This window comes from Cherax quadricarinatus, chromosome 37 (assembly GCF_038502225.1).
Source record: "Cherax quadricarinatus isolate ZL_2023a chromosome 37, ASM3850222v1, whole genome shotgun sequence".
Classification (NCBI taxonomy): domain Eukaryota; kingdom Metazoa; phylum Arthropoda; class Malacostraca; order Decapoda; family Parastacidae; genus Cherax; species Cherax quadricarinatus.
Genome location: NC_091328.1, coordinates 14,247,546 through 14,391,724, shown reverse-complemented (window position 1 = coordinate 14,391,724; position 144,179 = coordinate 14,247,546). Strand labels below are relative to the sequence as shown.

The following is a 144,179-nucleotide window of genomic DNA, read 5'->3' as shown; positions in this document are numbered from 1 at the left end:
TGGGAGTTGGGGTTCATCTGATTTTGCTAATTTTATTTTGCTATTTCGTGATATCTTTTTTGTTCCCAGAATTTCTGATAGGGTTTTCCAGGTCTTTTTTATATCACCTCGTAAGTTGGATAATCTGTTCTCATAATACTACAATTTTTTTGCCCTTCTTATCAGGCTGGTTAGGATTGATGAGTAACGTTTTGTTTGGTCTCTGGTTATGTGACCCATTCTGTACTGTTTTTCATATCGGTGTTTTGTATTTATGTATTTGAGAATGCTGGGTGTTAGCCAGGGACTGTTCAGTCTCTTAGCTGTCATCTGTTTAGTTTTTTTAGGGCAGTGCTTGTTATAGAGGTATTGGGTCTTTTTTAGAAAATTATTAAAACATTCGTCAATATCTGTATAGATTTCTAGCTCAGTGTGCCAGTCAGTGTTTGTTACTGCTGTTGTGAAGTTATTAATGGCTGCCTCATTGTGAAGTCTGAAGGTGACTTTAGTAGTGTCTTGGGGTAATTTACCAAGAGTTGTTATGAGGAAAGTAGGGTAGTGGTCTGTGGTATTATCTGTAATTATGCCTGATTTTAAAGGGGATATGGTGTTGGTCCAGATGTGGTCAAGTAGGGAAACACTAATCTCCGTAACTCTTGTAGGTTTTGTTACTGTTGGTAGCAACATGCAGTTACTCATTGTGTTTGTGAATTCAGTAACGTGTGGGTCCTGGTCTTGCAGGAGATTTATATTGAAGTCACCTGAGAGTAGTAAGTGATCTTTGTTCATGCGTGCATCAGTTATCATACTTCCTAGGTTTTGACTAAATTGGCTAATGTTTGACTGTGGAACTCTGTAGATGTTTATCACTGTGAGAGGTTTTTGTAGGTATTTGGATTTGAATTTAGCTATTATATATTCCCCATGTTCATCCCTTGTGCAAGTATTAGTGATACATTCTAGTTGGTCTGAGTAGTATATAGCTGTGCCACCCCCTTGTTGGTCTGGCCTACAGTTGTGTATGGCTGTGTAACCAGGAATGGCATAGACATCTGTAGTATCAGGCTTTAGCCAGGTTTCAGTTAGTGTAATGATGGACATATTGGCATGCAAGGAATTTAGTAATGCTATGAGGCCATCGTAATGCTTGCTTAAAGATCTGATATTGTAGTTAAAGACAGTTATGTTTTTGTTGGCTCTGAGAAGTGCCTTTGATTGTTCTGCTGTGTAGTAATTACAGTAACTGTTTGATTAATTCAAGTCATTAAATAAGAGGTTGGTATCAGGATCAATGCTTGTAATCATAAGATTTGTAGTGAATCTATAGTTAGAATTAAGTATAAAACAAAGTAAATATTCTAAAGCTAAAAAATATTATTATTTTTTTTTTTTATTATCACACCGGCCGATTCCCACCAAGGCAGGGTGGCCCGAAAAAGAAAAACTTTCACCATCATTCACTCCATCACTGTCTTGCCAGAAGGGTGCTTTACACTACAGTTTTTAAACTGCAACATTAACACCCCTCCTTCAGAGTGCAGGCACTGTACTTCCCATCTCCAGGACTCAAGTCCGGCCTGCCGGTTTCCCTGAATCCCTTCATAAATGTTACTTTGCTCACACTCCAACAGCACGTCAAGTATTAAAAACCATTTGTCTCCATTCACTCCTATCAAACACGCTCACGCATGCCTGCTGGAAGTCCAAGCCCCTCGCACACAAAACCTCCTTTACCCCCTCCCTCCAACCCTTCCTAGGCCGACCCCTACCCCCCCTTCCTTCCACTACAGACTGATACACTCTTGAAGTCATTCTGTTTCGCTCCATTCTCTCTACATGTCCGAACCACCTCAACAACCCTTCCTCAGCCCTCTGGACAACAGTTTTGGTAATCCCGCACCTCCTCCTAACTTCCAAACTACGAATTCTCTGCATTATATTCACACCACACATTGCCCTCAGACATGACATCTCCACTGCCTCCAGCCTTCTCCTCGCTGCAACATTCATCACCCACGCTTCACACCCATATAAGAGAGTTGGTAAAACTATACTCTCATACATTCCCCTCTTTGCCTCCAAGGACAAAGTTCTTTGTCAGGTGCTAAAAAATAGCACCTGAATTATTTAACAAATGTAAAAATAATGAGCTAAGGTAGTTTTTTAAAGCTAAAATAAAGGAGACAATATAAAAGGGACTAAAATAATTTGTGGTGAACAAATAAAGTGATGATCAAATAATGGAGCGTGGGAATATGATAGTAGGTAGTACTTTAAAGGTAATTCTTTAAAGTTAGAATTATAATACAAAATTATAATATAAAAGGGACTAATATAAGTTGTGGTGAACAATAAAGTGGTAATCAAATAAATGAGCTTGGGAATATAATGGCAAAATAGTGAACTTAGTACACTTTAGCACCTGAGAATATGCTTCATTGTAAACACTTAGTCTTTATGTCATTTACCCTTCTTCTTATTCTTCTGCTTTCTTAATTTCTGACTTATTCTTAACTCTTTCAGTAATAATTCTACCTGGTATACTCAACTTTCTAGTACTCTATGTCCCCTCTTTTCCATTTACAAATGAACTATGCGTGCCTTCTGCCAGTCCACAGGTACATTTCCTTCTTTCATGCACATATTGAATAGATAAACCAACTACTCAAAAACTATCCAAACCTGTTTTTACCATCTTAGTCTTAATCCTGTCTAACCCAGCTGTTTTACCTCTCATATTCTAATTATTTCACCTTGTCATTCCACTAATTGTTTCTCTTCCCACCAGCACCCACTCTCTGATAACCACAAACCTCTGCTTTGCATTTTACCATTACATTTTTGGATGTACAATATTCCTCTTTGACCTCATTACCTATGCTCTTTCCTGAATTAAAAGTATCCCTTCAGGGATACCTAATGAACAGCATGACTCACTACATGGTGATTATTATTATTATACAGTAGTCATAAAAATGCACCATACCTGTAGTTAAGTACATTATGTATATATTCATGTGAAGTACTAAAAGTATAGCATAATGCAGTAAATGTGAAATGCTGCTCATTCTTCATTGTAGCACATTATGTACTTTAGAAAGTGTCGCAAGATGTGTTATAATTTTTCAGACTTTCATCAAGTACCACTCAAGCAAAAGTTCTGACTGCAGATTATTTAAAAAGAGTACTGATATATTTTGAAAAGAGAATTGTTCGTCTTCAAGATTTATTACAGCCTGAATTTGCATATATTTGGGTTGTGCCAGACTCCATTCCTATAGAGGAGCTTCCAGCAATGTCTTGCAAGCATGGTATGTATCTCATTTATATTTGTAAAAATAATACAAGTATGTCATTGACTGCTTTAGAAATTGGAAAGTTATTTTTTTTTTTTTTTTTTTATTATCACACCGGCCGATTCCCACCAAGGCAGGGTGGCCCGAAAAAGAAAAACTTTCACCATCATTCACTCCATCACTGTCTTGCCAGAAGGGTGCTTTACACTACAGTTTTTAAACTGCAACATTAACACCCCTCCTTCAGAGTGCAGGCACTGTACTTCCCATCTCCAGGACTCAAGTCCGGCCTGCCGGTTTCCCTGAATCCCTTCATAAATGTTACTTTGCTCACACTCCAACAGCACGTCAAGTATTAAAAACCATTTGTCTCCATTCACTCCTATCAAACACGCTCACGCATGCCTGCTGGAAGTCCAAGCCCCTCGCACACAAAACCTCCTTTACCCCCTCCCTCCAACCCTTCCTAGGCCGACCCCTACCCCGCCTTCCTTCCACTACAGACTGATACACTCTTGAAGTCATTCTGTTTCGCTCCATTCTCTCTACATGTCCGAACCACCTCAACAACCCTTCCTCAGCCCTCTGGACAACAGTTTTGGTAATCCCGCACCTCCTCCTAACTTCCAAACTACGAATTCTCTGCATTATATTCACACCACACATTGCCCTCAGACATGACATCTCCACTGCCTCCAGCCTTCTCCTCGCTGCAACATTCATCACCCACGCTTCACACCCATATAAGAGCGTTGGTAAAACTATACTCTCATACATTCCCCTCTTTGCCTCCAAGGACAAAGTTCTTTGTCTCCACAGACTCCTAAGTGCACCACTCACTCTTTTTCCCTCATCAATTCTATGATTCACCTCATCTTTCATAGACCCATCCGCTGACACGTCCACTCCCAAATATCTGAATACGTTCACCTCCTCCATACTCTCTCCCTCCAATCTGATATTCAATCTTTCATCACCTAATCTTTTTGTTATCCTCATAACCTTACTCTTTCCTGTATTCACCTTTAATTTTCTTCTTTTGCACACCCTACCAAATTCATCCACCAATCTCTGCAACTTCTCTTCAGAATCTCCCAAGAGCACAGTGTCATCAGCAAAGAGCAGCTGTGACAACTCCCACTTTGTGTGTGATTCTTTATCTTTTAACTCCACGCCTCTTGCCAAGACCCTCGCATTTACTTCTCTTACAACCCCATCTATAAATATATTAAACAACCACGGTGACATCACACATCCTTGTCTAAGGCCTACTTTTACTGGGAAAAAATTTCCTTCTTTCCTACATACTCTAACTTGAGCCTCACTATCCTCGTAAAAACTCTTCACTGCTTTCAGTAACCTACCTCGTACACCATACACTTGCAACATCTGCCACATTGCCCCCCTATCCACCCTGTCATACGCCTTTTCCAAATCCATAAATGCCACAAAGACCTCTTTAGCCTTATCTAAATACTGTTCACTTATATGTTTCACTGTAAACACCTGGTCCACACACCCCCTACCTTTCCTAAAGCCTCCTTGTTCATCTGCTATCCTATTCTCCGTCTTACTCTTAATTCTTTCAATTATAACTCTACCATACACTTTACCAGGTACACTCAACAGACTTATCCCCCTATAATTTTTGCACTCTCTTTTATCCCCTTTGCCTTTATACAAAGGAACTATGCATGCTCTCTGCCAATCCCTAGGTACCTTACCCTCTTCCATACATTTATTAAATAATTGCACCAACCACTCCAAAACTATATCCCCACCTGCTTTTAACATTTCTATCTTTATCCCATCAATCCCGGCTGCCTTACCCCCTTTCATTTTACCTACTGCCTCACGAACTTCCCCCACACTCACAACTGGCTCTTCCTCACTCCTACAAGATGTTATTCCTCCTTGCCCTATACACGAAATCACAGCTTCCCTATCTTCATCAACATTTAACAATTCCTCAAAATATTCCTTCCATCTTCCCAATACCTCTAACTCTCCATTTAATAACTCTCCTCTCCTATTTTTAACTGACAAATCCATTTGTTCTCTAGGCTTTCTTAACTTGTTAATCTCACTCCAAAACTTTTTCTTATTTTCAACGAAATTTGTTGATAACATCTCACCCACTCTCTCATTTGCTCTCTTTTTACATTGCTTCACCACTCTCTTAACTTCTCTCTTTTTCTCCATATACTCTTCCCTCCTTGCATCACTTCTACTTTGTAAAAACTTCTCATATGCTAACTTTTTCTCCCTTACTACTCTCTTTACATCATCATTCCACCAATCGCTCCTCTTCCCTCCTGCACCCACTTTCCTGTAACCACAAACTTCTGCTGAACACTCTAACACTACATTTTTAAACCTTGGAAAGTATGCAAATTAATTCTGTGAATATTGGCCTGCATGTACACAGTGGCCACTTTATTAGGTACATCCTGTTGTAATTCATGGTTACTTGAGTTACTGTCACCTCTCTCAGCTTGAACCAGTCTGGCCATTGTTATAAAAACATAAGAAGGAAGAAGCATTGAGCAGGCTTATTGACCTATGTTAGGCAAGTCCAAGTCACACCTCATGTACTTACTTGTCTGACCTGTTTTTAAAACTTCCAAGAATTTTTATTCATTGATGCTGCTTGGGAGTTTGTTCCACTGATCCACAACTGTTACTAACCCACCTCTTTCCTATATTCTTTCTAAATGTAAATTTTTCCATCTTGAACCCATTGCTGCATGTCCTGTCTTGGTTAGATATTTATGCATGTTATTTATATCCCCTTTAGGTAGTAGGTTGGTAGACAGCAACCACCCAGGGAGGTACTACCGTCCTGCCAAGTGAGTGTAAGATGAAAGCCTGTAATTGTTTTACATGATGGTAGGATTGCTGGTGTCCTTTTTTCTGTCTCATAAACATGCAAGATTTCAGGTACATCTTGCTACTTCTACTTACACTTAGGTCACACTACACATACATGTCTTTCTTTCAGCACACTGGCTGTATCCCACCGAGGCGGGGTGGCCCAAAAGGAAAAACGAAAGTTTCTCCTTTTACATTTAGTAATATGTACAGGAGAAGGGGTTACTAGCCCCTTGCTCCCAGCATTTTAGTCGCCTCTTACAACACGCATGGCTTACGGAGGAAGAATTCTGTTCCACTTCCCCATGGAGGTAAGAGGAAATAAACAAGAACAAGAACTAGAAAGAAAATAGAAGAAAACCCAAAGGGGTGTGTATATATATGCTTGTACATGTATGTGTAGTGTGATCTAAGTGTAAGTAGAATTAGCAAGACGTACCCGAAATCTTGCATGTGTATGAGACAGAAAAAAAAAGACACCAGCAATCCTACCATCGTATAAAACAATTACAGGCTTCAGTTTTACACTCACCTGGCAGGACGGTAGTACCTCCCTGGGCGGTTGCTGTCAACCAACCTACTACTTATAACACATACATGTACAAGCATATATATACATACCCCTCTGGGTTTTCTTCTATTTCCTTTCTAGTTCTTGTTCTTGTTTATTTCCTCTTATCTCCGTGGGGAAGTGGAACAGAATTCTTCCTCCGTAAGCCACATGTGTCGTAAGAGGCGACTAAAATGCCGGGAGCAAGGGGCTAGTAACCCCTTCTCCTGTATATATTACTAAATTTAAAAGGAGAAACTTTCGTTTTTCCTTTTGGGCCACCCCACCTCAGTGGGATACGGCTGGTACGTTGAAAGAAAGAAGAAGATTTATATCCCCTTCATTATTGCTGTCTTCTGTTTATACACCTCAGTCATATCTCCCCTAATTCTATGCCTTTCTAGAGACTGCAGATTCAGTGCCATCAGTCCGATTTCACCTGATTTATACAAACACTTTGTTACCTATCAGTCAACCATACCTCTCTTCAGGAAGAGATTTTCCCTCCTTTTCCATGTGCCTCTACTTTCCTCAACAATCTCTGGTGTGGCATTCTATCAGAGGCGTGACTGAAGTCCAAATACACAATATCGTATTCATTACCATGATCTGCCTCCTCAAATACCTTAGTGAGAAAAGTTAATAAATTTGTAAGGCAGGAATGTCCCTTTGTTGAAAAGTGCTGAGAGTCATTGATGAATTTATGTTTTTCAAGGTGGCTTTGAATAGCCTTGGCAGTTATTGATTCCATCAATTTTTTGCGCAGTGGAGGTTAGGCTAATTGGTCTGTAATTCGTAGCTAATGACCTATCTCCTGTTTTGTAGATAAGTATCACATTTGCTATTTTCCATTTATCTGGCATTATGCCAGTTTGTGATGATATGTTGAAAAGACTAGCTAATAGTTTGCTGAGTTCCTGCTTATATTGCTTTATAACCCTTAAGAGCTTGGTGATTTATTTACTTTTAATCTGTGTTTGTTGGAGAACCATGTCACTAGTGACTTTTATCGAGCATGGCTTGTTTTCGTCCTGACCTTTGTAATTTTTGATTTCTGGAATTTTACTGATAAGTGTTGAAGATTGTGCACATTTCTTTGTTACTGACAGTAAGCTGACCTGAGCAACTTTTAAGTAGGACTATCTTGTCCCTAATCTTACTCCTATATACCTGAAGGAAACTTTTTGGGTTGATCTTTGAATCTCTTGCAACTTTAACTTCATAATCTCATTTGAGTTTTCTTATTCCTTTTTTGATTACTCTGACTGAATATTGATTCCTTAAGTGCTCCTCACTTTTTTTGATTCACTTGCAAATGTCTCTATTTTGACCTATGAGCTGTTTTAATCTATTGTTTATCCATTTAGAGTTATTTTTGTTTGATCTAATTTCCCTATTTGGAACATAAGTTGCCTGGGCAGCTTGAACTATGCTTTTACCTCTCTCATTATCAGTGTTTTTACCTACAGAACTGCTACTCACTGGATGTTTTATGTTTTTCACACCATTCTCTGTAAATTCTAGAGTCAAGACTGTTGTGCATGAGATTTCCAGGAGCTCAGCAATTTCTGAGATACTCAAATCACCTCTGGCACCAACAATGATTCCATGGTCCAAGTCACTTGTATCACATTTCTTCTCCATTCTGATGTTTGGTATGAACAACAATTGAACCTCTTGGCCATATCTGCATGCTTTTAGGCATTGAGGTGCTGCCATGGGATTGGCTGATTAGATATTTGCATTAATGAGCAGCTGTACCTAATAAAGTGGCCACCGAGTGTGTGTGTGTGTATCCGTCAAAGAAAATACATAACAAGCAGTGTTATTACTGACCTCATCTGTAAATGAAAAACAATCAGTTTTATATTGTTTCTCTCTATTGATAAGGTTTACTGTTACAATTGTTAGGAAGCACTAAACTTGCAAGTCATGCAATGCCTGGAAAATGAGAGGCAGTCATTGCCTGTCTGAGGAAAAGTAGGGTAGCTCCAATATTATGGAATTGTTCTTAATTAACAGGTTACTTTGTCCAAGGTTTCAAAAAATAAAATTATAATCTTTCCAGCTGAAGTCTTGCGGTGTGTTTTACAAGTTATCAGTTCCATATCAAACTTTAATAAAGAACGTATTGTTGAGGAAATAAAAGATGTAAGTAGGCAGTATGGCCTGAAGATTCCTGCCATCATGAAGTTAATAAGGATGACTGTCACTGGTATGAAGGTGAGTCATACTGTATGATGGGTGTGTATTTATTTTTATGGGGAAGTGCCCAGCCCTTTTTATATTATTATTACAGATACTATTATTATTATTATAATATGGTGTAGTTAAGCCTCTAAACATAATATTTATATTGATTTGGAAATAACCTGCTCCATGTGTAAATGTTATTATCCTGTATTAACTTGGTAGTCTTTACTTAATTATATTACATAGCCTACTACATAACTTTTTTTTATTTGATTTTACTGAACACTTTTCTCGCTGTATTATGGAATCATGCACAGCCGAACATTAATGTGGGTGTACTTTTTTCCAGGAAGGTCCTCCTGTTGGTGAGATGCTATATATGCTCGGGCAAGATACAGCTGTTGAGCGAATGAAGCATGCTTTAACCCTGTTATAAGATAATTAACCAGGTGTAATGATGGTTTAAAAAGACAGGTGAGAAAACACTAGGACATGTTTATTAAGATGTTTCTGTCCTGGGATGTTCATCACTGTTAGTAGTGATGAAGGTCCCAGGACCTTCTTAATGAACTTGTCCTAATGTTTGCTTACATGTCATTTAAGCCACTTATCAGTATCCATAAATTATGATTTACTTTAAAATACAAATTTAACCAGCTGCATGAAGTGTTTTGTATACAAATATTTATTGACATAAATGAAATATTGATATATGTACATTATATTGATTTTCCTTTTGAATACTATTCCCTGTATTTAATGCTGCATGTCTTGTGAGTACATATAGTTAATATTATTATTATATCCATGAGGAACCTACACATTCATAAGGGTCAGGATGAAGGCTAAGAGACGAGGTATCAATCCAATTTACCAAAATATTTTCCTTTAGTTGCTTTTATCGTATTAATTATGGACAAATATACAATAAAACACTATGTAAATTGAAGAATATTCTTAGTGCTTGTAGTGAAGCATTGTCAGGTGAAAGCACATACAGAATTGTTTATTTATGTTTTGATGCAAACACTGGATCTACACTCACCCTTTCCTAAATTTTTCCAAAGCTAGGTTGCCCTTAACAAGGTGGTGAAGTTTAAGTGACCCGAGTGCATGACTAAGAACCCAGGAAACATTTCTATAGCCAAAATAGTGGACACCCCTGCTTTTCATTGGGGGGATGTTGCATTGTCTGCCGAGTCTTTTGCATTCGTTGTGAGTGATTTTCGTGTGCAAGTTCAGTACTAGTCCCTCTAGGATTTTCCAGGTGTATATAATCATGTATCTCTCCCGCCTGCGTTCCAGGGAGTACAGGTTCAGGAACTTCAAGCGCTCCCAGTAAATGAGGTGTTTTATCTCCATTATGAGCGCCATGAAGGCTCTCTCTATATTTTCTAGGTCAGCAATTTCACCTGCCTTGAAAGGTGCTGTTAGTGTGCAGCAATATTCCAGCCTAGATAGAACAAGTGGCTGACATCCTTGTCTATGTCAGATATGAGGATGAGAAACAAGATGGGAGTGAGTACTGTGCCTTGTGGAACAGAGCTTTTCACCGTAGCCGCCTCAGACTTGACTCTGTTGAATACTACTCTTTGTGTTCTGTTTGTGAGGAAATTACAGATCCATCTACCAACTTTTCCTGTTATTCCTTTATCACGCATTTTGTGCGCTGTTACGCCATGGTCACACTTGTCGAAGGCTTTTGCAAAGTCTGTATATATTACATCTGCATTCTTTTTGTCTTCTAGTGCATCTAGGACCTTGTCGTAGTGATCCAGTAGCTGAGACAGACAGGAGCGACCTGCTCTAAACCCATGTTGCTTCTTAGGACCCTTTCAAAGATTTTTATGATATGGGATGTTAGTGCTATTGGTCTGTAGTTCTTTGCTATTGCTTTACTGCCCCCTTTGTGGAGTGGGGCTGTCTGTTGTTTTTAGTAACTGTGGGATGACCCCTGTGTCCATGCTCCCTCTCCATAGGATGGTAAAAGCTCATGATAGGGGCTTCTTGCAGTTCTTGATGAACACGGAGTTCCATGAATCTGGCTCTGGGGCAGAGTGCATAGGCATGTCACTTATCGCCTGTTCGAAGCCATTTGATGTCAGGATAATATCAGATAGGCTTGTGTTAACCAAATTCTGTGGCTTTCTCATAAAAAATTCATTTTGATCTTTGACTCTCAGTCTGGTTAGCGGCTTGCTAAAAACCGAGTCATATTGGGACTTGAGTAGCTCACTCATTTCCTTGCTGTCATCTGTGTATGACCCATCTTGTTTAAGTAGGGGCCCAATACTGGATGTTGTTCTCGACTTTGATTTAGCATAAGAAAAGAAATACCTTGGGTTTCTTTCGATTTCATTCATGGCTTTTAGTTCTTCCCGCGATTCCTGACTCCTATAAGAATCCTTTAGCTTAAGTTCGATGTTTGCTATTTCTCTGACCAGTGACTCCCTACGCATTTCAGATATATTGGCCTCTTTTAGCCGCTTTGTTATTCTTTTCCGTCATCTGTAAAGTGAGCGCCTGTCTCTTTCTATTTTACATCGAGTGCCACCGAGTTAATCTGTTCTAGGCATAAGTTGGGGTCTGTGTTACTTAGTCTATCTTCCCAGCTTATATCATTTAGGATTTGATTTACTTGGTCCCACTTTATGTTCTTGTTATTGAAGTTGAATTTGGTGAAGGCTCCTTCGTAACTAATCTCATTTTGTCGGTCTGGGGCTCCGCGCATACATGTCTGAACCTCGATTTTGTTGTGATATGAGTATATTGTTTTTGATATGGTGACATTTCATATCAGATCATCAGTGTTAGTGAAGATGAGGTCTAGTGTATTCTCCAATCTAGTAGGCTCTATTATTTTCTGGTTTAAGTTGAATTTTGTGCAGAGATTTAAAAGCTCATGTATGTGTGAGTTCTTGTCAGAGCTGCCTCCTGGTGTTATCACTGCAACAACATTATTTGCTATATTCCTCCATTTTAGGTGCCTCAAGTTGAAATCCCCCAGGAGCAAGATGTTGGGGGCAGGAGCTGGCAGATTTTCCAGACAGTGGTCAGTTTTTGACAGCTGTTCCTGGAATTGCTGGAATTGCATCCGGAGGCTTGTAGACTACCCCAGTGACTAGGTTTTGGTTCTCGATCTTTACTGCTAACTTCCACTACATCATTTGAGGCATTAAGCAGTTCTGTGCAAACAAGTGACTCTGCGATATACAGGCCAACCCCTCCCTTTTGCCTATTCATTCTGTCACATCTGTATAGGTCGTAACCTGGGAGCCATATTTCGTTGTCCAAGTGATCCTTTATGTGGGTCTCTGTGAAGGCCGCGAACATTGCATTTGCCTCTGCAAGCAGTCCACGGATGAAAGGTATTTTGTTGTTCGTTGCTGGCTTTAGACCCTGTATATTTGCAAAGAAGAATGTCATCGGACTGGTGGTATTGGTGGTACTGGGGGGGGACTTTTTTTTCTGGCACTAGTATCTGTATCTGTTGGTTTGGAGTGGAGGCCATCGACTGTGGTTCCACTTCAGAAATGACTGGATTTGGCGTACTATTTCCGCCATTTCCTGCCAGTTTTTTTCCTTCCTGGCATTAAAAAGCTCTCTCCCTCTTGAGTGGCTGTGGCTACCCAGGTTTTCCCATGGCCTGGATGTTTTATATCTTTTTGTCCTCTTTAGATGTTGTGCTTGGCAATTTAAGTTATAGCACAGTCTTTCCTGTACTGAAGAGGGACACATTTCAGGGTGAAAAAGCTTACAGGAAGTGAGTTTGCATTTTCCTGTTGTCATATGGGCACGGCATTTTCTAGGGTGGTCATAGTTGCACGTCCCATCTGTTTTTCCAGATTTCTCATGCCTGCAGATACCAAGTGTATAGTATGTGCACAGGCTTGGTTTCCGTTTGCCTTGGGTTTCTGTGACTGTATTCCCTGTTGGTGCATGTTTACCTGTCTCATTCCTATCCTCACTAGTACTAACAATGGAGCTCTCACCAGTTGTTTCTGGTAATATATCCTCACTATTGCTAGTGGAGTTCCCTTGTTTGCTATCTCTTGTGGTATTACTAGTTTGTAATATTGGTTTTATCTTGTCCTTGACTACACTTGTTTCCCCACTACAGCTCCTGTCTCCCTCGAGGTCATTTATATGCATTCCTTCATGCGTACATTTACTGACTACCTGGACAGCACCTCCATCCTCACCATTACTGTCTCCCAGGACAGCATCTCCATCCTCACCATTACTGTCTCCCAGGACAGCACCTCCATCCTCACCATTACTGTCTCCCAGGACAGCACCTCCAGCTTCACCATTACTGTCTTCCAGGACAGCACCTCCAGCTTCATTACTGTCTCCCAGGACAGCACCTCCAGCTTCACCATTACTGTCTACCAGGGCAGCACTTCCAGCCTTACAGTTTCTGACTACATGGCCAGCACCAAGGGCAATACCATCCAGCCCAGACTTTTTATTTTCCCATCTGTTATAGAATGCTTCCAGGTTTTCTATGAAGGCTGCTTTGATGTTATCCTCTTTTAATACCAATGTGATTTTAATCAACAGATTTATCTCATTTGGGTATACCCAAAAACACTTCCCTGATTTAATACTGCTTGTAGGTAGTTCTTGGATATCTGCACAAGGGGTGTGACACCAATTTTCACAAAAATGGCAAGTAATCCATGAGGAAGCCTGTTTGTTTGATTGACTGCAGACTACATAGAGCTTCATAATGTGATTTGAATGGTTGATTTAATATAGTTCTACTAGTAACCCCTTGAATATTCTACGAATAATCTCCTTAACCCCTTCAGGGTCCAAGGCCCAAATCTGAAGTGGTGCCTCAGTGTCCAAGAATTTTCAAAAAAAAAAATTTGTTATTTTTTCTTATGAAATGGTAGAGAATCTTTTTGTGAAGGTAATAAAACAAAAAGTACGAAATTTGATGGAAAATTGACGAAATTATGCTCTCGCGAATTTTGACGTGTCAGCGATATTTACGAATTGGCGATTTTGCCGACTTTGACTCCCATTTTAGGCCAATTACATTATTCCAGTCAACCTAATTCTTAGCTATTTCACTAGTATTACTTCAGTTCTATCGATTGAGCACAAGAAATCGCCAAGTCAGCTGTTTCAACTACAAATTTAAGTGATCGGAAATTGTTAATTTGGCCAATTTAACACAAAGTTCAAAATATTCCAATTTCAAAATAGGGTCCAGAATAAACAATGTAGGTATTCCTGGAACTAAACTAACATTTCCTCTGTTCATTAGTTACGTTTTGAGGCTTTACAAATAAATTCCATTTTGATTTTTTATTCACATAATGAATTTTTATTCACACCAAAAAATAGAAGATTTACTGTTATGCAATACTGTAATAATTGTATAAATATCATCACCATATTTGTGAATGCATATTAGACCCACCAGCTGACGTGTATTAGATGTGTGAGGTTGTTTGTTTACTCTTGAATATCGGCAAAAATTTAACATTTCTGCTACTTTGAGCTCAGTTTCAAGCCATTTCCAGTGCTAAAACCAATCAAAATCATCTCTATTTCTGTAATATGTCTTCCATTCTATCAAATGAGACCAAGAAATCGCAAATACAACTATAAAAAACACACGAAAAAACCCTGCAGTCGCTGTTTTAATCGAAAAATCATGATTTCAGTTTTTTTCTCTCATTATACACAGTGTGCTGCAGGATCTGTTTAATACTCAACCCCTGCCAATTTGGATTCAGGCCTAATAAAAATACTAATGATGCTATTATACACATGCTAGAACATATATACAATGCAATAGAGAAAAAAGAAGTCCCACTGGGGATCTTCATTGACTTACGTAAAGCTTTTGATACAGTTGACCATGACTTGCTCCACGTAAAATTGTCACACTATGGTATAAGAGGGCACTCCCTCAACTACCTCAAGTCATACCTCAGCAACAGAAGCCAATATGTGTACGCAAATGGGGCAAACTCTTCTGCACAACCAATTACAGATGGTGTCCCACAGGGAAGTGTCCTTGGCCCTCTTCTCTTTCTCCTATACATAAATCACCTACCAACTGCTTCGCAATTACTCAAACCCACACTATTTGCAGATGACACTACATACGTCTTCTCCCACCAGAGCCCAGTCACGCTAGCCAATACTGTAAATACCGAATTACAGAAAATATCTACCTGGATGAGGACTAACAAACTTACACTAAACATTGACAAAACCTACTTCATTCTGTTTGGTAACAGAGCTACAGATGTCCCTCTTAACATAATGATAAACGGATCACCTATCACAAAACTAACAGAGGGAAAATTCTTAGGAATCCACCTTGATAATAGACTCAAATTTCATACACATATACAACAAATTTCTAAGAAAATTTCCAAGACTGTAGGCATACTATCGAAGATACGGTACTATGCTCCACAGTCAGCCCTCCTGGCCCTATATCACTCTCTTATTTACCCCTATCTCACCTATGGAATTTGTGCATGGGGCTCAACAACAAGTAACCATCTCAGACCACTAATTACCCAACAAAAGGCTGCAGTTAGAATGATAACAAATTCTCACTACAGGCAGCACACTCCACCAATATTCAATACACTAAACCTACTCACCATACAGAACATCCATACTTATTACTGCACCTATTACATACATAGAACACTTAACTCTGATATTAACCCTCCCCTCAAACATCTCCTTGCCAACCTCAACAGAACACATGACCATAACACAAGGCACAGATCACTCTTTGATGTTCCTCGTGTCCATCTCACACTATGCAAAAACTCAATGCACATAAAAGGCCCTAAAATCTGGAATTCATTACCTGTAAATATAAAAGAAACACTACCTGTTTATAAATTCAAGTCTCTTCTCAAAGATCACTTACTCACCCAAAACCAAATAAATACTGAATAACTGAACATTATAAATTGTATATCTTAAATGTTTCTCACAATTATATCACATAAATGTTAAACCTAAAACCCAATCTAACTTTATTATTTTTTAAATACACTACCTAACAGAATACTCCATTCTACTGAATGTACAACAATGCATGCAACCATATGACCTGTCTTTGTAATACTCACTTGTGCTTTATAGTAATCTGTTTACATTAATGTTTTATCACTGATTTCATCATTGCTTAGTTAATCTTAAGTTAATTTTAAGCCAGCCCGTAATGCTATGCATAGTATAAGTGGCTTTGGCATGCTGCTCTTATCTGAATTTTTTTGTACCTCTGTATGTGTGCTCAAATTGTTAATAAATAAATAAAATAAATAAATAAATAAATAAATAAATGTGGTGCACACATACCACATAGATGTATTCTCTCATATCTAGGCCCAAATGTGCCACTCACAGTTTATCAGAGTGAGCTGAGCTCATGACATAGATCTACGGTTTGGACCTTGAACGTAAAGCCGTAGATCTACGGGACGGACCCTGAAAGGGTTAAAGTGAATATCTGACTATTTGTATTTCTATTTCTAACTGTACTTGTATATTAGGACAGCTTACCGGTGTACGTTCCTGTTTTATATTTGTTGGTTGTGTTTGATAAGGCCGCCTAAAACCCCGTCTGTTTACAGTCTGCTTTATTGTCCAATGAATCCGTCTGAAACCGGTCAAGGGTTCGGACCAGTCGGATCTGATCAGTGGGTCACTTATTTAAAACATATCTGGCCGGTGATTTGGGTTAACACATGAAGGAACTACTGGAAATTATTTAACCAAGTAATATGTGATTAGATTGATACAAAAGTATAACTTGCGTGTTGAAGAACCGGTGATTGCTGGCAGCTCCTACAATGGCAAATGGTCGAGACTTTTATTTACAGCCTGAAGGATTATTCTGGGTTTTTTCGTCTCCACCACAACAAATGCTATATTATCACTATAGTTGATTGGTGAAAATATTGGAGGATAGACGCATTTTCTGGAGTAATATTGGCTTTTTGTTGTGTATATTGCAACCGCTGGTAACTACAGGTTATATGAATTTCACTGTATACGTCTGGTATTTCTAGAATGGCAAAAAAATGAATGAAAGTCACTCCACTCCACTAAGTACCATTATATTACTGGTTAGTTGCTACTACAACACTGTATTCTCCTATTCACTGGTATCACTAAATTATATCGAGGTACACTAGCAGGCCAGAAAGATTATTAAAACAGCTGACCTGTGTGGTAAGTTTCTGGCGACTTCTGGCACCTGCCTCTTTAAGCCTATCACTTCACTTTCAATTACACCTGTTTTAAATGACACTTTAGCATTTATTATCTATGGTGCCACTGTAGTATACACTATAACACTATGTATACACAATATTATCAGGGAGACTTTCTGTCCTCTGATATAGAAAAGTTCTATTATTATTATTTTTGCACACGGCACACAGGCCTATGATTCCCCTCTGGGAGTAAAACTCTGTTAGGTATTCCACACTAATCCTCTTTTATGACTCAGTATGTACTATTTTCTCCCCAAGATTGGCTCCAAGCGCTAGAGGGATGTATCATATAAGATTGATGGCACAAATTAAAGTTCTAGCACGTAAGAGAGACGTGAAAACATGAAAAAACACGGAGCACAACGAGGCACGGCAGGCACTCTTCCCCTCACTAGCACGTTAAGAGACAATACAATAAGTGTCAGGGGCCCGAGACTGTTCAACTGCCTCCCAGCATACATAAGGGGGATTACCAATAGACCCCTGGCTGTCTTCAAGCAGGTACTGGACAAGCACCTAAAGTCGGTACCTGACCAGCCGGGCTGTGGCTCGTACGTTGGATTGCGTGCAGCCAGCAGTAACAGCCTGGTTGATCAGGCTCTGATCCACCAGGAGGCCTGGTCACAGACCGGGCAGCGGGGGCGTTGACCCCCGGAACTCTATCCAGGTAAACTCCAGGAAGACTTTCCTCTTCATCCAAATTTGCTGTAACTTATAGATAATAACTTGGAATGGCTCATCTATATACAGACTGTACTGTACTTTGAGATACGACTAATGGAGTTAGAATTTTGATTATACTGTTTGCAATATAACAGTAAATTGGTCATGTCGGTAGAAAGTTGGTGTGAGGTGCTATCAAAAAGTTCTGAAATTGAATTTTTGAGCACTTCTTGGGTGAAATACAGCAGCGGCATAGATCATGCTACACAGTACACTCCATTGTCTCAGTGTAGTTGGTCATTCCACTGTTAGGTAAGAAGAGTTCAACAAATATTTAAATAAGTGGCAGAGGCACTGGGATCAGTGTATAGCCTCCCAAGGAAAGTATAGTGGAACCCCGGACATCAGCTGGTGCGGATATCGGCCAAATCGGATTTCGGCTGCTCTTTTGGCTGAAATTCTATCCTAAATTTTGGCTGGCAACTCAGAAATAGGCCGTATTGGATGCGTCCGCCCGCCCGCATGCATGAGTCAATCGGGCTGTCTCTCTTGGTGAGTGAGCAACACTGCACATTCATCCAAACATTTTGTTATAATCCATTTTTTTTGTGGTTATTTATTGAGTGTGACTGTAAAATAGGCCACCAAGGGCCCAGAGAAAGTTCCTAGTGCCAGCCCTCTGGTCAAGAAAGTGAGAAACACAATAGAATTCCACATAGAAATTGTAGCAAAGTACAAAAGTAGTGTATGTGTGCTCCAGCTTACCAGGATGTATGGCAAATCCAAATCAACAGTCATTTCCATCTTGGCAAAGAAAGTAGAAATCAAGGAAGCTAATGTTGCGAAAGGGGTAAATATGCTAACGAAACAAAGATTGCAAACAGTCAAAGATGTGGAGAAGTTATTGTTGGTGTGGATCAACGAAAAACAGTTAGCAGGAGATAGTGCTGTGGAGTCAATCATTTGTGAAAAGGCAAGGCAGTTGCATGCAGATCTCGTGAATAAAATGCCTGGAACGAGTGCTGCTGTTAGTGAATTTAAGGCCAGCACAGGCTGGTTTGACAGATTTAAGAAGCGTAGTGGCATATCTGTACCATGTTCATTGACAAAACCTTGTCCCACTTCAGGCAAATCATGAAGAGATGCCAGAAACAGAGCTCTCTGGACAGTTTTTTTGTGTGACAGGGGTGCTGTGACTCTCAAGCTGGTCCTAGTGCCAGTAAGACAAAGAAGGGAAGTAACCCTGGATAGGGACTTGATACCTAAAGTCCTTGTGGAGGGGGATTCCCCTTCCAAACAATAACCAGTCCTCTGTCTTCAATAAAGATATGTAATAGTGATTTAACCCTTATTATTATTATTATTATAATTAAGGGGGAAGCGCTAAACCCGGAGGATTATACAGCGCCTGGGGGGGGGATGTGGAAGGCATTCAGGCTTAATTCGGGGAACTGGAGCACAGATCCAATTTCCTAAATCAAGAGCCCCTCACCAACATCAAGGAACCTTCCTTGAGGGGTTTTCAAATGTAAAAACAAAAAAAAAAAAAAAAACTACTTTTTTTTTTTTTTTTTTTACATACTTTCAAATGTTGAAAAAACGTAGATCTACGTTTGGACTGTTTAAGGGTTAAATGTTCATTTATTTATTTTTGTTAATATTTTTGGGTGTCTGGAACGGATTAGTTGTGTTTACATTAATTCTTATGGGAAATATTACTTTGGTTTTTGGCCTTTTCGGATTTAGGCTGACCTTCTGGAACGGATTATGGCTGAAATCCGGGGTTCCACTGTACCTTGAGGAAGACAACTCCAACTAGGTGATTAGGTAAGCTTATATATATATTTTTTTTTATGGCAGTCCAGGAACTTTTTGATAGCACTTTATTGTTATATTTATGTGGAAGTGCTAAACCTGTGAGGATTATATAGCACCTGTTAATGGCAGGTAATTAGGTGTGATCCAAGGAAGGGAAAGGTATTTGCAGTTCCTTGGATCAAGAGCCCTTCAGTGACATCAAGGCAATCCCTTCCCTTCCCTTTCAAGGACAAATTGCCATAAGGAATAATAAGGCACAATACCATGACTGGAACAGTGCACAAATAACCCATGCATGGTCTGACCTGAACCAGTGTTCTGAGAAATGAGCCATTAGGCGATTTCATCATTGTGTGAACATCATAGTGTGTACTTAAACCTAGATAGTATAGCCTATTGCCCCTAGGCTACAAACCTGTACAGCATGTTGTTGTACTGTATATAATTGTATGTGCATAATTGTACACAGCCATGTGTGCGCTATACTATTATACGCCTGGCAGCTCAGTAGGTTTGTTTACACCATCACCACAAACATGCGAGAAATGTGTTACACTATGACATCACCTGGCAATGGGAATTTTTCAGCTCCATCGTAATTTTATGGGACCACCCTCGTATATGTGGTCTGTCGTTGACCAAAACTACATGAGATGGGGTGGGGATGAGGGAACGAGAGGAGGTAGAAGTATAATAGCAGTAGTGGTGGAATAGTATTATTATTAGTAGTAGTATAAGTAATGCAATAGTGACAGAGGTCAAAAGGAGTAGTAGCAGTGACACAAGAGTCAGAGAGTGGAGTGTTAGCGAAGCGGAGGTGGTGGCGGCGGTAGTGGCAGCTGCTGCTGGGTGTTTCAGCTGGAATATTCTCAACACAAGATGTTAGTCAATATGTTACATATTTGGGGGTGGGAGCACTAAACTCACTGGGGCCATACAGTGCTTGGGGGAATGGGAGGGCAATTGGGTTTGATCCAAGGAAGGGGATGGCAAGTTCAACTCCTTTATTAAAATTAGAAAAGGGTTTGTGCAGAATGCTAAACTGATAGGGAGGTCATTCAGTACACAGGAAATGGGAGGCAATCAAGTTCAGTCCAATAGGAGGAAAGTTGTACTTCCTAGAGTCAAGAGCTCCCTCACTGGCATCAAGGCATCTCCCATGAAATAAGATAATTTTTGTAAGACCATTGTTTGTAGATGAATGGTTCAGAGAACCGACATGTTGATAAATTAGACACATGTACAACTCTTGGGTATCTTTATTGAGGAAACTGAGGAAACTGACCACATCGACTCAAGGTTGAGGGACTGATTACCTCATTCTCCTCCTGTTCTTCTAGATTCTCCTTTGTATGGACTGATGAAGCCACTGTGTGGCGAAACGTTTCCTCAATAAAGATACCCAAGAGTTGTACATGTGTCTAATTTATCAAGACCATTGTTTTCACTTCTGTATATTGGACTGGCAATGTTATCAATGATCTTGCAGATCAAGACTATGTAGTAATCAGCATCAAAAAGTTTCTAAGAATGGGTTTCTAACTGACACTTGCTTTGATGCAAGAAAATTGATTTTTTTTCTAAGACAATCAATTTTTAAACAACTGATTTCCATAGAACAAATGATTACTGAGATAAACACTAAGAATTCTGAAAGATGGCATTCAAAGACAGTAAAATGTTGTATTTCCCATATGGTTTAAATCTTATTTTTAGAAATAAACAAAATGGGTATCTCAGTCTACTAATGAACAGTTTTTATTCTGTATTGCTAAAATTAAATTATGAGTGATTTAGTAAAAAATGTAATTAAATATAATAAGTGGTTTAACATGTAATGGAAGACTGAAAGCATGGTCCAAAACATTATAAATGTCCATGAAGCCCTGTCCAGTCAGATTATGGTTACTGTATATTCAGAGGAACTATGTCTTTCTTGCACTCAGCAGATGGAGGATCAAGCCTTCACCATATCCCATGATTTTTGCTGAATGACCCAAATGGATTTAGCTCATAACATGAAGTAAACAAACAATAATGGTCAAATGTAGTTTTCAGGGTGTAATGTCAACACGTATGGGGACAAAGACACAATTATGCAGATCAGGCATTTATTTGAACAATATTTTGTCCTCCTTAAAACCAAAATACTGTCCAAATAAAGGCTTTCATTGCATACTTGAGTATTTGTCCACATATTTTTGTCAAAAGAAAGCATTGAGATTAAAATGAGTTATCTTACATCTCCATTTTCTTTATGAATTTGCTCTTCTGCCAACCTTCACTCTTTTCTTGCTAATCCCTTTGCAACTATTCAAATTTCAAGATCATCTATGGTACAAAAATCATTTTGGATATTCACAACACAAACCTAAAGATTTTTATTAACATTTAAAATGGGAAAAGTAAACAATTTATTATGACACTAAACATCCTAATCTGTAATTTTCTAATTAACATATCCATAAAGATATACAGTACTGCCCCTACATGTATGTTATGGCATATATAATAAAGATAAATAAATGGAAGTCCAACGCACAATGGCTGAACAAAACAGGTAGTGTAACTCACAATCATGTTAGTGTACATTATTACTGTAATAAAAGTTAACTGCTAAACCTGAAAGGGTATTACTGAGTGGTAGTGTACAATGTATGAGAAAACCAAACACTACTTTGATGTCATTGCAAATATCTATACAATATTTTTTATTTGGCATTTGGAGCTGATGTGTAAATAACAATAAATTAGGTACCAGCTATGATAATTGAAAAGGAAAGGTAAACATCAAGATGTTCCTATATTAAATTATAACTAGTGAAAGTGACTATTGTAATTCAGGAAGTGCCAAACCCATAGGGGTCAAATAGTGCCTGGGGTATTGGGAAACAGTCAGGTTCCATCTAAGGAAGGGGAGGATAAGCTCAGTTCCTTGGATCAAGAGCCACTCATTGCTATCAAGGTACATCTCCAATGAGAGATATGAAACTGAGCAACATTCTGTTACAATAAATTTAACATTAAAAATATTCACATACCTGGCACTCAGCTCAGATGAAAATCAGACAGTACAGTATATATATTTTCTGCTTAATTAAATACAGAATTCTGGGTGGGGAACATTATAATGGTTGGCAGAGTGACTGCCACTCAACTGTTAACTGCCCTGTACTTAACCCTTTGAGGGTTTCGGAGGTACTAGTACGGCTTACGACCCAGGGTTTTTGATGTACTAGTACGCCTAAATTCTAGCGCCCACAAATCTAGTGGGAGAAAGCTGGTAGGCCTTCATATGAAAGAATGGGTCTATGTGGTCAGTGTGCACAGTCTAAAAAAAATCCTGCAGCACACAGTGAATAATGAGAAAAAAAAAAAACTTTGACCATTTTTTTGGATAAAACAGCGACTTTGCACTGTATTTTCGTATGGTATTTATTGTTGTATTCTAGTTTTCTTGGTCTCATTTTATAGAATGGAAGACGTATTACAGAAATTGAGATGATTTTAACTGGTTTTACAATGAAAGATACCTTGAAATTGAGCTCAAAGTAGCAGAAATGTTCGATTTTTACCAAATTTCAAAAGTAAACAAATCGTGCCAATGGTTCAATACACATCAACTGGTGAGTCTAATATTCTTTCACAAGTGCGCCAATATTATTTATACCATTTTTTACACTAATGCAGTAGTCTGCATAACGGTAAATCTTATATTTTTTGTGAGAATAAAAATTCAAAGTGGAAAGCAAAAGAATATAAGAGGGGCCTTGAGACGTAACTAATGACCAAAGGAAATGTCATTTTAGTGCCAGGAATGTCTTTCTTGTTTATTCTGGACCCAATTCGGAAATTGGCATCTTTTGAAATTTGTATGAAATTGGCAAAATTGCTAAATTCTGACCACTGTACTGGATAGATGAGTTTCATAAATGGGTGGTTTGTTGCATCCATTCGATAGAAAAAATGGAGTTCTAGCGAAATATTCATGTTTTTTGTCGACTAGTACAGTGGAATTGGCCGAAAATGGGGCTCAAAGTGGGCAAAATCGCAGATGCATAAACATCCCCGAGACCGCTAACTTCACGAGAGCATAATTCCGTAAGTTTTCCATCAAATTTCAAACTTTTGGTGTCCTTATGATCGGGAAAAGATTATCTTTTCATAAGAGAAAATTATTTTTTTTTTTTAAATTTGGCCGACCCTGAGAACGAGTTTCGGAGAGGGCCTGTCGACCCTCAAAGGGTTAAAATATTGTATCAGGTTTACTTTCAAAACTTTATTTGTTATTCCAGCTAAGTGCAGTTTATATTATTTTATTCAATGTAATACATTATTATTATTATTATAATCAAGAGGGAAGCGCTAAACCCGGAGGATTATACAGCGCCTGGGGGGGGAATGTGGAAGGCATTCAGGCTTAATTCGGGGAACTGGAGCACAGATCCAATTCCCTAAATCAAGAGCCCCTCACCAACATCAAGGAACCTTCCTTGAGGGGTCAATGTAATACAGTAATTAACACCTGAAACAAAACTGAAATGTTTAAAATTATCTCCATTATTAACTTAAAAAAATTCCACATAAATTGTACTTTTTGTATTATTCTTAACCTGCCTCCTGGCTTAGCGCTTCTTTTTTATTATAATAATAATTAACCTGCCTCCACTCACTCTGATCTAATACACTCACACATTCTTACTGGATGTTAAATTCTCTGTCACTTAAAATCTCCTTTGCAGCTTCATTTCAGGAACATTTCCTACACCTTTTGGGATTTGATGTGCTGTTGAAGAGCGAACAGTAACATTCATGAAGAAGTTCTGGTTATGTTAAATGTGTTTCCTTTTTTTTTTGGGGGCTATCCTTCCTTGGTTTGAAATAGCCTGGGTAAGTAATAATATTTTTTTATGATAAATATACTGTATCTTTATTTTATTCCATTTGACAGCAGTTAATCTGTTAATACATATTCAAAAGAGATGAGACAGCAGGTTCTTAACTTGTATGTTTTGTGGACTACCAAACCCATGATAAAAAGGATGGCTCTCTTCCATTATTATTAATAATGAGAAATAATCTTTATTAGTTAAATCAAATACTGCACTACAATATGCAATGTAAAAACTGAACACACAGTTACACAACTAAAGTGAAAATGCAGACGATCTGTGTTGGCTTGTGACTGATTAAGAGACAGACCAGGCTGTGACTGACTGTTGCCATGTTATGTTAGCAATACAATCTGAAGTAGAGGCAAACTTCACAGAACTAAGCTGAAAAACGGTAAAGCTTTTTATAAATTTCCCATGAAGATTTTCAGGTTTTTATATACTATAAAAAATTAATTATTTTTAACTTTCAACAATGTTTATAATATTGAATGTACAAAAGTTTCACAATTTAGTAAGACTACAAATGAACATCTGAACAAATGCAAACCTTCAGTTTAGTCTTCATACATGTCACTTGTGAAAATATAAGATTTTGGAAATACTGTATACAATAATATTGAAAATATGGTGGTTTCTTGTAATGAACTTAAAAATGGAGTTTTACTCTTGCTTTGTATAGATTCACTTTATCCTGATTCATTATTTTGTAAATTCCTTTTTCTCTTGGTAATTCTCTACATGCAATATGCATTCATCACGTACCATAGGTGCGTTTCACAAAGCACATCAAAGATTCCTGTTATGTGAAACTAACCTGATTGAACTTAGCACAGCTTCCATGGGCCTGAAATACATCTACTGCCTAAAGCAAATGGCAATTGTATGATACTGATATGTAATTTAATATGGTACACAACTGATCTGTTCAGAGAACAGTGCAAAATGTATTTTGTACATAAAGTAAAAGCTCAGACTTACAGCATTCCAATTTAAATTTCACACTTATGAAACTGGCACATTGGAATCAGTCAATTACAGTAGTTTATGAATGCTGCTCTGCAGTTACTGTCTTTGCAAGACAGTATTCAAATTTTAAATAAATATTTTTCTCAGTTTTAACTAAATGCATTAATACTTTGTGTATGTTGATTTTATGCTTGCATAGAGAGCTCGTGTTGTCTGGTAGAGAATGGTCAAGAACCATAATTTTAATAACTATGATTTTCTTAAGGCTGATTACAGTATGCATTTGTTTCATGGTAAGTTTTTTACAAAATGCACCCATACTTTGTGCATGTTTGCTTTATGCACGTATAGATCCCTCAAGGAAGGTGCCTTGATATTGGTGTGGGGCTCTTAGTCTTGGGAAGCAGACCTGTCCTTACCTTCCTTGGACTGAACCTGATTGCATCCCATATTCCATGTGTGCTGTGTGGCTCCTATGAGTTTAGTACTTTGCCTGATTACAATATATGCATAGAGAGCTCACATTTGTTAAGAATTATAGATTAAATAATTACATTTTATGACTGGGCTATGGTAGCTGCTGCTTTTAAGTACTGGACATAGTCATCGGTTAAGGTACAGAACCTCATGCCACACCCTCCCACACACATTTACACTTGTTAATACCTTCATAATCTACATATCACCCCCTCATCCCCCACCTTATCCCCTCTCCAATTCTCAACCTCTCTCTGAGACAATCCAGCTACTGCCCACCCCTACATATAAGTAATGTACTGTATACAGTACCATATTTACCATAATTAAACAAAGTTTATTACTACTGAAAAGGAACAGTACAGAGTGCAAAATACTGTTACAAGTTAAATGAAATTAGATACAGAATATTGTGGTTTGGGAATATGGGTATTTATAGGGAAATAGGTTAGCAGTTCCAAACACTTGACTTGCAAACAATTTTCAGGAAAGCATTAATGTTGTAGGTTTTGACTCTGTTGTATGTTTATATACTTTATCTGTGTACATTGCTTCATTCCTGTGAATATTCGCTTGTACAATCATGGCTGTGCCATTCACCTGCAATCCTCCCTGAAGATCTGATCACCATTTCTCTTGCACTCCTCTCTACCATGTCTACAGTACTGTATCCCCTCAAGAGAGGTTCCTTGATGCTGGTGAAGGGGCTCTTGATCTAGGGAATTGGATCTGTGCTCCAGTTCCCTGAAGTGAGCCTGAATACCTTCCATTCCCCCCCCCTACACGCAGGCGCTATAATCCTACGGGTTTAGCCCTTCCCCATTATTATAATAATAATACAATACTGTATAATGATGCTTTTCCCATTCAGTAGAGAAAGGGGGATCTGTATTTCAATAAATTCTTTGACCTACTGTGTGATGGCAGTGCCATAAGATAAATCATCTAGGCAGAGACAATCTTAACTTTCTTAACACCAACCTACTCAGGCAATTAAAATGTTGTATTTTCCATCATATAAGACATCCATACTATAAATGTATTTACTATTTATATGAATATTGCAGTGAGGAGAATGGAGGCAATGAAGGTGTTATGTCTGAGATCAATGTGTGGTGAATAATATGCAGAGAATAAGGGGTGAAGAAATTGTAAAACATTGAGGTGATATGAAAGATATAATTTAGCAAAGGGGTTGCAGAAATGGTTTGATCATTTAAAAAGGATGGTGTAAAACAGCTCTATAAATCTGGGATAGATGGAAGGCTATGTCACAAATGTTTGAGGAAGGACTGAGAAGAGATTTTTAAGTGTTAGGGGCTTCAGCAGTCTCTACTGTTAGTGTGATAAGGAAACACCTATGAGGGATTCAGGGGAAATCAGTTAGCCAGACTTAAAATGGCTGATGTATTAAAAACAAAAACAAATAAAATTCACATGTGCATTTAGTTCAAAATGCTTAATCACTGCTAGAAAGTCTTAACTGTCAGTTTTGGTACTTTTAATACTGTGTGAGTTGAAAGGGTCTTGTTTGCTGCAACACTGAATATGCTGGTGACATAGTGCAATGTTTCAATGTCACTCTATTTCTACTTTCATTAGTGTTTTACGTTGTCTCAACTTTATATCTGATAATACACTAATAAGTCAATCTTTTTGTTTTGCAGGTATAGAGTAACATATATTTATGCATTAATAACTGTTCAAGGGCTCTTAATCGAAGAAATTGGAGCTATCATCCCTTTCTTTATCACACCTGATTGCCTCCCAGTCCCTAGGCACTGTATGACTCATGCCCCTCAAGGAAGGTTCCTTGATGTTGGTGAGGGGCTCTTGATTTAGGGAATTGGATCTGTGCTCCAGTTCCCCAAATTAAGCCTGAATGCCTTCCACATCCCCCCCCCAGGCGCTGTATAATCCTCCGGGTTTAGCGCTTCCCCCTTGATTATAATAATAATGTATGACTCATGTTAAACACTTCCCCATGAATATAATAATGAGTTGGTAAATAGAAGAGCTGTAAGACAACAAATTGGTAGCAAAACTAAAGCATATATTCTGGCACTTGATGAGTCATCTATCCCTGCATTAAGACAACATGGTGTGAAATAGCTGGTGTAAATGTTGAAGAATATTTGACAGTACAGTACTTTAGATTTTCTTTTAATGTTCCAGATATAATGTTTTAGTAACACAAATATTGTCAGATTCAGAACACTAAACAAAAGAGCAGGCCTTTTAAACATAAAAGAATATCACCTTTTCATTAGTAAATTTTTGACACTGGTCACATTAGATGAAAGGTGAATTTTGAACTTCATTAAAAAATTGAATCTTGTAAGACAGAAAATGTGAAATCTGATAGTAATTACCATCACCTACAACATCATACAAATATAAAATTTGAAATATGGTTTGTTGTATAATAAGTTCTCTCTAATTTGTAATAATGTGTTTAGGAAGCAAGGAATGGGGAAGTTCCAAGTTATAGAAAATTGCAAACTCCTGGTTTGGACAAAAAAAAATCTGAATACAATCTGGAATTATTGTCATTTGGAATTTTTTCTTCACAGAATGAGTACCGTAACTCAAATTTAAAAAATGTGAAGAGTGCTCTTCCTTAGTCTTGAAAATTCCACAAGTTACCTGACATAGATAAATAATTTTTGTTTTTGCTTTTACAGTGGTCCCTCGTTTTTCGTAATTAATCCGTTCCTGGAGGAGCTACTATAAACGAAATTTACGATTTGCGAATCAATTTTCCCCATAAGAAATAATGTAAATACAATTAATCCGTTCCTGACACCCAGAAGTATTAAAACAAAAAAAATTTTACATGAAATATACATGTAGTACATAAACAATACAATGAGAAATGATGAATGAAAAATTAACAGCATAACGCTTACCTTTATTGGAGATTCTTCTTAGTGTATGGGAGACTGGAGGAGGAGAGAGATTGGATTGTTTACAGTTTGGAAGAGGAATCCCCTTCCAGCAACACCTCAGGTACCAATTGCTTTTCTGGGGTTACTTCTCTTCTCTGTTTCTTAATGCCACTAGGACCACCATGAGAGTCACTGGAGTCCTGTCTCGCAAAATAACTGTGGAGAGAGCTCTGTTTCTGGCGTCTCTTTAACACTTCCCTAAAATGGCCCAAGACTTTGTCACTACATATTTCTCACCTTCTTTACCACAGGCTTGGCACTAGGAGCTTTCTTTGGAGCCATGGTAGCTTATTTAGTACTTGCAAGCACTAAAATGAGTGGAATATTATGAAATATTTCGTAGGAGCACTTGAGGGGACCTTCACTCACTGGTAAACAATGCCAGACTGGCTGGGTAGGGAGGCCTCCCCGGCTCATACTGTGCTTATGCGTCCCGGATGAACTACTATTTGCGAGTCAACCTATGAAAAACGAGTCCATGTTTATACGAAAATACCCCTATGATTGGCGAAATTTACGATTGCCGAGAACTACGAAAAGCGAGGGACCACTGTATTTGCAAAAAATAAAAAACAATAATGGTTATTTCAGTAATTATATTTAAAATCTGAAATTCTGGAAAGCATTCATCTTTATTTAGAAAGTTTGACTAAATTTTATAAAATCTGAAATGAAAATGGAACTTTTTTGATCTTACTGGAAAAACCTAACCTCTGACTATTTCAATTTCAAAATTTATTTTCTAAATTTGGGAGAACTCCACGTGATAGATATTATACAGTGTATTATTCATTATAAAATATTACGGTTAATATTACCACTACTGCAGATTATTTTATAAAATGAAACTACAATGGTTCATTCCATTTTTTAATATAAAGTAGTTATTAAAATTTAACTCTTATCTAATAACATCAAGTTTATGTCAAATATAATACATGTATATTTACAAGATGTAAATTACAAAGAGACTATAGCTAAGGATGCTGTTATCTTTACAAATAAAAATGTACAATAAAACTTAATTTACAAGCACAAGGCAAAATACTGTGATAAATGACAAAGATAAGGGTTGTAGCTGTTTTTTTGCTCTACAATTATTTTGAATATTACTGAACAATGAGATGCTCACATATCAAATGTTAAATATCTAACAGAGTAACAATAATGCCAGGAAATCTTCGGTATTCTGGTACAACTTTGTAGCTTTATAAAGAAAATATTTTATAATTTAAGACAAAATATTACTTGTAATCCAACCAGAAAATATTCCATTATCTATTGTTAAACACCAAGAACATTGACTTACACTAGGCCTCACGCTGAGTTACTCAGTTCCTGCAGTATGGACAAGTTTTCGAATGCACCAAAATCTATGCCTTGTCTGGTGTCACTGAGAATGCTTCGCACCTGTAATAGCAGAGTAAGACTGTAAAAGATATACAGTTGTCTGTGGATGAGCAGGTACACAGAGACCTTAATTTAATTTGTGGTCATTCCATATAATATTTGCATTTACAGTACTTTTAAAACTAGCTAACCTCTATTATTTTTAAAATACTACATTTATTCTTTCATAGTTCAGTGATTTTTTTTTTTGGCTCTTGTTATCTGACATCTAGGTGCTCTTTAGTTGTGTCTAAAGGCTTTCTTCTGTTTGCTGAATATGTATCTGTTTCATTAACCCGTAAACAGTCCAAACGCATACACACCGTATACGTTTTTACCGCTACTGCCCCAAACGTATATTTATGTTTTATTTTTCATTCCTTCCAAATTGGCGCGATAGGCCTGAGTTCCGTAGACATGAGAGAATGGATGTGGGCACTCAGTGTGCGCATTATCAAAAAAATCTGGGACGCCTGGGTACCGCATGGTAGGACCAGTTACATTCAGCTCTATCTTGGGTCAACATCATGGCACATCCTCGTGATTCACTCACGCCTCGTTGTATTAACACTATTATTCGAGGAAAGTGATATGGAAGGTCAGTTTAGTGGATTTGACGCAGATGTAGCTACTAATAATCAAGGAAATAGTGAAAATATAGACGATAACCCAGATGACCCTCAGCCCATCACCTCTGGGGTGGCCAGTGTGGCCACACCAGACCCTAGGCCAAGCACTTCTGGGGAGGCCAGGGTGGCCACACCAGACCCTGGGCCAAGCACTTCTGGGGTGGCCAGTGTGGCCACACAAGACCCTGGGCCAAGCACCTCTGGAGTGGCAAGTGTTACACATAGGCAACTACTAAAGTGAAAGTGATATATGTGACAATGAGATTGATTTTATGCCATTAGAGGATTCGTCTAGTGACAGTGATCATTATTCACCAGTGAAGTGTACTTTTAGGCATCATTACCCACATTCAGGCAGTGTGCCATTTGCAGTCGGCGGCAAGGGTCGTGACAGGTCACGATCCAAAACCCCTGCCACTGATAGTGAAAGTGATCATGAAGGTGAATATGTGGGGATGGAGGAAATAGTGGTGGGTGGCACGGTGCCTGGACCACATGGCGCAGTGGGTGGACAGACAAAGGACCGCCCGGCATCCCCTCAACCATGTGCTGCCTCCACTCCTGTCCCCCCTCCTGTTCTCCCACGCCCCATGCCAGAAGTCTACCCTGTACCATGTGACCGAGAGTGGAACTGGACACAAAGTACATTTGTGCCGGAGCCTTTTGATTTTGATGTGAATGGAAGTGGCATTCTGCCAGAATGTCCCATAATGAATGAGTCTACAGAGTTAGACTTTTTCCAGTTATACTTTGACGAGCCTATAATGAGCTTGATAGTGACCCAGACGAACAATTATTACCGCTATATCATGGACAATACACCAGAGGTTGGGGAATCGTCACAGCTGCACAGATGGAAAGATACAACAGTGGATGAAATGTATTTATTCCTTGCCACTGTCATACTTATGCCACATACCTATAAGAACAATATACGTAACTACTGGACCACAGACTACTTTATCAGTACTCCTGTCTTCTGTGACCTCCTTCCCTGCAACAGATTCATTCTGTTGCTACGAATGTTGCACTTCTCAGACAGGAATAGGCCCAACAGAAATGACCTTCTATACAAAATCTGGGAAGTGTATCTATATGAAGAAGAAATTCAGTGCCTACTTTTATCCCTTCAAGAATATTGTCGTTGACGAGTCCTTGATTCTGTTCAAGGGATGCTTGTCATTCAAACAATATATACCGAGCAAACATCATCGCTTTGGTATAAAACGTTTTATGTGTGACTGTGAGAGTGGTCTTGTGTTGGATGTGATTGTATATACCGAGAAAAAAACACTCGGCGATACCAGGCGCATGTTGGGCATTTCTGGTGATGTTCGAAAAATGATGGAACCATACCTTGGCAAGGGCTATACATTGTACACAGACAACTGGTATACCAGCCCTATGCTCGATGATTTCCTACGTGTGAACAATACTGATATATGTGGAACCGTGAGAAGGAATAGGAAATATATGCCAAGGTTCAGTGGAGGCAGTATTGAAGGTGCAATGCAAGCATTTCATGCCAATGACATCATGGCACTGATGTGGCATGACAAACGGGATGTGACATTGTTGTCAACCATCCACAGAAACGAGATGGTACAAACAGACAAATTGAACAGGGAGACCAATGAACGTACTGTATTGTCAAGCCAGCTGCTCTTGTCGACTATACAAACAATATGCGACTCGTTGACAAGTGTGACATTTTGATAGGGTTCGTTGACTGTGCGTGTAAGTCGCAAGTGGTATATAAAACTGTTTTCTCACCTTGTAGACATTGCAGTGCTCAATGCATTCAATATGTACGAAATAAAGACTGGAAAAACGACAACGTTTTGCAGAATTCTCCCTGAATGTCCTAAAACAGATAGCAAAAAAGTATGGTACCACACCTGTACCTGCCCCTCAACAGCGACCTGTCACACCACAACCTGTCCCCCAACCACAACCATAGCCAGTGGGGGAAGTGCCAGACCGAATCATCCCTAACTGTCACTACTTGGTACCAATACCACCTAACCCAAAGAAGAAGCATTCCCAGAAAAAGTGTGTTGTGTGTGCTACCACCACAAAACGACCCCAACAGCGGAAGGACACACAATACATTTGTAACCAGTGTGGGGTGGCACTCTGAGTCCATGCTTCATGGAGTATCATACAATCGTGGAGTTCTAGAAACATAAGTGGGACATGTAAATAATTGTATATAGTTGTAGATAATAATGTGTGATTCAACCAGGTGTGCAAAATCACCTGTCAGTGTATACATGTGTGTCTGTGACAATATAATAATTTTGTATATATTATTGGTGTATTATATATTATATATTATATATTATTGGTAGTAGGTTGGTAGACAGCAACCACCCAGGGGGGTACTACCGTCCTGCCAAGTGAGTGTGAAACGAAAGCCTGTAATTGTTTTACATGATGGTAGGATTGCTGGTGTCTTTTGTCTGTCTCATAAATATGCAAGATTACAGGTACATCTTACTACTTCTACTTACATTTAGGTCACACTACACATACATGTACATGTTTATTTATACACACTCATCTGAGTTTTCTTTGATTTTATCTTAATAGTTCTTGGTCATATTACTTTTCCTTTTATATCCATGGGGAAGTGGAATAAGAATCTTTCCCCCGTAAGCATGTTGTAAAAGTCAACTAAAATGCTGGGAACAATGAGCTAGTAACCCCTTTTCCTGTAATAATTACTAAAAAGAATATGAAGAAGAAAACTGTCAAAGTGGGAAGTCTGAATGTGCGTGGATGTTGTGCAAATGATAAGAAAGAGATGATTGTGGATGTTATGAATGAGAAGCTGGATGTCCTGGCTTTAAGTGAAACAAAGCTTAAGGGGGTGGGAGAGTTTCATTGGAGAGGAATAAATGTGATTAGGTCAGGGGTTTCAAATAGAGTTAGAGCTAAAGAAGGAGTAGCAATAATGTTGAAGGATAAGTTATGGCAGGAAAAGAGGGACTACAAATGTATTAATTCAAGGATTATGTGGAGTAAAATAAAGGTTGAATGTGAAAAGTGGGTTATAGTAAACATATATGCACCTGCAGAAGAGAGAAGTGTTGAGGAGAGAGAGAGATTTTGGGAAATGTTGAGTGAATGTGTGGGGAGTTTTGAACCAAGTGTGAGAGTAATGGTGGTTGGGGATTTCAATGCTAAAGTGAGCAAAAATGCTGTGGAGGGAGTAGTAGGTAAATTTGGGGTGCCAGGGGTAAATGAAAATGGGGAGCCTTTAATTGAGCAATGTGTAGAAAGAGGTTTGGTAATAAGTAATACATATTTTATGAAGAAGAGGATAAATAAATATACAAGGTATGATATAGCATGTAATGAAAGTAGTTTGTTAGATTATGTATTGGTGGATAAAGGGTTGATGGGTAGGCTCCAGGATGCACACATTTAAATAGGGGGCAACTGATATTTCGGATCATTATTTAGTTGTAGCTACAGTTAGAGTAAGAGGTAGATGGGAAAAGAGGAAAATGGCAACAACAAGCAAGAGGGAGGTGAAAGTGTATAAACTAAGGGAGGAGGAAGTTCTGGTGAGATATAAGCAACTATTGGCAAAAAGGTGGGCTGGTGCAAGTATGAGTAGTGGGGGAGTTGAAGAGGGTTGGAATAGGTTTAAAAATGCAGTATTAGAATGTGGGGCAGAAGTTTGTGGTTATAGGAGAGTGGGTGCAGGAGGAATGAGGAGTGATTGGTGGAATGATGAAGTAAAGGGTGTGATAAAAGAGAAAAAGTTAGCCTATGAGAGGTTTTTACAAAGCAGAGGTGTTATAAGAAGAGTAGAGTATATGGAGAGTAAAAGAAGTGAAGAGAGTGGTGAGAGAGTGCAAAAGGAGAGCAGATGACAGAGTGGGAGAGGCACTGTCAAGAAATTTTAATGAAAATAAGAAAAAATTTTGGAGTTAAACAAGCTAAGAAAGCCTAGAGAACGAATGGATTTGTCAGTTAAAAACAGAGTAGGGGAGATAGCAGATGGGGAGATGGAGGTTTTGGGTAGATGGCGAGAATATTTTGAGGAACTTTTAAATGTTGACGAAGAAAGGGAAGCGGTAATTTCATGCACTGGCCAGGGAGGTATACCATCTTTTAGAAGTGAAGAAGAACAGGATGTGAGTGTGGGGGAGGTGCGTGAGGCATTACGTAGAATGAAAGGGGGTAAAGCAGCTGGAACTGACGGGATTATGAGAGAAATGTTAAAAGCAGGGGGGATATAGTGTTGGAGTGTTTGGTATTTTTGTTTAATAAATGTATGAAAGAGGGGAAGGTACCTAGGGATTGGCAGAGAGCATGTATAGTCCCTTTATATAAAGGGAAAGGGGACAAAAGAGATTGTAAAAATTATAGAGGAATAAGTTTACTGAGTATACCAGGAAAAGTGTACGGTAGGGTTATAATTGAAAGAATTAGAGGTAAGACAGAATGTAGGATTGTGGATGAGCAAGGAGGTTTCAGAGTGGGTAGGGGATGTGTAGATCAAGTGTTTACATTGAGGCATATATGTGAACAGTATTTATATAAAGGTAGGGAAGTTTTTATTGCATTTATGGATTTAGAAAAGGCATATGATAGAGTGGATGGGGGAGCAATGTGGCAGATGTTGCAAGTACAGTGGACCCCCGCATAACGATGGCATCACATAGCGATTTTTCCGCATACCGATTACTTTTATCGCAAAATTTTTGCCGCGCATACCGATTAAAAACCCGGTTACCGATTTTCGTCCGAGACGCGTCCAATGTGCCCTCAGCCAGCCTCACATGTGCCGGCCGTCCCATTGTTTACCAGCCAGCCTCCGCGGTAACATCCAAGCATACACTCGGAATATTTCGTATTATTACAGTGTTTTCGGTGCTGTTTCTGGAAAATAAGTGACCATGGGCCCCAAGAAAGCTTCTAGTGCCAACCCTGTGGTAAAAAGGGTGAGAATTAGTATGGAAATTAAGAAAGATTTTGAAGGGTTTGGGGCTAACCCTGAGAAGCCTATGCCAGTTGTGGAATCCATTGTGCCTACTTCAAAGATTAAGGAAATGTGTGCACAGTGGGTTGAACTGCAAACCTTTATAGATGAAAATCACCCTGACACAGCTGTTGCAAGCCGTGCTGGTGACTATTTCAATGACAATGTTGTGGCCCATTTTAGACAAATCGTAAAGGAACGGGAGGTACAGAGCTCTATGGACAGATTTGTTGTGCGACAGAGGTCCAGTGACTCTCAAGCTGGTCCTAGTGGCATTAAAAGAAGAAGGGAAGTAACCCCGGAAAAGGACTTGCTACCTCAAGTCGTAATGGAAGGGGATTCCCCTTCTAAACAGTAAGAAGATAATGCTCTCCCCTCCTCCCATCCCATCAATCATCACCAGATCTTCAATAAAAGTAAGTGTCATGTAATTGTGCATGCCTTTTTCAGTTTGTGTGTATTAAAATTAACATTTCATGTGGTAAAAAAAATTTTTTTTCATACTTTTGGGCGTCTTGCACGGATTAATTTTATTTCCATTATTTCTTATGGGGAAAATTCATTCGCATAACGATTATTTCGCATAACGATGAGCCCTCTTGCACGGATTAAAATCGTTAACCGGGGGTCCACTGTACAGTGGACCCTCGACCAACGATGGCATCGATTAACGATAAATCCGACTAGCGATACATTTTAACGCAAAAATTTTGCCTCCACTAGCGCTAAAAAACTCGACCAACACTATTCGTTCCGTCTGAGACACGTCCACTTCTGGCCAGTGTTTACAAGACAGCCAGCCACCGCGGTCGCTTCCAAGCATACAATCAGAACATTTCATATTATTGCAGCCGTTTTAGTGATTGCACCTGCAAAATAAGTCACCATGGGCCCCAAGAAAGCTTCTAGTGCCAACCCTACAGCAAAAAGGGTGAGAATTACTATGGATATGAAGAAAGAGATCATTGCTAAGTATGAAAGTGGAGTGCGTGTCTCCGAGCTGGCCAGGTTGTACACAAAACCCCAATCAACCATCGCTACTATTGTGGGCAAGAAAACGGCAATCAAGGAAGCTGTTCTTGCCAAAGGTGCAACTATGTTTTCGAAACTGAGATCGCAAGTACTCGAAGATGTTGAGAGACTGTTACTGGTGTGGATAAACGAAAAACAGATAGCAGGAGAGAGCATCTCTCAAGCGATCATGTGTGAAAAGGCTAGGAAGTTGCATGACGATTTAATTAAAAAAATGCCAGCAACTAGTGGTGATGTGAGTGAATTTAAGGCCAGCAAAGGTTGGTTTGAGAGATTTAAAGGGAAGGGAAGAAACCCAGGAAAAGGGCTTGCCACCTCAAGTACTAATGGAAGGGGATTCCCCTTCTAAACACTAAGACCATCAACACTCTCCCCTCCTCCCATCCCATCAATCATCACCAGATCTTCAATAAAGGTAAGTGTCATGTAACTGTGCATGTCTTCTTCAGTTTGTGTGTATTAAAATTAATATTTCATGTGGTAAAAACAATTTTTTTTTTCATACTTTGGGGTGTCCTACACAGATTAATTTGATTTCCATTATTTCTTATGGGGAAAATTAACTTGACTAACGATAATTTTGACTAACGATGACCTCTCAGGAATGGATTAATAGCGTTAGTCGAGGGTCCACTGTATATGGAATAGGTGGTAAGTTACTAAATGCTGTAAAGAGTTTTTATGAGGATAGTGATGCTCAGGTTAGGGTGTGTAGAGGAGAGGGAGACTACTTCCCAGTAAAAGTAAGTCTTAGACAGAGATGTGTAATGTCACTATGGTTGTTTAATATATTTATAGATGGGGTTGTAAAAGAAGTAAATGCTAGGGTGTTCGGGAGAGGGGTGGGATTAAATTATGGGGAATCAAATACAAAATGGGAATTAACACAGTTGCTTTTTGCTGATGATACTGTGCTCATGGGAGATTCTAAAGAAAAATTGCAAAGGTTAGTGGATGAGTTTGGGAGTGTGTGTAAAGGTAGAAAGTTGAAAGTGAACATAGAAAAGAGTAAGGTGATGAGGGTATCAAATGATTTAGATAAAGAAAAATTGGATATCAAAATGGAGAGGAGGAGTATGGAAGAAGTGAATGTTTTCAGATACTTGGGAGTTAATGTGTCGGCGGATGGATTTATGAAGGATGAGGTTAATCATAGAATTGATGAGGGAAAAAAGGTGAGTGGTGCATTGAGGTATATGTGGAGACAAAAAACGTTAACTATGGAGGCAAAGAAGGGAATGTATGAAAGTATAGTAGTACCAACACTCTTATATGGATGTGAAGCCTGGGTTGTGAATGCAGCAGCGAGGAGGCAGTTGGAGGCAGTGGAGATGTCCTGTCTAAGGGCAATGTGTGGTGTAAATATTATGTAGAAAATTCGCAGTGTGGAAATTTGGAGAAGGTGTGGAGTTAATAAAAGTATTAGTCAGAGGGCAGAAGAGGGGTTGTTGAAGTGGTTTGGTCATTAGAGAGAATGGATCAAAGTAGAATGACATGGAGAGCGTTTAAATCTGCAGGGGAAGGAGGGCGGGGGTAGGGGTTGTCCTCAAAAAGGTTGGAGGGAGGGGGTAAAGGAAGTTTTGTGGGCAAGGGGCTTAGACTTCCAGCAAGTGTGCGTGAGCGTGTTAGATAGGAGCGAATGGAGACGAATGGTATTTAGGACCTGATGATCTGTTGGAGTGTGAGCAGGGTAATATTTAGTGAAGGGATTCAGGACTTGAGTCCTAGAAATGGGAAGTACAATGCCTTCACTCTAAAGGAGGGGTTCAGGATATTAGCAGTTTGGAGGGATATGTTTGTGTATCTTTATAGGTATATGCTTCTAAGCTGTTGTGTTCTGAGCACCTCTGCAAAAACAGTGATTATGTATGAGTGAGGTGAAAGTGTTGAATGATGATGAAAGCATTTTCTTTTTGGGGATTTTCTTTATTTTTTGGGTCACCCTGCCTCGGTGGGAGACAGCCGACTTGTTTAAAAAAAAAAAAATTAACATTGAAATCAAAAGAATTACTGTAAAACATAAGAATCACATCATGAAAATCAAGAAAAGTAAAAAAAAAAAAACGGTAAATATGCAGAGTTTCTGCAAGCGGCAGCGCTCCGTGTTGCCGTCAGGTGATCGCCAAGTGCCAACTTCGCGGCCTCATATCTCGGTAAGTACTGACCCTAAACATTTTTTTTTTATCCTATAACACTTCGAAAAATGTGCTCTTTTTTTCTATATAAAAAAACCTATTTTTTATTTTTCAAAATATTCGGGGCACTGGGGTAGTGAACATATATATACGTTTGGACCGGTTACGGGTTAATTAAATCCTTGATTATCTGGCACTGTTGGGGAAGCTTTCAAAGAATAAAAAAAAATAGATACCAATCGCACAAATTTTTTTATTTTCCCTCTTGTTTATAAATTTCTTTTCCACATTATCTGTTCAGGTGATCTGTACAGAGAAAATGGATAATGTTAAATGCCGGGTAAGAGAGAGCTGGATAACTGATGATTTACTGCATGTACTTTTTCCCCCACACCAAAACAGCTACCTTTAGTGATTAAATTTTTTCTTTTCTCAAGCCTGCCCCACCTTGGTCACTACTTGGCAGTATAATGTCTAGATTCTTTTATCTTTTTCCTGAGAAATCAGAAGAAAAACTGCTGGCTGTTATGTTTAGGATCTTGAGCACAACACATGCAGGAAGATCATAATGTAACAAATAGCACACCATAGCATAACGACTGGGACACTGTGCAAGTCAGTGGTAAACAATTATGTATAAGGGCAATCACTTAAAAATCTCCCACCTCATTGAATTTTGGAGAGAGCAAAAAGCTCACAAAGAATTATACCAAGAAATATAAGAAGTCTCACTCTGACTGCCTTTCTCAAGTTAGATCAGAATGGAGACAAGTGATTTTTATTATTTGATGTGGCATTGAAGTATGAGCAAGATAACACTAATGAAGGCACTCAAAGAAACTGATTCACTGGATTTGAGCCCTGGAACTGAAAAGAACAGTATCTGTACTCTCAATGAGGGGTGAGTATATTGCAGTTTGGAAGGCCACTTGAACTGTGATGTCAACATACTTTGCAAGATAAAGATTGTGTGAATGATGAATTTTTTTTGTGTGTGTGTGTTGGGGTGGGGGGCAGGAGGGGGCACCCTGTCTCAGTGGGAGATGGCCAGTGTATTAAAAAAAAAATGAAAAAATCCAGTCAGATGAGTTTACAAAAGTTCAAGACTAGAAAGGATTCAAACCCTTATCCTGTATCCATTTTGTATACCACAAGTACATACTCTTTATGAAGACAGGGCACCTTTAACCCTTTGACTGTTTTCGTCATATATATACGTCTTACAAGCCAGTGTTTTTGACGTATTAATACGCCAAAATTCTAGCGGCTTCAAATCAAGCGGGAGAAAACTGGTAGGCCCACATGTGAGAGAATGGGTCTGTGTGGTCGGTGTGTGCAGTATAAAAAAAAATCCTGCAACACAGAGTGCATAATGAGAAAAAAAAACTTTGACCATGTTTTTGGATTAAAACGCTGACTTTGAGGTGTATTTTCGTATAGTATTTATGGTTGTATTCTCATTTTCTTGGTCTCATTTGATAGAATGGAAGACATATTACAGAAACAGATATGATTTTGATTGGTCTTACGATGAAAAGGACCTTGAAATTGAGCTCAAATTAGCAGAAATGTTTGATTTTTGCCGATGTTTAAGAGTAAAAGTCCAACAAGCCATTCTAATACGCAGTCATGAATGGGTTGACATTATTTATACAATTATTACAATAATGCAGTAGTCTGTATAACAGTAAATCTTCTATTTTTTGTGTGAATAAAAATTTAAAATAGAAAGCAAGAGTAATATAAGAGGGGCCTGGAGATGTGACTAATGAACAGAGAAACTGTTATTTTAGTGCCAGGAATGTCTGCATTGTTTATTCTGGACCCTATTTTGAAATTGACATCTTTTTTTAATTTGCGTGAAATTGGCCAAATTGCAAATTTCTGACCACTTTATTGGGTAGTTGAAATTCGTAAATGGGCGGTTTCTTGTACTCAATCGATAAAACAGATAGAGTTCTAAAAAAATAACTATGAGTTTGGTTGACTGGAAGAATGGAATTGGCTGAAAATAGGGCTCAAATTGGGTGAAATTACCAATGCGTATATATCACTGAGATCGCTAACTTCGCGAGAGCGTAATTCCGTAAGTTTTCTATTAAATTTCATACTTTTAGTGTCATTACCATCGGAAAAAGATTCTCTATCATTTCATAAGAAATTTTTTCTTCGAATATTTTGTGACGCAGAGAGACACTTCAGGATTTGGGGTCTTGACAGTCAAAGGGTTAATTTCCAATGATACATCAGTAACATTAAGGTTCCCTTCAATATCACCAAGCACTTAGACATCTTCTTTCTCACCACCCCTCACATGCAGCATACATCCTAACAAATAGTAGGGCATAGAAAAGTGGTTGTAAAGATATTAGAAGAAATGAAAAAAATACACAAAATAACCCTTCTGCAATAAATAATTAAATGCACAACCAAAGAAGTAGTCACTATCTCACAAAATTACATCATAATTTTATCCTTCAATTTATTAACCCTTTCAGGGTTTCTGACATACTAGTACGGCTTACGCACCAGGGTTTTTGACGGACTAGTATGCCTAAATTCTAGCGCCCTCAAATCTAGTGAGAGAAAGCTGGTAGGCCTACATATGAAAGAATGGGTCTATGTGGTCAGTGTGCGCAGTATAAAAAAAATCCCGCAGCATACAGTGCGTAATGAAAAAAAAACATTGACAGTGTTTTTAATTTAAAACAGCGACTTTGCACTATATTTTTGTATGGTATTTATGATGGTATTCTAGTTTTCCTGGTCTCATTTTATAGAATGGAAGACATCTTACAGAAATTGAGACAATTTTGATTGGTTTTACAATGAAAAGTACCTTGAAACTGAGCTCAAAGTAGCAGAAATCTTCGATTTTTTCCAAAGTTCAAAATTAAACAAATCATGTTACACGTCCAATACACGTCAACTGGTGAGTCTAATATTCTTTCACAAGTGTGCTGATATTATTTATACCATTTCTACACTAATGCAGTAGTCTGCATAACGGTAAATCTTCTATTTTTTGTGTGAATAAAAATTCAAAGTGGAAAGCAAAAAAATGTATGAGGGGCGTGGGGACGTGACTAATGAACAGAGAAAATGTTATTTTAGTGCCAGGAATGTCTTTCTTGTTTATTCTGGACCCTACTTGGAAATTGGCATCTTTTGAAATTTGTGTGAAATTGGCAAAATTGCTAAATTCTGACCACTTTATTGCATAGCTGAAATCGGTAAATGGGTGTTTCTTGCATTCATTCGATAGAAAAATGGAGTTCTAGCGAAATAGTTATGATTTTTATCGACTAGTACACTGGAATTGGCCGAAAATAGGGCTCAAAGTGGGCAAAATCGCCGATGCATAAACATCGGCGAGACCACTAACTTCGCGAGAGCATAATTCCCTAAGTTTTCCATCAAATTTCATACTTTTGGTGTCATTATGATCGGGAAAAGTTTCTCTATCTTTTCACACACACAAAAAAAATTTTTCCAAAACATTTTCGACCCTGAGAACACGTTTTGGAGAGGGCCACTTGACCCTGAAATGGTTAACATACATACAGTTATCTCCATGTGGAAGTGGAACATAATTCTTCCTCCGTAAGCCATGCGTGTAATAAGAGGTGGCTAAAATACCAGGAGCAAGGGGCTAGTAACCCCTTCACTTGTGTACATTACTAAACTTAAAAAGAGAAACTTTTCTTTTTCTTTTTTGGTCACCCTGCCTCGGTGGGATATGGCTGTTTTGTTGGGGATGATTTTTTTTTTTTTTTAACAGGTCGGCCATTTCCCACTGAGGCAGGGTGATCCAATAAGAAAGAAAAACCCAAAAAAGAAAGGAAAAACTTTCATCAGTTATACTAACCATATTAGCAAAGAAGTTTGCATGCTGTGGCTTTTCAGCATATTTTTCATACTGGTCTAGGCTGTCATGGAGTTTGAGTGTAAGACTATCATAGTTGTTCCGTACAACCTCCAAAACCTGCAATATCAATGTACGATAGTAGGAAGCTTTGTAGTCTACTGAACTGACTTCATTAAAAAAAAAAGGGGTGCTAGTAATTGCAGATTTCACAAAATGAAGGCTTGAGCCTTTCATATTTCACACTTGGTGAGAAAACAAAAGCTGCAAAATTCTATGTGAAAGCAATAATATTTACTAGTACCTCAAAGCAGCCAAAAATATCTGTACTCTTTGCAAACATATTTTGGATTATTTAGACACCTATGTCTTCTTCATTACAGTTAACTAAATGTCTATTGTACTTTTTTTAAACAATTAACAATGTAAGATAAACTATAGCACAGGGGCCCCTCACTTATGAGTTTGCTATATGAAGATTTCTACCACTGATTCCCTTTGTGCTATATAAATACATCTTATAAGCGAGGTTTGCAAAATGTACTGATGATTCTCATAAGGAAGAATTAAATGATGATGACCTGATTGAGATTAAAGCAGGTGTCATAAAGTTGGAAAGCATCTACCTAACAAAACAAAGGATACCTTCATTAAATTTTTTGCATATCAATAAAAATGTATATTTGGAAAACAAAAAAATTTAGCATAAAGATAATCAGAAGGGATTTTCACAAAAATTAATTAGTATAATTCTTCTCTAAAAAATATATGACTAACCTGTTCTTCAGTAAGAGTTGAGATGCCATGTTCTTGACTCCATTTGTCTAGCTTTGGAGTGAAATGGTTGATGATGGATCTGCAAAGACAAAAATAAAGAACATATAAAATACAGAAGTTAATCTGTACATAAATAGTAATAATAAAAGGTAAAGATACTATACAGAAATTAACTTACTGCACAATTTATTAGGTTTTTAAAAATTTTATGCACTAAGGATTCCAAATAAATTTTTACATAACATTCCACTTTTATTATAAATCACACAATATTGAATTTACCCATTTGTTTTTTTCAACAAACCTGCCATATCCCACTGAGGCAGGGTGACTTAAAAAGAATAACGAAAGTTTCTCTGTTTAAATTTAGTTATTTATAGGGGAGAAGGTGTTACTAGTCCCTTGCTCCCGGTATTTTAGTTGCCTCTTACAACACACATGGTTTATGGAGGAAGAATTCTTCTCTACTTTCCCATGGAGATAAGAGGAAATAAAGAACAAGAACTGTTAAGAAAATAGAAGAAAACCCAGATGGGTGTGTAAATATGTGTTTGTTTACATGTATGGGAGATGACACAGTTACTTTAGCTGATGATACTGTGCTTTACAGGGATTCTAAAGAAAAGTTGCAAAGGTTAGTGGACGAGTTTGGGAGGGTGTGCAAAGGTAAAATGTTGAAAGTGAACATAGATATGAGTAAGGTGATGAGGGTATTAAACAATTTAGAAAAAGAAAAACTGGATATCACAATGGAGAAGGGAGTTTGGAAGAAGTGAATGTTTTCAGATATTTGGGAGTTGACTTGTCAGCAGATGGGTTTATGAAGGATGAGGTTAACCACAGAACTGATGAAGGAAAAAAGGCGAGTGGGGCATTGAGGTATCTGTGGAGACAAAGAACATTATCCATGGAGGCAAAGAAGGGAATGTACCAACACTCTTATATGGGTGTGAAACGTGGGTTGTAAATGCTGCAGTGAGGAGGCGGCGGCTGGAAGCAGTGGAGATGTCGTGTCTAAGGGCAATGTGTGGTGTAAACATTATGCAGAGAATTCATAGTGTGGAAATTAGAAGCAGGTGTGGAGCTACTAAAAGTATTAGTTAGAGGGCTGAAGAGGGGCTGTTGAGGTGGTTTGATCATTTAGAGAGAATGGAACAAAGTACATAGAATGACTTGGAGAGCATATAAATCTGTAGGGGAAGGAAGGAGGGGTAGGGGTTGTCCCCGAAAAAGTTGGAGGGAGGGGGTAAAGCGTGCATGAGCATGTTAAATAGGAGTGAATTCAGACGAATAGATTTTGGGACCTGACGAGCTCTTGTAGTGTGAGCAGGGTAATATTTTGTGAAGGGATTCAGGGAAGCCGGTTACCCGGACTTGAGTCCTGGAAGTGGGGAGCACAATGCCTTCACTTTAAATGAATAGTTTGGGATATTGGCAGTCTGGAGGGATGTCTAAGCTACCATATCTGAGCACCTCTGCAAAGACAGTGATTATGTGTGAGTGATGGTGAAAGTGTTGAATGATGATAAAAGTTTTTTCTTTCATTCTGGGTCACCCTGCCTCGGTGGGAAACAGCCGAGGTGTTAAAAAAAAAAATGTATGTGTAGTATGACTTAAGTGTAAGTAGAAGTAGTAAGATACACCTGTTATCTCACATGTTTATGAAAGAGAAAAAAAGACACCAGCAATCCTACCATCATGTAAAACAATTACAGGTTTCCATTTTACACTCAGCTAACAGGACTGTAGTACCTTTCTGAGTGGTTGCTGTCTACCAACCTACTACCTAGGACCATTTATATCCAGTAACAATTCTTTTCTTGATGCAAGCATCTGGAGTTTTCAGATATACTTTTGAATTAAATACAGTATACAGTACTAAAAGTTAATGCAAACCAACTTTAACCACTTGAGGGTCAGTGCCGTAGTTCTTCAGTTTTGAACTTTGGGTCAGTGCTGTAGAACTATGTCATGAGCTCAGCTCACTCAGATAAGTTGTGAGGGGTAAATTTTGGCCTAGATGTGAGAGAATGGGTCTGTGTGGTGAGTGTACACTATACAAAAAAAAAAAAAAAAATCCTGCCCCATACAGTGCATGATGTGGGAAACAAACTGTGACTGGGTTTTTGATTTAAAATAGTAAATTTGTGGTTTATTTTCAGATTTTTTTATTGTTTTATTCTCGGTTTCTTGGTAACATTTGATAGAAAGGAAGATATATTACTGAAACAGATATGATTCTGATTAGTTTCAGGACTGGAAGTAGCTTGAAATTGAGCTCAAAATAGCAGAAATATTTGATTTTTGTTGATATTCCAGAGTAAAAAAATCACATCACTTGTCCAATACATGCCCAACTAGTTGGTCTAATATGCATTTACAAGTGTGATGACATTACAATTATTACAATAATGCATAACAGTAAATCTTCTATTTTTTCTATGAATAAAAATTCAAAATGAAAATCAAGTGTAATATAAGAGAGAGGCTTGGGAACATAACTAATGAACAGAGGAAATATTATTTTAGTGCCAGGAATGCCTGCATTGTTTATTCTGAACCCTATTTTGAAACTGGGGTATTTTGAAATTTGTGTGAAATTGGCCAAATTACCAATTTCTGATCACTTTATTGGGCAATTGAAATAAATGATTGGGCAATTTTTTGTGCTCAGTTGATAAAATGGAAGACATACTATGGTCTACTGGAACAATGTAATTGGCCTAAAATAGAACTCAAAGTGGGCAAAATCGATGATGCATAAATATCACTGACACAGCAAAATTCATGAAAGTGTAATTTCGTAAATTTTCCATCAAATTTCGTACTTTTTGTTTTATTACCTGCAGAAAAAGATTCTCTACCATTTCACAAGAAAATATAATTTATTTTTTTTTTGACAATTCTTGGATTCTGTGGACACTTTTCAGATCCGGGGTGTAGACCCTCAAGGGTCTAATGCAATGAATGCACACTGCTGCACTAAACTAAGACTGCTATCGGAATCTTATGCAGAGAACTAAGAGTTTTATCTCCCAGTCTAATGTTACATTGGAATATCCCTCCAAGCTCCTATAGACACCACCAAAATACCAGAGTAAAAATAATGCATGATTACCCCCCAAAAGAAAGCTTCAAAAACATCAAGGAGAAAAACAGGAAATTAAAGTTACCTAAATATGCTCTCTTTATGATGGTCAGAACTCACCTCACATTTCCAAGGCAGTTTGTAAGCTTCTGAGCACTTTCTTTGTAATCTCCGTCTGTCCGAGAGTAACGAAGACTCATTGAATACATATTTTCAAATACCTGCAAAATAAATATTTATGGGATCTTTTCAAATGGTAATTTCGGACAAATATTTATTAATGAAACAAGAACTTATATAAATACAGTATTATTAAGAGATTTAAAATACAATCAGAAGAATGAATAAATTAACTGGAAAAATAAAATAGTTTCTATACAGTACCTGGTGCATACGCATAATTTCATAATACAGTTCATCATAACTTGAGGGTGTTGACAAGAATGTGTCTCCATATGTGATGAATAAGTTGAAAATATTCATTACCTGCAACAAGCAAAAACAAACTTGAAGAGCTAATATTTTCCATGGGTTGCTGATTTTAGTTTTCTTCTGCTTCAACAGGTTCTGCCTAATTAATGTGCTTTTGCAGTCTGTAATTTTTTTGTTCTTAGCTCATTTTAACAATTATTCCTTATGCCTACCATTAGGCAGCCATTTACTTAACACTTAAAATTAAAGTCATCATATGGAAATGAATTTCCTTATAATGTTGTGAAATTCAACTGAATAACTAATCACCATGACTTCCTTTAAACATTCTGAAATTACATAAAAAAAAACTTAAAACCCTATTTGCATGTCTTAAACAGTGATATTTTTTTTCAGAATAATCTTTACACACATTATTATTATGACAACATTTTACCAGACTTCAGAAGACACAGGATTTTAGTGAGGGTGGTGATGAGGGTTCAGAGTGCCTGATTAGTACTGGTAGTAACAGATCAGATGTGTGAGGCAGTCTTGTACCTCAGAACTGGAAAGCTGAAGGAAGTTTTTCTTAGAGTATTCACATAAAATAGCAAAAAGAAACAAACTAACAAATATAGTGGAACCTCTACCTGCGAGTTTAATCCGTTCCATGACATTGCTCGCAACTGGATTTTCTCATTTGCAGAGTCAATTTCCCTCATTTAAATTAAGTGAAATGCAATTAATACCTTCCAGTGGAATTTTGTACTTCCATAATTTCGCTAATATCAACTCTACAGCTTATTTATGTATCTTACTTCATCTAATATGACATAATAAACAATATAAATAACATAGAAACCTGATACATACTCTAAAATGAATAAAATATGTCATTCATATAGTGGTATGGGCGGTGTTGGCGGTGGATGAGAGTTTGTCTGGTGACTGGATAAAATACTTCATGAATAATTTCGCTAATATCATGTATATGGCTTATTTATCTATCATGGTTCATCTACTATGACATAACAAACAATATAAATAATGTAGAAACATGATATATACTCTAGAATGAATAAAATATGTCATGTATGTAGTGGAATGAGTGGTGTCAGCAGTGGACGAGAGTTTGTCTGGAGACCGGGCAAAATACAAATATCATCTATACAGCTTATTTATATATCACAGTTCATCTAATATGACATAACAAACAATATAAATAACATAAAAACATGATATATACTCTAGAATGAATAAAATATGTCATTATGTAATAGGTGGAGGCAGCCACAACCGCTCCCTCTTTGTTGTGGTGAACACTGCCATCTAGTGACGGCTTTTGAAGCCGTCTATTATTATAATTATTATATGTAGTACATTATTAATATATATCTTTCTTTCTTTCTTTCAACACACTGGCCATATCCCACCGAGGCGGGCTGGCCCAAAAGGAAAAACGAAAGTTTCTCCTTTCAAATTTAGTAATATATACAGGAGAAGGGGTTACTAGCCCCTTGCTCCCGGCATTTTAGTCGCCTCTTACAACACGCATGGCTTATGGAGGAAGAATTCTGTTCCACTTCCCCATGGAGATAAGAGGAAATAAACAAGAACAAGAACTAGAAAGAAAATAGAAGAAAACCCAGACGGGTGTGTATATATATGTTTGTACATGTATGTGTAATGTGACCTAAGTGTAAGTAGAAGTAGCAAGACGTACCTGAAATCTTGCATGTGTACGAGGCAGAATAAAAAGACACCAGCAATCCTACCATCATATAAAACAATTACAGGCTTCGTTTTACACTCACTTGGCAGGACGGTAGTACCTCCCTGGGCAGTTGCTGTCCACCAACCTACTACCTAGAATCATTATTTTTTTTTTTTTTTTAACAAGTTGGCCGTCTCCCACCGAGGCAGGGTGACCCAAAAAAGAAAGAAAATCCCCAAAAAGAAAATGCTTTCATCATCATTCAACACTTTCACCACACTCACACATAATCACTGTTTTTGCAGAGGTGCTGAGAATACAAGTTTAGAAGCATAAACGTATAAAGATACACAACATATCCCTCCAAACTGCCAATATCCCAAACCCCTCCTTTAAAGTGCAGGCATTGTACTTCCCATTTCCAGGACTCCAGTCCAACTATATGAAAATAACCGGTTTCCCTGAATCCCTTCACTAAATATTACGCTGCTCACACTCCAACAGATCGTCAGGTCCCAAGTACCATTCGTCTCCATTCACTCCTATCTAACACGCTCACGCACGCTTGCTGGAAGTCCAAGCCCCTTGCCCACAAAACCTCCTTTACCCCCTCTCTCCAACCCTTTCGAGGACGACCCCTACCTCGCCTTCCTTCCCCTATAGATTTATATGCTTTCCATGTCATTCTACTTTGATCCATTCTCTCTAAATGACCAAACCACCTCAACAACCCCTCTTCTGCCCTCTGACTAATACTTTTATTAACTCCACACCTTTTCCTAATTTCCACATTCCGAATTTTCTGCATAATATTTACACCACACATTGCCCTTAGACAGGACATCTCCACTGCCTCCAACCGTCTCCTCGCTGCTGCATTTACCACCCAAGTTTCACACCCATATAAGAGTGTTGGTACTACTATACTTTCATACATTCCCTTCTTTGCTTCCATAGATAACATTTTTTGACTCCACATATACCTCAATGCACCACTCACCTTTTTTCCCTCATCAATTCTATGATTAACCTCATCCTTCATAAATCCATCCACCGACACGTCAACTCCCAAGTATCTGAAAACATTTACTTCTTCCATACTCCTCCTCCCTAATTTGATATCCAATTTTTCTTTATCTAAATCATTTGATACCCTCATCATCTTACTCTTTTCTATGTTCACTTTCAACTTTCTACCTTTACACACATTCCCAAACTCATCCACTAACCTTTGCAGTTTTTCTTTAGAATCTCCCATAAGCACAGTATCATCAGCAAAAAGTAACTGTGTTAATTCCCATTTTGAATTTGATTCCCCATAATTTAATCCCACCCATCTCCCGAACACCCTAGCATTTACTTCTTTTACAACCCCATCTATAAATATATTAAACAACCATGGTGACATTACACATCCCTGTCTAAGACCTACTTTTACCGGGAAGTAGTCTCCCTCTCTTCTACACACCCTAACCTGAGCCTCACTATCCTCATAAAAACTCTTTACAGCATTTAGTAACTTACCACCTATTCCATATACAGTGGACCCCCGCATAACGATGGCATCACATAGCGATTTTTCCGCATACCGATTACTTTTATCGCAAAATTTTTGCCGCGCATACCGATTAAAAACCCGCTTACCGATTTTCGTCCGAGACGCGTCCAATGTGCCCTCAGCCAGCCTCACATGTGCCGGCCGTCCCATTGTTTACCAGCCAGCCTCCGCGGTAACATCCAAGCATACACTCGGAATATTTCGTATTATTACAGTGTTTTCGGTGCTGTTTCTGGAAAATAAGTGACCATGGGCCCCAAGAAAGCTTCTAGTGCCAACCCTGTGGTAAAAAGGGTGAGAATTAGTATGGAAATTAAGAAAGATTTTGAAGGGTTTGGGGCTAACCCTGAGAAGCCTATGCCAGTTGTGGAATCCATTGTGCCTACTTCAAAGATTAAGGAAATGTGTGCACAGTGGGTTGAACTGCAAACCTTTATAGATGAAAATCACCCTGACACAGCTGTTGCAAGCCGTGCTGGTGACTATTTCAATGACAATGTTGTGGCCCATTTTAGACAAATCATAAAGGAACGGGAGGTACAGAGCTCTATGGACAGATTTGTTGTGCGACAGAGGTCCAGTGACTCTCAAGCTGGTCCTAGTGGCATTAAAAGAAGAAGGGAAGTAACCCCGGAAAAGGACTTGCTACCTCAAGTCGTAATGGAAGGGGATTCCCCTTCTAAACAGTAAGAAGATAATGCTCTCCCCTCCTCCCATCCCATCAATCATCACCAGATCTTCAATAAAAGTAAGTGTCATGTAATTGTGCATGCCTTTTTCAGTTTGTGTGTATTAAAATTAACATTTCATGTGGTAAAAAAAAAATTTTTTCATACTTTTGGGCGTCTTGCACGGATTAATTTTATTTCCATTATTTCTTATGGGGAAAATTCATTCGCATAACGATTATTTCGCATAACGATGAGCCCTCTTGCACGGATTAAAATCGTTAACCGGGGGTCCACTGTACTTGCAACATCTGCCACATTGCTCCCCTATCCACTCTATCATATGCCTTTTCTAAATCCATAAATGCAATAAAAACTTCCCTACCTTTATCTAAATACTGTTCACATATATGCTTCAATGTAAACACTTGATCTACACATCCCCTACCCACTCTGAAACCTCCTTGCTCATCCGCAATCCTACATTCTGTCTTACCTCTAATTCTTTCAATTATAACCCTACCATACACTTTTCCTGGTATACTCAATAAACTTATTCCTCTATAATTTTTACAATCTCTTTTGTCCCCTTTCCCTTTATATAAAGGGACTATACATGCTCTCCGCCAATCCCTAGGTACCTTCCCCTCTTTCATACATTTATTAAACAAAAGTACCAACCACTCCAACACTATATCCCCCCCTGCTTTTAACATTTCTGTCATGATCCCATCAGTTCCAGCTGCTTTACCCCCTTTCATTCTACGTAATGCCTCACGTACCTCCCCCACACTTACATTCTGCTCTTCTTCACTCCTAAAAGATGGTATACCTCCCTGACCAGTGCATGAAATTACCACCTCCCTTTCTTCGTCAACATTTAAAAGTTCCTCAAAATATTCTCGCCATCTACCTAATACCTCCCTCTCCCCATCTACTAACTCCCCTACTCTGTTTTTAACTGACAAATCCATACTTTCCCTAGGGTTTCTTAACTTGTTAAACTCACTCCAAAATTTTTTCTTATTTTCATTAAAATTTCTTGACAGTGCCTCTCCCACTCTATCATCTGCTCTCCTTTTGCACTCTCTCACCACTCTCTTCACCTTTCTTTTACTGTCCATATACTCTGCTTTTCTTATACCATTTCTGCTTTGTAAAAACCTCTCATAAGCTAACTTTTTCTCTTTTATCACACCCTTTACTTCATCATTCCACCAATCACTCCTCTTTTCACCTGCCCCCACCCTCCTATATCCACAAACTTCTGCCCCACATTCTAATACTGCATTTTTAAAACTATTCCAACCCTCTTCAACCCCCCCCCCCCCACTACTCATCTTTGCACTAGCCCACCTTTCTGCCAACAGTCGCTTATATCTCCCCCGAACTTCCTCCTCCCTTAGTTTATACACTTTCACCTCCCTCTTACTTGTTGTTGCCACCTTCCTCTTTTCCCATCTACCTCTTACTCTAACTGTAGCTATAACTAAATAATGATCTGATATATCAGTTGCCCCTCCATTATTATTATATAAATAATTTGTAATTTTTATTCACACAAAAAATATAAGAATTACTGTTAATCCTTATTGCAATAACTGCATAAAAAATGTCAACCCATTCACGACTGCATGTTGGAATGGACATTTGTTTACTCTGAAACAGCCAAGCAATGGACCATTTCTCCAAGGTTGAGCTCAATTTCAAGGAACTTTTCATCATGAAAGCAATCAAAATCATATCTATTTCTGTAATATATCTTCCATTCTATCAAATGAGACCAAAAAACGAGAATATAATAATAAAAACCATTCAAAATTACCGCTAACGGGTGGTTAATTGCTGAGAAGTGAACTCCATTATTTATGCTTAGATTTCTTTCATTTTTGGTGTACGTTAAGAAGCATCTTTCCATCATACATTGCCCAAGTTTCAATAAGATAGTCCAACAAACAAATGAGATACAATTCCCGAGATCAAGAGCAAGAGCCCCTCACCAGTGTCAAGGAACCTGCCTTGAGGTCTGCTCGCTTGTGGAAATTTTGCTCGCGTATGGAAGCAAAAAATCGACCCATCGACTGCTCGTATTTGGAAAAAATTCACACGTGGACACACTCACAAGTAGAGGTTCCACTGTACACTGGTGCAGATCTATTTGCTATTTAGAGGGACATCTAAACTGTCATATCTGCACACCTCTGGCAAGACAGTGAGTGTGAATGATGGTGAATATGTTTCTTTATCAGGTCACCCTGCCTTGGTGAGAGACAGCCGGAATGTTAAAAAAAAAAAAAAGTTGTATATAAACGGTCTTGGCTTTTCTACCCCAGTGAGAGATGACCAGTGTGTTAAAAAATATTCCTAAATGAACACAACTACTATCATATTTTAGCACACACTGTTTTAAAGCTTTCATAGGATGGTGAAGATGTATAAATCTTGGGTGGAAGGCAGGAGAGTATTGATACATAACATAACTTTTATAATTTAAATGTACTCATAATATAACCATTTTTAGGTATTTCACTGCTGACTAGTCTACAAAAGAAACTAGTCCTAAGACTACTGATTTAGAAAAAAAAAAAAAATACCACGGGTGGAGTTTGAACCCGCGGTCAGAGAGTCAGAGTTTTTTGAGACTCTCTAACCAAGGTTCAAACCCCCACCCGTGGTATGGTTTGTTTGCAATCGTGTCATTATGATTTCGTGAGTCATACTATTGATTTAGTATTGTTACATCTGTATATAGTACTACAGTCATATTTTCCATTTTATAATCTTTCAAAGTTACTAATAATTCACATTCCAACATCGCATCTACAACCTACACAAATAATATTTCGTTTTATACAACCCAATACACAGTGGACCCTCGGTTATCGGCTGTTCCAGATACTGGCCAATTCGGATTTAGGCTGCTTTTTTGGCCGAAATTCTATCCTGAAATTTGGCCTGCAACTCGGAAATTAGCCATATTGGATGCATCCACCCGCCTCTCCTTGCGTTTGTGAGTCAGTCTGGCTGTGTATCTCAGTGAGTGAGCAAGGCTCCGTGCATTCATCCAAACATTTCGTTATAATCCATTTTTTTTTTTGAGGTTATTTATTGAGTGCAACTGTGAAACAAGCCACCATGGGACCAAAGAAAGTTCCTAGTGCCAGCCTTCTGGTAAAGAAAGTGAGAAACACAATAGAATTCAAGAAAGAAATTAGTGTGGCAAAGTACGAGAGTGGTGTATGTGTCTTGGAGCTTGCTAGGATTTATGGGAAATCCAAATCAACAATCACTTTCATCCTGGCAAAGAAAGTAGAAATCAAGGAAGCTATGTTGCGAAAGGGGTAAATATGATAATGAAACAAAGATCACCAGTAATCGAAGATGTGGAGAAGGTATTATTGGCGTGGATCAACGATAAACAATTAATGGGAGATAGTGTTGTGGAGTTGATCATTTGTGAAAAGGCAAGGCAGTTGCATGCAGATCTCATGAATAAAACGCCTGGAACAAGTGCTGCTGTTAGTGAATTTAAGGCCAGCAAAGGCTGGTTTGAGAGATTTAAGAAGCATAGTGGCATACACAATGTGGTAAGGCATGGCGAGGCTGCAAGTTCAGAGAAATGTGCGGCTGAAGAATTTGTGCATGAATTCAAGGATTACAAAGAGGCTGAAGGATTCCTCCCCCAGCAAGTGTTCAATTGTGACAAAACAGGCCTCTTTTGGAAGAAAATGCCAAACAGGACCTACATCACGCAGGAGGAAAAGGCACTGCCAGGACACAAGCCTATGAAGGATAGGCTTACTCTTTTGTTTTGTGGTAATGCTAGTGGGGATTTCAAAGTGAAGCCTTCACTGGTGTATCACACTAAAAATTCCAGAGTGTTCAAGAAAAACAATGTCGTCAAGAGTAAATTGTGTGTGTTGTGGAAAGCTAATAAAAAGGCATGGATCACAAGGCAAATTTTCATTGATTGGGTCCATGAAGTGTTTGGCCAGTGTGAAAAAATACCTCCAGGAAAATAAATTGCCACTCAAGTGCCTCCTGGTACTGGACAATGCTCCTACTCATCCTCCAAACTTGGTAGACCAATTGTCTGTGGAGTTAAGTTTTATAACAGTGAAGTTCTTGCCTCCTAACACAACTCCTCTCATCCAGCCCATGGACTAGCAGGTCATTTCTAACTTCAAAAAGCTCTACACAAAAGCAATGTTTCAAAGGTGCTTTGAAGTGACCTCGGACACTGACCTGACCCTAAGAGTGTTCTGGAGGAATCATTTCAATATCCTCCATTGTATAAGCCTTATAGGTAATTCTTAGCAGGGAGTGACTTCCAGGACTTTGAACCCTGCTTGCAGAAAACAGTGGTTAGAATGTGTCCTCGACAAGGATTTTGAAGGGTGTGAGGCTGATCCTGACAACCCTATGCCTGTTGTGGAATCTATTGTGTCTTTGGGGAAGTCCATGGGGTTAGATGTAAGTGGCCAGGATGTGAAAGAGTTGGAGGAGGACCACAGGGAAGAGCTAACCACTGAAGAGCTGCAAGACCTTCATCTGCAACAGCAACAGACCACAGCCGAGGAAATTGCTTCAGAGGAGGAGGAAGAGAGAGAGGAGAATGTGCCTTCTTTAGTGATTAAGGACATTCGTGCAAAGTGGAGGGAGGTGCAAAGTTTTGTGGAGAAATATCACCCTGACCAAGCTCAAACAAGCCATATCAACATGTTCAGTGTCAAAACCTTGTCCCATTTTAGGCAAATCTTAAAGAGACGCCAGAAACAAACCTCTCTGGACAGTTTTTTGTGCGACAGGGGTGCAATGACTCTCACGCTAGTCCTAGTGGCAGTAAAAGACAAAGAAGGGAAGTAACCCTCCTTACAGAGGGGGATTCCTCTTCCAAACAATAAACTCTCCTCCCTCTCCCCTCCTCTCCTTCTTCCATATGCCAACAAAAGTCTTCAATAAATGTATGTAATGTTCATTTAATATTAAAATTACTGCTTTATATTTCTTTCTCATTGTTTTGTGCATGTAAAACTATAGTTAATCTTCAAAAATGTATTTTTTGTTAATATTTTTGGGTGTCTGAAACGGATTAATTATATTTACATTAATTCTTATGGGAAATATGATTTCAGTTTTAGGCCTTTTCGGATTAAGGCCGACTTTCTGGAAAGGATTACGGCTGATAACCGAGGGTCCATGGAATTTCATAGCTACTCATCATTTCTTCCACTGAAATATTTAACTTTCTCTTTGTTTACCTGGAGTTTACCTGAAGAGAGTTCCGGGGGTCAACGCCCCCGCGGCCCGGTCTGTGACCAGGCCTCCTGGTGGATCAGAGCCTGATCAACCAGGCTGTTGCTGCTGGCTGCACGCAAACCAACGTACGAGCCACAGCCCGGCTGGTCAGGAACCGACTTTAGGTGCTTGTCCAGTGCCAACTTGAAGACTGCTAGGGGTCTGTTGGTAATCCCCCTTATGTATGCTGGGAGGCAGTTGAACAGTCTCGGGCCCCTGACACTTATTGTATGGTCTCTTAATGTGCTAGTAAACTTTTGGAAATTTTTATCTCAAGTTCAAAGAAAATTATTTTTTTTTAAATTCTTTGCAGTGCTGTATGACCCTTGTGGGTTTAGCACTTACTTTTGAATATAATAATAATAATTTTAAATGCATGGAAGCAAAGAGGGGAATGTACAAGAGTACAGTGGTAACTTAACTTATGAGTGCCCCAACTTACGAGTTTTCCGAGTTATGAGCAGTCGCTTGGTCAATTTTTTGCTTTGAGTTGTAAGCCAAAATCCGAGTTATGAGCGAGCTTCAGATATGCTGCCACTAATTGACGCACAGAATGCCACAACGTCTGCCCAGCATCCCAGCGTTTTCTGCTTTTTGTCCAGTTCTTTTGCCAAATTTCTTTTTTCTAACTAAAGGTTCTAAGAAAGTAAGTGCAAAGGAAAGTGCTGAGAAAAGGAGGATAATGTCCATTGAATTAAAGCATGAAATCATAGAAAAACACGAGAAAATCGCTTTTGTTTCAGTGTTTTCCTTATGAAACCAGCAATCTAGTGCAGTTAGCCTCATAAATATTCCATTTTCTCTTAAAAGGGCAAGAATGGGAAGATATGGTCAGTGTGATAATTATTTTTACCTCGGGATTGGCAGCCACCACTTGTCACATAATGACATATTTTATTCATCAGATCAATTGTGATAGATAAATAAGCTGTAGAGTTGATATTAGCGTTATATTCAAGTACTTTCTCCTGCCTCCCGAGAGCCAGGAATTCCTCTGGAACAGATTAATGGCATTTGAATTAATTTCATTGAGGAAAATTGATTTGATATACTACAAGCAAACTGAGTTACAAGCTCTGTCATGGAATGAATTAAACTCTTAAGTCAAGGTACCACTGTATAGTTATACCAATGCTCTTATATGGGTGTGAAGCATAGGTGGTGAATGTTGCAACAAGGAGAAGGCTGGAGGCAGTGGAGATGTCATGTCTGAGGGCAATGTGTGGTGTGAATATAATGCAGAGAATTCGTAGTTTGGAAATTAGGAGGAGGTGCGGGATTACCAAAACTATTATCCAGAGAGCTTAGGAGGGGTTGTTGAGGTGGTTCGGACATGTAGAGAGGGTGGAACACAATGGAATGACTTTGAGAGTGTATAAATCTGTAGTAAAGGGAAGGCAGGGTAGGTGTCGGCCTAGGAAAGATTGGAGGGAGGGAGTAAAGGAGGTTTTGTGTGCGAGGGGCTTGAACTTCCAGCAAGCATATGTGAGTGTGATAAGATAGGAGCGAATGGAAACAAATGGTTTTTAGGACTTGACGTGCTGTTGGAGTGTGAGCAGGGCAGTATTTATGAAGGGATTCAGGGAAACCGGCAGGCCGGACCCAAGTCCTGGAGATGGGAAGTACAGTGCCTACACTCTGAAGGAGGGGTGTTAATGTTGCAGTTTCATAGCTATAGTGTAAGTGCACCTCTGGCAAGACAGTGATGGAGTGAATGATGGTGAAAGTTTTTCTTTTTCGGGCCACCCTATCTTGGTGAGAAATGGCTGATGTGTTAAGTAAAAAAAAAAAATGCTTTACATTTAAGTTAGCCATTTTTTTTTTTCTACAAGTCGGCCATCTCCCACCGAGGCAGGGTGACCCAAAAAAGAAAGAAAATCCCCAAAAAGAAAATACTTTCATCATCATTCAACACTTTCACCACACTCGCACATTATCACTGTTTTTGCAGAGGTGCTCAGAATACAACAGTTTAGAAGCATACACATATAAAGATACACAACATATCCCTCCAAACTGCCAATATCCCAAACCCCTCCTTTAAAGTGCAGGCATTGTACTTCCCATTTCCAGGACTCAAGTCCGACTATATATAAGTTAGCCATATTAATTATATATCTCAATTGCTTGGGCAAGGATCAGGAAATTATAAGTTCATTCCTTATTACAAAAACTAAAATTCCTAGATGAAATATTATAAAGAGATATATAGCAATCCTAAAAACATATTTACCAACTTTCAGTGCCACGTGCCTTCCTTACTCACCTGATGAGCCAGTTGAAAAATATTCATTTTTTTGGCTAGATAGGCTTCATTTGTGACCAGAAATTTAGCAAGAGCAATTAGAGCTGCCCAAAGATCTTTCCAGTTGTAAGGTAGTCTCACTGAATTGCGCTTCTGGTAGCACAACAAGCGGTGAATGATGTTGACATTTTGGTGAAAGAGTTCGATGGGAAGCTTCTTCATCATGTGAGACATCATGAACTCCACCATGACATCTATGGTTAAAAAATAACGGGATAGAAAAAAATATTTAATTTCCCCCAAAAAATATTTTCTCTCCAAAAGATGCATATAAATGAGATGGAATGTGCTGCAAGTACTAAGTAGAAAACTATATTTCTTTGTTTTGTTATTCAAAACCTCGAAATATTCAAAGGCTGCCTGTCAAATACTTTAAGTTAGGATTAGCATTGCTTTTCATATATATGTATATACAATGTCTTTTTTAGGAAGCAGGTTGGCAGACAGCAGCCGCCCAAGGAGGTACTACCGTCCTGCCAGGTGAGTGTAAAATAGAAGCCTGTACTTGTTTTATATGATGGTAGGATTGCTGGTGTCTTTTTTCTGTCTCATAAACATGCAAGATTTCAGGTACGCCTTGCTACTTCTACTTACACTTACGTCACACTACACATACATGTACAAGCATATACAGTGGACCCCCGCCTTACGATATTAATCCGTTCCTGAGAGCTCATCGTGAGCCGAAATTATTGTAAGGCGAATTAATTTTCCCCATAGAAAATAATGGAAATCAAATTAATCCGTGCAAGACACCCCAAAGTATGAAAAAAAAATTTTTTTTTACCACATGAAATATTAATTTTAAAACACACAAACTGAAGAAGACATGCACAATTACTACTCTACTAAGAATAGAATACATGACACTTACCTTTATTGAAGATCTGGTGATGACTGATGGGATGGGAGGAGGGGAGTGTGTGGAAGTTATTGTTTAGAAGGGGAATCCCCTTACATTAGGACTTGAGGTAGCAAGTCCTTTTCCGGGGTTACTTCCCATCTTCTTTTAATGCCACTAGGACCAGCTTGAGAGCCACTGGACCTCTGCCGCACAACAAATCTGTCCACAGAGGTATGTACCTCCCGTTCCTTTAAGATCTGCCTAAAATGGGCCACAACATTGTCATTGTAATAGTCACCAGCACGGCTTGCAATAGCTGTGTTAGGGTGATTTTCATCCATAAAGGTTTGTACTTCAACCCACTTTGCACACATTTCCTTAATCTTTGAAGTAGGCACAATGGATTCCACAACTGGCATAGGCTTCTCAGGGTTAGCCCCAAACCCTTCAAAATCTTTCTTAATTTCCATACTAATTCTCACCCTTTTTACCACAGGGTTGGCACTAGAAGCTTTCTTGGGGCCCATGGTGACTTATTTTGCAGTTACAAGCACAAAAAAACTGGGATAAGGTGAAATGTATCGAATGTATGCATGGATGCGACCGCACTGGCTGGCTTGTAAACACTGGCGCTGAGGCCACATGTGGGACGCGTCCCAAACAAATCATGCAAGGCGAGTTTTTTATCGTGAGGCGAGGCAAAATTTTTGCGTTCAAATGCTTCGTACGGCGGATTTAACGTAACGCGATGCGTTCGTAAGGCGGGGCTCCACTGTATGTACATACACACCCCTCTGGGTTTTCTTCTATTTTCTTACTAGTTCTTATTCTTCCTCCATAAGCAATAAAGTACAGTGGACCCTAGGCTTACAATATTAATCCGTTCCTGAGAGCTCATCGTTAGACGAAATTATCGTTAGCCGAATTAATTTTCCCCACAAGAAATAATTTATTTATTTATATATTTTATGTCTTTGCAAACAGTACATTGAGATTTTGTATTTATGGAAATCCAATTAATCCATTCCAGACAGCCAAAAGTATTAAAAAAAATATTTTTTTTTTGTCATGAAATATACATTTCCCTACAAAGAAAACAATGAGACATGCACAATAACTATATAAATAAATGTTAAAATGACACTTACCCTTATTGAAGAGTACTGATGAGTGATGAGACACTGTTTTTCTTGAACACTCTGGGATTTTCAGAGTGATACATGAGTAAATTCTTCACTTTGCAATCCTCAATAGCATTACAACAAAACAAGAAAGTTAGCCTGTCTTTCATAGGCTTGTGTCCTGGGAATGCCTTTTCCTCCTGAGTAATGTAAGTCCTGTTTGGCATTTTCTTCCAGAACAGGCCTGTTTCGTCACAATTGAACACTTGTTGGGGTTGGAATTTTTCAGCTTCTCCATGCCTTATCACACTGTGTATGCCACTACGATTCTTATATCTCTCAAACCAATCTTTGCTGGCCTTAAATTCACAATATGAGCACTAGTTCCAGGCATTTTTTCCTGTTCGCCTGGGTGTTAGTTGACTGGTGTGGGTTGCATCCTGGGGGACAAGATTAAGGACTCCAATGGAAATAAGTTAGACAGTCCTCGATGACTCACTGACTTTCTTGGGTTATCCTGGGTGGCTAACCCTCTGGGATTAATTGTTTCTCAGTAACTGTTTCTCGTTAAGCCACACCAACAACAGTCTCTCCACATCTTCAAGTAGTACAGCTGACGGTGGTGCAGCATCAGCTGACCATGGTACAATAGTATTTCGATAATATTTCTCACCCTTTTTACCATGGGGTTGGCACTAGAAGCTTTCTTTGGGCTCATGGTGGCTTATTTAGCAGTTACAAGCACTATCATAATAATAATAATATAATAATAATAAAAAAGAAGCGCTAAGCCACAAGGGCTATACAGCTACAAGCACTATAAACAATGGAATAATACAAAATGTATCGAATGTATGCATGAAACCAGCCACCCTGGCTTGTAAACAATGACGGTAGGGCAGCTGAGGCTGGACAGAGAGGTTTGGGACGAATCACGCTGGGCGAGTTTTTTATCGTTAGGCGGGCCAAAAATTTTATGCTCAAATGCTTCGTTAGGCGGATTTAATGTTATACAATGCGTTCATTAGCTGAGGGTCCATTGTACTGATTTGTTTTATTGCCTGTGTGTTGATTTTGTTTATGCCACTATGTGACTACTACTGATGCACATACATCACCAGTAAAGTCAGCAGTCTGTTCAATTACTTTGCAGTTGCTAGTGTTTGCACCATCAAACTACAGCATTCATCCTATTCATATGTTGTCCTCCAAAACAATATACTTTACCTAACACTGCACATGCTAAAGGACGAGCATGAGCTGTTTTCTCTGGTATCACTTTGCGATGTCTCATGGGAAGTCTATGTAAGGGCACTGTGAAGACGAGGTTGGCATCATGAAGTAACAGGTTGCAGTACTGGTCCTCTGCTATGCAAGTGATGATCACAAAGCATAATTTGACATTGTTGAGACTTTCTTCTGTTTTTGTGTCTTGCATTACTATTGAGCTAGAAATGTGAATTATAGCAGATTAATATAGAAGCATCTCAGATTTTAATACTTTTATCTTAAAAACCCATATCTTGAGTTGTTTAATATTACCTTCTCTTTTCTCATGCTCAAGCTTCTTTTGTAATATCATGTTTTATTTTCATGTTATGTACACAAACACAATGTCTTACACACAACCTCCTGACCTATTTCCTTATGTCACATTTCATATTATTCATATATCTATATTAAACAATAAGTGTTCTCTTACAAACTAATAAATTTGACCTCAATTGTCTTGTGCAAAGTTTCACTCAGACAGGAATGCATATTTCACAATTTATTATAATACAATGATACACAGTATACCTTACCTGCAAGAACATTTTTCTTACATTTCAATAAAAATTTTTATTACCTTCACTATCCATGCAACATACAACATAGTGGATAATGGCATATAGCTCCTCATTCCTTTTAAGAATATCTCCATTTGCATAAAAATACTAAAGCTAAAAAGGATCAATACAAAAATGCCACTTCATCGTTTTACTATACACTGAGAGGACTTGTCAGGCATATCCCATTTCCTATATCAATATTTCATCCATGTTCATAAAATTCTGCCACTATACATAACACATGACCATTCTCCTAACAGATCTTGTAATATTCCTTCCTGCATACTAATAAGCACATAAACACATGTTTTCTTTAATGTGACTATCATACTTCACCTCACTTGTTTCATCATTCTCTTTTAATATTTGCCTTCATTTACCACTCCAATGACTTCTTCACTTATCTTCTTACAGTAATTCCCACATTATTATTATTTCTAGTCTCTGGCTTTACTAAACATGTTATGTAATTTTAAGTTAGCCTGAACCCTTTAACTATGGGAGACCCTGGAAAAAAATTCATGTGTGTGTGGGAAGATTTTGGAAAAATTGCTTACAGATTGACAGCTTGTTTTTCTGAATCAAATAAGACTAAAATGAGCAAAGTCTGATAAAAACTTAGGATTTTATATTGTGCTGAAGTTGGAGAAAAAATGATCACTAATCAACAACAGCAGTGTTAAAGCGCCAGCGATGTTTACATTTTATAATTTTTTTTTTAACATGTTGGCCCTCTCTCACCAAGGCAGGGTGACCCAAAAAACAAAGAAACACTTTCACTATCATTCACATGTAATCACTGTCTTTGCAAATATCCCAAACCCCTCCTTTGAAGTGCAGGCACTGTACTTCCCACCTCCAGGACTCAAGTCTGACTCACTGATTTCCCTGAATCCCCTCACAAAATATTACCCTGCTCCAACAGCTCATCAAGTCCCAAAAACCATTCGTCTCCATTCATTCCTATCTAACATGCTCACACAACTGACACTAATATATGATTGTTTTTCTGTTTTTTTATTGCTTTTAATGCTCAACATTATAGTATATACAGCAGGGCCCCACTTATTCGGCAGGTTAGGTTCCAGGTTACTGCCGGAAAGCAGACTTCGCCGGAAAAGCAGAACTCCATTTTTTCCATTTATAAATGCATATAAATGCCAGATAACAAGTTTACACTAACATACTTTAAGTTAACAATAGAACTAGGCATTAAAAACTAAAATACACACACAGTACACTCATTATTTACCTCAAAATATTTGTAGTCTTAATGTAGGGTAAAAGGCGAGTAGCATTTACTCTAAGAAGTCAGGTGTGGTAGCCCTCCTGGCCACCCCACCCACACATACTATACAGTGGACCCCTGGCATACGATATTAATCCGTTCCTGAGAACTCATCATATGCCAAAATTATCGTAAGGCGAATTAATTTTCCCCATAAGAAATAATGGAAATCAAATTAATCCGTGCAAGACACCCAAAAGTTTGAAAAAAAAAAAGTTTTACCACATGAAATATTAAGTTTAATGCACACAAACTGAAGAAGACATGCACAGTTAGTAGTACTCTACTAACAATAGAATACATGACACTTACCTTTAATGAAGATCTGGTGATGATTGATGGGATGGGAGGAGGGGAGAGTGTCGAAGTTGTTATTGTTTAGAAGGGGAATCCCCTTCCATTAGGACTTGAGGTAGCAAATCCTTTTCCGGGGTTACTTCCCTTCTTCTTTTAATGCCACTAGAACCAGCTTGAGAGTCAGTGGACTTCTGTCACACAACATATCTGTCCATAGAGGCCTGTACCTCTCGTTCCTTTATGACCTTGCTAAAGTGGTTCACAACATTGTCATTGTAATAGTCACCAGCACGGCTTGCAATAGCTGTGTGAGGGTGATTTTCATCCATAAAGGTTTGCACCTTTGTCCACATTGTACACATTTCTTTATTTATTTATTATATTATTTATTTATTATAAATTTGTGCACACATACAGAGGTACAAAAAAATACAGATAAGAGCAGTATGCCAAAGCCACTTATACTATGCATAGCATTACGGGCTGGCTTAAAATTAACTTAAGATTAACTAAGCAATGATGAAGTCAGTGATAAAACATTAATGTAAACAGATTACTATAAAGCACAAGTGAGTATTACAAAGACAGGTCATATGAAGGATTCTGTTAGGTAGTGTATTTAAAAAATAATAAAGTTAGATTGGGTTTTAGGTTTAACATTTATGTGATATAATTGTGAGAAACATTTAAGATATACAATTTATAAGGTTCAGTTATTCAGTATTTATTTGGTTTTGGGTGAGTAAGTGATCTTTGAGTAGAGACTTGAATTTATAAACAGGTAGTGTTTCTTTTATATTTACAGGTAATGAATTCCAGATTTTAGGGCCTTTTATGTGCATTGAGTTTTTGCATAGTGTGAGATGAACACGAGGAACATCAAAGAGTGATCTGTGCCTTGTGTTATGGTCATGTGTTCTGTTGAGGTTGGCAAGGAGATGTTTGAGGGGAGGGTTAATATCAGAGTTAAGTGTTCTATGTATGTAATAGGTGCAGTAATAAGTATGGATGTTTTGTATGGTGAGTAGGTTTAGTGTATTGAATATTGGTGGAGTGTGCTGCCTGTAGTGAGAATTTGTTATCATTCTAACTGCAGCCTTTTGTTGGGTAATTAGTGGTCTGAGATGGTTAACTGTTGTTGAGCCCCATGCACAAATTCCATAGGTGAGATAGGGGTAAATAAGAGAGTGATATAGGGCCAGGAGGGCTGACTGTGGAACATAGTACCGTATCTTCGATAGTATGCCTACAGTCTTGGAAATTTTCTTAGAAATTTGTTGTATATGTGTATGAAATTTGAGTCTATTATCAAGGTGGATTCCTAAGAATTTTCCCTCTGTTAGCTTTGTGATAGGTGATCCGTTTATCATTATGTTAAGAGGGACATCTGTAGCTCTGTTACCAAACTGAATGAAGTAGGTTTTGTCAATGTTTAGTGTAAGTTTGTTAGTCCTCATCCAGGTAGATATTTTCTGTAATTCGGTATTTACAGTATTGGCTAGTGTGACTGGGCTCGGGTGAGAGAAGACGTATGTAGTGTCATCTGCAAATAGTGTGGGTTTGAGTAATTGCGAAGCATTTGGAAGGTCATTTATGTATAGGAGAAAGAGAAGAGGGCCAAGGACACTTCCCTGTGGGACACCAACTGTAATTGGTTGCGCAGAAGAGTTTGCCCCATTTGCGTACACATATTGGCTTCTGTTGCTGAGGTATGACTTGAGGTAATTGAGGGAGTGCCCTCTTATACCATAGTGTGACAATTTTACGTGGAGCAAGTCATGGTCAACTGTATCAAAAGCTTTACGTAAGTCAATGAAGATCCCCAGTGGGACTTCTTTTTTTTCTATTGCAGTGTATATATGTTCTAGCATGTGTATAATAGCATCATTAGTATTTTTATTAGGCCTGAATCCAAATTGGCAGGGGTTGAGTATGTTTTGGGAGATAAGGTAGGAGTAGATTCGTTTGTGAATTAGTTTTTCAAAGATTTTTGAGAGAGGGTGTAAGTTGGATATTGGCCTATAGTTATTCAACTCTGTTTGGTCTCCTCCTTTGTGGATCGGGGTGACCCTTGCTATTTTGAGTACTGTAGGGAAGGTGGAGGATTCAATGGATTTGTTAAAGAGTGTTGCAATGATTGGAGATAGCACTTGTGACACTTTTTTATATATAAAGGGTGGTAAGGTACTTAAATCTCCTGCCTTGTTTTTTAGTGCATTGATAATAAGGGAGACTTCGTATGGGTTAGTCGGAGCTAGGAACAGTGTGTTCGGGTAGTTGCCGGTGAGGTAGTTATTTGGTGGGGTATCTGAGCTTGGGATTTTATGGGCAAGGTTTTGTCCTATAGTGGAGAAGAAATCATTGAGTCTGTTTGCTGTTTCTGTTGGTGGGAGTTGGGGTTCATCTGATTTTGCTAATTTTATTTCGCTATTTCGTGATATCTTTTTTGTTCCCAGAATTTCAGATAGTGTTTTCCAGGTCTTTTTTATATCACCTCGTAAGTTGGATAATCTGTTCTCATAATACAATTTTTTTGCCCTTCTTATCAGGCTGGTTAGGATTGACGAGTAACGTTTTGTTTGGTCTCTGGTTATGTGACCCATTCTGTACTGTTTTTCATATTGGTGTTTTGTATTTATGGATTTGAGAATGCTGGGTGTTAGCCAGGGACTGTTCAGTCTCTTTGCTGTCATCTGTTTAGTTTTTTTAGGGCAGTGCTTGTTATAGAGGTATTGGGTCTTTTTTAGAAAATTATTAATACATTCGTCAATATCTGTATAGATTTCTAGCTCAGTGTGCCAATCAATGTTTGCTAATGCTGTTGCGAAGTTATTAATGGCTGCCTCATTGTGAAGTCTGAAGGTGACTTTAGTAGTGTCTTGGGGTAGTTTACCAAGAGTTGTTATGAGGAAAGTAGGGTAGTGGTCTGTGGTATTATCTGTAATTATGCCTGATTTTAAAGGGGATATGGTGTTGGTCCAGATGTGGTCAAGTAGGGAAACACTAGTCTCTGTAACTCTTGTAGGTTTTGTTACTGTTGGTAGTAACATACAGTTACTCATTGTGTTTGTGAATTCAGTAACGTGTGGGTCCTGGTCTTGCAGGAGATTTATATTGAAGTCACCTGAGAGTAGTAAGTGATCTTTGTTCATGCGTGCATCAGTTATCATACTTCCTAGATTTTGACTAAATTGGCTAATGTTTGACTGTGGAACTCTGTAGATGTTTATCAATGTGAGAGGTTTTTGTAGGTATTTGGATTTGAATTTAGCTATTATATATTCCCCATGTTCATCCCTTGTGCAAGTATTAGTGATACATTCTAGTTGGTCTGAGTAGTATATGGCTGTGCCACCCCCTTGTTGGTCTGGCCTACAGTTGTGTATGGCTGTGTAACCAGGAATGGCATAGACATCTGTACTATCAGGCTTTAGCCAGGTTTCAGTTAGTGTAATGATGGACATATTGGCATGTAAGGAATTTAGTAATGCTATGAGGTCATCGTAATGCTTGCTTAAAGATCTGATATTGTAGTTAAAGATAGTTATGTTGTTGTTGTCACTGAGAAGTGCCTTTGATTGTTCTGCAGTGTAGTAATTACAGTAACTGTTTGATTCATTTAAGTCATTAAATAAGAGGTTGGTATCAGGATCAATGCTTGTAATCATAAGATTTGTAGTGAATCTATAGTTAGAATTAAGTATAAAACAAAGTAAATAGTCTTAAGCTAAAAAATAGCACCTGAATTATTTAACAAATGTAAAATAATGAGCTAAGGGACTAATACAAATAAAGTGATGATCATATAATAGTGCTTGGGAATATGATAGTAGGTAGTACTATAAAGGTAATTTTTTAAAGTTATAATTATAGTTTAAAATTATAATAAAAAGGGACTAATATAGGTTGTGAATAAATGAGCTTTGGAATATAATGGCAAGATTGTGAGCTTATTCTACTTTAGCACCTGAGAATAGCACCTTGATTATTTTAACAGTTGTGGATATATAAACTAGGATAGTTATATAAAGCTAAAATAAAGGAGAAAATATAAAAGGGACTAAAATTAAGTAATGGTAAGCAAAGTTAAATGGACAGATGGTAGGAATTATAATATAAACTTAAAATATAAAAATACAAATCTTTGAAGTAGGCAACTTCTTCAATTTCTTTATCCCCTCCTCTGAAGCAGTTTCCTCAGGTCTGGCCTCTTGCTGTTGAAGATGATCTAGCAGCTCATCAGTGGTTAGTTCTTCACTGTCCTCCTCCACCAACTCTTCCACATCCTCCCCACTAACCTCCAACCCCAAGGACTTCCCCAATCCCACAATGGATTCCTCAACTGGCATAGGCTTCTCATGGTTAGCCTCAAATCCTTCAAAATCCATTTTGTCTACACATTCTGGCCACAGTTTCTTCCAAGCAGAGTTCAAGGTCCTCTTAGTCACTCCCTCCCAAGCCTTACCTATAAGGTTTACACAATTGAGGATATGAAAGTGATCCTTCCAAAACTCTTTTAGAGTCACTCGAGTGTCTGTGATCACTTCAAAGCACTTTTGAAACATAGCTTTTGTGTACAGTGTCTTGAAGTTGGAAATGACCTGCTGGTCCATGGGCTGCAGGAGAGGAGTGGTATTAGGAGGCAAAAACTTGACCTTAACCCTTTCAGGGTCCAAGGCCCAAATCTGGAGTCACGCACCAGTGTCCAAGAATTTTCAAAAAAAGAAATTGTTATTTTTTCTTATGAAATCGTAGAGAATCTTTTTGTGAAGGTAATAAAACAAAAAGTACGAAATTTGGTGGAAAATTGACGAAATTATGCTCTCGCGAATTTTGATGTGTCAGCGATATTTACGAATCGGCGATTTTGCCGACTTTGACTCCCATTTTAGGCCAATTACATTATTCCAGTCAACCAAATTCTTAGCTATTTCACTAGTATTACTTCTATTCTATCGATTGAGCACAAGAAATCGCCAAGTCAACTGTTTCAACTACAAAATAAAGTGATCGGAAATTGTTAATTTGGCCAATTTAACACAAAGTTCAAAATATTCCAATTTCAAAATAGGGTCCAGAATGAACAATGTAGGCATTCCTGGCACTAAACTAACGTTTCCTCTGTTCATTAGTTATGTTTTGAGGCTTTACAAATAAATTCCATTTTGATTTTTTATTCACATAATGAATTTTTATTCACACCAAAAAATAGAAGATTTACTGTTATGCAATACTGTAATAATTGTATAAATATCATCACCATATTTGTGAATGTATATTAGACCCACCAGCTGATGTGTATTAGACGTGTGAGGTCGTTTGTTTACTCTTGAATATCGGCAAAAATTTAACATTTCTGCTACTTTGAGCTCAGTTTCAAGCCATTTCCATTGCTAAAACCAATCAAAATCATCTCTATTTCTGTAATATGTCTTCCATTCTATCAAATGAGACCAAGAAATCGCAAATACAACTATAAAAAACATACGAAAAAACACTGCAAAGTTGCTGTTTTAATCAAAAAATCATGATTTCATTTTTTTTCTCTCATTATACACAGTGTGCTTCAGGATCTGTTTTATGTGGTGCACACATACCACATAGATGTATTCTCTCATATCTAGGCCCAAATGTACCACTCACAGTTTATCAGAGTGAGCTGAGCTCATGGCGTAGATCTACGGTTTGGACCCTGAACTTAAAGCCGTAGATCTACGGGACGGACCCTGAAAGGGTTAATGAAGCTCATGTCCCCACAAAGTCGCTCTGCCAAGTCTGTAGGATGACCAGGGGCATTGTCTAATACCAGGAGGCACTTAAGGTCTAATTTCTTTTCAATTAGATAATTTTTCACATTGGGGGCAAATGCATGGTGTAACCAGTCATAGAAAAAGTCCCTAGTGACCCATGCCTTACTGTTTGCACTCCACAGCAAACACAAATTAGCCTTGATGACATTGTTTTGCCAGAACGCTCGGGGAGTTTCTGAGTGATACACCAATAAAGGCTTCACTTTGCAATCATCACTAGCATTGGCACACATCAGAAGAGTAAGCCTGTCTTTCATAGGCTTATGTCCTGGGAGTGCCTTTTCCTCCTGAGTAATGTAGGTCCTGCTTGGCAATTTCTTCCAAAACAGGCTTAAATTCAGGTTTAAATTCTTCACTGTCTATGTAATCCTTGAATTCCTTCACATATTTTTCAGCTGCTTTTTAGTCCGAACTGGCAGCCTCACCATGCCTAATCACACTATGTATGCCACTACGATTCTTAACCCTTTCAGGGTCGACAGGCCCTCTCAGAGACTTGTTCTCAGGGTTACCCAAATTTCAAAAAAAAAAAAAAAAAAAAAAAAAAAAAAAAAAAAAAAAAAAAAAAAAAAAAATTCTTGTGAAAAGACAGAGAATCTTTTCCCAATCATAATGAACCAAAAGTATGAAATTTGATGGAAAATTTACGGAATTATGCTCTCGCGAAGTTAGCGGTCTCGACGATGTTTACGCATTGGCGATTTTGCCCACTTTGAGCCCTATTTTCGGCCAATTCCACTGTAATAGTCGACAAAAATCATGACTATTTCACTAGAACTCCTTTTTTTCTATCGAATGAGTGAAAGAAACCACCCATATACCAATTTCAACTATCCAATACAGTGGTCAGAATTCTTCCATTCTATAGAATGAGACCAGGAAAACTAGAATACAACAATACCATATGAAAATACAGTGCAAAGTCGATGTTTTAACCCTTTCAGGGTCCGTCCCGTAGATCTACGGCTTTACGGTGAGTGTCCAAACCGTAGATCTACGCCATGAGCTCAGCTCACTCTGATAAACTGTGAGTGGTACATTTGGGCCTAGATATGAGAGAATACATCTATGTGGTATGTGTGCACCACATAAAACAGATCTTGCAGCACACTGTGTATAATGAGAGAAAAAAAACTGAAATCATGATTTTTCGATTAAAACAGCGACTTTGCAGTGTTTTTCGTATGTTTTTTATAGTTGTATTTGCGATTTCTTGGTCTCATTTGATAGAATGGAAGATATATTACAGAAATAGAGATGATTTTGATTGGTTTTAGCACTGGAAATGGCTTGAAACTGAGCTCAAAGTAGCGGAAATGTTAATTTTTTGCCGATATTCAAGAGTAAACAAACGACCTCACACATCTAATACACGTCAGCTGGTGGGTCTAATATACATTCACAAATATGGTGATGATATTTATACAATTATTACAGTATTGCATAACAGTAAATCTTCTATTTTTTGGTGTGAATAAAAATTCATTATGTGAATAAAAAATCAAAATGGAATTTATTTGTAAAGCCTCAAAATGTAACTAATGAACAGAGGAAATGTTAGTTTAGTTCCAGGAATACCTACATTGTTTATTCTGGAGCCTATTTTGAAATTGGAATATTTTGAACTTTGTGTTAAATTGGCCAAATTAACAATTTCCGATCACTTTATTTTGTAGTTGAAACAGTTGATTTGGCGATTTCTTGTGCTCAATCGATAGAATAGAAGTAATACTAGTGAAATAGCTAAGAATTTGGTTGATTGGAATAATGTAATTGGCCTAAAATGGGAGTCAAAGTCGGCAAAATCGCCGACTCGTAAATATCGCTGACACATCAAAATTCGCGAGAGCATAATTTCGTCAATTTTCCACCAAATTTCGTACTTTTTGTTTTATTACCTTCACAAAAAGATTCTCTATGATTTCATAAGAAAAAATAAATTTTTTTTTTGAAAATTCTTGGACACTGGTGCGTGACTTCAGATTTTGGCCTTGGACCCTGAAAGGGTTAATCCAAAAACACGGCCAGTTTTTTTTTTTCTCATTACGCACTGTGTACTGCAGGATTTTTTATACTGCGCACACTGACCACATAGACCCATTCTTTCATATGTAGGCCTACCAGCTTTCTCTCACTAGATCTGAGGGCGCTAGAATTTAGGCATACTAGTACGTCAAAAACCCTGGTGCGTAAGCTGTACTAGTACGGCCAAAACCCTGAAAGGGTTTCGGTCTTTGCTGGCCTTAAATTCACTCACATTACCATTAGTTGCAGGCATTTTTTCAATTAAATCCTCATGCAACTTCCTAGCCTTTTCACATATGATCGCTTGAGAGATGCTATCTCCTATCTGTTTTTCATTTATCCACACCAGTAACAGTCTCTCAACATCTTCTAACACTTGCGATCTCTGTTTCGAAAACAGACATGCACCTTTTGCAAGAACAGCTTCCTTGATTGCCGTTTTCTTGGCCACTATAGTAGCGATGGTTGATTGGGGTTTGGTATATAACCTGGCCACTATAGCAGCGATGGTTGATTGGGGTTTGGTATACAACCTGGCCAGCTCCGACACACGCACTCCACTTTCGTACTTTGCAATTATCTCTTTCTTCATTTCCAGAGTAATTAGTACCCTTTTTCCTGCAGGGTTGGCACTAGAAGCTTTCTTGGGGCCCATGGTGACTTATTTTGCAGAAACAAGCACCAAAAACACTGTGATAATATGGAATGTGCTGAATGTATGCTTACATGCAAGCACACTGGCTGGCTTGTAAACACTGGCATGCATGGGGCAGTTCAGGCCACACGTGGACGCGTCTCGGACGAATCGCGTGTGGCGGGTTTTTTAATGTGTGGCGAGGCAAAATTTTTGCGTTAAAATGTATCGTATGCCGGATTTAATGTATGCCGATGCCATCGCATGCCGGGGGTCCACTGTACTACGATGCTTAACCCCTTGACTGTCACAACCCCCAAACCTGAGGTGTCTCCTAGTGTCGCAAAATTAAAAAAAAAAAAAAACTTATGAAATGATAGAGAATATTTTCCTGATTGTAATGACACCAAAAAATCGAAATTTGATGGAAAACTGACGGAATTATGCTCTCGTGAAGTTAGCGACACTGGCGATATTTACAAATCGGTGATTTCACCCACTTTGAGCCCTATTTTCGGCTAATTCCGTTGTTCCAGTCGACCAAACTCTCAGCTATTTCTTTAGAACTACATTTTTTCTATCGATTGAGTACAAGAAACTGCCCATTTACCGATTTCAACTACCCAATAACGTGGTCAGAAATTTGCAATTTGGCCAATTTCACGAAAATTAAAAAATATGACAATTTCAAAATAAGGTCCAGAATGAACAATGCAGACATTCCTGGCTCTAAAATAACATTTTCTTTGTTCATAAGTCATGTCTCCAGGCCCCTCTGATATTACTCTTGCTTTCTATTTTGAATTTTTATTCAAACAAAAAATAGAAGATTTACTGTTATGCAGACTACTGCAATATTGTAATAATTGCACAACTAATGTCAAACCATTCATGACTGCATATTAGAATGGTTAGTTGGACATTTATTGGACAATGATATCATTTACTTTTGAACATCAGCAAAAATAAAACATTTCCCCTACTTTGAGCTCCATTTCCAGGTTCTTTTTATAGTAAAACCAATCAAAATCACCTCTACTTCTATAATACATTTTCCATTCTGTCAAACGAGACCAAGAAAACGAGAATAGACCAAAAAATACTATATGAAAATAGACCACAAAGTCGGCATTTAATAAAAAAAACAGTCTTTTTTTTTCTCATTATGCACTGCATGCTCCAGGATTTTTTTTATATGGTGCACACTGACCACACAGACCTGTTCTCTCACATGTGGGCCTACCAGCTTTCTCCTGCTTGATTTGAAGCCGCTAGAATTTGTGAGCATATATACATCAAACAGGGTACCTCATAAGATGTATATATACGACCAAAACAGTCAAAGGGTTAAAGCTCCCTAGAGTGATAAAATGCATATACAGTACACACATTACTTACCTTAAAGTATTTGTAGTCTTAATGGTCTTAATGTAGGGTGAGAGGTGAAAAGTATTTACAGTACAGTGGTCCCCCGCTTTTCGTAGTTCCCGGCAATCGTAAATTTCGCCAATCATAGGGGTATTTTCGTATAAACATGGACTCGCTTTTCATAGGTTGACTTGAGAGTTGTAGCTCGTCCGGGACGCGTACCCACGGCATGAGCCAGGGCGGGAGCCAGTCTCGCATTGTTTACCAGTGAGCGAAGGTCCCCTCACGTGCTCCAGCGAAATATTTCATAATATTCCATTTATTTTAGTGCTTGCAAGTACAGTGGTCCCTCGCTTTTCGTAGTTCTCGGGAATCGTAAATTTCACCAATCATGGGGGTATTTTCGTATAAACATGGACTCGCTTTTCATAGGTTGACTCGCGAATAGTAGTTCGTCCGGGACGCGTACGCACGGTGTGAGCCGGGGCGGCCTCCCTACCCAGCCAGTCTGGCATTGTTTACCAGTGAGTGAAGGTCCCCTCAAGTGCTCCTACAAAATACTTCATAATATTCCCCTCATTTTAGTGCTTGCAAGTACTAAATAAGCTACCATGGCTCCAAAGAAAGCTCCTAGTGCCAAGCCTGTGGTAAAGAAGGTGAGAAATATGTACAGTGACAAAGTCTTGGGCCATTTTAGGGAAGTGTTAAAGAGACGCCAGAAACAGAGCTCTCTTCACAGTTACTTTGCGAGACAGGACTAGAGTGACTCTCAAGGTGGTCCTAGTGGCATTAAGAAACAGAGAAGAGAAGCAACCCCAGAGAAGCAATTCGTACCTGAGGTGTTGCTGGAAGGGGATTCCCCTTCCAAACTGTAAACAATCCAATCTCTCTCCTCCTCCAGTCTCCCATACACTAAGAAGAATCTTCAATAAAGGTAAGTGTTATGCTGTTAATGTTTCATTCATCATTTCCCATTGTATTGTTTATGTACTACATGTATATTTCATGTTAAAAAATTTTTTGTTTTAATACTTCTGGGTGTCAGGAACGGATTAATTGTATTTACATTATTTCTTGTGGGGAAAATTGATTCGCAAATCGTAAATTTCGTTTATAGTAGCTCCTCCAGGAATGGATTAATTACGAAAAACGAGGGACCACTGTACTAAATAAGCTACCATGGCTCCAAAGAAAGCTCCTAGTGCCAAGCCTGTGGTAAAGAAGGTGAGAAATACGATTGAATTTAAGAAAACCATCATTGAACAATATGAAAGTGGTACAAGTGTGGCCGAACTGTCCAGGATGTATAAGAAACCCTACACAACCTTATGTTCCATAGTGGCCAAGAAAAAGGAAATAAAGTATGCTGTTGTTGCAAAGGGAGTAACTATGCTGACAAAAATGAGATCACCAGTACTGGAAAAGGCTGAGAAGTTATTATTGGTGTGGATAAATGAGAAACAATTAGCAGGAGATACTCTTATGACTTCGATTATTTGTGAAAAGGCTAGGCAGTTGCATGAAGATTTGGTAAAGAAATTGCCTGCAAATAGTGGTGATGTGAGTGAATTTAAGGCCAGCAAAGGCTGGTTTGAGAGATTTAAGAACTGTACTGGCATACACAGTGTGGTAAGGCATGATGAGGCTGCCAGTTTGGACCACAAGGCGGCTGAAAAATACGTGCATGAATTCCAGGAGTACATAGAGGCTGAAGGACTGAAACGTGAACAAGTGTTCAATTGTGACGAAACAGGCCTCTTTTGGAAGAAAATGCCAAAGAGGACCTTCATTACACAAGAGGAAAAGGCAATCCCAGGACACAAGCCTACGAAAGGCAGGCTGACGCTAACGTTCTGTGCTAATGCTAGTGGGGATTTCAAAGTGAAGCCATTACTAGTGTACCATTCTGAAAATCCCAGTGTGTTCAGGAAAAACAATGTTATGAAGAGTAAATTGTGTATGTTTCGGAAATCTAATAGTAAGGCATGGGTCACGAGGGAAATTTTCGTCGAGTGGTTCAATGAAGTGTTTGGCCCTAGTTTGAAGGAGTATCTCCTGGAAAAGAAATTGGATCTCAAGTGCCTGCTAGTAATGGACAATGCACCTGCTCATCCTCCAAACTTGGATGACCTAATTTTCGAGGAGTTTGGGTTCATCACAGTAAAGTTCTTGCCCCCGAATACCACTCCTCTCCTCCAACCCATGGACCAGCAGGTTATTATTTTTTTTTTTTATTATCACACCGGCCGATTCCCACCAAGGCAGGGTGGCCCGAAAAAGAAAAACTTTCACCATCATTCACTCCATCACTGTCTTGCCAGAAGGGTGCTTTACACTACAGTTTTTAAACTGCAACATTAACACCCCTCCTTCAGAGTGCAGGCACTGTACTTCCCATCTCCAGGACTCAAGTCCGGCCTGCCGGTTTCCCTGAATCCCTTCATAAATGTTACTTTGCTCACACTCCAACAGCACGTCAAGTATTAAAAACCATTTGTCTCCATTCACTCCTATCAAACACGCTCACGCATGCCTGCTGGAAGTCCAAGCCCCTCGCACACAAAACCTCCTTTACCCCCTCCCTCCAACCCTTCCTAGGCCGACCCCTACCCCGCCTTCCTTCCACTACAGACTGATACACTCTTGAAGTCATTCTGTTTCGCTCCATTCTCTCCACATGTCCGAACCACCTCAACAACCCTTCCTCAGCCCTCTGGACAACAGTTTTGGTAATCCCGCACCTCCTCCTAACTTCCAAACTACGAATTCTCTGCATTATATTCACACCACACATTGCCCTCAGACATGACATCTCCACTGCCTCCAGCCTTCTCCTCGCTGCAACATTCATCACCCACGCTTCACACCCATATAAGAGCGTTGGTAAAACTATACTCTCATACATTCCCCTCTTTGCCTCCAAGGACAAAGTTCTTTGTCTCCACAGACTCCTAAGTGCACCACTCACTCTTTTTCCCTCATCAATTCTATGATTCACCTCATCTTTCATAGACCCATCCGCTGACACGTCCACTCCCAAATATCTGAATACGTTCACCTCCTCCATACTCTCTCCCTCCAATCTGATATTCAATCTTTCATCACCTAATCTTTTTGTTATCCTCATAACCTTACTCTTTCCTGTATTCACCTTTAATTTTCTTCTTTTGCACACCCTACCAAATTCATCCACCAATCTCTGCAACTTCTCTTCAGAATCTCCCAAGAGCACAGCAGGTTATTGCAAACTTTAAAAAACTCTACACAAAAGCAATGTTTCACAGGTGCTTGACTGTGACCACAGACACTCACTTGACCCTAAGGGAATTTTGGAGAGAACACTTCAGCATCCTCCATTGCATAACCCTTATAGGTATGGCTTGGGAGGGAGTGACTACCAGGACTTTGAACTCTGCCTGGAGAAAATTGTGGCCAGATTGTGTCGACAAGAGGGATTTTGAAGGATTTGGGACTGACCCTAATGAGCCTATGTCTGTTGTAAAATCAATTGTGGCACTGGGGAGTTCCATGGGGTTGGATGTGAGTTTGGAGGATGTGGAAGAATTGGTGGAAGACCACAATGAAGAGCTCACCACTGAGGAGCTGCAAGAGCTTCAGCAGGAAGAGCAACACATCGCAGCTCAGAATCTTGCTGCAGAGGAGGAGGAAGAGAGATGGAAGAAGGTGCCTTCTTCAGAAATTAAAGAGATTTTTACTATGTGGGGTAAGATGGAAAGCTTTATGGAGAAACATCACCCTAACAAGGTTGTTGCAAGCCAGGTTGGCAACATGTACAGTGACAAAGTCTTGGGCCATTTTAGGGAAGTGTTAAAGAGACGCCAGAAACAGAGCTCTCTCCACAGTTATTTTGCGAGACAGGACTCCAGTGACTCTCAAGGTGGTCCTAGTGGCATTAAGAAACAGAAGAGAAGCAACCCCAGAAAAGCAAATGGTGCCTGAGGTGTTGATGGAAGGGGATTCCCCTTCCAAACTATAAACAATCCACTCTCTCTCCTCCTCCAGTCTCCCATACACTAAGAAGAATCTCCAATAAAGGTAAGTGTTATGCTGTTAATGTTTCATTCATCATTTCCCATTGTATTGTTCATGTACTACATGTACATTTCATGTCAAAAATTTTTTTGTTTTAATACTTCTGGGTGTCAGGAACGGATTAATTGTATTTACATTATTTCTTAGGGGGAAAATTGATTCGTAAATCGTAAATTTCGTTTATAGTAATGGCTCCAGGAACGGATTAATTATGAAAAACGAGGGACCACTGTATTTGTAAAAAGTCACGTGGGAGGTATGGCATTATGCCTGGCCACTTATACCTACTACAACATTAAGCTCCCTAGAGTGATAAAATGCATATATAGTACACTCATTAATTACCTTCAAATATTTGTAGTCTTAATGTAGGGTGAGAGATGAGTTTTATTTGTATGAAGTCAGGTTGGGAAGTATGGGTAGCCAGGAAGGGCAGCCCTCACCACCGTACCCCTCACCACCCCACCCACACATAATGTAAACAAACCAGATGAATGCGTCTGGTTTTCGTCACAAGTCCTACAAGTTGCCTGGCTACCACAAGTCCTACAAGTCGCCTGGCTACCACAAGTCCTATAAGTCGCCTGGCTACAAGTCCTACAAGTCGCCTGGCTACAACAAGTCCTACAAGTCGCCTGGCTACAACAAGTCCTACAAGTCGCCTGGCTACCACAAGTCCTACAAGTTGCCTGTCTACCATAAGTCCTACAAGTTGCCTGGCTACCACAAGTCCTGCAATTTGCCTGGCTACCACAAGTCCTACAAGTCACCTGGCTACCAGAAGTCTTACAAGTCACCTGGCTACCACATCTCATTTTTTTTTTTTTCAACAAGTCGGCCATCTCCCATCGAGGGAGGGTGACCCAAAAAGAAAGAAAATCCCCCAAAAGAAAATACTTTCATCATCATTCAACACTTTCACCTCACTCACACATAATCACTGTTTTTGCAGAGGTGCTCAGAACACAACAGTTCAGAAGCATATACGTATAAAGATACACAACATATCCCTCCAAACTGCTAATATCCCAAAACCCCTCCTTTCGAGTGCAGGCATTGTACTTCCCATTTCCAGGACTCAAGTCCGGCTATATAAAAATAACCGGTTTCCTTGAATCCCTTCACTAAATATTACCCTGCTCACACTCCAACAGTTCGTCAGGTCCCAAATACCATTCGTCTCCATTCACTCCTATCGAACACGCTCATGCACGCCTGCTGGAAGTCCAAGCCCCTCGCCCACAAAACCTCCCTTACCCCTTCCTTCTAACCTTTTTGAGGACAACCCCTACCCCGCCTTCCTTCTCCTACAGATTTAAATGCTCTCCATGTCATTCTACTTTGATCCATTCTCTCTAAATGACCAAACCACATCAACAACCCCTCTTCAGCCCTCTGACTAATACTTTTATTAACTCCACACCTTCTCCTAATTTCCACACTCCAAATTTTCTGCATAATATTTACACCACACATTGCCCTTAGACAGGACATCTCCACTGCCTCCAACCGCCTCCTCGCTGCTGCATTCACAACCCAAACTTCACATCTCATATTTATGTTAATTTCTTCTACTGTGGGGGTGTATTTAGATGGATTAAGCAAAATGTCTATATTAACGTTTTATACGGTATTTAATGCTCCTTAGTGATTATTATTGTGTTATTATTATTATCTGTAGGTAGTAGGTTGGTAGACAGCAACCACCCAGGGAAGTACTACCGTCCTGCCAGATGACTGTGAAACAAAAACCTGTAACTGTTTTGCATGATGGTAGGATTGCTGGTTTCTTTTTCTGTCTCATAAACACGCTAAGATAACAGGGATATCTTGCTACTCCTACTTACACTTTGGTCACACTTCACAGACACGCACATGCATATATATATATACATACATCTAGGTTTTTCTCCTTTTTCTAAATAGCTCTTGTTCTTTTTTATTTCTTCTATTGTCCATGGGGAAGTGGAAAAGAATCTTTCCTCCGTAAGCCATGCGTGTCGTATGAGGCGACTAAAATGCCGGGAGCAATGGGCTAGTAACCCCTTCTCCTGTATACAATTACTAAAAAAGAGAAGAAGAAAAACTTTATAAAACTGGGTTGCTTAAATGTGCGTGGATGTAGTGCGGATGACAAGAAACAGATGATTGCTGATGTTATGAATGAAAAGAAGTTGGATGTCCTGGCCCTAAGCGAAACAAAGCTGAAGGGGGTAGGAGAGTTTCAGTGGGGGGAAATAAATGGGATTAAATCTGGAGTATCTGAGAGAGTTAGAGCAAAGGAAGGGGTAGCAGTAATGTTAAATGATCAGTTATGGAAGGAGAAAAGAGAATATGAATGTGTAAATTCAAGAATTATGTGGATTAAAGTAAAGGTTGGATGCGAGAAGTGGGTCATAATAAGCGTGTATGCACCTGGAGAAGAGAGGAATGCAGAGGAGAGAGAGAGATTTTGGGAGATGTTAAGTGAATGTATAGGAGCCTTTGAACCAAGTGAGAGAGTAATTGTGGTAGGGGACTTGAATGCTAAAGTAGGAGAAACTTTTAGAGAGGGTGTGGTAGGTAAGTTTGGGGTGCCAGGTGTAAATGATAATGGGAGCCCTTTGATTGAACTTTGTATAGAAAGGGGTTTAGTTATAGGTAATACATACTTTAAGAAAAAGAGGATAAATAAGTATACACGATATGATGTAGGGCGAAATGACAGTAGTTTGTTGGATTATGTATTGGTAGATAAAAGACTGTTGAGTAGACTTCAGGATGTACATGTTTATAGAGGGGCCACAGATATATCAGATCACTTTCTAGTTGTAGCTACACTGAGAGTAAAAGGTAGATGGGATACAAGGAGAATAGAAGCATCAGGGAAGAGAGAGGTGAAGGTTTATAAACTAAAAGAGGAGGCAGTTAGGGTAAGATATAAACAGCTATTGGAGGATAGATGGGCTAATGAGAGCATAGGCAATGGGGTCGAAGAGGTATGGGGTAGGTTTAAAAATGTAGTGTTAGAGTGTTCAGCAGAAGTTTGTGGTTACAGGAAAGTGGGTGCAGGAGGGAAGAGGAGCGATTGGTGGAATGATGATGTAAAGAGAGTAGTAAGGGAGAAAAAGTTAGCATATGAGAAGTTTTTACAAAGTAGAAGTGATGCAAGGAGGGAAGAGTATATGGAGAAAAAGAGAGAAGTTAAGAGAGTGGTGAAGCAATCTAAAAAGAGAGCAAATGAGAGAGTGGGTGAGATGTTATCAACAAATTTTGTTGAAAATAAGAAAAAGTTTTGGAGTGAGATTAACAAGTTAAGAAAGCCTAGAGAACAAATGGATTTGTCAGTTAAAAATAGGAGAGGAGAGTTATTAAATGGAGAGTTAGAGGTATTGGGAAGATGGAAGGAATATTTTGAGGAATTGTTAAATGTTGATGAAGATAGGGAAGCTGTGATTTCGTGTATAGGGCAAGGAGGAATAACATCTTGCAGGAGTGAGGAAGAGCCAGTTGTGAGTGTGGGGGAAGTTCGTGAGGCAGTAGGTAAAATGAAAGGGGGTAAGGCAGCCGGGATTGATGGGATAAAGATAGAAATGTTAAAAGCAGGTGGGGATATAGTTTTGGAGTGGTTGGTGCAATTATTTAATAAATGTATGGAAGAGGGTAAGGTACCTAGGGATTGGCAGAGAGCATGCATAGTTCCTTTGTATAAAGGCAAAGGGGATAAAAGAGAGTGCAAAAATTATAGGGGGATAAGTCTGTTGAGTGTACCTGGTAAAGTGTATGGTAGAGTTATAATTGAAAGAATTAAGAGTAAGACGGAGAATAGGATAGCAGATGAACAAGGAGGCTTTAGGAAAGGTAGGGGGTGTGTGGACCAGGTGTTTACAGTGAAACATATAAGTGAACAGTATTTAGATAAGGCTAAAGAGGTCTTTGTGGCATTTATGGATTTGGAAAAGGCGTATGACAGGGTGGATAGGGGGACAATGTGGCAGATGTTGCAAGTGTATGGTGTAGGAGGTAGGTTACTGAAAGCAGTGAAGAGTTTTTACGAGGATAGTGAGGCTCAAGTTAGAGTATGTAGGAAAGAGGGAAATTTTTTCCCAGTAAAAGTAGGCCTTAGACAAGGATGTGTGATGTCACCGTGGTTGTTTAATATATTTATAGATGGGGTTGTAAGAGAAGTAAATGCGAGGGTCTTGGCAAGAGGCGTGGAGTTAAAAGATAAAGAATCACACACAAAGTGGGAGTTGTCACAGCTGCTCTTTGCTGATGACACTGTGCTCTTGGGAGATTCTGAAGAGAAGTTGCAGAGATTGGTGGATGAATTTGGTAGGGTGTGCAAAAGAAGAAAATTAAAGGTGAATACAGGAAAGAGTAAGGTTATGAGGATAACAAAAAGATTAGGTGATGAAAGATTGAATATCAGATTGGAGGGAGAGAGTATGGAGGAGGTGAACGTATTCAGATATTTGGGAGTGGACGTGGCAGCGGATGGGTCTATGAAAGATGAGGTGAATCATAGAATTGATGAGGGAAAAAGAGTGAGTGGTGCACTTAGGAGTCTGTGGAGACAAAGAACTTTGTCCTTGGAGGCAAAGAGGGGAATGTATGAGAGTATAGTTTTACCAACGCTCTTATATGGGTGTGAAGCGTGGGTGATGAATGTTGCAGCGAGGAGAAGGCTGGAGGCAGTGGAGATGTCATGTCTGAGGGCAATGTGTGGTGTGAATATAATGCAGAGAATTCGTAGTTTGGAAGTTAGGAGGAGGTGCGGGATTACCAAAACTGTTGTCCAGAGGGCTGAGGAAGGGTTGTTGAGGTGGTTCGGACATGTAGAGAGAATGGAGCGAAACAGAATGACTTCAAGAGTGTATCAGTCTGTAGTGGAAGGAAGGCGGGGTAGGGGTCGGCCTAGGAAGGGTTGGAGGGAGGGGGTAAAGGAGGTTTTGTGTGCGAGGGGCTTGGACTTCCAGCAGGCATGCGTGAGCGTGTTTGATAGGAGTGAATGGAGACAAATGGTTTTTAATACTTGACGTGCTGTTGGAGTGTGAGCAAAGTAACATTTATGAAGGGATTCAGGGAAACCGGCAGGCCGGACTTGAGTCCTGGAGATGGGAAGTACAGTGCCTGCACTCTGAAGGAGGGGTGTTAATGTTGCAGTTTAAAAACTGTAGTGTAAAGCACCCTTCTGGCAAGACAGTGATGGAGTGAATGATGGTGAAAGTTTTTCTTTTTCGGGCCACCCTGCCTTGGTGGGAATCGGCCGGTGTGATAATAAATAAAAAATAAATATTATTATCATTATTAATATGGCATCTTCAAGACTAATAACACACTCTTAGTGATTTTAATGTGCACTTGCATGTTAGCAGTGTGTAAGTTTACTTAGGTACAGGTACACATACGTATAATTATGAGTTATAATAATAATGTAGGTATGTAGTCTGCCTGGGCTACATACCTACACCTACCTACATAGCTACACGATATTTAACCCTCTGACTGTTTTGGTTGTATATATACGTCTTACGATCCAGTGTTTCAAACGGATTAATATGCATAAGTTCTAGCGGCTTCAAATCAAGCAGGAGAAAGCTGGTAGGCCCACATGTGAGAGAATGGGTCTGTGTGGTCAGTGTGCACCACATAAAAAAAATCCTGCAGCACGAAGTGCATAATGAGCAAAAAAAAAAAAAATTGACCGTTTGTTTTGGATTAAAATGCCGACTTTGAGGTGTATTTTCGTATAGTATTTATCGCTGTATTCTCGTCTTCATGGTATCGTATGATAAAATGGAAAACATATTACAGAAATAGAGATGATTTTGATTAGTTCCATGAAGAAAACGACCTTGAAATTGAGCTCAAAGTAGTGGAAATGTTCGATTTTTACAAATATTCAGGAGTAAGCAAATCACACCACACGTCCAATACACGTCAACTGGGGAATCTAACATTCTTTCACTAGTGCACTGATATTATTTATACAATTTTTACAATAATGCAGTAGTCTGCATAACAGTAAATTTTGTATTTTTTGTATGAATAAAAAATCAAAATAGAAAGCAATAGTAATATAAGAGGGGCCTAGAGACGTGACTAATGAACAGAGGATATGTTATATTTGTGCCAAGAATGTCTACATTGTTTATTCTGGACCCTATTTTGAAAGTGGCATCTTTTTTAATTTGCATGAAATTGGCCAAACTGCCAATATCTGACCACTTTATTGGGTAGTTCAAATCAGTAAATGGGCGGTTTCTTGCACTCAACTGATAGAAAAAAAAATGGAGTTCTAAAGAAATAGCTATGTTTGGTCAACTGGAACAACGGAATTGGTCAAAATCAGTGCTCAAAGTCGGCGAAATAGCCGATGCGTATATGTCGCCGAGACCGATAACTTTGCAGGAGTGTAATTCCGTGAGTTTTCAACCAAATTTCGCACTTTTGGTGTCATTACCATTTGGAAAAGATTCTCTATCATTTCATAAGAAAAAGAAAATTTTTTTTCCCAAAAATTTGGCGACATAGAATGACAGTTTCAGAAAGGGGCTTGCGACAGCCAAAGGGTTAATGTGGCCCAGAGACATATTACCATTGACATACTATGTCACTGACTTTAATCATTTCTAACAACTACCTTTAGATGCCATCATTAACAAAGGGAGAAGTAATGAATAATTCAAGCCGAGAATTGTCAACAAAAGCGTTATGTATTAAGGGTAGTGACGTAATGTTTTCCCTCCGCCCGGCTACCACACCTCCATAGTGTATAAACAAAATGTTTATATGATATGTAACGTGTTTCTTACATAATTTAAGAAAATATAATAGATGGATTAATGAAAATGTCTATATTAAAATAAAATAAGACATTTAATGTGCCCAAGAGTGATTATTATTAGTATTACATAATGTTTTCCCTCCACCCAGCAACCACACCTCCATAGCATATAAACAGCATGTTTATATGTTATGTAACGTGTTTCTTATATAATTTTGAAGAAAATATCATAGATGGATTAATGAAAATGTCTATATTGACATAAAATTAGACATTTCATGTGCCCAAGAGTGATTATTACATAATATAGAGATGTGTATATGGAGAATGCAAACAAACCGGGTGGCCCGCGCCGTATTTGAAAGACCACTTGCCGTATAGAAAGTTTTGGTCATAATTTGAGATCGCTGTATTAGCGGAATGCCGTAAGGCAAAACGCCAAAAAGCGGGGCCCTGCTGTACATACTAATTTTTTATAATATTAGATGTGTTTCAAGGTGTTTTAGCACTTCAAACACTGCTTCCCTTGGAATAATCGCTGTACAGTGGAGCTCCAGTTTCTGTACTTAATCCGTTCCAGAATATCGGTCTAAAACCGAAACGTACGAAAACCGAATTAATATTTCCCATAGCAAATCATGTAACTACAATTAATCTGTTCCAGACACCCAAAAATATTAACAATAAATTTTTTAAAGAATAACTATAGTTTTGCATACAGAAAACAATGAGAAATAAACATAAATGACTAATTTTAATGATAAATGAACATTACATACCTTTATTGAAGACTCTCATTGGCGTACTGAAGGCGAGGAGGGGAGAGGGAGTTGAGTTATTGTTTGGAAGGTAAATTCCCCTCCATAAGGACTTTAGGTATCAAAGCCCTCTCTGGGATTATTTGCCTTCTTTGTTTTTTACTGGCAGTGGACCCCTGTTGCACTCAAAATCTGTCCAGAGAGCTCTATTTCTGGCATCTCTTTAAAATTTGCCTAAAATGGGACAAGGTATTGTCACTGAACATGTTGCAGATACGACTTGTATCAGCTTTGTCAGGGTGATATTTTTCAACAAAAGTTTGCAACTCATTCCACTTTGTACTTATGTCCTTAATCACTGAAGAAGGCACCTTCTCTCCTCTTTCTTCCTCCTCCTCTGAAGCAATTTCCTCAGCTGTGGTCTGTTGCTGTTCCAGATGAAGGTCTTGCAGTTCTTCAGTGTTAGCTCTTCCCTGTGGTCCTCCACCAACTCTTCCACATCCTGGCCACTCACATCCACGACATGGACTTCCCCAACGACACAATACATTCCACAACACCTTCTTTACCATAGGGCTGGCACTAGGAACTTTCTTTGGGCCCATGGTGGCTTATTTCGCGGTCGCAATTAATAAATAAGCACAAAAATTGCAAAATGTTTCGGATGAATGCTCACTCAACCAGTGACAAAGCCAGGCTGATGGCATTCCCGGGTGGGTGGACACGTATGATATGTACAATTTCCGGATCGAGGTACGAAATCTGGACCAAAATTTCACCCAAAAACGTGTTCTAAATCCGAATTGTATGATGTGCGGCCCGTACGAAAACCGGAGTTCCACTGTATATATAATATGACTGGCTTTTATTCTTTTTTTTTTTTAATATTTTGGTCTTCTAAGGCTATGATACAAGGAATATTTACAACATTACAATTATGTCCTTAAAACATGGAAATAAGTAAGACTACATAATTGTTATTTATTATATTTTTTCTGCTACTTTGGTCTTCTAAGGCTATGTATAATAACACTTATAATTATTCGCACTGTTTGACTTTGAATATGAAAATGTTTGTTTCCTTTAAAAGCTTACATTCTGTGGTTTACATATTATAAAATACTAATCACAAAGAAGGCCTCTAGCATGCCTAGGCATTTTGGGGAGACTAATCCTAATTCTTACTCTATACTGACACAGGTTATGGAGCAGTACATTTTAATATACCTTATTGTATACTAGGTAACTGAAGTGATTAATTAGATTTATAATGAGGTAGTACAAAACATATAACAATATTACAATTAGTAATTTTAGTAATGGGAATGGTTAAGTCTTGGCATGATACACTGTTTCAATTAAAGCTCCTATCTTAGGCAAACTTAGGGCTAACTGGGTTACCCTGGGTTATATACCTAGTGTGTTTTGTGCCTAAATTTCACTGTTAGTATTATGAAAGTGTAATACATCTGGACTGAATAAATCATCTTTAACCCTTTGACTGTTTTGGTCGTATATATACGTCTTACTAGCCACTGTTTTTGACGTATCTATACTCATAAATTCTAGCGGCTTCAAATCAAGCAGGAGAATGCTACACAAATAACCCGCACATAAAAGAGAGAACCTTACGACGACGTTTCGGTCTGACTTGGACCATTGACAAAGTCACACTAACCAGAAGTGGAGCAGGACGGCTATATATAGGCAGGAAGAGGTGATGGTGGTAGTAGTAGCAGTAGTAGTAGTAGTACAAGAATAGTATATAATACCGACAAGATGAAATTAAGACCCGCACAACACTGTGACATCAGCACATTTCTGGCAAGACAGTGAGCTGCAAGACTCGCCTGCCATGGGTTCGAGCTCCACTCATTCTGCGATTTACCTCCTTTACAATATGGAACACTTACGTATTAGCAGCTGGAATGGTGATGACCATATATGTACTATCTTGGTGGAAATATACACTGAAATACTATATATACCCCTTTCAAGAAAGATTCCTTACCAGTATTCTAAAAAAGTTACTAATAAATTTGTTGGCTGAACTGAGGCTTCCATTTCCACAGTTGGTGATGGATTTGGTGCATCGGGAGAATCTGGAATTGGTGGTGTGATACCACGATCAAGTGTGTTGGCTGGGGAGGGTGGTGTGGAAGGGTCTGTAGCAGTCGTGAGGGCCGTGATGAAGTTGCGATTAAGGTGAACTGCTTCATATAATGCCAACAAAAATGAGTCATTTGCCCTGTAAGGAAAATCTGCTGTTAACCTATGTTACACTAAATGGTTTTATGTGGTGCTAATCATTTTATATGCAAATATAATTATGCAAACTTAAGAATCTAAAAGAAAAAATTATTTAAATGAATTAAACCTGATAAGCAATTCAGAAAGCATACCCTATATCCACGGGGGATATGTTCCAAGGACCCATGGAGACCGAAACCACAGATAGCAGCAAACCCTAAATGTAAGTCCTATACATACCTATTATAAAGCTTAGATGATAAATTATGCACAACAAGTGGAGAATTATGACTTTTTCACTCATGGTTTCTTTTGGGCTCTGAAGAACTGCCAACTTCTCTACTTTTGCACTTTGGGGCTATTATTATGCCAAATTAAGAGGTATTTTTGGGCCACAGTAAACCATGAATAATTGAAACAGCAGATACTGAATCAGTGGATACAGAGGTTCTATTGTACTATAAATGAACCACTGATGTTGTCTTACCCTACTGATATACAGTACTATAATAAAAAAGGGATGTTATATATGTATTTTTTAATATGTCGGCCATTTACCACCAAGGCAGGGTGATCCAAAAACAAAGAAAAAAACTTTCATCATCATTCAATACTTTCACCATCACTCACACATAATTACTGTCTTTGCAGAGGCATTCAGATACGACAGTTTAGATGTCCCTCCAAACTGCCAATATCCCAAATCCCTCCTTTAAAGTGCAGGCATTGTACTTTCCATTTCCAGGACTCAAGTCCGGCTAACCGGTTTCCCAAAATCCCATCACAAAGTATCACCTTGCTCACACTCCAACAGCTCGTCAGGTCCCAGAAACCATTCATCTCTGTTCACTCCTATCTAACACGTTCACGCACACTTGCTGGAAGCCCAAGCCCCTCGCCCACAAAACCTCTTTTACCTCCTCACACCAGCCTTTTCAAGGACAACCCCTACCCCACCTTCCTTCCTTCCCTCCCCTACAGATCTATATGCTCACCATGTCATTTTACTTTGTTCCATTCTCTCTAAATGACCAAACCACCTCAACAATCCCTCTTCAGCCCTCTGACTAATACCTTTAGTAACTCCACACCTCCTCCTAATTTCCACACTATGAATTCTCTGCATAATATTTACACCACACACTGCCCTTAGACATGACATCTCCACTACCTCCACCCTCCTCCTCGCTGCAGCATTTACAACCCATGCTTCATACCCGTATAAGATTGTTGGTACCACCATACTCTCATACATTCCCTTGTTTGCCTCCATGGATAACGTTTTTTGTCTCCACAGATACCTCAACACATCACTCACCTTTTTTCCTTCATCATTTCTATGGTTAACCTCATCCTTCATAAACCCATCTACTGACAAGTCAGCTTCCAAATATCTGAACACCTTCACTTCTTCCATGCTCCCTTCCTCCAAAGTGATATCCAAATTTTCTCTATCTAAATACTAGTTTGATACCCTCATCACTTTCCTTTATTTATGTTCACTTTCAACTTTCTACCTTTACACGCCCTCCCAAACTCGTCCACTGTATGTTTGCAGGAATTACTAGTTATGCTTTTAATATACGTACTTTATGTGCTCATTGCGTGTAGCCATTTCTTCTGACAAGAACATAGAGCCGACCATTGAAGTGAGAGATGCGAACCATCCAGAACCCTGAGGCTCCATGAAGTGTGCAGAGTATTTATGATTGAAGTCTGCCAATGAAGCTGTGATCACCTGTGTAATGTAAAAACTAAACTGTGAAAAACCTGACAAAATTTTCTGTAGATTAAAACTTTTAATTTTTTTTTTATATGAACATAAGTAGGTAATTTCTGTAATGAACTTAATTTCATACTCTCTCTTTAGCTTATTTAACTGCATGTTTTGTAGTTATTTGTTAAACCTATGAAAAAATTATATAATATCAAGAATGTATCTCCATGGGGAAGTGGAACAGAATTCTTCCTCCGTAAGCCATGCGTGTCATAAGAGGCGACTAAAATGCCGGGAGCAAGGGGCTAGTAACCCCTTCTCCTGTATATATTACTATATGTAAAAGGAGAAACTTTCGTTTTTCCTTTTGGGCCACCCCGCCTCGGTGGGATACGGCCGGTGTGTTGAAAGAAAGAAAGAAAGAAAGATCAAGAATGTATATATGAATAATGACAACAGGCTAGTAGTCATCAAATAAATATTAAAGGCAACACATGTTACACTAGTCTTTGGGAAAAAATAGAACAAGACAAAACAAAGTAAACACTTAAAACCTTGAACCAATATTTCATGGTGATTTAAAATGCTCTTGATAAAAGAATATCTAAAATTTATGATACATTCTCACAGAAAAAAGCTGCCAGCTGCTCACCTGTCCATAACCATTGAGGATGAGTTCATCATCCAGTAGAGACAGATTGACAGTGTATGGGTTGGTCATCTCATGTTTACGATAATTTACCATAAGCATAAGGTATAAGACAGCCTCAGGTCCATGCTGGTTACGTGTACTGGAATGACTTAAAAGCTGAAAATTCAGAATAATTTGTTAAATGTGCATCCAGTATGCCCATTTATACTTCTAGAAAATAATATGAAAGCTGAATGATCAGAATCTAAAATTCTACCTTGTCCATAATAATCACCATATTAATGCATTACATTTGCTCTACTGGTGTCAGAGATGTCAGTGGAGTAAATACAGCCTCTCCTCACTTAGCGGTATACTCGTTTACCGACGACTCGGACTTACGACGGGCTCTCTGACCAGTATGCATACGTAAATAATACATATTACAGCTGATTTTCTTAATTATGTTTATTACAATATACAGTACACTGCTGTATAAACATTTAAAAATACAGTGGACCCCCGCATAACGATCATCTCCGAATGCGACCAATTATGTAAGTGTATTTATGTAAGTGCGTTTGTACGTGTATGTTTGGGGGTCTGAAATGGACTAATCTACTTCACAATATTCCTTATGGGAACAAATTCGGTCAGTACTGGCACCTGAACATACTTCTGGAGTGAAAAAATATCGTTAACCGGGGGTCCACTGTATACCAGAAATGTTATAAATGGTGCAAATGTGACATTAAAACAATATCAAAGCTGGATGACACAAACCCACTACCATTATAGTATGCTCCTCACTTAGTGATGAATTTGTTTACCAATGTGGTCTTAGGAATGGAACTCTGTTGTACTATCTTGAGATTTTTTCCCGTGTTCCTTCACTGTCTCAACCACCCACCCATGAAATGTAAGCCCTAACTTTTGTCTTTGGATTACATGATAAATATAATGGTGGAAAGATTATATATAAAAGCAGAATATGCATAATACAATAGAGTATAATACATTATTCAACCAATATTGAGATTAAGTTACCAAAATGAGTGAAGGAATGATAAAAGAAAGAAAAAAGGGTATGACAAGGACTCAAAAATATCTTTTTAATCCTGAATAAAATAACTCTGCACCTCTGCAAAGACAGTAATAGTGTGAATGATGGTGAAAGTGTTTGTTTTTCTTTGGGGTCACCCTGCCTTGGTGGGAGACAGCCAGTGTGTTAAAAAAAAAACCAAGTAGAAAACTGAAATCACACTCAGAGTTACTTATGGGCAAAGTAGAATTATGAATAATCAAAGTAGTATATATGTCTGTATAATGTTTGACAGGAAACAGGAAGTTTCCTGACACAGGTCTTAGTCATACGACAACCTGAAGCTGATGTCTTTGGTTATCTGACCAAGGCCTTCCTCTGGCTTAGCAGTCTACCCCTTTAATTTTTTTTTTTTCAACATGTCGGCAGGGTGACCCAAAAAAGAAAGAAACACTTTCATCATCATTCAATGCTTTCACCATCAATCACACATAATCACTGTCTTTGCAGAGGTGCCCCGATATGACAGTTTAGATGTCACTCCAAACAGCCAATATCCCAAACCCTTCCTTTAAAGTGCAGGCATTGTATTTCCCGCCTCCAGGACTCAAGTCTAGTTAACCGGTTTCCCTGAATCCCTTCACAAAATATTGTGGACCCCCGCCTTACGAAAGCATCGCATTATGTTAAATCTACCATACGAAGCATTTGAACACAAAAATTTTGCCTCGCCTCACGATAAAAAACCCGCTTTATGTGATTCATCTGGGATGCGTCCCACGTGTGGCCTCAACGCCAGTGTTTACAAGCCAGCCAGTGCGGTCACATTCATGCGTACATTCGGTACATTTCACCTTATCCCAGGTTTTTTGTGCTTGTAACTGCAAAATAAGTCACCATTGGCCCCAAGAAAGCTTCTAGTGCCAACCCTGTGGTAAAAAGGGTGAGAATTAGTATGGAAATTAACCCTTTCAGGGTCCAAGGCCCAAATCTGGAGTCACGCACCAGTGTCCAAGAATTTTCAAAAAAAAAAATTTGTTATTTTTTCTTATGAAATCGTAGAGAATCTTTTTGTGAAGGTAATAAAACAAAAAGTACGAAATTTGGTGGAAAATTGACGAAATTATGCTCTCGCGAATTTTGATGTGTCAGCGATATTTACGAATCGGCGATTTTGCCGACTTTGACTCCCATTTTAGGCCAATTACATTATTTCAATCAACCAAATTCTTAGCTATTTCACTAGTATTACTTCTATTCTATCGATTGAGCACAAGAAATCGCCAAATCAACTGTTTCAACTACAAAATAAAGTGATCGGAAATTGTTAATTTGGCCAATTTAACACAAAGTTCAAAATATTCCAATTTCAAAATAGGGTCCAGAATGAACAATGTAGGCATTCCTGGCACTAAACTAACATTTCCTCTGTTCATTAGTTATGTTTTGAGGCTTTACAAATAAATTCCATTTTGATTTTTTATTCACATAATGAATTTTTATTCACACCAAAAAATAGAAGATTTACTGTTATGCAATACTGTAATAATTGTATAAATATCATCACCATATTTGTGAATGTATATTAGACCCACCAGCTGACGTGTATTAGATGTGTGAGGTCGTTTGTTTACTCTTGAATATCGGCAAAAATTTAACATTTCCGCTACTTTGAGCTCAGTTTCAAGCCATTTCCAATGCTAAAACCAATCAAGATCATCTCTATTTCTGTAATATGTCTTCCATTCTATCAAATGAGACCAAGAAATCGCAAATACAACTATAAAAAACATACGAAAAAACACTGCAAAGTTGCTGTTTTAATCGAAAAATCATGATTTCATTTTTTTTCTCTCATTATACACAGTGTACTGCAGGATCTGTTTTATGTGGTGCACACATACCACATAGATGTATTCTCTCATATCTAGGCCCAAATGTACCACTCACAGTTTATCAGAGTGAGCTGAGCTCATGGCGTAGATCTACGGTTTGGACCCTGAACGTAAAGCCGTAGATCTACGGGACGGACCCTGAAAGGGTTAAGAAAGATTTTGAAGGGTTTGGGGCTAACCCTGAGAAGCCTATGACAGTTGTGGAATCCATTGTGCCTACTTCAAAGATTAAGGAAATGTGTGCAAAGTGGGTTGAAGTGCAAACCTTTATGGATGAAAATCACCCTAACACAGCTATTGCAAGCCGTGCTGGTGACTATTACAATGACAATGTTGTGGCCCATTTTAGGCAAATCTTAAAGGAACGGGAGGTACAGACCTCTATGGACAGATTTGTTGTGCAACAGAGGTCCAGTGACTCTCAAGCTGGACCTAGTGGCATTAAAAGAAGAAGGGAAGTAATCCCGGAAAAGGACTTGCTACCTCTCAAGCAGGTCCTAGTGGCATTAAAAGAAGAAGGGAAGTAACCCCGGAAAAGGACTTACTACCTCATGTCCTAATGGAAGGGGATTCTCCTTCTAAACAATAATTTCCACACTCTCCCCTCCTCTCATCCCATCAATCATCACCAGATCTTCAATAAAGGTAAGTGTCATGTATTTTATTCTTAGCAGAGTAGTAATTGTGCATGTCTTCTTCAGTTTGTGTGTATTAAAATTAATATTTCATGTGGTAAAATTTTTTTTTTTCATACTTTGGGGTGTTTTGCATGGCTTAATTTGATTTCCATTATTTCTTATGGGGAAAATTAATTCGCCTTATGATTACTTCAGCTTACGATGAGCTCTCAGAAATGGATTAATATCGTAAGGCGGGGATCCACGGTGTTACCCTACTCACACTCCAACTGCCTGTTAGGTCTCAAAAACCATTTGTCTCCATTCACTCCTATCTATTATGCTCACACATGCCTGCTGCATGCCCAAGCCCCTTGCACACAAAACCTCTTTTACCCCCCGCCGTCCATCCTTTCCTAGGATGACCCTTACCCCTCCTCCCCTCCACTAGAGATTTATACACCCTCTTAGTCATCCTATTTTGCTCCATCCTCTCTAAATTACCAAACAACCTCAACAACCTATCCTCAGCCTTGTGAATACTTTTAATAACTCCACATCTTCTCCTAATTTCCACACTATGAATTCTCTGCAAAATATTTACACCACATCTCCACTGCCTCCAGCCTCCTCCTTGCAGCAGCATTTACAACCCATGCTTCACACCCATATAAGTGTGTTGGCACCTTTATATTCATACATTCCCTTCTTTGCCTCGATGAATAACAATTTTTTTTGTCTCCACAGATACCTCAATGCACTGCTCACCTTTTTTTCTTCATCAATTCAATGGTTAACCTCATCCTTCATGAACCCATCTGCTGACAAGCCTACTCCCAAATATCTGAACACATTCACTTCTTCCAATTTTTCTTTACCTAACTTGTTTGATACCCTCATCATCTTGCACTTATCTGTGTTCACTTTTAACTTTCTTCCTCTACACATCCTCCCAAACTCATCCACTAACCTTAGCAACTTCTCTTTAGAATCTCCCAACAGCGCAGTATCATCAACAAAAAGTAACTGTGTTAACTCCCATTTTGTATTTGATTCCCCATAATTTAATCCCACCCCTCTCCCCAACACCCTAGTATGTATTTACAGTGGACCCTCAGTTATTGGCTGTTCTGGCTATCGGCCAACTCGGTTATCGCCCGGTTTTTTGGCTGAAGTTTTACTCCAGTTATCGGCTGTTATTTAGCTTATTGGCCATATTGGACGAGCCCATCTGCCCGCCCGCCAGCCACACGAGCGTTCATGAGTCAGTCTGGCTGTCTTTCTGGGCGAGTGAGGGAACTTTTGTTTTTTGTGGTTATTGATTGAGCATAACTGCAAAATAAGCAACCATGGGCCCAAAGAAAGCTCCTAGTAAGGTTCCTTTGGTGAAGAAAGTGAGAAACACAATGGAATTTAAGAAAGAAGTTGTTGAAAAGTATGAGAGTGAAGGAGGAAGAGAGAGGGGAGAATGTGCCTTCTTCAGTGATTCTACGATATGTACAATACTAAAGCAGCAGGAGTCGATAAAGGCTATAGCGCCAGCCAGCGATAAAGTGTAGCATTAACTGTGTAGCAAGTAAGTTAAGCGATTAAGCGACAGAAAAAGGACAACATGAAATTTAACTCCTCCAATGTTACTGGAGGCATATAGGACCACTGAAAACACCGCTGCCCTGCCTATCTTCCACCACCCTAAACTCATGCCAGCATCTCCTCCAAGGTACAGTAAGTGTAAATATTTCTTATTTCTAAATTGTAAATATTTGTTTATAAATTAAAGTGTAAATATTTCTTATTTATAAATTACGTACATTGTTTCAGTGTGAATAGTGGTGGTAGCTCTGCTGCCACCATTACCACCACTGTATGTACAGTTTATGCTCTCAGTGGCACTTATAAACTCAACATCACCACCACCACTCCACATATGTAATGACATATGTTATTCATTCTAGAGTATATCATGTTTCTATGTTATTAATATTGTTTAGTATGTCATATAAATGAACTGTGATAGATAAATAAGCCATAGAGTTGATAATAGTATCATATTTAAGCATTTTGTCCTGTCTCCAAATAAACTCGCCTCCCTTGCCATTTTGCATACGCCAACAAGACTCTTCAATAAAGGTAAACGTGATTTAAATGTTCATTTATCCATTTCATTAGTCATTTTATTTAGTTCTCATTGTTTTGTGTATGAAAAACTATAGTTAACCCTTAAACGGTCCAAACAGATCGACGTTCAAATTCGTATTGCTACAAAGGTAGATCTACTTTTTTTACATATTTTCAAATATAGGAAAAAAAATGTAGATAAAAGTTTTTTTACACATTTTCAAATGTAAAACAAAAAAGAAGATCTACATTTTTTTACATACTTTCAGATGTTGAAAAAACGTATATATACGTTTGGACCATTTAAGGGTTAATCTTAAAAAATGCATTTTTTGCTAATACAGTGGACCCTCGACTAACGCTATTAATCCGTTCCTGAGAGCTCATCGTTAGTCAGAATAATCGTTAGTCAAGTTAATTTTCCCCATAAGAAATAATGGAAATCAAATTAATCCGTGCAAAACACCCAAAAGTATTGAAAAAAAAAAAAAATTTAACACATGAAATATTAATTTTAATACACACAAACTGAAGACATGCACAGTTACATGACACTTACCTTTATTGAAGATCTGGTGATGATTGATGGGATGGGAAGAGGGGAGTGTGTTGATGGTCTTAGTGTTTAGCAGGGGAATCCCCTTCCATTAGGACTTGAGGTGGCAAGTCCTTTTTCGGGGCTACTTCCCTTCTTCTTTTAATGCCACTAGGACCAGCTTGAGTCACTGGACCTCTGTCGCACAACATATCTGCCCATGGTGACTTATTTTGCAGGTGCAATCGCTAAAAAAGCTGTGATAATATGAAATGTTCCGATTGTATGCTTGGAAGCGACAGCGGTGGCTGGCTGGCTTCTAAACACTGGCCAGAAGTGGACGCGTCTCAGACGGAACGAATAGTGTTGGTCGAGTTTTTTAGCGCTAATCGAGGCAAAATTTTTGCGATAAAATGTATCGCTAGTCAGATTTATCGTTAATCGATGCCATTGCTGGTCGAGGGTCCACTGTACACATTTTTGGATTAATTGGATTTACATTAATTCTTATGGGAAATATTATTTCGGTTTTCAGCCATTTCAGTTTTAGGCCAGCCTTCTGGAATGGATTATGGCCAATAATCGAGGGTCCACTGTACATCTCTTATGACCCCATCTATAAGTGTGCTAAACAACCATGGGGACATTACACATCCCCATCTAAGGCCTACTTTTACTGGAAAGTAGCATTCAATTATAAGTGTAATTATAATTATAACTGTCTTAATTATTAGTAAATTTATTATAATATTTATTTACTACTGTGAACTAATAGTATATTTATTTATTCAATTTTGTAACTTTTTTAACACAATGGTGCCTCCCACCATCCACTTTTATAAGTGCATCTCCATAATATGTACTATCATGCAATTGTGCTAGAGGATCACAAACTGAGACTTGAGTTGAGTAAATCTATAAAAGGCACATGTGCAATGTTGGATAACCATGTTAAAGAAATGTTTTTGCCCACCAGGGCTTTATCAATCCAATGGACTGATAAGCAAAATGTTTCCTTAATAAACTTACTTACACAATTGTACTTGGTAGGATTTATAGACTGCTTAATTTAGCAGTAAATCACTGATTATCCAGCACTGATGGAGAGAAAGAGCATGCCAGATTTTCAAAAATGCCACATAATGCATTTTTTTTTTTTTGCACATTTATTTTTTCAGCATTTTGGATACATCTCCATAATTATCATTCAAATTCCATTTGCATTCATCTTCATAAGACACAATATACAGAGAGAGGATATTTAGGCATAGAAAATGAAATGACCATATTCTTAGAAAAAAAAAATTATAGTCAGTTTTCAATTTTAGAGGTCATGCACCAAGCAAAAATGAAAATGGTCATTATAAAAAATCCACATTTAATGATTAATTTGTACCAACACACACACACACACATTTTCTTTTACATAGGAATGTACAGTATTTGACAAACAAACAGAGCTAAAATAAATAACAACGAGATTGTGAACCCAGCCCATATAGAGGAAACTGAGCATATTTCTTTCAGTGTCATTCAAATTAATTTTCACAAGACTAACAACTGCAGGAGTGTATCAGTGAATGATGCCAAAATCATCCGTAGCAAGCAAATTTTATTTTACACCCAAAACGCAAATTAACCCTTTCAGTATCGAGACCCCTGATCCTTAACTCACTCTCTCTGTTGAAAAAAAAAAAAAAAAAAAATTCTTATGAAAAGATAGAGAATCTTTTCCTGATGGTTATGACACCAAAAGTACAAAATTTGATGAAAAACTTACAAAATTACACTCATGAAGTTAGCGATCTTGGCGATATTTATGCATCGGCGATTTCGCCCACTTTGAGCCCTACTTTCGGCCAATTCCATTATTCCAGTCGACTAAAATCCTAGCTATTTTGCTAGAAATCCATTTGTTCTATTGACTGAGTACAAGAAACCACCCATTTACTGATTTCAACTACCTAATAAAGTGGTCAGAAATTGGCAAGTTGGCCAATTTCACACAAATTTCCAAAGATGCCAATTTCAAAATAGGGGCCAGAATAAACAAGGCAGATATTCCTGGCACTAAAATAACATTTTCTTTGTTCATTAGTCACATCTCCAGGCCCCTCTTGTATTACTGCTGCTTTCCATTTTGAATTTTTATTCTCACAAAAAATAGGAGATTTATTGTTATGCAGACTACTACATTATTATAGTAATTGTATAAATAATGTCAACTCATTCATGACTGCGCATTAAACTGGCCAGTTGGACACTTAGTGGATGGTGACATCATTTGTTTATTCTTGAGCATTGGCAAAAATCGCACATTTCCACTACTTTGAGCTCAATTTTAAGGTATTTTTCGTAGTGAAACCAATCAAAACCACTGCCATTTCTGTAATATATCTTCCTTTCTATCAAATGAGACCAAGAAAATGAGAATACAACCATAAATACCATATGAAAATGCACTGCAAAGTTGCTGTTTTAAACCAAAAACACAGTAGGAGTTTTTTTTCTCGTTATGTACTGCGTGCCGCAGGATTTTTTTTATACTCCGCACACTGACCACGCAGACCCATTCTTTCATATGTAGTCCTACCAGCTTTCTTCCACCAGTCTTGAAGGAGCTAGAATTTTGCCATAGTATTACGGGACCGACACTGGCTCTCAAGTTGTAATATTAAGGGACCAACACTGAAAGGGTTAAATCCAAGATAACTGGTGAAAATTTTAAATTAGATATTTCCAGTGCTTTATTTTTAACATAAAATGCTGCAATGAAAATGACAAAACACTTATTTTTGTTGTTTAGGATACTCACTAAAGCATTAAAAAGCCGGTTTCTTTTTCAACTACTTGTGGATTATATGGTGTCTGATCACTAGACTGATGTCGTGGATTTCTAGCAAATGCCAGATTATACAAAGATAAGCTGGATTGAATCAAAACTGCTAGGTAATGTTGAATACCAAATAATCAATGATTTCCTGTATCACACCTTTCTCTTTGTTAATAAATTAAGAAAATGATGCAATAATGTAGCTGTTATGGTGATTATCAGGTCATGTTGGCCCATGTAGAGAAAAAAAAAAGTGTGTAACCCTGGAGGGGTCAGCAACTGATGTACCATATTACTGCTACACTACTAGAAAATTTGATGCACAAATCTAAAACTCACTTAAAAAGCTTAATAAGATAATAGTATTTTGCATAATATAAAGTTCATATTACCTGAATAACTGCATCAAAGTTACAATTAATGGTGAGGTATTCGAGAACGGTATTTTGACTTATGTTGTCCGTTCCTGTTGCCAGTACAAGCAGAAATTTAAGACTTAGAGATTTGAGGCTGTCGCAATATTCACCTGGAAATAAAAATGTTTCATACCTATGTGAAATAAAAGAAATGATATCAAGGAAAGAAAAGCAAACATATCATACAATATCAGAACTTGCTCTAAATATCAGTGCAGATACAGTGGAACCTTGGTTGTCGATTCAATTATTTGTTGAGCAAATTGCTTTTCGAATGAGGAATTCGAGAAAAAAATGTTCTGCTTTTCATATGTTGTCTTGGTTGTCGACCGACAACATGAATGGCTCGGGTCACATGCTCAAAGAATAACCACAGTATAGCCACTAATTCAAGTGCTGTAAATATCTCTTGAGCTTTTGTTGTGCATCTTGTGAACTTTTTTTTGTTATTCTGCAGTTTTGGTAAAATTTCTTTTATTGTGAGATAAGCCATCATGGGTCAAAAGAAGGATAAAGATATGAAAGCAAAAAGAAAAGTTGTAAAAAGCACTGCTGAGTTTAAAAAAGAAGTCATTAGAAAGTATGAAGGTAGGCTCCGAGTGGCTGATATAGCAAAGCTTTCTGATAAATCAAAATCTACCATTAGCATGATACTGAATCAAATGGAAAAAATTAAAGCAGCTGATCTTGCAAAAGGTGCAAAAGTGATATCAAAGCAAAGGCCACAAATTATTGAGGAGGTTGAAAACTTTTTTTGATTTGGATAAACAAAAAAGTTACACAGTGATAGTGTTTCAGAGGCCATTATTTGAGAAAAAGCGAAGCAGTTGCATGATGACCTGTGGAAAAAAAAAAAAAGAACGTGCCAAAACCCAATCCTTCAAGGATAGTAGGGGTTGGTTTGATAATTTTAAGAAAAGAAGTGGCATTCACAGTGTGGCTAGGCATGGGGAGGCTGCCAATGCTGACAAAGTGGCTGTTGAAAAGTATGTTACTGAATTCCAAGAGTACATAGAGGCTGAGGGATTTGTCCCCCAACAAGTGTTTATTTGTGACGAGACAGGCCTCTACTGGAAGAAAATGCCCAAGAGGACCTACATAACTGAAGAGGAAAGGTCAATGCCAGAACACAAGTCAATAAAAGACAAGCTCACTCTGTAGTAATGTAAGTGGGGACTTGAAATTGAAGCCCTTATTTGTTTATCATTCTGAAAATCCATGAGTTTTTAAGAAAAACAATATTAAGAAAAACAAATTGGCAGTAATGTGGAGGGCCAACACGAAAGCTTGAGTAACAAGACAATTTTTTATTTTGTGAGTTCATGAGGTATTTGCTCCCACTGTCAAAAAGTACCTCATTCCAAAACAATTGCTGCTCAGGGCCCTTGTACATATGGATAATGCTCCTGCTCACCTTCCCTTGAAAAACAAGTTGCTGGAGGAGTTCAGTTTTATAACTGTGAAGTTCTTGCCTACTAACACAACTCCTCTCATCCACCCCATAGACCAGCAGGTCATTTCTAACTTCAAGAAACTACACCAAAGCACTTTTTGAAAGATGCTTTTGAAATCACTTCAGAAAAAAATTTAACCCTCAGGGAGTTCTGGAAGTACCATTTCAATATACTCATCTGCTTGAGGCTTATAGACAAAGCCTGGGGAATGTGTCTTCCAGGACCATGCAGTCAGCATGGAAGAAATTGTGGTCTGACTTTGTGGCAGCCAGGGATTTTGAAGGCTTTGAAGATGAGCCTGAGCCAGTAGAGGATACTGTGTCCCTGGGGTAGACCTTGGGTCTAGAAATGACTAAGATGATGTGGAGGAGTTGGTGGAGGAGCATAGAACTGAATTCACCATAGAAGAACTTGTAGACCTTCAGAACGAGCAGTAACAGACTGCAAAGGAGGAGCTGTCATCAGAGGAAGAGAAGGGAAGGGATGATGTGCCCATTGCACTTGTCAAGGAAATGTGTGGTAAATGGCATGAAGTGCAGGAGTTTGCTGAAAAATACCATCCAGACAAAGCAGAGGCCATCTGTCCCTCTAACATGTACAATGACAGCGTAATGTCTTGATTCAGATACATGTTAAAACAAAGCCTGAAACAAACCTCACTGGACAGATTTTAGTGAGACAAAGAACCAGTGAGCCAGAATAAGGTGTTAGTGGTGAAAAAGAGACAAAGAAAAGAAACAACACCAGAAGGACATTTGACTAACATAATAGAAAGTGACTCCCTTCCAAGCAGTAACATACCCCCCTCCACTTCTCTACCTCCTGCTTCCAGTATACCATTAACTCTCCTCTGACATGTAAGAAGCAGTTAAATTTTCATTTACTGTACAGTATTTCATTTAGTTTCTCTTAGTATTCATTTTTACAGTTTTATGTAGTAGTTAGTATATATATTTTTAATAAATTATTATATTCTCATTTGGGGTCTGAAATAAATTAATTCTATATTCATTATTCTTTATGCGAAAAATTGCTTTGGCTGTCGTCCATTTTTGTTGTCAAATCGACACCTGGAACAAATTAAATTTGACAACTGAGGTTCCACTGTAACTAGTGGTACCATTTGCACAAAAAATAACTTTATTCGATTAATTTAACCAAATATTCTGCGTTTACAAGTACTGGTTAAGAATAAGAGGCATGGATAACACAGAATGGGTATGGACAAGTGTATTGATAGAAATTTTTTTTAAGATTTACTGCATATGTATATGCTGAATGGAATAAGTTACGAAGAATCACCAAGTGTAGTGAACACTTGTCAACAGAATGAGGAAATTAACATTTGAACAAAAACATAAAGGTTGATCTGTACATTATATTTTGATCTTAGTCTGAGATCTCAATCAGCAGTGCTGATGAAGATACTACTCTGATATTGAAATATACAGATGAACTTGCTATCTGCCTTCATTAATATGTTACAGGTACTTATAAAATATATTTGTACATGCATGATAGAGGTTTCTTGGATGTTTTTATTTTCAACAAACCAGCCATATCCCACTGAGGCAGGGTGACCTAAAAAGAAAAACGGAAGTTTCTCTTTTTAAATTTAGTAATGTTTACAGGAGAAAGGGTTACTAGCTCCTTGCTCCTGGCATTTTAGTAGCCTCTTACAATACGCATGGCTAACGGAGGAAGAATTTTTTTCCACTTCCTCACAGAGATAAGAGGAAATAAAGAAGAACAAGAACTATTAAGAAAATAGAAGAAAACGCAGATGGGCGTGTTTGTGAGTATATATAAGCATGTACATGCATGTGTAGTGTGACCTAAGTGTCAGTAGTTAAACATTTATCTGGTAAAGAAAATAAAATCACAATAGAATATTTTTTAAAGAGTCAGTTTTAGAGCTGTAGTCTAACCTGTGAGGAAATTTGAACAGTGGTATAGTAGCATCTGCATCTGCTCTTCTGCAGCATCAAATCCAATAAGAATATTGATAAAGTCAAAGCCATAATCACCCTGCATTTTTCTGTATAATCCTCTGACCAAACTGCATAAAGTCTGCGGGTAAAAAAGAAGTGTGAGGATAAACACTTAATAGAAAAAAAATATAAAATGACAGTTGAAGCAAGTACTGTACTTAACTCATAAAACACTGAAGTATCCATGAATAGGAAGGATACCAAAAATATTTTGCGGCCATATTAAAACTGGAATGCACTTGGAGGTAGCCATACTAATAAAAGGCCTTCATAAATCAATACTGATTTACAAGACATCAGATTTGTCTGTGACTTCAAATCATCTTTATATACCATTAGGCTCAAAGAACAGAAAATAACCCTTTCCTTATAGGAAAAAGTTCTAAAGGTACAGAATCTCCGAAGTTGTTGAAGTATCGTCTTCCCTTACCATCCTTTTATTTCTATATTATGCAGAAAATTCGGAGTGTGGAAATTAGGTGGTGTGGAGTTAATAAAAGTATTAGTCAAGAGGGCTGAAGAGGGGTTGTTGAGGTGGTTTGGTCATTTAGAGAGAATGGATCAAAGTAGAATGACATGGAAAGCATATAAATCTGTAGGGTAAGGAAGGTGGGGTAGGGGTCGTCCTCGAAAAAGTTGGACGGAGGGGGTAAAGGAGGTTTTGTGGGCAAGGGGCTTGGACTTCCAGTAAGTGTGCGTGAGCGTGTTAGATGGGAGTGAATGGAGACGAATGGTTTCTGGGACCTGACGAGCTGTTGGAGTGTGAGCAGGGTAATATTTAGTTACGAGATTCAGGGAAACCAGTTATTTTTATACAGCCCGACTTGAGTACTGGAAATGGGAAGTACAATGCCTGCACTTTAAAGGAGGGGTTTGGGATATTGGTAATTTGGAGGGATATGTTATATATCTTTATACAGTGGACCCCCTGCATACCGTTGGCATCACATAACATTAAATCCGCATACCGATACATTTTATCGCTAAGATTTTGCCTCGCATACCGCTAAAAAACCCGCTCAACGCTATTCGTCCGAGACGCGTCTAATGTGCGGCCTGAGCCAGCCTCACATGTTCCGCCGGTGGCATTGTTTACAAGCCAGCCTCCACGGTAACATCCAAGCATACAATCGGAACATTTCGTATTATTACAGCGTTTTTGGTGATTTTATCTGCAAAATAAGTGACCATGGGCCCCAAGAAAACTTCTAGTGCCAACCCTGTGGTAAAAAGGGTGAGAAATATTATTGAAATACTGTGGTACCATGGTCAACTGCTGATGCTGCTGCTGCTGTAGCACTGTCAGCTGCTGCTGCTGCTGCTGCTGTACCACTGTCAGCTGCTGCTACTGCTGTAGTACCGTCTGCTGCTGCTGTAGCACCGTCTGCTGCTGCTGTAGCACTGTCAGCTGCTGCTGTAGCACCATCAGCTGCTGCTGCTGCTGTACCACCGTCAGCTGCTGCTGCTGCTGTAGTACCGTCTGCTGCTGCTGTAGCACCATCTGCTGCTGCTGTAGCACTGTCAGCTGCTGCTGCTCCTGCACTGTCAGCTGCTTCTGCTGCTGCTGTAGCACTGTCAGCTGCTGTTGCTGTAGCACCATCAGCTGCTGCTGCTGTACCACCATCAGCTGCTGCTGTAGTACCGTCTGCTGCTGCTGTAGCACCGTCTGCTGCTGCTGTAGCACTGTCAGCTGCTGCTGTAGCACTGTCAGCTGCTGCTGCTGCTGCTGTAGCACTGTCAGCTGCTGCTGCTGCTGTAGCATCGTTGCTGGTGTGGCTTATTGAGAATACCAAGAAACAATTAACCCCAGAGGGTTAGCCACCAAGGATAACCAAAAAAATTCAGTGTCATCGAAGACTAACTTATTTCCATTGAGGTCCTTAATCTTGTCTCCCAGGATGCAACTCACACCAGTCGACTAACACCCAGGTGAACAGGGAAAAATGCCTGGAACTAGTGCTCGTATTGGTGAATTTAAAGCCAGCAGAGGTTGGTTTGAGAGATTTAAGAATCGTAGTGGCATACACAGTGTGATAAGGCCTGTTCTGGAAGAAAATGCCAAACAGGACCTACAGTACTCAGGAGGAAAAGGCACTCCCAGAACACAGTGTCTCATCAGTCATTGCTGCATCTTCAATAAAGGTAAGTGTCATTTATTCTTCATTTAGTAGAGTAGTACATGCACAATATATATTGTGCATGTACTACTCTACTATTGTGCATGTATCCTTCTCTTTGTGTGTAGGAAAATGTATATTTCATGTGGTAAAAATTTTTTTTTCATACTTTTGGGTGTCTTGCACGGATTAATTTGATTTCCATTATTTCTTATGGGGAAAATTCATTCGCATAACGATAATTTCGCATAACAATGAGCTCTCAGGAACGGATTAATATCGTTATGCGGGGGTCCACTGTATATGCTTCTGAACTGTTGTATGTGGGCACCTCTGCGAAAACAGTGATTATGTATGAGTGAGGTGAAAGTGTTGAATGATGAAAGTAATTTCTTTTTGGGGATTTTTTCTTTTTGGGTCACCCTGCCTTGGTGGGAGACGGCCGGCTTATTGAAAAAAAAGAAAGTGTAATTATTCATAGTTTTAACCCTCTGACTGTTTCGGTCGTATATATACATCTTACGAGCCACCCTATTTGACGTATATACATGTATACATGTACTCAAAAATTCAAGCGGCTTCAAACCAAGCAGAAGAAAGCTGGTAGGCCTATATGTGAGATAATGGGTCTTTGTGGTCAGTGTGCACCATCTAAAAAAATCCAGCAGCACGCAGTGCATAATGAGAAAAAAAAAAACTTCAACCCTGTTTTTGGATTAAAACGCCGACTTTGTGGTGTATTTTCGTATAGTATTTACAGTTGTATTCTCGTTTCCTTGGTCTCATTTGATAAAATGGAAAATGTATTATAGAAATAGAGGTGATTTTGATTGGTTTTACTATGAAAAGAACCTTGAAATGGAGCTCAAATTAGGGGAAATGTTTGATTTTTGCTGATTTTCAAAAGTAAACAAATGATGTCATTGTCCAATAAATGTCCAACTAGCCATTCTGTTATGCAGTCATGAATGGGATGACATTATTTATACAATTATTACAATATTGCAGTAGTCTGCATAACAGTAAATCTTCTATTTTTTGTTTGAATAAAAATGCAAAATAGAAAGCAAGAGTAATATCAGAGGGGCCTGGAAATGTGATTGATGAACAAAGAAAATGTTATTTTAGAGCCAGGAAAGTCTGCATTGTTCATTCTGGACCCTATTTTGAAATTGTCATATTTTTTATTTTTGTGAAATTGGCCAAATTGCAAATTTCTGACCATGTTATTGGGTAGTTGTAAATGGGCAGTTTCTTGTACTCAATCGACAGAACAAATGGAGTTCTAAAGAAATAGCTATGAGTTTAGTCGACTGGAACAATGGAATTAGCAGAAAGTAGGGCTCAAAGCGGGCAAAATCGCCAATTCATAAATATCACCGAGGTCACTAACTTCGGAGCGTAATTTCGTAAATTTTCCATCAAATTTTGTTCTTTTGGCATCATTACTATTGGGAAAAGATTCTTAAATCACTTCATAAGAAATTTTTTTTTTTTTTTTCATAAATTTTTCGACACCAGGAGACACCTCAGGATTTGGGGTTGCGACAGTCAAAGGGTTAATGGATAAAGACAAAATGAGGATTATTTAAAATTTTTGTAACATTTTTCTTCTTTCAACAAACCGGTCATATCCCACTGAAGCAGGTTGGCCCAAAAAGAAAAAGAAAAGTTTCTCTTTTTAACTTTAGTAATGTATACAGAAGGGGTTACTAGCCCCTTGTCCCTGGCATGTTAGTCGCCTCTTACGGAATGCATGGCTTACGAAGGAGGAATTCGGTTCCACTTCCTTCAATTTGTCACAGGTAGGCTGTGTATCTGAGATGCAGTATGGATTCCCTTCCTGAATCACCACACTGAGTAGTAACAAGAAACTGTTAGCTTAGGGGTTCTTGTATTTCCTAGTATCACCTCTCACTTGCTTAGGAACTTGAGGACACATTTCTTCTAAATTTGAGGGCCTCTGAACATATGGAGGTGAAGCTATAATGATGCATAAGGTCTCCAAGTATTTGATAGTTTTGTGGGTGTCCTTGAAGCAATTATTACCACCATCACTTCCAAATTTAATGTGTTGGAGATAGGTGTTAACAAGAGTTTTGAATTATGTATATACAGTGTATAGATAAGTGGAGGCATCAAGTAGATTAGGATTTTTTAAAGGAGAGATTAGTTTGCATGTTGTCCGATGCTGAAATCTTTAATTGGCACTTTAAAGGAAATCTGAAAGCACTATGATGTTTGGGCAATCCATATCGTGTCTGGTTGCCCCACACAGCAGTATAACATAGTCACTGCACCCGCTTTAAAGATTAAATAAGGTAGATACCCAACACTCATATGCTAGTGGCTGACTACATACTGAATGAGTCATCATGGAACTAAGACCCACATTAGTAGTAATTTTCCTAGCTCAAATGTCCATAAAATGAGACTTCTCCAAAATTATGAAAGCAACAAAATTGTATGAGGAGTACTGAGGGGAGAGCTCGCTTTCCACAACTGAGTGGCTTTGGTAATGCATTCTTGTTAAGAAAGGTTGAGGCAGTGGTACCTGGAGATCCTTACACAAATTTATTCCTTTCCCAATATTGTTAGGTCTTAATTCATGTGGAGTAATTAACACAATTTTACTTTATCCACACTGGGATATTACAAGCCATTTGGGAAAAAATATCCTCAATCTGCCTACTTTCGATACATAATTCATAACTACCTAATCTTGTCTAAATTCAACCACACCTTGCTAAAATATTGGGCATCATAAATAAACCATAATCACATACTAACTAAAAGATGCTCTGGCCTGTTCTGGACAATTATCATGTTGCAACATGGTAATGATCCAGGAAGAACTGAAACATCTATTAGCTTAATCTCTAATTTGTTGGTTAGTTGTAAAACATTAATCACTTACCAAAAGAGCATTGACTACACGTATGTGATGTTCATGGGAAAGAACCTGAACACACTTGGCAAAGAGTGTGTTGATATTTTCCTTCAGTCCCAGGAGCTGGTCAGATGTGCACCTGCTGATTTCACCTTCTAATGCTGACATTTTTGGCTAATGGACACACACAAAATGCAAGATTATTAAAAAACTATATATACTGTATACAGGATTTAATATTTTTACTGTATGGTAAATTCACAGGAAGGTTAAAATCTGTAGGGGTACTAGAAGGTCATAAGGAACTTGTGCAGTGAGAGGTAACCAGGTTTATTCTAAGAAAGGGCAGGGAAGCTCCAATTTTCTGGATCAAGAGCCCTTTACTATCATCATGTAATTGTATTACTGGATGGATTTTCCAACACTAAACTATATTCTAATACTGTAGTCATAATAATACACAATATTCACTAACACGCAAAATTCAGGAGTCATTCAGCATTTCAGTAATCATAATATCAAACATTTTATTTGGCAAACTATGCAGAAAAACTTTATAAAGAAACTGAAAATTTACTGAATTTGTTTTATATAGAATGTACCTTTAGTAAAAACAGATCCTCCCAAAATCGAGGGTTGTTGATGCAAGGATCTGTGCCATGAAATAAATCCTCATACATTTGAACAACCTTTTCTTTCAAATGTCGCCGGACACCGCCTGGCTTTAATTTACTCCCCATTGTGAATGCCAAGCCTTTATTGCTCGTAACTGAGTACGTATCTGTAGATAAAGGAAAATTGTGGTATTAATATAAACAATAATGTTCTAACAGCACCAAATACAGATAATGAAATATGTACAGTATGCCACACTGAAAATGCACATTATTTCAACTCATACTATAAAATTGCTCCTTTATAATTAGCAAGTAACTTGGCAGTTGCATCAAATTATTCATACTCCCAATGTTTTAATTACGTTGTTTCATGCAATATTCCCAAATATTACACCAACCTTAATTTTGAGTGTTTGAAATAAAAAAAGTTGGTACAGTACTGTAATCTTAAAATATGTATATTAATTATATACTAAACAGAATACTCTTTTTCAGAACATAATGACTTAACCTGACCTAAGCTGTTTTCCCTCATCTCCCTATGTTCTGACCTGACTTCTGGATTCCCTGCCTTTTTCTTTCTCACTTGTGACTTGATAATTGTCCAGGCTATGTCATCTAGAGTCAATTTCAAATATGTGGGGTCAGCTGTGAAAGGATCCACCTACAGTACTTGCAAACTGACAAAAGGCTTAACTGAAATGGGAAACAAATTGCTAAATATTATTATGAAATTGCAACCTTTGTCAATATAGCATGGAGGCTCACTCATATAAACATCCAACCCCTATTTAAAGCTACCCAAAGTTCTCTCCTCAATGATGCTACCTGGGGGTTAGTTCCACTCATCTACAACTCTACTGCTAAACCAGTATTTCCCTACACCCTTTCAATATATAAATTTGTCCAACTTAAATTTACTGCTGCAAGTCCTGTCATGGTTAGATATTTTCAATATACTATTTATATCCCCTTTATTTATGTCTGTTTTCCATTTGTACACTTTATACATTTTTTAATTCTCTCTCCATACAGTGCCTTCTGTAAATTTTCCAGCACATTTACGTTCTTTCAGAAATATCGAGACCAGAATTAAGTAGAACAATTCAAATGAGGCCTTACAAAAGATATGTAAGTTGATATGTAGTCAAATTTGAGGGCACTGTTATGCACTGTTTTCTTGCCTTTAAATTTCAGCTAATCAGAACTCTTCAATCTTTTTTGCACTCGCTTTAACTAAGATCTACATTAGCTAATAAGTACTATAGTTGTTTCCTAGGTTTAGAATCTTGCACTTGTCTGCATTGACCTACATCTGCATCTTCTCCAACCACAACGTCAAGCTATCCAGGTCATCCTGGATAGGTTGATGTTGTGCTTTTCAGTGTCCTCATCAAACTTATGTTGCTATTTATTTCATCTTTGTTGTTTATGTAAATCGAGAACAATAAGGTTTCCAATAATGAGCCCTGTAGCACATAACTTGTAAGAGGTCATTCTCAATTCTCCACATTAATGGAAACTCTTTTGCCTATTGATTATGACTTGACCCGGATAATTTCTTCTCTTAATCAGTCTCCTGTGTAGAAGTTTATCAGTGGCCTAACTGAACTCCACATACACAATATCATATTCTTTATCCTTTTTTTTTTTTTTTAACAAGTCGGCCGTCTCCCACCGAGGCAGGGTGACCCAAAAAGAAAGAAAATCCCCAAAAAGAAAATACTTTCATCATCATTCAACACTTTTACCTCACTCACACATAATCACTGTTTTTGCAAAGGTGCTCAGAACACAACAGTTTAGAAGCATATCAAACAAAAATGATCCTAAATGGATGAACAATAGATTAAAATATCTGATTGGTCAAAAGAGAGGCATATATAGGCAAATCAAAAGAGGAGAGGGGCAATTGAGAAATCGATATATTCAGTTAAAGAGAGAAATAAAAAAGGGAATTAGAAAAGCAAAAAGAGATTATGAGGTTAAAGTTGCAAGAGAATCGAAGACTAACCCAAAAGGATTCTTTCAGGTATACAGAAGTAAGATCAGGGACAAGATAGGCCCACTCAAAAGTTCCTCGGGTCAGCTCACTGACAGTGATAAGGAAATGTGTAGAATTTTTAACACATACTTCCTCTCAGTTTTTACACAGGAGGATACCAGCAATATTCCAGTAATGATAAATTATGTAGAACAGGACGATAATAAACTGTGCACTATTAGGGACACAAGTGACATGGTCCTTAGGCAAATAGATAAATTAAAACCTAACAAATCCCCAGGCCCTGATGAACTGTATGCAAGGGTTCTAAAGGAATGTAAAGAGGAGCTTAGCACACCTTTGGCTAATCTTTTCAACATATCACTACAAACTGGCATGGTGCCAGATAAGTGGAAAATGGCAAATGTGATACCTATTTTCAAAACAGGTGACAGGTCCTTAGCTTCGAACTATAGACCAATAAGCCTAACCTCCATAGTGGGAAAATTTATGAAATCAATAATTGCCGAGGCAGTTCGTAGCCACCTTGAAAAGCATAAATTAATCAACGAATCTCAGCATGGTTTTACAAAGGGGCGTTCCTGCCTTACGAATTTATTAACTTTTTTCACTAAGGTATTTGAGGAGGTAGATCATGGTAATGAATATGATATTGTGTATATGGACTTCAGTAAGGCTTTTGACAGGGTCCCACATCAGAGACTATTGAGGAAAATTAAAGCACATGGAATAGGAGGAGAAATTTTTTCCTGGATAGAGGCATGGTTGACAAATAGGCAGCAGAGAGTTTGCATAAATGGGGAGAAATCAGAGTGGGGAAGTGTCACGAGCGGTGTTCCACAGGGGTCAGTGTTGGGCCCCCTGCTGTTCACAATCTACATAAACGACATAGATGAGGGCATAAAGAGCGACATCGGCAAGTTTACCGATGACACCAAAATAGGCCGTCGAATTCATTCTGACGAGGACATTCGAGCACTCCAGGAAGATTTGAATAGACTGATGCAGTGGTCGGAGAAGTGGCAGATGCAGTTTAATATAGACAAATGCAAAGTTCTAAATGTTGGACAGGACAATAACCATGCCACATATAAACTAAATAATGTAGATCTTAATATTACGGATTGCGAAAAAGATTTAGGAGTTCTGGTTAGCAGTAATCTGAAACCAAGACAACAGTGCATAAGTGTTCGCAATAAAGCTAATAGAATCCTTGGCTTCATATCAAGAAGCATAAATAATAGGAGTCCTCAGGTTGTTCTTCAACTCTATACATCCTTGGTTAGGCCTCATTTAGATTATGCTGCACAGTTTTGGTCACCTTATTACAGAATGGATATAAATTCTCTGGAAAATGTACAAAGGAGGATGACAAAGTTGATCCCATGTATCAGAAACTTTCCCTATGAGGATAGACTAAGGGCCCTGAATCTGCACTCTCTAGAAAGACGTAGAATTAGGGGGGATATGATTGAGGTGTATAAATGGAAGACAGGAATAAATAAAGGGGATGTAAATAGTGTGCTGAAAATATCTAGCCTAGACAGAACTCGCAGCAATGGTTTTAAGTTGGAAAAATTCAGATTCAGGAAGGTATGTATCAAGATACACAACATATCCCTCCAAACTGCTAATATCCCGAACCCCTCCTTTAGAGTGCAGGCATTGTACTTCCCATTTCCAGGACTCAGGTCCGGCTATATAAAAATAACCGGTTTCCCTGAATCCCTTCACTAAATATTACCCTGCTCACACTCCAACAGACTGTCAGGTCCCAAATACCATTCGTCTCAATTCACTATCGAACACGCTCATGCACGCCTGCTGGAAGTCCAAGCCCCTCGCCCACAAAATCTCCCTTACCCCTTCCTTCCAACCTTTTCAAGTACGACCCCTACCCCGCCTTCCTTCCCCTACAGATTTATACGCTCTCCATGTCATTCTACTTTGATCCATTCTCTCTAAATGACCAAACCACCTCAACAACCCCTCTTCAGCCCTCTGACTAATACTTTTATTAACTCCACACCTCCTCCTAATTTCCACACTCCGAATTTTCTGCATAATATTTACACCACACATTGCCCTCAGACAGGACATCGCCACTGCCTCCAACCGCCTCCTCGCTGCTGCATTCACAACCCAAGCTTCACACCCATTTAAGAGTGTTGGTACTACTATACTTTCATACATTCCCTTCTTTGCCTCCATAGATAACGTTTTTTGTCTCCACATATACCTCAACGCACCACTCACCTTTTTTCCCTCATCAATTCTATGATTAACCTCATCCTTCATAAATCCATCCGCCGACACGTCAACTCCCAAGTATCTGAAAACATTCACTTCTTCCATACTCCTCCTCCCCAATTTGATATCCAATTTTTCTTTATCTAAATCATTTGATACCCTCATCACCTTACTCTTTTCTATGTTCACTTTCAACTTTCTACCTTTACACACACACCCAAACTCATTACCTGGAGTTTACCTGGAGAGAGTTCCGGGGGTCAACGCCCCCGCGGCCCGGTCTGTGACCAGGCCTCCTGGTGGATCAGAGCCTGATCAACCAGGCTGTTGCTGCTGGCTGCACGCAAACCAACGTACGAGCCACAGCCCGGCTGGTCAGGAACCGACTTTAGGTGCTTGTCCAGTGCCAGCTTGAAGACTGCCAGGGGTCTATTGGTAATCCCCCTTATGTATGCTGGGAGGCAGTTGAACAGTCTCGGGCCCCTGACACTTATTGTATGGTCTCTTAACGTGCTAGTGACACCCCTGCTTTTCATTGGGGGGATGCTGCATCGTCTGCCAAGTCTTTTGCTTTCGTAGTGAGTGATTTTCGTGTGCAAGTTCGGTACTAGTCCCTCTAGGATTTTCCAGGTGTATATAATCATGTATCTCTCCCGCCTGCGTTCCAGGGAATACAGGTTCAGGAACCTCAAGCGCTCCCAGTAATTGAGGTGTTTTATCTCCGTTATGCGCGCCGTGAAGGTTCTCTGTACATTTTCTAGGTCAGCAATTTCACCTGCCTTGAAAGGTGCTGTTAGTGTGCAGCAATATTCCAGCCTAGATAGAACAAGTGACCTGAAGAGTGTCATCATGGGCTTGGCCTCCCTAGTTTTGAAGGTTCTCATTATCCATCCTGTCATTTTTCTAGCAGATGCGATTGATACAATGTTATGATCCTTGAAGGTGAGATCCTCCGACATGATCACTCCCAGGTCTTTGACGTTGGTGTTTCGCTATATTTTGTGGCCAGAATTTGTTTTGTACTCTGATGAAGATTTAATTTCCTCGTGTTTACCACATCTGAGTTGTGATGAATGGTTTGAAAAACCGACAAGTTGAAGATTGAGACACTTATGCAGCATATGGGAATCTTTATTCAGGAAACGTTTCGCCACACAGTGGCTTCATCAGTTCAATACAAAGAGGAAGGCGTAAGGAGAGGAGGAGTATGAGGTAATCAGTCCCTCAACCTGGAGTCGATGTGTTCAGTCCATCAATCTTGTAGAATGATGGACTGAACACATCGACTCCAGGTTGAGGGACTGATTACCTCATACTCCTCCTCTCCTTACGCCTTCCTCTTTGTATTGGACTGATGAAGCCACTGTGTGGCGAAACGTTTCCTGAATAAAGATTCCCATATGCTGCATACGTGTCCCATATCTGAGTTATTGAAATTTCTCATCGTTGAACTTCATATTGTTTTCTGCAGCCCACTGAAAGATTCGGTTGATGTCCGCCTGGAGCCTTGCAGTGTCTGCAATGGAAGACACTGTCATGTAGATTCGGGTGTCATCTGCAAAGGAAGACACGGTGCTGTGGCTGACATCCTTGTCTATGTCGGATATGAGGATGAGGAACAAGATGGGAGCGAGTACTGTGCCTTGTGGAACAGAGCTTTTCACCGTAGCTGCCTCGGACTTTACTTTGTTGACGACTACTCTCTGTGTTCTGTTAGTGAGGAAATAATAGATCCTTCGATCGACTTTTCCTGTTATTCCTTTAGCACGCATTTTGTGCGCTATTACGCCATGGTCACACTTGTCGAAGGCTTTTGCAAAGTCTGTATATATTACATCTGCATTCTTTTTATCTTCTAGTGCATTTAGGACCTTGTCGTAGTGATCCAATAGTTGAGACAGACAGGAGCGACCTGTTCTAAACCCATGTTGCCCTGGGTTGTGTAACTGATGGGTTTCTAGATGGGTGGTGATCTTGCTTCTTAGGACCCTTTCAAAGATTTTTATGATATGGGATGTTAGTGCTATCGGTCTGTAGTTCTTTGCTGTTGCTTTACTGCCCCCTTTGTGGAGTGGGGCTATGTCTGTTGTTTTTAGTAACTGTGGGACGACCCCCGTGTCCATGCTCCCTCTCCATAGGATGGAAAAGGCTCGTGATAGGGGCTTCTTGCAGTTCTTGATGAACACGGAGTTCCATGAGTCTGGCCCTGGGGCAGAGTGCACGGGCATGTCATTTATCGCCTGTTCGAAGTCATTTGGCATCAGGATAACATCGGATAGGCTTGTGTTAACCAAATTTTGTGGCTCTCTCATAAAAAATTCATTTTGATCTTCAACTCTCAGTCTGGTTAGCGGCTTGCTAAAAACTGAGTCATATTGGGACTTGAGTAGCTCACTCATTTCCTTGCTGTCATCTGTGTAGGACCCATCTTGTTTAAGTAGGGGCCCAATACATGTACTGGCATAGGAGAAGAAATACTTTAAGTTTCTTTCCATTTCATTTATGGCTTTTAGTTCTTCCCGCGATTCCTGACTCCTATAAGATTCCTTTAGCTTGAGTTCGATGCTTGCTATTTCTCTGACCAGTGTCTCCCTACGCATTTCAGAAATATTGACCTCTTTTAGCCGCTCTGTTATTCTTTTCCGTCGCCTGTAAAGGGAGCGCCTGTCTCTTTCTATTTTACATCTACTCCTCTTTTTTCTTAGAGGAATAAGCCTTGTGCATACATCGAGTGCCACCAAGTTAATCTGTTCTAGGCATACGTTGGGGTCTGTGTTGCTTAGTATATCTTCCTAGCTTATATTGGTTAGGACTTGGTTTACTTGGTCCCACTTTATGTTTTTGTTATTGAAGTTGAATTTGGTGAATGCTCCCTCGTGACTAGTCTCATTATGTCTGTCTGGGGCTCCACGCATACATGTCTGAACCTCAATTATGTTGTGATCTGAGTATATTGTTTTTGATATGGTGACATTTCTTATCAGATCATCATTGTTAGTGAAGATGAGGCCTAGTGTATTCTCCAGTCTAGTAGGCTCTATTATTTGCTGGTTTAAATTGAATTTTGTGCAGAGATTTAAAAGCTCGTGTGAGTGTGAGTTTTCATCAGAGCTGCCTCCTGGTGTTATTACTGCAACAATATTATTTGCTATATTCCTCCATTTTAGGTGCCTTAAGTTGAAATCCCCCAGGAGCAAGATGTTGGGTGCAGGAGCTGGAAGATTTTCCAGACAGTGATCAATTTTTAACAGCTGTTCCTGGAATTGCTGGGATGTTGCATCCGGAGGCTTGTAGACTACCACAATGACTAGGTTTTGGTTCTCGACCTTTACTGCTAAAACTTCCACTACATCATTTGAGGCATTTAGCAGTTCTGTGCAAACAAGTGACTCTGCAATGTACAGGCCAACCCCCCCCCTTTTGCATATTCACTCTGTCACATCTGTATAGGTTGTAACCTGGGATCCATATTTCGTTGTCCAAGTGATCCTTTATGTGGGTCTCAGTGAAAGCCGCGAACATTGCCTTTGCCTCTGCAAGCAGTCCACGGATGAAAGGTATTTTGTTGTTTGTTGCTGGCTTTAGACCCTGTATATTTGCAAAGAAGAATGTCATCGGACTGGTGGTATTGTTGGTACTGGGGGGGGATTTTTTTCCCGGCATTAGTATCTGTATCTGTTGGTTTGGAGTGGAGGCCATCGACTGTGGTTCCACTCCAGGAATGACTGGATTTGGTGTACGATTTCTGCCATTTCCTGCCAGTTTTTTTTCCTTCCTGGCACTAAAAAACCTCTCCCTCTTGAGTGGCTGTGGCTACCCAGGTTTTCCCATGGCCTGGATGTTTTGTATCTTTTTGTACCCTTTAGATGGTGTGCCTGGCAATTTAAGTTATAGCACAGTCTTTCCTGTACTGAAGAGGTACACATTTCAGGGTGAAAAAGCTTACAGGAAGGGAGTTTGCATTTTCCTGTTGTCATATGGGCATGGCATTTTCTAGGGTGGTCATAGTTGCACGTCCCGTCTGTTTTTCCAGATTTCCCATGTCTGCAGATACCAAGTGCATAGTATGTGCACAGGCTTGGTTTCCGTTTGCCTTGGGTTTCTGTGACTGTATTCCCTGTTGGTGCATGTTTCCCTGTCTTATTCCTATCCTCCCTAGCACCAACAATGGAGCTCCCACCAGTTGTTTTTGGTAATATATCCTCACTATAGCTAGTGGAGTCCTCTTGTTTGCTATTTCCTGTGGTATTTCTAGTTTGCAATATTGGTTTTATCTTATCTTTGACTACACTTGTTTCCCCACTACGGCTCCTGTCCCCTATGAGGTCATTTATATGTATTCCTTCCTGCGTATAATTCCCGACTACCTGGACAAAATCTCCAGCTTCACCATTACTGTCTCCCAGGACAGCACCTCCAGCTTCACCATTACTGTCTCCCAGGACAGCACCTCCAGCTTCACCAGTACTGTCTCCCAGGACAGCACCTCCAGCTTCACCATTACTGTCTCCCAGGACGGCACTATCAGCCCCACATTTACTGACTACCAGGACATCACCTCCAGCCTTACAGTTTCTGACTACATGGCCAGTATCAAGGGCAGTACCATTCAGCCCAGACATTTTATGTTCCCATCTGTTGTAGAAAGCTTCCAGGTTGTCTATGAAAGCAGCTTTGATGTTATCCTCTTTTAATACCCTTGTGATTTTAGTCCACAGATTTTCCTCATTTGGGCATACCCAAAAACACTTCCCTGTTTTAATACTGCTTGTAGCTAGTTCTTGGATATCTGCACAAGGGGCGTGATGCCAATTTCCACAAAAATGACAATTTATCCATGTGGAAGCCCGTTTGTTTGATTGACTGCAGACTACACACAGCTTCATAATGATTTGAGTGGTTGATTTACTGTAATTCTACTAGCAACCTCTTGAATACTCTATTAATAACCTCCTTAAATGAAGCTCTAGCTATTTGTATTTCTATTTCTAACTAATTGGACAGCTTACCGTGTACGTTCCTGATTTATATTTATTGTTTGTGTTTGATAAGGGCGCCTACAACCCTATCCGTTTACAGTCTGCTTTATTGCCCAACGAATCCGTTTGAAACCAGTCAAGGGTTCGGACCATCAAGGGTTCGGACCAGTCGAGGGTTCGAACCAGTCGATCTGATCTGATCAGTGGGTCACTTATTTAAAACATACTAGTCGGTGATTTGGCTAACACATGAAGGATCTACTTGAAATTATCTACCCGAGTAATATGTGATTTGATTGATACAAAAGTATAACTTGCGTGTTGAAGAGCCGGTGATTTCTGGCAGCTCCTACAGTGACGAACGGTCGAGCCTCAACCCTTGTTTATCAATCGCTGTATCTAGCTTTTCTAGTTTTTTTTTTTTTCGTCTCCACCACAATAAATGCTATATTATCACTATAGTTGACTGGTGGAAATTTTGGAGGAAGGACTCCACTCCACTAAGTACCATTATAATACTGGTTAGTTGCTACTACAACACTGTATTCTGCTATTCACTGGTATCACTAGATTATATGCGAGTACACTAGCAGGCCAGAAAGATTATTAAAACAGCTGACCACTGACCACTAACCTTTGCAAATTTTCTTTAGAATCTCCCATAAGGACAGTATCATCAGCAGTATCATCACAGTATCATCTTGGTCTACTGTTTTAAATACCTAAGAGATAAGGTTAGTAAATTCTTAAGGCAAGACTCTTCCTTGTAAAACCGTGTCAAGATTTATTGATCAAAGTATCTCTTTCAAGGTAGTTCAAATTAAGGCTCTCGAAACTCATGAAAGGTATGTCACTATTAAATTTATTTAGGTACAGGTACACATAAGTATAATTATCATACATTATAATTTGTTTAAATTACACATGATAGCCCCATAAAGTCAAAGTGACTTTTTTTCCTGCAAAATAATTGATCTCCAATATTTTATTTTTATCCTTTTGTGTAAAAACTGTTAGGAAACAAGTGTTAAAAATAGTACAATTCGTTGTTACCAAGAGTAAGGTGACCTGAGTTACATTTTAAGTGGGCTTATCTTTTTCCCTAATCTTATTTGTAGTTGTCATACCTTACCATTTCCTTTTAAAATTTGCTTTATCTATAGCATTACTATATGCTAAAGATAAACGTGGCATACACATCTGACTAAATAAGATACACACAAGAAAGAGACCCCAGTGGCCTGGCTGGCAAAGCTCTCGCTTTACATGCCAAGGGGCCTGGGTTTGATTCCAGGCATAGTGGAAACATTTTGATGCATTTCCTTACACTTGTTGTCCTGTTCACCTATCAAGTAGGTACTTGGGTGTTAGTAGACTAGTGTGGGTCGCATCCTGGAGTTTACCTGGAGTTTACCTGGAGAGAGTTTCGGGGGTCAACGCCCCCGCGGCCCGGTCTGTGACCAGGCCTCCTGGTGGATCAGCGCCTGATCAACCAGGCTGTTGCTGCTGGCTGCACGCAAACCAACGTACGAGCCACAGCCCGGCTGATCAGGAACTGACTTTAGGTGCTTGTCCAGTGCCAGCTTGAAGACTCCCAGAGGTCTGTTGGTAATCCCCCTTATGTGTGCTGGGAGGCAGTTGAACAGTCTCGGGCCCCTGACACTTATTGTATGGTCTCTTAACGTGCTAGTGACACCCCTGCTTTTCATTGGGGGGGATGGTCCATCGTCTGCCAAGTCTTTTGCTTTCGTAGTGAGTGATTTTCGTGTGCAAGTTCGGTACTAGTCCCTCTAGGATTTTCCAGGTGTATATAATCATGTATCTCTCCCTCCTGCGTTCCAGGGAATACAGGTTTAGAAACCTCAAGCGCTCCCAGTAATTGAGGTGTTTTATCTCCATTATGCGCGCCGTGAAAGTTCTCTGTACATTTTCTAGGTCGGCAATTTCACCTGCCTTGAAAGGTGCTGTTAGAGTGCAGCAATATTCCAACCTAGATAGAACAAGTGACCTGAAGAGTGTCATCATGGGCTTGGCCTCCCTAGTTTTGAAGGTTCTCATTATCCATCCTGTCATTTTTCTAACAGATGCGATTGATACAATGTTATGGTCCTTGAAGGTGAGATCCTCCGACATAATCACTCCCAGGTCTTTGACGTTGGTGTTTCGCTCTATTTTGTGGCCAGAATTTGTTTTGTACTCTGATGAAGATTTAATTTCCTCATGTTTACCATATCTGAGTAATTGAAATTTCTCATCGTTGAACTTCATATTGTTTTCTGCAACCCACTGAAAGATTTGGTTGATGTCCGCCTGGAGCCTTGCAGTGTCTGCAATGGAAGACACTGTCATGCAGATTCGGGTGTCATCTGCAAAGGAAGACACGGTGCTGTGGCTGACATCCTTGTCTATGTCGGATATGAGGATGAGGAACAAGATGGGAGCTAGTACTGTGCCTTGTGGAACAGAGCTTTTCACCGTAGCTGCCTCGGACTTTACTCTGTTGACGACTACTCTGTGTTCTGTTAGTGAGGAAATTATAGATCCATCGACCGACTTTTCCTGTTATTCCTTTAGCGTGCATTTTGTGCGCTATTACGCCATGGTCACACTTGTCGAAGGCTTTTGCAAAGTCTGTATATATTACATCTGCATTCTTTTTGTCTTCTAGTGCATTTAGGACCTTGTCGTAGTGATCCAGTAGTTGAGACAGACAGGAGCGACCTGTTCTAAACCCATGTTGCCCTGGGTTGTGTAACTGATGGGTTTCTAGATGGGTGGTGATCTTGCTTCTTAGGACCCTTTCAAAGATTTTTATGATATGGGATGTTAGTGCTATTGGTCTGTAGTTCTTTGCTGTTGCTTTACTGCCCCCTTTGTGGAGTGGGGCTATGTCTGTTGTTTTTAGTAACTGAGGGACGACCCCCGTGTCCATGCTCCCTCTCCATAGGATGGAAAAGGCTCGTGATAGGGGCTTCTTGCAGTTCTTGATGAACACAGAGTTCCATGAGTCTGGCCCTGGGGCAGAGTGCATGGGCATGTCATTTATCGCCTGTTCGAAGTCATTTGGCGTCAGGATAACATCGGATAGGCTTGTGTTAATCAAATTTTGTGGCTCTCTCATAAAAATTTCATTTTGATCTTCGACTCTCAGTCTGGTTAGCGGCTTGCTAAAAACTGAGTCATATTGGGACTTGAGTAGCTCACTCATTTCCTTGCTGTCATCTGTGTAGGACCCATCTTGTTTAAGTAGGGGCCCAATACTGGACGTTGTTCTCGATTTTGATTTGGCATAGGAGACATGGCATGGGGGACAAGTTTGAGGACTACAACAGAAATAAGACAGACAGTCCCTCGACGGCGCATTGCCTTTCCTGGGTTATCCTAGGTGGCTAACCTTCCAGGGTTAAAAATCCGAACAAAATCTTATCTTAATCAAATCCTGGTGAGCACAATGTTTCTAAGGCCCCCAATGTCACTTTGATTTTTTTGGATTATCCTAGGTTATTTACACATATGTTACTACGTATGATAACTGTACGTATGATAAGTGTACCTGTGCCTAGATAAACTTACTTGGCTTGAGTTATCCCAGGTTAACTGTTAGCCACGTAACAGTGTGTCTAGGATAATAACATTTGTTAACACTACAGTCACTACCTGGAACATCACTCCTTAACAACAGTGGTGAAATGAAGAAGAATCAGGGGTTCACTTACTGAAGATAAGAGCAGCTCCTGGCCCCTCAGGAGGTACTCCTCCAGCCTCCTCTGCTCCTCTGCTGCGTAAACAAAAGTCAGCTGGAGAGGAAACAAGCCACGCGTTCATTGCGCATTGCTGTACAAAAGTAGATTTTATTTAAATAAAAAATCCGTATTTCTATAAGTGGAGCACAGTATATTATACAATTAAGGTGATTGACATATATAACTATTTTATATAAATAACTTTTATTATGCAAAGCATTTAGGGCAACCTTAAAACTAAATTATAAAAACAAGTATAAGACACTAAATATACATAAGTTTAAAATATTGCAGGTATTTAGTAATTTAATAAAAAAATATAATTATTGATATTTTAAGGACGAAGCTAAATATATATGTTGAAGGAATAATAGAGAAGAACAGGGACAATACAGGATGAAAGATTTGCTCAGCATAATTAATTGGTGTTAGGATTACATCAGGAAGGTGTTTTTGAACAATATCTTTGAAGTGGCAGGCAGATAGAGAATGAAGTTTTCAGACAGAGAGTTCCAGGTTTTAGATACTTTTATGCACATTGAATTTTTACAGAGATTAAACTGTTTGGTTTAACATCTTTATCATGCATCTTAAAATAATGATTCCTAACTAGTCACAAGTTTACCTGTGATACTCCAATATAGAAACTATGTATTGTGCCAAAACAAAAGCATTTACATTGCTAAACTTACAAACCAGTATTTAGTCACTTAGTGTTTAGTCAACTTACTCCACAATTTGTAATAATTTAGGGTTAAGAATTAATCTAAGTTTGCCCGAAATGCCTAGCCATGCTAGGTGCTCTAGTGCATCCCTCTGTAATTAGTATTTTATTACCTGTAAACCACACAATAACCAAAATCTGTAAACCCCGCATTGTAATCCGTATAGAGAATAAACTTTGATTTGATTTGATATGACATACCCATCCCGTAGGTCAAGCCAAGCGCGGGAAAAAACATAACAGATTTTTGTGTCTAGTATATTGCCTACGAGTTCTACCAAGAAAGAGTTTCAGGGTAGGATTAACATTAGAATTTATTGTACTATATATGTAATATGCACAGTAGAATGTATGACTTTTATATATATTAAGTAGGTTTAGATCTTTGAAGAGGCAGGGAATGTGTGGCCTGGCACTAGACTGTGATCTTTCCTACAGCTGCTTTTTATTGTCTTATTATTGGCTTAAGGTGATTTACTGTAGTGGATTCCCAGGTGCAAATATCACAGGTGAAGGATAGATTAGAGAGTAGTATAATGTAAGTAGTGCTGTTTGAGGTACGTAATGTATTTTGGAGAAGATGCCAACTGACCTGGATATTTTATTTGTAATGTGTTCAGTGTGGGGTGTTGAATTTCAGATTATCATACATAGTGTAAATTACCTAAGATAACCCAAAAAAGTCAAAGCGACTTATTTTCACTGGGGTCTTTGACGATCTTGTGCTCTTGATAGAGACATATTGATGTCTCTTGGTTTGGTAGAACTATGTATGAAAGTGCATGACCTCTAATACCTTAACCTAGAGAATTAGTAAATCAGAGGATTATTAACCTAGGATAACCCAATAAAGTCGTGTTTTTATCAGACTGGCTTTTTTTTTTTTTTACACTGGATGGGCCCATCAAATTCGGCTCCACCCCCAGGATGCGATCCACAAGGACTCCAATGGAAATACAAATACAAATTCTTATTTCTATATGTGTTACAAAATAATGTGGTTTACATGTAATAAAACATTGGTAAGCACAAAAGAAAGTTGCTAGTATGCAATGCATTTCGGGCAAACTACATATATGTATTCCTAATGCTTAAATACTACATACATACTTACATTAGACCTTAGTGCAATTACAAGTGAGAGTCTTGTGCTATTTTTAATTTGTATTTTTATATTATTAGTTTATACCTAGTTGTACTTTAGCTCATTCCAGCACAACACATAGACAACACCAACTCCATTATGTGTATTAGTGACTATACTCTACATGACCAAAATGCTATAGCTATATACTTGTCCAAACTTCCCACAACTACAGATATCAGTACTAAAACTCAACCCACAACTCAGGATATAAATAACCATAATTTAAACCTAGAAGATGATTGATCATGTTGACCCTGATCTAAACCTCCATAATCTGACACACAATCAAAACCTATTGGAAAGTAACTGCCTTTACTACACAGCATCACAAGCCAGCACTATCCTAAACAATGCTAAAAGTCTATCAGTACTTAACTGCAACATCAGGTCCTTAAGCAAACACTATGATGACCTCCTAGCACTCCTTGAATCACTAAAGACACCCTTCTCCTGCATTATTCTTACTGAGACCTGGCTTAAGCAGGACATAATAGATATCTACCCTTTACCAGGATACACAGCAATCCACAACTGCAGACCATACCAAGTTGGGGGTGGTATTGCAGTCTATTACTCTAACCAATTATCTTGTATTAGCACCACTTGCTTTAGTGATGAATATGGAGAATACATTTTTGCTAATTTTACTGTAAAAAACCTTAAGACGCCTATAACAATCGGTGCCATTTACCGGATACCCCACACAAACATCCCAAATTTCAGTGAGAAACTAAAGGCACTAATAACAAACAAACAAATGAATAAGCACCACCTTCTCTTAGCTGGAGACTTCAACATCAACCTTGGCCTACTAGATGATCAGCCTGTAACTGATTTCATCAACAATATGAACAACACACTTCTCATACCAACAATAACTAAACCAACCAGGCTCACTGAGACAAGTGCAACCATAATAGACCACATATGGACCAATATACTAGCCCCCCTTAAATCAGGGATAATCACAGATAGCACTACAGACCACTACCCTACCTTCCTCTTGACAAACATTAGTAAACCACCACTTGAATACAACAAAGTTTCATTTAGACTCCATGATGAGGCCTCAATAAGGAAGTTCACAGCTGACCTAGAGACTGTTGACTGGCCTACAGAATTCTCCAAGGCCAATGGTATTGACGACTGGACAGACATTTTTCTTAACAAATTACTTAGACTATACAACAAACATTGTCCTATAAAAACGAAACAGATCACAAACAAACGGCTTGGTTGCCCATGGCTAACCAGCACCATTCTGAAATCCATTGATAAGAAACACCAATATGAAAAGCAATATAGACAGGGCTTAATACACAAAGATATTCTTAAACACTATTCATCAGTCCTCACCAAAGTAATAAAGAAAGCCAAACAACTATACTACTCCAGTAGATTCACTGACACAAGAGGAGATATAAAAAAGACCTGGAAAACACTCTCTCAGATTCTAGGGACCCAAAAACTGAAAAAAAAACAAGAATATTGCCCTAACTAAACCTAATGAAACACCACTGCATCCCACTGACACAGCTAACAAGATAAACGACTTCTTCTCAACCATAGGTTCTAATCTCGCCAATAAAATCCCACGCACCAATGCCCATGCCGGGGACTACCTAGACGGGAATTTCCCAAATTTCTTCTATCTTGCTCCAACTGAGCCCATGGAAGTCACCGAGATTATAAAATCACTTAAAAATAACTCAGGGAATCTGTCTCATGTCCCACCATTATTGTACAAGAGAGCGGCCCATGTCCTCTCGCATGCTATCTCATTACTTTTTAACAAGTCACTAGAAACTAGCACCTTCCCGAAACTACTCAAGACGGCAAGGGTTACACCAATACATAAAGGTGGTGACCCTACAGATTTAAACAACTATAGGCCAATATCAAACTTACCATTGCTATCCAAAATCTTTGAGAAACTTGTGCACAGGAGACTATATTCATTTATAACGGCACAAAACATACTCAACCCCTGCAAATTTGGATTCAGGAAAAATAAAAGCACTAACGATGCAATCATAAAAATGCTAGATCTGCTTTACACAGCATTGGAAAATAAGGAATATCCACTAGGAATTTTTATTGACCTAAGAAAAGCTTTTGACACAGTAGACCACAGCATCCTACTCCACAGACTTGACCATTATGGTATAAGAGGCCATGCGCTTGCATATTTCAAATCTTACCTTACTAATAGGTATCAGTATGTCACCATTCAAGACACAGCATCAACAACACAGCCACTTGATACTGGAGTTCCGCAGGGAAGTGTCCTTGGTCCCCTGCTCTTCCTCATATACATCAATGATCTTCCAAACGTATCTCAACACCTGAACCCCATTCTCTTTGCTGACGACACGACTTATGTCATCTCTCACCCTAATCTTGCCACCCTCAACACCATTGTTAATGAGGAGCTGATCAAAATATCGACTTGGATGACAGCCAATAAACTTACGCTTAACACTGACAAAACCTACTACATTATGTTTGGTATCAGAGCAGGAGATGCGCAAATTAGCATTAAGATCGACAACACTAATTGCCAGGCATAATGAGGGCAAATTCCTAGGCCTATACCTCGACAACAACCTGAACTTAAGCACCCATATCCAACACATAACCAAAAAAGTATCCAAAACGGTTGGGATCCTCTCCAAGATACGATACTACGTGCCGCAAACTGCCCTTGTCACACTATACCATTCACTTATATATCCATACCTCACCTATGCTATATGTGCTTGGGGTTCAACTGCAGCAACACACCTAAAGCCAATAATAACTCAACAAAAAGCCGCAGTAAGAATAATCACTAAATCCCATCCCTGGCAACACACCCCCCCACTCTTCATAGATCTAAACTTACTCCCTGTTCAGTACATCCACGCTTACTACTGTGCAATCTACATCTACAGGACCTTAAATTCCAATATTAACCTTTACCTAAAACGGTTTCTTGATAGTTGCGACAGAACCCACAGGCACAATACCAGACACAAACATCTCTATGACATTCCCCGTGTCCGACTAAACCTTTACAAAAATTCAATGTATGTCAAAGGCCCTAAAATCTGGAACACCCTACCTGAAAATTCTAAAACTGCAGACACATTCATCACCTTCAAAACTACCATCAGAAAACATCTTATCTCCCTGATACACCCTGTCAACTAATTACACGAATACCACCTGGTGGTTAACACTTACACTCACTCACCCATTTGACCATAAACAGAAATATCAATCTCAATCTCAAAATAATGAATCTTAACTAGTCATAAGTTGGCCTGTGATACTCCAATACTGAAACTATGTATAGTGCCAAAACAAAAGCATTCACATTGCTAAACTCACAAACTAGTATTTAGTCACAGCCATAATACCAACTTACCTCATAATTTTGTAATATTTTAAACTTAGGATTTAATTTAAGTCTGCCCGAAATGCCTAGCCATGCTAGGTGTTCTAGTGGTACACTCTGTAATTATTATTTTACTACATGTAAACAATACAATAACCAAATTCTGTAAACTCAGCATTGTAATCCTTATAGAGAATAAACTTTGAATAAGATGTAGACATAAACTATTAGTAGACCTTCTTATGTAGGTAATGAACTAATGAACAAATGGCACAGTTTCATTGGTTTTTAGTTTCATGAAGTGATTGAATAGTGATGGTGAATATACAGGAAGTTACTTAGTGGCTGTATATAATAGGACAAGATGTGTTGAAGGAAGACTGAAAGAACAAGTACAGAGTTGGATGAGCTGGTTTTGTTTGACATTGGGTATTGCTGTTTCAATTACGTTAGGAAGATGATGTGCTTTTTAACAATAGCTCTTAATCGATTGGCAGATAGGGGACCTTTCAATGCTTCAGGAAAGGAGTTCCAGATAAAACTAGGCCTTTTATGCGTATTGAGTTTTTGCATATAGGTTAAGTCGGACACGGAATGTTATTGAGGGTTTGTCTTGTGTTATGTCTGTGTTCTGTTTCGGCTACCAAGGAAAAGTTTCAGAGAAGGGTTTATATTACAATGTTTATATATATAGATATTAGGCACAGTAGTATGAGTGCATACTTTGTATATAAAGTTAGGGGAGCGTGGTGTCTGGCACTGGGGTGGATGATAGTCCGCACAGCGGCCTGTAGTTGTATTATTAATAGTTTTAGATGATTTAGTGTAGCATTATGTATTATAATTGTAGTCACCTAAATTTGTGTAACTGTACTTATGTGCACTGGTATCTAGATAAACTTCCTACCACCTGGGTACCAACTTGCTGCTGGGTGAAGAGGGGCAGCAGGTGACACTTGGGTATTTTTTAGCACATTGTCCAAGTTTTGCACAAGTATCTCATTTATCAACATGTCGGTTTTCTGAACCATTTATATAATATTAAAGATACATGCCCAATGTTCCAGCTCATGCTGGCGTCTCGAACCCTGGTCCCTCAGTGTGTGAGCTGGGACCACCACCAAGTGAACCGCATGCATAACTAAAATAAAATAAACAAAACTAAGTAAATACGTAGATTAATATAAACCAAAATAAGAAATTAACTGAGAAAATAGATTGTATTTCTACTACTACTATTATTATTACTACTACTACTACTACCACCACTACTACCAACACTACTGTGGAAAATTGCATTTACTTGGATGTATCATTATATACATAACAGTAAATGAAAAGATAATTATTATTTATCAGTTAGACATGTAGGAATTTGGGACACCTAGGTCGCAAAAAATGTCCCCCTTCGATACCTACCACTGTCATATCCACAAGTTGCTCTGGACCTATTAATTACCAATGAAATATGTATAACCAGGAATACTGGTAAATATATAAATTTTGTGGACTGTATATTAAAAATAATAAATGATTATATATATACACAATTACATAACAGAAGGAAAATATATCTTAATATCACTCACCAATTTGACTGGAGATTAATGTGTATTATACCCAGAAAACCTCACTGTCTAAATTTATGAAATTACTGGCCAGAATTAAACATAAACAGACTTATCTGAGGTTCCTGGAGCTGTCTTGTCCAGTCGCCTGATACTCAAATTATGCAGGAATGCACATCCAACAATTTCGCCTCCTATTTGAGAGGTGTCAGCCCAATTTTAACCTCTAGAGCACAAAAAATTCTTCCCATTCACTCTAAGTGGCCTGGTGGCTAAAGCTCCCGCTTCACACACGGAGGGCCCGGGTTCGATTCCCGGCGGGTGGAAACATTTCGACACGTTTCCTTACACCTGTTGTCCTGTTCACCTAGCAGCAAATAGGTACCTGGGTGTTAGTCGACTGTGTGGGTCGCATCCTGGGGGAGAAGATTAAGGACCCCAATGGAAATAAGTTAGACAGTCCTCGATGACGCACTGACTTTCTTGGGTTATCCTGGGTGGCTAACCCTCCGGGGTTAAAAATCCGAACGAAATCTCTTAACGTTCTGTTCAATTCAAAACCAAGATGGCGACCCTCCCTTCTTCCCAGGCTCAGTTTCCCATTTTCTATGACAAATATTATTAATACAGTATGGCCATCTATTTACATATAAATACTGAATTTCTGGAAAATATATACAGTATTTTCCACAACTACTACCACTACTACCACCACCACTACTACTACTACTACTACTACTACTACTACCACCACCACCACCACCACCACCACCACTGTTGCCACCTCTGTCAGAGACCCGACTATCAGTGTGGAAAATTTTGAATTTTCCTAAATTCACCATGTGTAAATTTAAATAATATATGTAATAGTGTATTAAAATGTGAATCTGATTTGACCCTTTGAGAAATTTCAAGTGACGGGGGTGTGTAGAACAGCCAGGGAGTGACGCCGCAAGGGGAATAAGTAAGTAAGTAAGTAAGTTTATTCAGGTATACACAAATACAGTTACATAGAATTATCATATATAGCAGCATATGTGTAGAGAACCTAGGATAACCCAAAAAAGTCAGACAGAGTGACTTATTTCCATTGGGGTCCTTTTACCTTATTATTATAGTATAAAGGTTATAATATTTTCTTATTGTTCTACAATGAAGATAACATCTTATTATCCTACTAAAAAGACTATCTGCGACACCAAGGTCATTAAGACTATCTACAATACGAGTGTCATTACAAGGAATAAGGTAAAATTTACACGTATGTTAGCTAAAAAATAGAAAATCATTCCCCTCCCTTTCTGTAGCTACAGTCATCAGACACCTTTTGGCACTCTTCTTGAACTGGTTCGCGCTATGACTGGTTTTGACATGTGCGGGTAGTCTGTTCCATTCCTTTATTGCTGTACAATAAAAGGTGTTTGAAGCCTGGCCACTGACTGTGGGTACTACAAAGTTGTGCTCTCTCCCCCTAGTTCTATGATTGCTTTGGTTCCCAGCCTTGACAAAATTGACAGCAAGATATTCTGGACATTGCTTGTGAGCAATTTTATAAACATGATTTAGCTTCAGTTGTTTTACTCTGTCTTCAACATTCAGCATATCCAACTGCTGTAATTCATCCTGGCCTACATGTTCTCTTGGTCCCAGCCCCAGGATGAATCTTACGATTTTGTTCTGGGTGATTTGCAGTCTATCTTTCAGTTTTTTTGTCAAGGCAGAGTACCAAGAAGAGCAAGCGTAATCCATATGGCATTGTATAAGGGCTAGACATAGAGTCCTGCGAGCCTCAGTAGGTAGACACTGTGCTTGTCTATACAGGAACTTCAGTCTGGCATTCGCTTTCTTTACTACACTGTTCCCTATCAATTCTCCTGACATGCTTGGGTCAAAGGGGATTCCCAAATATTTTACTGATGAAACCAAAGTGATGGGCTCCCCATTACATTGAACAATAAAATTATTTACCCTTCTCAGTTTATGTTTCGTGCCAAAGAGAATGGCTTCAGTTTTCCCTAGGTGTAATGATAGTTTGTTGTCTACTAACCATTTGCTGCAGGACTCCAGTTCCAGTGTTAAAACATTAGCAATATCTTGTGGGTCTTTACCTGACACTAACAGAGCACTGTCATCTGCATACAGTAGGAGTTTGCACTTGACACTGATAGGCATATCATTGACATAACATAAGAATAATAAGGGACCCAGAATACTACCTTGGGGAACTCCACATGTTATCGGCAGGGGTTCTGATTCTGTTTTGTTGATTTTGACTATTTGTCTCCTATTGCTAAGGTAGGACTTAAACCAGTCTACAGAACCTATACCGATAGTTTGAAGTTTATTACATAATATATTGTGGTTGACAGTATCGAAGGCCTTTTGCAGGTCTAAGGTTACCATGCCTATGAGGTTCCCCTTTGACATTTCAGTTCTCAGGTAATCCATCAGATTAATAAGGGAGGTGTCGGTTGAGTAGGATCTTCTAAAGCCCGATTGATAGCTATGGAGAATGTTGTTGTCATTAAGGTACTTAACTACTTGAGAATACACCGCCCTCTCTAGAATTTTAGATATTATACTGAGTATACTAACAGGCCTATAATTGCTTACATCAGACCTACTATTTTTCTTAAAGATAGGAGTAACTCTGGCCTCCTTGAACCCCTCCGGTACTGTATTAGTGGTGATTGATAGATTTATTATGTGAGCAATAGGGATTGACAGTTCAGAAGCACCATCTTTTAGGAACTTAGACGGGATGTTATCAGGGCCTGTGCTCTTAGTTGGGTTTAACCTGCTTAGTTCTTTTTGAATAAAGTCATGAGATACACTTACTAGTTGACAACTGTTTGGGGTTACCCCTTTATTGGTATAGTATGTTTGAAACTTATCAGAGTCTGTGTTAAAGGTATTTGATGCAGCTGGTAGTTTACTTACTAGTGTTGATGCAACAGATGTGTAGTATGAATTAAAGCAATTTGCCACCTTAGATGTTTCGTGGCATACCTCATTATCGATAGTGAGTACTATGTTAGACCTATCTACTGGCTTATGGCTATACCCCAACTGTTTTAGTTGATGCCAGAGCTTTCTGGGGTTATGCTTATACTCTTCAATTTTTGAGCAGTAGTGCTTTGCCTTTGCTCCTTTTATAAGTCTCTGTACTCTGTTCCTCACCCTTTGGAATTCATTTAGTGCTGCAATATCCTGTCTGTTTGCTTTAAATCTTTTTAGCAGCTGGTCTCTGAATTTCATATTATCTAATATCTCAGTATTCATCCAGGGTTCAGTTCTTCGTTTAATCCTAACCTCTTTAACTGGTGCAATATTATCAAGGATGGTAGTGAACATTGTTTTGAATTTTTCCCAGGCATCGTTTACGTCCGTGCAACTTGTTATCTCTGTCCAGTCACAATTGTGTAGCCTATTTACCAGTGTTTCTTTACTGTAGTTTCTAGTTGACCTCATTTTTATTGTCCTGTGTAGGCCTATCCTATCCCTAGTTATTTTCCTGGTGCAGTAAATGATGAAATGATCACTAAGACCTGTGGTAATGACGCCTGACTGACTAATGTTCTCAGAGCGGTTACAAAGTATGTGGTCAATTAGGGTGGCTGAGAACTGTGTGATCCGGGTTGGAGTATTAATAAGTTGAGTGTAACTATTTAATCCTAGAATTTGCTTATACCTTTTGCATAGCCCGTTATTTTGCTGCTGAAAACAGATATTGAAGTCGCCCAGTATTATTGTCTCGCAATTGTTTTCAACTCCGGACAAGACTCTGGAAAAGTCTTCTAAGAACTGGTCCTGGGTAGGAGGGCGGTAACTAGTTCCTACTAAGATGGGTTTGGTCTTAGGAAGCAGCACTTCAAACCATAGAATCTCCAGTTTATTGTTATTTAAATCAGGTCTTGGGTTGTAAGCTAAGTCATTTCTAATGTAGGCACATACTCCACCACCCTTTCTGTTCCTATCTAAGCGTTTTATATTGTAACCATCTATTTTGACCTCGTCGTCAGTCACCGTATCAGGGACGCTATTTATAATTTGCGAGCACTCGTTGTCGTGGAAAATTCAGCTAATAATCAGGTAATACCCTGTAAACCTCATGTAGGTAATTTGCTCACATAATAATAATCAATAAACAAGAAACTAGCAAATCTAGTTTGCACTAAGACTGGAGTATGTACCATTCCATTAGAAGGCGAGAAAGTAAATGTAGCGGAGACAGGTAGGGACTTGCACACTTGTGTCGGCAAGCATAAAATGTCGATCATACTGACAGGGCTAATTAATAACGCCTATGTTATATATAGAAACAGCCCCGACCGCCTGATGACGTGGATTGTTAAATAAATTATAAAATATAAGAGTTTGTACAGCCTTCATTGCCTGGAATCTGAAGTCTGGTCTCTGCGGTACAGTTACACAACACCAAGAACTTATCTCTTCAGTATCTCCAGAGTTTTAGCTACATTAGGCCGTCAGAACACAGCTGTCAGGTGACGTCAGTGACGACTGTCAGCACCCCGCCTACACTACAACTGACCTTCACACTTACATATTTTTCTGTTTTCCTGTCTCTGTACTGAATTGATAAAGCCTCTGGCGAGCGAAATATTTTCTTGTACATTTGTATCGTATGTCTTGCCCAAAATATTATCTAGAGCCTTGAAAATAAATGGTATAAAATACCGATGCAATGGAAACAAACACATATGCAGTTTAATGTGATCCTTTATTGACAACGTTTCGCCCACACAGTGGGCTTTTTCAAGTCACAAACATGTTTGTGACTTGAAAAAGATCACTGTGTGGGCGAAACGTTGTCAATAATGGATCACATTAAACTGCATATGTGTTTATGTTTCTATCTAGAGCCTTACCAACTCACGACAAAGCTCTGAGCGAAACGTTGTCCTAATATATGTTTGTCCTGCAACGTGAGCATTACACCATTCGGATTTGTTTCTTCTCTTATATTATTCCACTAATTCCTGTGTACCTATACTTCTTGACAAACAGAAATAGCAAGCGAAAGGAAACTCATTCGTCTTTAAGGCAATGTCAGCTAGGCCTGTATACCATGTACATGTACTTGTAGAAATAAAGATATTGTTACGAAGTGGCAGTAGCGAAGTTTTAATCGAGGTTTTCCAGCACAATGTTTGAATCGAGAGAATAATAGAAAATCTGCATCGTTACTAAATACTGAAAGTATTAAACACGGAAAGGGATCCAGGAATTATTAACAAAAAATCCTCACCTGGAGATCACAAGAGCGAAAATGCCAGAAACTGGTATGTTGCTCTGACAAACATTAAAAGCGCTTATATGTATGTGGATGGAGAAACTGTAAAGGAAACAAAATGTGGTTTAGGCCACAGTTGGAATATGCAGATTCTGTGGATGTGATTGATAAGGTCAAAGAAAAAACTATCCAAGGTAATTTACACATATGTTATTATGTGTGATAGTTTGTGTAACTGTATTTATGTGTACCTGTCAATAAATAAAATTATAAAATGGCTCCCAGAGCTAAAAATGTGAAAGAAACGTTACTGTAATAAAATTTCACATTAAGTGCGCATGTGTTCATTTACCTAACACTAAAAATGCCCACGTTGGCTTATAGGAGAAAAACAAACACAATAACCACACATTAGGTCATAAAAGGTTATGAAAGTATAGATTAAGAAAGATTTTTGTAGTATCTTACACGGGAATAGCAAGGGGCAACAGTTATAAATAAAAAAAAATGGAGCCGATGGGATATCAGAAAGATTTTCTTTGCAGAGAAAGAGTAGTGGTACAATGAAATAAAATTTATAGAAAATCGTGTAATGAATTAATTTCCGAAGACGGGACACCATGAGCATAACTATGCTCCTGTAGCTAGAAATAGATAATTACTAAGACCATAAAAGTTTTAAGTCAAGCTAAGAACTATTATATTCGTGGGGAAGAGGTAAACATAATAGTCATACAGCGCCGGGGAATGGGGGGATGGGATGCAATTGGGTTTGGCTCGAGGAAGGGAAGAAGAGGGAGGTCTAATTCCCTGAAACAAGAGCTCTTCACAATAATCCAGGCACCCTCCTTGAAAGGGGAGCTCTGATTCCCTGAAATAAGAGCCCTTTACCATCACCCTACTGGAAGGGAAGGGTCAATCCAAGATGGGTTTCTCATGATATCAGTCCAAACAAATTACAAATTTGAGACGAAAAACTGGGAAGAAGTCAGCGATATTTCCCAGTTACTATTAATGAATATATATATTTTATTTTCATTATTAATATTATTCATTTATTAATGTTAGTCACACATAACTTGTGGAAAATACTGTATATATTTTCCAGAAATACAGTAGTTATATGTAAATAGATGGCCATACTGTATTTAATAATATTTGTCATAGAAAACGGAAACCTGCGGCTGGGGAGGACAGTCGCCATTTTGGTTTTTGAATTGGATACAACGTTGGTGTAATGGGAAGGAATTTTCGTGCTCTAGAGGTTAAAATTGGGCTGACACCTCTCAAATAGGAGGCGAAATTGTTGGATGTGCATTCCTGCATAACTTGAGATATCAGGCGACAGGACAGGGCAACTCCAGGAACCTCAGATAAGCTGTCTAATTTATGTTTAATTTCTGGCCAGTAAAATTTTCATAAATGTAGGCAAAAGGGGGGGTCCTGTACATGACACATTAATCTCCAGTCAAATTGGTGAGTGTTATGATTAAGATATATTCTCCTTCTGTTGTATAAACGTGTGTGTATATTATATATATATATATATATATATATATATATATATATATATATATATATATATATATTATATATATATATATATATATATATATATATATATATATATATATATATATATATATATATATATATATATATATATATATATATATAATCATTTATTTTTAATATACAGTCCACAAATTTATATATTTACCAGCATTCCTGGTGATGTATTTTTCATTTGTAATTAATAGGTCCAGAGCAACTTGTGGATATGACAGTGGTAGGTATCGAAGGGGGACATTTTTTGCGACCTAGGTGTCCCAAATTCCTACATGTCTAACTGATAAATAATAATCTTTTCATTTACTGTTATGTATATAATGATACATTCAGATAAATGCAATTTTCCACATAACTCGTTACAGCCCCCCACATAAAATAAAAACACTGTTTACCCTAGACTAGTTAAAAAAGTGACATTTCTATTCTATAAAACGACGTAAATTCACACCACTTATCTTATGGTTATATGTAATTATAACCATATTTTTTTTAAAGGGGTGGGCTGGTAAATCAGCGGAAGGCCTCCGATCATTATATGACTGAGATTTCCCAGTCAGGAAACACTCGTCCTGTTTCCTGATAAACCTTACCTAACCTAATCACAACATTTTATCCCAAGCTCCCAGCCCGCACACTTCTAGGTAAGTTGATGTTTCTCCAAGCATGTCTTTACTTCTCAACAGAGAATGCTGCCCTCCAGCTGAGTCCTTAGGCTGTCTCCAACAGCTGATCCCTGCAGCTGATTCCTGCAGCTAATTATTTCAACCGATTCCTCTGTATTACCAAAAAACAGTTTTTCCATTTCATCGTGCGCTTTCTGGGTTCCTGCAGTCTATAGTCCAGCACCTCTCATGATTCTACCATTTATTATATTTACTCTCTCTCTCTCTCTCTCTCTCTCTCTCTCTCTCTCTCTCTCCGGGATGATGCAGCAAAGGACACACGTCTAGTTATTACATTCATGAAGTACACTGTACCTCTAGACTCACTCCCTCCTCCCCAAGCTCTCATGCAGCGCCCGGGGAATGGGATGTAATCAACTATGACCTTATTCCTTGGACCAATAGTTCTTCACCGGCATCAAGGAACCCCTTCCCTGAAATGAGCTGAGTGTAAAAAGACAAGGGAAACTGGTGCTCCCAAAAATGAAAGATAGACCGAAACGTTATATGTGTATATGTAAGCTAGACGTGAGTGTGCATACTCATGGATTGTGCATTAGTATTTTACTCATCCATAATGCAATGCTTTCCCCCCCAAAAATCCCAACCCAGATTGTACCATTTATACCCCAAATATAATTTTTGTTTGGTATTTGAAACATTAATTGGTCAAGTTTATTGTTTATCGACTACGCAAGAGTTACCGCATTTCACCCGTAAATTAACTCAGTGACAACTTTAATAATTAAACTAACTAATAATGCTGTGAGGGAAATATATGCACTTATGGATATATTTTATTGGCGTATATCCTTAATTCTTTGATACTTTAAACTAGCCAGTTTGGCCCATTTGACAACGATCGTTTTGGAAGGCAAAACGACTATGACAGAAATTTTGCTATATCCGAGAAAATCAGTTGTAATCTTGCAAAACTAATACATTTCATTAATGTTAAACATTACTAAATAAAGTTAGGCTGGCCTTACATAGGTCAATTGATCTAAGCAAGGTCAGGTCAGGTTGCTAGGTTGGTGAGAATATGATAATGGAATATAATATGGACAAATTAGACACTTCTGTAACACTTGGGTATCTTTAGTGTGACTTCCTCAGTCCAATAGAGTATGATGGCTGAAGATCAGAAGGAATTTCAGGTAATCATTCCCTCAGTCTGAAGGTGATGTGATCAGTTCATCAGTCTTGACTGGTTACGCCAGCCAGTTCTTTCTGAGAGGACTGGCGTCACCACGCTGCCATACTCTGAGGAAATTTCATCTCGTTACACTTGTCACATTGCTTAGCTCCTGATGACACACGGAAACGTGTGAAAGAACTTGAAGATTTCCATCAGCCGTTGCTTGTCTTGCACACTATAATATATATATATATATATATATATATATATATATATATATATATATATATATATATATATATATATATATATATATATATATGACAGGTAGTAGGTTGGTAGACAGCAACCACCCAGGGAGGTACTACCGTCCTGCCAAGTGAGTGTAAAACGAAAGCCTGTGATTGTTTTACATGATGGTAGGATTGCTGGTGTCTTTTGTCTGTCTCATAAATATGCAAGATTACAGGCATGTCTTGCTACTTCTACTTACACTTAGGTCACACTATACATACATGTACACATTTATTTATACACACTCATCTGAGTTTTCTTTGATTTTTATCTTAATAGTTCTTGGTCTTATTAATTTTCCTTTTATATCCATGGGGAAGTGGAATAAGAATCTTTCCTCCGTAAGCCATGCGTGTTGTAAAAGTCAACTAAAATGCCGGGAACAATGGGCTAGTAACCCCTTTTCCTGTAAAGATTACTAAAAAGAATAAGAAGAAGAAAATTGTCAAAGTGGGAAGTCTGAATGTGCGTGGATGTTGTGCAGATGATAAGAAAGAGATGATTGTGGATGTTATGAATGAGAAGAAGCTGGATGTCCTGGCTTTAAGTGAAACAAAGCTGAAGGGGGTGGGAGAGTTTCAGTGGAGAGGAATAAATGGGATTAGGTCAGGGGTTTCAAATAGAGTTAGAGCTAAAGAAGGAGTAGCAATAATGTTGAAGGATAAGCTATGGCAGGAAAAGAGGGACTACAAATGTATAAATTCAAGGATTATGTGGAGTAAAATAAAGATTGGATGTGAAAAGTGGGTTATAATAAGCGTGTATGCACCTGGAGAAGAGAGAAGTGTAGAGGAGAGAGAGAGATTTTGGGAAATGTTGAGTGAATGCGTGGGGAGTTTTGAATCAAGTGTGAGAGTAATGGTGGTTGGGGATTTCAATGCTAAAGTGGGTAAAAATGTTATGGAGGGAGTAGTAGGTAAATTTGGGGTGCCAGGGGTAAATGTAAATGGGGAGCCTTTAATTGAGCTATGTGTAGAAAGAAATTTGGTAATAAGTAATACATATTTTATGAAAAAGAGGATAAATAAATATACAAGGTATGATGTAGCACGTAATGAAAGTAGTTTATTAGATTATGTATTGGTGGATAAAAGGTTGATGGGTAGGCTCCAGGATGTACATGTTTATAGAGGGGCAACTGATATATCGGATCATTATTTAGTTGTAGCTACAGTTAGAGTAAGAGGTAGATGGGAAAAGAGGAAGGTGGCAACAACAAGTAAGAGGGAGGTGAAAGTGTATAAACTAAGGGAGGAGGAAGTTCGGGTGAGATATAAGCGACTATTGGCAGAAAGGTGGGCTAGTGCAAAGATGAGTAGTGGGGGGGTTGAAGAGGGTTGGAATAGTTTTAAAAATGCAGTATTAGAATGTGGGGCAGAAGTTTGTGGTTATAGGAGGGTGGGCGCAGGAGGAAAGAGGAGTGATTGGTGGAATGATGAAGTAAAGGGTGTGATAAAAGAGAAAAAGGTAGCTTATGAGAGGTTTTTACAAAGCAGAAGTGTTATAAGAAGAGCAGAGTATATGGAGAGTAAAAGAAAGGTAAAGAGAGTGGTGAGAGAGTTCAAAAGGAGAGCAGATGATAGAGTGGGAGAGGCACTGTCAAGAAATTTTAATGAAAATAAGAAAAAATTTTGGAGTGAGTTAAACAAGTTAAGAAAGCCTAGGGAAAATATGGATTTGTCAGTTAAAAACAGAGTAGGGGAGTTAGTAGATGGGGAGATGGAGGTATTGGGTAGATGGCGAGAATATTTTGAGGAACTTTTAAATGTTAAGGAAGAAACAGAGGCAGTAATTTCATGCACTGGTCAGGGAGGTATACCATCTTTTAGGAGTGAAGAAGAGCAGAATGTAAGTGTGGGGGAGGTACGTGAGGCATTACGTAAAATGAAAGGGGGTAAAGCAGCTGGAACTGATGGGATCATGACAGAAATGTTAAAAGCAGGGGGGGATATAGTGTTGGAGTGGTTGGTACTTTTGTTTAATAAATGTATGAAAGAGGGGAAGGTACCTAGGGATTGGCGGAGAGCATGTATAGTCCCTTTATATAAAGGGAAAGGGGACAAAAGAGACTGTAAAAATTATAGAGGAATAAGCTTATTGAGTATACCAGGAAAAGTGTATGGTAGGGTTATAATTGAAAGAATTAGAGGTAAGACAGAATGTAGGATTGCGGATGAGCAAGGAGGTTTCAGAGTGGGTAGGGGATGTGTAGATCAAGTGTTTACATTGAAGCATATGTGAACAGTATTTAGATAAAGGTAGGGAAGTTTTTATTGCATTTATGGATTTAGAAAAGGCATATGATAGAGTGGATAGAGGAGCAATGTGGCAGATGTTGCAAGTATATGGAATAGGTGGTAAGTTATTAAATGCTGTAAAGAGTTTTTATGAGGATAGTGAGGCTCAGGTTAGGGTGTGTAGAAGAGAGGGAGACTACTTCCCGGTAAAAGTAGGTCTTAGACAGGGATGTGTAATGTCACCATGGTTGTTTAATATATTTATAGATGGGGTTGTAAAGGAAGTAAATGCTAGGGTGTTCGGGAGAGGGGTGGGATTAAATTTTGGGGAATCAAATTCAAAATGGGAATTGACACAGTTACTTTTTGCTGATGATACTGTGCTTATGGGAGATTCTAAAGAAAAATTGCAAAGGTTAGTGGATGAGTTTGGGAATGTGTGTAAAGGTAGAAAGTTGAAAGTGAACATAGAAAAGAGTAAGGTGATGAGGGTGTCAAATGATTTAGATAAAGAAAAATTGGATATCAAATTGGGGAGGAGGAGTATGGAAGAAGTGAATGTTTTCAGATACTTGGGAGTTGACGTGTCGGCGGATGGATTTATGAAGGATGAGGTTAATCATAGAATTGATGAGGGAAAAAAGGTGAGTGGTGCTTTGAGGTATATGTGGAGTCAAAAAACGTTATCTATGGAGGCAAAGAAGGGAATGTATGAAAGTATAGTAGTACCAACACTCTTATATGGGTGTGAAGCTTGGGTGGTAAATGCAGTAGCGAGGAGACGGTTGGAGGCAGTGGAGATGTCCTGTTTAAGGGCAATGTGTGGTGTAAATATTTTACAGAAAATTCGGAGTGTGGAAATTAGGAGAAGGTGTGGAGTTAATAAAAGTATTAGTCAGAGGGCAGAAGAGGGGTTGTTGAGGTGGTTTGGTCATTTAGAGAGAATGGATCAAAGTAGAATGACATGGAAAGCATATAAATCTATAGGGGAAGGAAGGCGGGGTAGGGGTCGTCCTCGAAAGGGTTGGAGAGAGGGGGTAAAGGAGGTTTTGTGGGCAAGGGGCTTGGACTTCCAGCAAGCGTGCATGAGCGTGTTAGATAGGAGTGAATGGAGACGAATGGTACTTGGGACAGTGTGGTGAAAGTGTTGAATGATGATGAAAGTATTTTCTTTTTGGGGATTTTCTTTCTTTTTTGGGTCACCCTGCCTCGGTGGGAGACGGCCGACTTGTTGAAAAAAAAAAAAAAAATGTATATATATATATACATACCAAAGACCATGATATATATCTTCTTATTATATTCACAGGGAAGTGATAAACTCGTAGGGGTCAAGCTGCCCCCAGACAATGCGAGTTCATAAACTTTGATTAAGGAAAGAAGGTAAACTCCAATTCCTCGGATCAAGGGCTCTTCTCTCTTGACTGGTGGGTAAACGGGTGACATGCAGCCTTAATTAATAACCCTTTGAGTCGTGGAGATGGTGATTAAGAACCAGTTAACCAGCCAACCAATTAGACTTCAAGGGGGTGAACCTTTAGTGTCGAGTCAGTGGATGGTTCACTGAGCCTCCTGTCTCAGCCTCACTGACACCAACACTGTTTATTTTCTGTGAGGGTTGATGTAGTGACGAATGTGTGTGTGTGGGGGGGGGCAGTGTTATGTTATGTGGACGGTGTTACTGGTAATGTTTTGTGCTGTGTTATGTTGCATGGACCGTGTTACTGATACTAGGATGAAAAAGGTAAATTATATATATATATATATATATATATATATATATATATATATATATATATATATATATATATATATATTATATATATATATATATAATTCTCTTTAATTTATTCCTTATTCATGTTAATTTTTTGTACAGATACATATATATGCTGAATGGTATATACTCTCTCTCACGAAGCAGACGGGGGATCGAGACTCCATTCCTTGCTGCGAATAATAAATAGGGATCTAATGCTTCACGTGAATTATATATAAAAAAAAAGGTAGTTAATAACACAGGAGTGGGGGGAGGGGTTTCCGATATACACAGGAAAAGGAGATATTCATTGCATTTATGGATTTAGACGAGGCATATGATAAATTGGATAGAAGCGCTATAAGTAAGTTTATTCAGGTATACACAAATACATAGATTATCATACATAGCAGCATATGTGTAGAGAACGTGGGATAACCCAAAAAAGTTAGTGACCTACTTCTATTAGGGTCCTTTTAATACCTTATTATTATAATATAAAGAAGATTTACTAGGAATAAGATAAAATGAGTTATTTATGTTTGTGTTAGCTAAAAAAAAATTCTCCCTTTCTGTCGCTACATTTATTAGGCACCTTTTGGCTCTCTTCTTGAACTGGCTTAAGTTATGACTGGCTTTGACATGTGCAGGCAGTCTGTTCCATTCCTTTATTGCTGTACAATTGAAGGTGTTTGAAGCCTGACCACTGACTGTCGGTACTACAAAGTTGTGCTTTCTCTCGCTAGTACTATGATTGCTTTGGCTCCCAGCCTTAACAAAACTGGCAGCAAGATATTCTGGATACTGTGTCCAGAATATCTTGCCATCAATTTTGTCAAGGCTGGGAACCAAAACAATCATAGTAATAGAGGGAGAGAGCACAACTTTGTAGTACCCACAGTCAGTGGCTAGGCTTCAATGTAGCAGATGTTGCAAATATATGGAATTAGTGCGAGGTTACCGAAAGCAATGGGTTTGACTTGACGTGTATTTGCAGTGTGAGCAAAGTAATGTTTATGATCCAGAGAAACCGGTTAGCCGGACTTAGTCCTGGGGGTGGGAAGTGCAGTGCCTGCACTCTGAGGGAGGGGTGGGGATGTTGCAGCTTGGAGGAACGTCTGAGCTGTAGTGTAGCGCCCTGCTGTCGATTATTATTATTATAATCAAAAAGAAGCACTAAGCCACAAGGGCTATACAGCGCTGCAGGGCAGGAAGGAAGCGAGGGCATCAGGTGGCAAAAGGGAGGTGGATGAGTAATAGGTTACGGATAACAGCGGAGCAGTGGATGGTGAAAGGGTAAAGGGCAGCAAGAGACTGAGCTAGAAAGGGCTGAGGGGAGTGCGTAAGGTATCATCATCAGAGTTTGTGGAGTAAATCAGTCGTTGTCAAGAAGTCAATGAGAGAGTCAGGATTAAAGGAGGGTCCATCAGCAAGAAGGGAAGGTGAAGAGAGAGTAGTAGAACGAAGACTGCGTTGGAGGTAAATTCTGCGTGCTCGTTGATAGAGAGGGCAGTCTAATAGAATGTGGCTAATCGATACAGGAACTTGACACTGCTCACAGAGAGGTACAGGGTGCCTCTCCATGAGATACCCGTGAGTAAGACGAGTGTGACCAATGTGAAGACGGGAGAGAGTGGTCTCCCAACCACTGCACTGATGACAAGAAGACGGCCAGTAACCTATGCTCGGTTTAATAGAATGAAGTTTGTTACCAAGCAGAGTTGACCAACGTTGTTGCCAACGGGCGTGAAGGTGGGTAGCTATTGCAGCAAAATAGTCCAGAAATGGAACACCTCTATAGGAAATTGGTAGGTCATGTACTGCTGACCGCGCAGCAGTGTCTGCCTGTTCATTCCCCTGTACGTCGACATGACCAGGGACCCAACAAAAAATAATATCTTTATGCTTCGTAGAGATACGGCGTAGCCAAAGTTGGATACGGAGAACTAGGCGGTGAGATGTATCAAAATTTCGAATAGCCTGTAGAGCACTAAGGGAGTCTGAGACTACCACAAATGATGACACAGGCATAGATGCGATACGAATAAGTGCTGCAAGCCCTGCTGTCGAGACAATGATTGAGTGACAGTGTTTATCGGGTCACCCTACCCTAGTGGGAGAGGGCCGGTGTAAAAAAAATACACAGGGTGTATTTATTTCACTGTATACACTCGGTCGTTGTATTTATTTCGTAAGCTATATACAGTGTTGCTCAGTGTATATAAACATGTGTATTTATTCGCTTACACAAGTGTTGATTTCATTATATATTCACTGAGTATACCATAATCCTTGCATTATCGAACATGCAAATTGCAGTATTAGCAAGCTAGTTGCGACATGAGATATATGTTAATGGAAGCTTCCAATTGGTTTCGAGGTGTGTAGATCTCAATTTTCCATTTTTTCTTGAAAAAATTGGGATAGTTTACATGGAATAACTTGTTAACTCCTTTTCTGAATGGCTTCAAATACTCACTATTAGAAATTTAGTCTACACTCTACTATTCCTGTTGCATGCACTTTGCACTAATGCAGAGAGGGCTGGGGTTGTGGGATACTGATTAATTTCTCGACTCAGGCAGCGACTGAAAACTTCTAGTATAGGTTTCATAACATTTGAACAAACACTGGGACATATTTATTGGGAAAAGTTTTTTAATATGTAGTAATGTTTACTCGTGTCTTTTTAAAACCGCATGAATGTATCAGTTGCCAAGATTTATGTCAGTCTGGTGTTATTACTGACCGT

At 38.8% G+C, this 144,179-nt stretch overlaps 2 protein-coding genes across 7 annotated transcripts in view; one reads left to right on the top strand and one right to left on the bottom strand.

Moving 5' to 3' along the window:
- GluRS-m (putative glutamate--tRNA ligase, mitochondrial) overlaps positions 1 to 9,598 on the top strand; it is a 51,033-nt gene extending 41,435 nt beyond the window's left edge. For 2 of the 3 annotated variants that reach the window (XM_053797487.2, XM_053797495.2), the window contains 3 exons: positions 3,109 to 3,290; positions 8,765 to 8,919; positions 9,239 to 9,598. In XM_053797487.2, the coding sequence (XP_053653462.1) occupies positions 3,109 to 3,290; positions 8,765 to 8,919; positions 9,239 to 9,325 (424 nt within the window). In that variant the 3' untranslated portion in view covers positions 9,326 to 9,598. The remainder of the gene's footprint in view (positions 1 to 3,108; positions 3,291 to 8,764; positions 8,920 to 9,238) is intronic. The other variant, XM_053797478.2, reaches the window with a different exon arrangement.
- Positions 9,599 to 28,128: 18,530 nt separating this feature from the next.
- On the bottom strand, positions 28,129 to 121,779 carry LOC128702942 (armadillo-like helical domain-containing protein 3). Of its 4 annotated transcripts, none has more exons than XM_070091900.1 (16): positions 121,667 to 121,770; positions 109,268 to 109,412; positions 108,702 to 108,880; positions 108,127 to 108,273; positions 103,030 to 103,171; positions 99,624 to 99,757; positions 90,213 to 90,368; positions 89,433 to 89,581; positions 87,605 to 87,841; positions 61,987 to 62,207; positions 58,756 to 58,988; positions 47,222 to 47,323; positions 46,958 to 47,058; positions 43,750 to 43,828; positions 42,976 to 43,092; positions 28,129 to 30,336 (listed from the first exon to the last, which is right to left on the bottom strand). In XM_070091900.1, the coding sequence occupies exons 3-16, from the start codon at positions 108,837 to 108,839 to the stop codon at positions 30,244 to 30,246; spliced, it is 2,049 nt and encodes a 682-aa protein (XP_069948001.1). In that variant the 5' UTR covers positions 108,840 to 108,880; positions 109,268 to 109,412; positions 121,667 to 121,770; the 3' UTR covers positions 28,129 to 30,243. The 4 variants fall into 4 exon arrangements, with proteins under 4 accessions (XP_069948001.1, XP_069948000.1, XP_069948002.1 ...); XM_070091899.1 differs by lacking the exon at positions 109,268 to 109,412 and adding an exon at positions 118,585 to 118,672 and having other exon boundaries at positions 121,667 to 121,736; XM_070091901.1 differs by lacking the exon at positions 121,667 to 121,770 and adding an exon at positions 118,585 to 118,599.
- Between the last annotated feature and the right edge of the window lie 22,400 nt (positions 121,780 to 144,179).

What these genes read in the sequence shown, in the direction of transcription:
- LOC128702942 (XM_053797427.2), bottom strand. Translation starts at nt 121,775, where the DNA reads ATGAACGCGTGGCTTGTTTCCTCTCCAGCTGACTTTTGTTTACGCAGC. An exon ending in ACACGCAATGAGCACATAAA is followed by an intron (nt 87,842 to 89,432) that starts GTACGTATATTA and finishes TTTTCCTTACAG; the next exon opens with GGCAAATGACTCATTTTTGT. An exon ending in CAAACTTCTTTGCTAATATG is followed by an intron (nt 30,337 to 42,975) that starts GTTAGTATAACT and finishes CTGCTATTACAG; the next exon opens with GTGCGAAGCATTCTCAGTGA.